General features: G+C 41.9%; 2 protein-coding genes across 3 annotated transcripts in view; one reads left to right on the top strand and one right to left on the bottom strand.

Moving 5' to 3' along the window:
- Window positions 1-76,535: 76,535 nt before the first annotated feature.
- Window positions 76,536-123,354, top strand: ARHGEF26 (Rho guanine nucleotide exchange factor 26). Its single transcript, XM_082767161.1, has 14 exons — window positions 76,536-77,844; window positions 79,222-79,261; window positions 80,638-80,783; window positions 86,303-86,359; window positions 89,984-90,144; window positions 103,879-104,031; window positions 104,534-104,663; window positions 105,718-105,792; window positions 107,249-107,338; window positions 113,054-113,208; window positions 117,392-117,601; window positions 122,279-122,346; window positions 122,799-122,903; window positions 123,210-123,354. Exons 1-14 carry the CDS (start codon window positions 76,819-76,821, stop codon window positions 123,350-123,352), a joined length of 2,559 nt encoding a protein of 852 aa, XP_082623287.1. The 5' UTR covers window positions 76,536-76,818; the 3' UTR covers window positions 123,353-123,354.
- Window positions 123,355-126,561: 3,207 nt separating this feature from the next.
- Window positions 126,562-144,179, bottom strand: part of DHX36 (DEAH-box helicase 36) — a gene marked incomplete at its 5' end in the record, with an annotated part of 18,237 nt that continues 619 nt past the window's right edge. Inside the window, 24 exons of one of the 2 annotated variants that reach the window (XM_082767160.1) lie at window positions 126,562-126,697; window positions 127,782-127,986; window positions 128,970-129,122; window positions 129,629-129,749; window positions 130,416-130,506; window positions 130,591-130,690; window positions 130,792-130,875; window positions 131,594-131,680; window positions 131,994-132,167; window positions 133,017-133,115; window positions 133,721-133,838; window positions 134,471-134,614; window positions 135,101-135,165; window positions 135,281-135,336; window positions 136,383-136,470; window positions 138,277-138,379; window positions 139,195-139,335; window positions 139,788-139,869; window positions 140,032-140,198; window positions 140,334-140,408; window positions 141,455-141,534; window positions 142,478-142,648; window positions 142,860-142,898; window positions 143,455-143,656. In XM_082767160.1, the coding sequence (XP_082623286.1) occupies window positions 127,801-127,986; window positions 128,970-129,122; window positions 129,629-129,749; window positions 130,416-130,506; window positions 130,591-130,690; window positions 130,792-130,875; window positions 131,594-131,680; window positions 131,994-132,167; window positions 133,017-133,115; window positions 133,721-133,838; window positions 134,471-134,614; window positions 135,101-135,165; window positions 135,281-135,336; window positions 136,383-136,470; window positions 138,277-138,379; window positions 139,195-139,335; window positions 139,788-139,869; window positions 140,032-140,198; window positions 140,334-140,408; window positions 141,455-141,534; window positions 142,478-142,648; window positions 142,860-142,898; window positions 143,455-143,656 (2,626 nt within the window). In that variant the 3' untranslated portion in view covers window positions 126,562-126,697; window positions 127,782-127,800. Of the gene's footprint in view, window positions 126,698-127,040; window positions 127,987-128,969; window positions 129,123-129,628; window positions 129,750-130,415; window positions 130,507-130,590; window positions 130,691-130,791; window positions 130,876-131,593; window positions 131,681-131,993; window positions 132,168-133,016; window positions 133,116-133,720; window positions 133,839-134,470; window positions 134,615-135,100; window positions 135,166-135,280; window positions 135,337-136,382; window positions 136,471-138,276; window positions 138,380-139,194; window positions 139,336-139,787; window positions 139,870-140,031; window positions 140,199-140,333; window positions 140,409-141,454; window positions 141,535-142,477; window positions 142,649-142,859; window positions 142,899-143,454; window positions 143,657-144,179 lie in introns of those variants that run through there. The other variant, XM_082767159.1, reaches the window with a different exon arrangement.

The raw sequence follows: 144,179 nt of genomic DNA, 5'->3' as shown, positions 1-144,179 counted from the left end.
TAATGCTCTATCCTGGTAACTGGACAGGGTGCTCTTCAGCATTGCTTCGGGGATAAGTCAGAGCAGAATGGCAGGAAAGGCGGCCTATGGATTCCCTGCAGGTGCATGCTGCTGCCTGCTAGCTGGCTGGTTAGCAGCAGACAAACACTTAAACAGTTGGATAATTGTGTGGATAATTACAGGACTCCATGTTTTAGTAGTAACCTGCATTCAAGATCTTCTTCTGTGCATAATTAACAACAAAACACCCGGCTATCTTAGTTCTCTGTTTACTACGCTTTATGATATCTGGCCCAATATAATGGTTAGCAGCCTCTTCACATTTTCCAACATGCAATTAATATATAAAAACTGTAGCATGTTTTAGTCTTTTGTTCACTAAATATGCTGCAGTAGGTCAGTATGCTATAGCTGTTAAGATAAATAATTAAGCAGGATGGTCGTCAAAATTACTTAATGTTCTATTTTGATGTGTTATTCTTACTGCTTTAAGTTTTGCTTCATCATTTGATGATTAATTCATGAATTTCAGCCTTTCTGAATTATGTCATGAGTATGAATTGTTGCTGTAAAAAAAAAAAAAAAAAAAAACTTGTACATTGAAATGGGAAGTTTTCCTTCCTTTCCAGTAGAAGAGGTGAGACTGCTTGTTCACACAACACTTGGTTGATGGGCCGTCTAAATATTGCATAAGGCTCGATATTACATGCTTGAAGGCATCAGAAATGAGAATAACCTAAACTTCACATGTAGATGACTTCCATGGAGGTGTATTAAAACTGCTGTAATGTTGAAATAAGCCAGATTCTTCCTCTGAAGATCTTGTCCTGTAAAGAAGGCGTACGGGGTGCTTGGGGTAGTGGATGTTCTTCATGCCAGTGGCATGGGCACCAGCACTGGGAAGGGCAAGGCAGCACTCTTCTTGGCCACATGGGCTGCTAAAGGGTGCTGTGCTGCACTCGGCTCGTCCTCCCAGAGTTTCCTTTCATTGGCTTTTGATTAGTTTGAGCATTCAGGGGGGAAGGAAGTAGATTGGAACATTTTTGCAAGCATCGTTAGTGTCAGATGAATAAATATTGTCATCGAAGGTGAACTGTTGTTATTTATTTAAAGAAGTATTTGCTTATTTATGGTCAAGAGGGGCTTTTGTAGTTCGTGATGCTGACGTTTTTGATGTGACTTCTATGTTTTTATTATTAGCTTATGCAGATTAGTGGGCTTTACTGAGAGTTGCACATGTGTAATCATGTCTAAGTTGAAACAGAGTTCCTTTGAATTACAGCAGATCTAATTTATCATTATTTGAGTTGACAAATTAAATGTATTGTTTTTGGATGAATCCTGTTTGGCTGCATTAATTGAGCACAACTGAATCTATTTACATAAATAATTTTAGAACAATGTTATTTTTTGATAAGTAAAAATTTGCCTGCCTTCTGTATTACCTCAGTGCTTGCTTTTATTAGAGTATGAGAAATAACTGTAGTTCTCTAAATGAATACGTTTGAATATGAGATGTAAGTGTTGTTACTAATTTATCATATATAGGAAATATATGGATTTGATTTTTGTTTTGTGATAAACTGATCCTAGAGCAGACCAGGAGGATGAAAGGGCTGAAACTCCACTCACAGGGCACTTGCAGCTGGGGAAAGGCCTCTGGCTTTCAGCAGGGATGCACTGCTTGTGTGCTTCTTCTGAAGGGCCACAGTTTCCTGTTAACCACTGTAGAATCATATTGTCTGATTTAAAAGTGCTAACAAAAGTAGTTCCTTGAATAAAATGACATGTCAAAGAACATATGCCAACTGGTCTCTGGAGGGGTGACCAGAGCAGCACAGGGCAGTGTGGGGTTTGGGGAAGGGCTGCTTTCTCATCAGCTCTGTCAGTCCTCTGTAAGAAAAATCCTTCTGTGTGCAATGGGAGCAGGCATCCCAGGAACTGCTATCGGTAAGGATCTTGAGAAAAGGTCTGGAGGTGACTTGCTCTGGAGATCCTGCACAGTGCCCCTTGGGAGCTGTGCCCACTCCCCCAGGTGCGACCTGTGCTGCGCTGCCCCTGGGGTGGGCACCAGTCCCCTGCTGGCATCGGGGGGTGACTTGGGTCCTGCTCCCATGGACACACCAAGGCTTAAAGGTAGGTAACAGTGCAGACATGCTGCTTAAATCTGATGAGACATTTAGGTACTATTTCTATTTAATTGGTCTCTCTCGAGAGCAAGAAAGAAGTTAGTCCTTTTTTTGGCCCCCAATCCTGTCTGTTGGGGAACCCAAATGCAGTGCTATTTGTTCTGCTACCCGCTGAGAAATAGGCAGAAATTCAGCAGCTGCGAGCAGCCCCACAGCTCAGTCTGTCACTGTCCCTTGTCTGTGCTGCTCTGGGACCACCTGGGAATTGTGTCAGTGGGAATGTGGTTTTAATTTTGTCCCTGAGGCAAGATCCTCTTCCTCCCTCCCCCCCCCATCATCATTCTCCTTAGGTTTCAGTACTGGTTAGAGCCTCTAAAATCATCCCCTTAGGCCTGGAGGCAAACTGTTTAAGGCATTCTTTTTTATTTCTTCTAGATATATGGAACTTTTCTGACACAGGATTATTATTATGACACATAATTATGATTGGATGTCTTCATTATATAATTGCATGATATATAATGAGTAGCAAAAGCTTATTTCCTTTGCTCTTTGAATACTGAACTTCTGAGATTAATTAAGCTGATACTGAAAATGCTTTTAATTATATATGCTGCATAAACATCACTATTAAGATCAGATGAGAATATTATTGCCTGAACAGTTTTTTGTTTTTTTTTTTGAAATATCCACTGTGCATTTTATATTACTGTCTAAAGAAATGGCTTTTTTTTTGTGGGTGTATGTGTGTGGGGAATCTTCTTGGACAGTGGATGAGATAATAGGGTAGTACCTGAATATTTGCTAGACCAGCTACTTTGGTCTAATTGCAGTATATAAAAGCAAGCCACTGTAAAATTAAGAACACTTTATTTCAGTAAATAAATGCTTCCACATGTTTAATTGACAATCTAATGACCCTCCATAGGTAGGAAACTGATGAAGTACATTCCCATCCTTCCTTCTGAAGCTCCTCACCCTAAAATCCTGCTAAAATTAACAGCAGAAATGATGCAATCAGTGAAGAGAATTACAGCTGGTTTTCAGTGACTGAGTTTGCATGAACAGTCAGTTCAGAGGAAGACGAGCATCTCTGCTGAAATCAGTCAGATGGAAGAAGAAATCTGGATTTGGATAACACTGGATGAAGCGATGTGCTAACATAATGGGATAGAGATCTTCCCATGTTTGGATTTTAAAAGATAGGTTGTTAGGTTTATTTAAGATTCAACAGTTTGCAGGACTAATGTAAATGAGGCCAAAAAAAGAAGTTAGATTTGTGGATTTGACAAGTTATTCGGTGTTTGTGGAGTCACTTTGCACACCAAGAGTTAGGATTTCTACCTGTTACATGCCACGCAGTTTAATATTTGTGCAACTCTGTTACTATTACCTGTGATTGCATGAGTAGTTTACTCATCCAGTGTATGTGTACGCAGTCCTGGTTCAGGGAAATAAACTGGAGAAGGGGATATATGAATTGAATGGTTCTGGTTTGATGTGAGTTAGTAGCAGTGACCTTCTGATACTCGTGGCAATCTGCTTTCTAGCCCTTCTCCACCATGGCCATGTGCTCTCAGTTTGCCCATTCCCCTTTTGATGGGCTTTCTCGGGAGTCGGTCTTGCTTTTGCTTCTGTGGTTTCGGAGATTTTGTTTGAATTCCACTGTTCCATTTAATCTCATGGCAAAGTGGCACTGTGTGTCTACAAGTTATAAAGGACAAACTTCTGAGTCATATCTATGGTCTTCCTCACAGCAGCTTGCACCTACTACTGGTCTTGAAACAGGACAAAAATAAGTTGTAGTCTAAACCAGTTGTCTTGCTCTGTTTTATGTTCGCATTTCTGCTTGGTGGGAGAACTTTACTGTCAGTCAAACATTAGTGATTTACAGGATTATCAGCATGCAGAAGGTAATATGTGAATGAAAGGGAGGTGGAAAATCAGGATGTACTAAAATTGTACATTAACATTTTTCGTAGGTTATGTCAAAAGTGTGATTTAGCTACCCTTTTCTAGTGAAAATTGCCCTGAAGAAAAACTGCTTCTGTTTTTACACAACAGCCATAATCCTCTCTGAGGATTATTATGGACATGTTGTGTTGAGCACAATAGGAAGTTTTTTTGTTTGGGCCTGGCTTGACCACAGTCTTGTCAGCTGAATCTACGAGCAGTTTCTTCCCTCCCTTTTCTTTCCAACTCCAGTCCACAAGAGATGTCTTGTTCTAGGCATGGGTAGCCAGAAAGAACAGATGAAATAAGAATTAATAAATAACAGATGGTCTTGTGAACTTTCCATTTCATTGAAGGCTTTTGGGAACATATGCTTAAATTAGCAAAAGACAATAGGCAAGGTAATTGTTACCATATGTAATGAATGTATGAATGTATCAGCAAAACCTGGGGTTCCCTGTATTGTAATGCATGCAAAGGTTTTCATCTTCTGAAGAGAACTTCCTGGAAAGTGAGCAGAAAGTTTTGCCACCATCTCCCCTTCTGTCCAAAGGAAAACACTGGTTTTTAGCGACAGTGTTCACATCCTTCCTTACTCAAGCTTGCTTTCTTAAGTCAAGGCAATCTGTTCAGCGATTTTTATGCTTGTTGTCACACCTGGATTTACTGTGCTATCTTCTAACACCAGGTAGGGGTCCTACCAAGGGATTGGTTTTACCAGCAATCCCTTCTCCATCTGTTGTCAGTTTTTAAAGATCTAGTTATGTCTTTGATACCCTTTCCAATGAAGTGTTATTAGCGTGCCTGCAGAATGTAGACAGAATAAACTTTGGTTTTTTTTTTTGGAGTACCATTTTTTTCTTTTGTGTCTCAGAAGACTTAAAAGGTTGACCAAGAATTACAGTTCTGTTGACTACGCTGCTTTGTGCTGCTGTCTTTATGCATTTGTATAGTTTCCCTGTCTCCCATACAATAGGCATTTTGCGTATCTGTCAAGTGCTCAGGAAAATTGACTCATTTATGTTTCCTCTTTCCCTCTCACTAGTCATTTACAACCATCTAAATGGATGTGTGTTTGCAGCAAAGAAGAACTCAAATTCACTAATTGATGCACAAATACACTCATTTACATGCAAATTTGTTTTTTTAGAAATGCATCTATTTGCATAAATAAAACCTCTTTTCCAAATATTACTGTGAACAAAAGCAATTTTCATGGATGCCAAAAAAAAAAAAAGTGGCTGAAAAGAAAAAGGCAATTCAGAATTTGCATGATAGTTACTAATTGTTTTCCTTGCTATTAGCCTGTCTCTGCTTAATAGACAACACTGGTTACTATTTCATTTCTGGACACAAATCAATGTGAGGGTTTTGGCCTGCAGTAGAGGATCTTAACTGAGTGTACTGAGGTGTGCAGGTCCCAGGCGCAGGCGTGTGGCTGAGCAGCAGCTGTGACAGAGCCAAGCTCTTGGCCCCATGTCTCGGGGTGCTACCATGCGCTGCTTCCCATTGTGCTCCCTTCTCATGGGACATTGTGGAGCTGGGAGAGAATTTTGGCTTTCTTGGAAGGAAGGAGGAAGTATCTTTGAAGCTGGTTTTGCCAGCTTTGGTTCAGCGGGTCAGTCTTTCAAAATGCTGGTATTCCTTGTAATTAAATGCTGTTCTTACAGTGCCAGTTTTGGTTACAGTAGCCCAAAGCTGAGCCTAGGTAAGAGTTTTGTAGGTCCTGGGTCCGGATCAGCCTTGCTGGTTGCTGGAGGAGAGCAGGCTTGCTGGGGCACGTAGCTCCATTTGCTTGGAGTGTGGACCCAAACTGGAGGCAAAGGACTGGCACATGGCAGAAAGAACCCTGCTGGCCCTTTGTAGTTCTGGGATATAGAGACTTCATTAATGACACCTGCAGCATCACATACAGCAGCATCCACAGTTCCAGCCAGTATGGGGAGGGGGGAGGGAAGGGGGAAAAGAGTTTTCTTTTCTCATCTGTAACTTTCTTCCTCTCCCTTGCCCATACTTCCTGCTTTTCACAGCAGTTCTGGAAGAATTTCAGGAAGCGGATCTATTATCAGCCTTTACAGATGTTTCTGCAGCTTGCCCCTGCTGCAGCAGACCCATTTCCTTTGGGGCTCAGTGCCCCTTTCCGCTGCCCGCGCCTGGTTCCAGGGGCGTCCTGGTACCACGGTGGCCAAGCATGCCTCGCTGTGTTCCTGTCTTTTCAGGAAAAGTTTGACATTGTGGTTTCCTTCATGAGAAATGTCTCACTTGAAAAGGAAATGTATTTTCCTTCTAAAAAGGCACACCACAAAGAAAGCCCCAGGAGGCAGAAAGCCACCTCCGGAGGTGCCACCTGGGGGCAAGGCTTGCTCGGGCCCAGCCCAGTTCGAAGCCCCAGTTACCGGCACAATGCACTCAGCTGTGTCTTCATGCTGCTTTTCCCAGGGGGTTTCAGAACATTTAACAAAAGAGAAGGGGAGAGCGGTGTCAGTCCCAGAGTGCCAAGGAAGAAATGAAGCAAGAAAGAGTTAGATTTCTAGGAAAGAAATGGCAGAGAGCAGTGTAAGATTCGCATCTCCTGAGACTGCTTCTCTGCCCCTCCGTTACATTCCCTCGCCTCTTTGTGGCCCTTCTCCCTTGGAAATACATGGTGAATCAAAGCGGCATGCATGGTGATGAATTTGTTGGCTGGGTAGTGACATGCATCCCATTTTGCAGCTTGCAAAAGGGGTGCCAAAATGTCTGGTGTGATCTCTTTTTCTGGAAGACATTTCTAACCTGTTTATCATTTTAAAAACATCAGAGATGAGTAACTCAGTTGGGATTGTTTTATTTTTGTGTTCTGTTTTCACTGAGCAAAGATAAGCGTAAAGGCGTCGCTCCACACTTTAATTTAGTGTCTGATTATCTTCTTGTTATCTCGGCAGTACATTAATTGAATTACACTTGGTGCTGTGCTGCCTGGCAGAGGTCACCATCCCTATTAACCTTTGGGACCACTGCGCCGTTCAGGTTGTTTGCTTGTTAGGTGTATGCCATGAAGTGCAAACAGGAGGTACCTATCAGCATGGCATTCTTCAGGTACCCAGATTCTCTAGATAGTGAAACAAATCATGTTTCTCATCATTCTTCTGCTGACTCTCCTCAGTCAGCAGTCACACTTTAAAGCATGAAAGCGATAAAATACGAAAATCGAAGTTTACAGAACAATACACCTATGTATGAAATATAGCATACTGACAAATACATCGTGTGACTAATCCATAGTGATTTTGTATGAGATTTGCTTTAGAATTTTTTATATATGTATTTTCCACAAAAGCACTATTAATTTAGGGCTTAAAGACTTTTTTTTTTTAATGTTGTGAAACAGCAAACTTTTCTGTCTAAACACTAAGGAAAAATATAAGTTAGTTAATCATGTCATCTACTTATTTTAATGTTTTAACTTTACTTTTCCAATTTTGTGTAAAATGAAGTCACCAACTTTCTTTCATGTGAACTAGTCTTGTACGGCTGAAACCAGCAAGCCTGCTGACTTTTCTGAGAGCAAAACTAGATAAAGAGGGGGACAAACAAACAAGCACATAGAACTCAATCCTGTCTTTTTAATGAGAATTTTGAGGGAGGAAAAAGTCAGCATAAGGGCATGTAAAGATGCCCAAGAGATACCAGGATCAAAGCTTCTGCAAATCTAGCTGCTACGAATTTAATGTGCAAAAGCAATTTAGAGCCTGAGCCTCATTGAACTAGGCTTTGAACATTGAACTTTGAAAAGAAAAAAGCAAAAGTCAAATTTTAGAGGGGAAAAGCTGGTTTTAGAATAGTGTGACTAAACTATCTGACTCTGAAAAACACTGCAATTAATTACATATCTGAAATACTTCCTTTTAAAAACTTTACAGCTCAAACATTTTCATATGTGTTTTCTCTATATCTATTCATTTGCGTGAAAAGATTAGAAGAATGAAAACGGTTCATGTGGTATCTTGGGGGGGGGGAAGGGAAGAGTGTTTTTGTTTGAACAAATACAACATAAACCTGTAGCATAAAGTAGCAGAAATAACAGGACAAGTGAAGAAATCAATTCAGATTAAAGACTCTTGATATCTTTTTTGTCTGTATTTCATTTGTATAAAATATCATTTTCATAACTAAACAAAGTCACTGTGAATTTTATATTATATTCTCTTAATGGCACTGGAGAAACAATATGCATGAATTCAAACTTTATAATAGCTGTAAAACCACTGCTACTTTTATTGTAGCTTTTACAGTTTGCAGTAAAAGTCTTTGGTGATTGTGCAGTTCATGGTAAATTAATTTCTTGCCTTTTTAGTTCATTGTATATTTTGAGGCTATAAAACAAATATTTACAGCTATGTTTTTCTAATTCCTGCAGCCATTTTTGTACCTAAGTTGAGCTAATTATCACATCTTCACCTTGTTTTGCTTGTCCTTGAAAGTCGTAGACTTCATCTTGCATGTTCAAGGTCATTTGTAAAGTTCCTGCTGAGTTCAGAGGAAGGGTATAAACACATTCCAAAATCCTCATTTGTTACAGATTTTTACTTCTGCTGCTGCAACAACAGAAATACAAAAGTCAGAAAAACTGTACTGTTCCTCTTATGTGACTGCTCTCTTAACTGTATGTAGTACGGGGCAGAGCTGTGTCTGCACACAGCTGTGGTACTGAAAGAATCAAGAGATTGCTCCAGATGGATGTGCGTTGGTGCTATCCTCCTGAGGGGCCTCACTACCTACCCGATCATGTGCTCAAATATTTTCAAGACGTGAAAGAGGTAAGAGTATTTTATATATTTATATACTGTATGTTCTGTGAGTTTTAAATTTTGAAACTATACAGAGCAATGAATAGTTTAGTCCTAAATTTTAAAAAACATTATATACAGAGTTTAAATGAGTTTAGTGTTGTAAATGGTGGCAAGAACCTTGGGACATCTTTTCATTATGCTGGTGACATATTTGTTTAATGAAACATTCATTCCTCTAGGAACATCAGAAGAAATGCATGAAAAGCAATCCAGAAAGATCCTGGGGGGAGTGAGAAAGGCAAGGAGCCAATTACAGACACCGGACATGGGGTGAGCAGCCCTGAGTTTTTTCAGGAAACTGGTGTCTGGCAACCCATGGGAGGCAGCTCTGAAGCACAAAAAGCTCAGGAAAGCTGGAAGACCTTCCAGAACAGCATCCTTCAAGTGCAAGAGTAACCCATCCCAATATGCAGGAAGACATTTAGATGTATCAAGAGATTGGCTTGGCTAACAATGCAATGTATGATGAAGCTCTGATGCAAAAACACAGTGTACAGGAGGTGGAAAAGAGGACAAGCTGCAAAGGAAGAATTTTGAAATGTTGGCCAGGAACATGGGTTAATGTTAGGTGAACCAAAACAGAACTGGAGTTGAGACTTGCAAGGGACATCAAGGGCAACAAGATGAGCTTCTACCGCTAAATTAGTGGTAAAGTCTGAGCAAGGAAAACGTGGGCTCATTGCTGAATCCAGTGGGTGATTTTGTGACAGTGCACAGAGCTGAGGAAGTCTGACTTCTTTGCCTCAGTTTTCAGTAACTGCTGTTGTTGCAGTAAAGGTTGTTGTTAATGTGTTCAGAGGTTTATCATCCACACTACAGTTGGATGGAGCCTTTAAAATAGAGCCATATGTGGGTGGTATCTGTAGTGGCCTTTTAGTACAGTGGGGAAGTGGATTCCTAACAGTTTATGGTGCACCGTGTGGAAGGCAGACATCAGTCTGTCAGAACACAACCACCAGACACCGGGAGGAAGCTTCAGAAGCAGCACCTGCTGTACTTAGAGCAAGTGCACTGTGCGTGTTCTGCCCAAACATCTGTCTGCTCTGGTATTGCTCTCAGGAAAACAAGGATGTGCTGCACAGTTCCCCAGTAACTGTACTGGGCCCTAGTCCTGCCATACCCTGAGCAAAATTCTGGTCACTCGTTGTGCCTCTTCCAAGTTGCCAGCACCCTGCTGAATCTGATTGTGAGGCTGTGAGAGATGGGATTCACTGGGGTGGCAGGAAGGGAAAGGAACTCATTGATCCAGTGCTTTTCTTTCACTAAGTAAATGCACAGCCTGTCTGGAGCAACCGTGCTTGTGTGCATGAGGAAATCTCACCATTATAAGATGCTCGTGTGGTAAAACTGAATTTAGGAGTTCTTGGAGGTAAAAGGAGAGGATTTATTTCATGCGAGAGACAAAATGAAGCTAGTAGTCAACAATAAAACATGAATGACACGAATAAACTTATATAAGCTGGTTTCATCGGCGTGGCAGGATCCATAAAGTGTGCTAATATTTCTTCTTACGCTGTTTGGATGCTTAATGTGTAGAACATTTGGTTCTGAACAAAGTAATCTTTCTCTCATAAAGACCTCTCATAAAGTGTCTAACATAAATAGGCTGTTTTCCATACCAAACTTTTTTGTATTTTCTATTTTCTAGCTCGGATGAACACAACTCTTTGATTTTAAATGGCCTGTTTAGCAATCCTGCCACCCATTCCAACCCCATTGCTACTATGGCATGTGCGTGTAAATATATGCATTGCCTGCTCTGACTAGCATCTGCCTCCTTCCTGCCATTGTCTGCAGAATTAAAGCAGAAATACTCATCTAGCAGCAGAATTTCAGGCGTAGAGCTAAATGGGCATAAATTTTCATGTTACATTTCTTGTAAAGATACTTTAATTTTCACAGTTAATGGTAGTTGCTAGGCAAAGCAAAGGTTGTCTTAAGATCAGAACCAGATGTTTGATTAATTTTTATGAGTCTCTTGCCATATTAGAAGTGATAAATTTATGCCTTTTGAAGCATACCTTAATGATGAATTGAGATTAACATGCAAAGTACCTACAGAAACATGGTCCTCAAAACCTAACTATTTGTGTTCAGCAGCTCTCTTCATTGCCTTTTTGTTCTTTCTGTTAACAGATGCCACAGCCATGGTCAGCAATAGCAGTGCAGATACAGAGGAAATTGAGAGAGACTGTTGTTCCGTGGTGGTTAGAGCTGCAGTGGGGTTTACAGTATGACACCATTCACTTGGATCCTTTAAACTACTGGGTTGGAGAGCCCTTGTTTTGTGGCAAGGAGTCAAAAATAGTGATGTGAAATGAGATTTTAAGAGTTACCACCCTTGAGTATTTATAGAGGGACTTCCAGTGGCAATGGGACTCTTGTCTTCTAGGAGAATCATGGTGAGTGTGGGGCAGAGAAGCTTCTGGAAATTTCATTTAACCTCTATCCACGCTGTCCATCACCAAAGTGTTTTTATAAATCTGGCATTGGATGTTTTTGGTGCAGGTGCTATTTAATGCTATGTGCAAGTCGATGCAGTGCAGTTTGTTCCTTAAACCCAGGTGAAATAATGCTTCTCACTCAAGATTTTTGGAATATATTTTCCAAAACAAACATCTGAAGGTAAGAGGAAAACAAAATCCTGGTTTCTATGACAGCCATGATTGAAGAAGATTTTAAACTGAATATGGTATTAATCATTTTACAGAAAAAGTTGTTGTGTTTATTAGAAATAATGCACGCAATAAATGCTATTACTCTCTTTAACAGTAAGATTAGTTCAGGATTCCCTCAGTCAGCCTTTAGTTGTGATTTGTCACTTTTGGAAAAGGACCTTCCTATTTATTAATCTGTGCTTCTGACCAGTGATTTTCTTACCAGCAGTAAGGCCAGTCCCCAAGTTGGGGGCAGGGAGGAGGTCGGTGCCTGCGGGCAGTGGGTGGCCATGGGCTGCCCCTGCCTCCTGCTCATGGCAGGCTGCTGCAGCCGGGCTGCTGGAGCTGTAGCTCCATGTCATTTCAACTTAATGCCAGAATGAGTTCTGGAGATAATGGTTTGCACCTTTTTCATAGGTAAGACATATTTCTTGTTATTTTAAAATAAAAGCAGCGGTTTTATGAGTCATACTGATTTTATTATTAGCAATACCAAACAAAGTACCAAAGGCAAATTGGAAGGGGGGGGGGAAAGGAATTTTGAGCCAGGGCTTGAATCTGTTTTATTTTTAGCACTTTTTCAAGTTACTATTCATAACTGCCAGAAACTGACAAGCAGGAGAAACACAGTGTGAATCAAGATGTTCGGTAGTCATCTGTTCACGTTTTTAATTTGCAAATTTGACATGCAAATAATTCTTTTGCTGCTGGTGTTGATGCTGCTGAACGGTGTCCACACACCTACTGGTGTGTTAATGGTCAGCTATATGGGGACTTTGGTTGAAACTTAACTGGTGGCTTTCTGCACGTGGTAGCCATTAAGTGGCATAATTTAAAAAATAATATAAGGTAAAAATCCAAGATCTTACCTCCATAAGCTTTGTAAAGTACTGTTGCTGCTCCACAATAAGAGTCAAAAAATGAGAAGTATGTGAACTGTTAAGCTGAGCTTCGTGTCCTGGACTTAGTAACCATTACTGCCTGCTCTCCAAGGATGTGGATGTTTCAGTGAAGAGCTGCCCACAACAGCAGGGGCATATTCTTCTCTAGCAGCTTTTGACCATCTCACCATTTGCCAGCGAGCTGTACTTCTGAAGAGATCACTTTCTATTTCTCTTCACTAGAAATGATCCATACTAGTAAAGAGATTGAGAGTCCAGTTTATGGGCCATGAGGATTGCTCTTCAGTGTAAATTGTAGCATGGGAGTGGGAATGACAGACAGATATCAAGCAGGCACTCCAGGCTGACCTGGAATGGAAATGCAGACAGGTGCCGTGTTGACCGTGCTCTACCATCCAGGAGGCAACAAAGCTTGGGAAGAGACCTGTCCCCTTTATTTCTTAATGCCTTTCTCTCTTACAGGACTTAAACAAGCACCATTATGTTAATAATATCTGTTTGACCTAATTATTTAATGAACTGTTTAATAAAGGAGTAGACTGGCCCAGACTCTGATACAGTGAGCTGCACAAAATCAGTCAGTATTCAGGAAGGAACACAAGGAGTGAGGGCACCAGTGGTAACATAATGCATTATTTATAAAATTAGTCCCTTTAGAACATACTGCTTTTATCTGCATATATATCTTGCTGAGCTGCCAACTGGGGAGGAAGGGTAAAAGAAAGGAGAAGAACAGGCGTTTTCACTGGAGATGATCTATTTGGTGACTTTGGCACCCAGGTGGTGCAGTGAGCAGGTTCTCATCACGGGGCACTGAAGTCTCAGCCTGCAGCAGGTGCTGGGAACGAAGTGCTGACAGCACCAACGGGCAGCCTGAGGGCACGTATTGGATCTCAGAGGTAATTTTGGCCCCAGGACAGTACTGCAGGGCTGAGCCCTGGTCTGTGAAGCGCTGGCTGTCCAACTGTGCTGGGCATGTGGGGAGGCCAGCTAGGCTGATGGGCAGGGTGGGCTTCCAGGGGCTCGTGCTCGCAGTGCTTTGCCTGGGGAGCTGCAGAATGTGCAGCAGTGAAGGCAGGGCAGAGAACATGCTGTGCGTGTCTTCAGGTGGGATCCCTGTTGGTGAGTCCACCGGATGTGAAGAAGGGAGTGAGATTCCTGAGCGACCTGCAGTAAGGATTTACTCTAACTACAAGCACACTGCTATTAGTCCAATTCTACTTGAAAAAATTGAATTCAGGTTGATTGCCTGGGTGTAGTGCTAGCTTGGAGTAAGTGCCCTGTGGCAGTCATGCTGCAGAGCAGAGGTTCAGCCAGTGCCTCTGGAGCTAACTGGTTTGGCCCTCTTGGGAAGAAAAAGCAGCATGGAAAAACTTGTCTGTGGCCTGAAACTAGCAAGGTTCTTTTTGTTTGTTTTAGGCTTTTTATCTGAAAGAGAAACAGCTTCCACTTTTTGTCACAGATGAACTGGAGCAGTGGGGAAATGGTTCCATTGCCTCATCGTCTTCCTAAAGGGATGTTATTCCAAAAGCCTAGCAGCTGAATTGGGGAAAGAAACAGGAAAACATTTTGTTTCTCCTTTCATAGCTATGCTCAAATTTTACTGGAGTTTTTAAAACTCTAATATTTTCCTCTGTGAATCAAGTTATCATTAAAAGTCTTTGACAAACAGCTATTGATTAAGTTACAAATAACAAATACATTTTAAAGCATGAGACATTTCCCTTACCAAATCAATTGGTCTTCATCATACAAAGTACCTAAAATGATCATAAGGGTTGATGCTGATTCACAGAGCTAATGAATCGGATTGTAAAGTGTGTGTAGGCTACACTTTATGCCCCTTAATTTACAAAACAACTCAAATGTGGAAACTGGATGCAGGCACAGTGTTCCTCTGTTGCTATTCACTTGCTGGATGGTGTGTTAGGGAGTGATTTCTGAAAAGACTTTCAGGATTAGACATGTACAGGGATGGCCTGTACTGTTTAATATATTTATTTTCAGACAGTTAAAAATCCATTTCTTTTGGGAATGAATATTGATATTTTGGTCTCAAGATGCATTTTTTTTCTTCCAGAATATCTGATGGTCATGATCTTGTGAAGGCCTAATTACTCTTGTATCTCAATAATGTTTGGAGGCTTCAGCTGAGATCAAGATCCTGGTATACTGTGCCCTGCATAAACCTGGAAATCAAGGCTGTCAGCCCATCTGTGTGTGCCAGCTGAGAGACAGCTTAATTAAAAAAAAAGAAACTATTTTAATTGTGTTTCAGGTGATCGATAAAATCAGACCAAAATTGATCCATGGCAGCCCTGCTCGATGTCCTTCCACTCGGAGTTGTTTTCCTAATTGGTGGACACAGGCCATTTGATCTCGGTTATGCAGTTCCCCCGGAGCAGAGCAGATGTTTTCCAGAAGTCAGATGGTCAGATTGCTTACTACCAAGCTAGCAAAGCAGAGCAGGGCCTTTAGGTATCAGCCTGCAGGTTACACCCTGAGCAGGGGTCGACCCGCTGTTCTGGAAGTGCCCCTTTCCCTGCAGTTCCTACCAAACATTGCACTGCAGTGGGTGTGCTGTCCAAGTGCCATCTGCCTGTCCAGCACCATCCTCCTGCAGGCCTTCTGCTCCTTCTGACCCCAAACATTCTTGGAAAGTGCCGGTTTTGCGGTGGCTCTGGGATGTAGTCACCAAGTTCATTTTGTTCAGCATTTCAGGTACAGAAGTGTTTGTCTTGGGTGCAATGCTACGGAGCACCTGCTTCTCGTACCCTCCCAATTTGAGTGGAGATTTCAAACAGTCATGTGTTGTATGATGTTTTCAGGTAGCTAAGCAGCTAAATAGCTGAAAAATGCTGGGTTTAAACTGCTTTTTCTTCTTCTTGGAGTTAAATTGAATGACTACTTCAACTCCTTTATATGTAAGCCAGAGATATGACTGTGCTGTCACAGTAGACGGAGGATTAATGAGTCATGCTGATAGCATGGTTGGAATATGCTGTTTGGAAGACAGTAAATACCCAAGATGAACTTGAAATGATCTGAAGTTAATGCTCTGAGCAGGCATTCTTCAGGCTGTACTGGTCACATAGTGATGTTACGCCTACTTGCAGCAGACGTGTCAGGTTTGGCAGAGGGCTCGGCTCCCTGCACTGCCAGGGCAGGACTGAGCTCACTGCGGTTTGAAAGCTGGCTGAGTCCCGGCTGTGCCAGCTGCAGCGTGCCACTGGAGCAAAGGCTTTTCATCATGTCTGTTCACCAGTGTGGGGGTTTTGTTTAAGATCCGGAGGTGTGAACACAAAGGGATAGAGGTGATACACTCATCAATGCCATTTTGTTGTCAGAAATGGGGACCTGTAAAAAGGAGCAACAACAACAAAATTAGATGTTCCTAAAACAGGGAGTAATTTCTGTCATCCAGAATGTGTTTTTTTTCTTTTTTTTTTTTTTTTTCAATAATACAATGTCAAAAACACGGTGTTAATGACATTCTGATTTTTTTTAACCCTTCAGCTGCAAAGATCCTATCTTATATTGGTAAGGAAATGGGGGATTTGCAGTGACAACTCAAAAGTGTTTTTTACTCTCCTATTTTGTTTTTATATAATCTTTGCTTACCTGTTTGTAAGTAGATACAGTAATGGGTATTTTGCAGAGGAAGTGTAAGATGAGTACTTACAAAGTATTTCCAGATCTTTGAATTAAAAGCATAGGTACTGTATCAGTGATCATACAGCAAGTCTGGTGGCTTCAGCAGCTTTTAATTTTCTATTAATTTCAATGCATATTAATATAGTGTACGTACGCCTCCTGTAAATTGCTTTGAAATACCTCTGCTGTTGTCTCCTGTTCCTCTTTCATTTACCTCTTTGAGGTCAACATGAAGGCCAGCGCTAAACTGCATTGAAGCAAACATACTGTTACTGCCTTTTGCTTGGACAACAGGTGGAGAATAAAGGAGGGAATGAAGTCCTGCAGAGCTGGAATACATTTATGCATGCAGACTGGCTGGTCAGTAATCAGCTGAGTCTGGAAGTGTTTCCTTTAACCTTTGGTAAACTGTTCTCCGTGACCACCAGTACGTGCCCTGCACAGCGCTATCACCAAAGGCTTCTCTGAGAGCTGTCTGTACATACCGTCCCCTCTTCTTTTTCTCAGAGACAAAGTAACATAGTGATGATTAAAAATCTCTACTAATGGACGAATTTCAGCAAACAATCAGCTCAGTCACATAATTGCTTTCTGACGGAGAGTCTCATGGACGTGTGGTGCTCCTCTGAGACCTCGGGACTGGCCATCCTTGTCTGCAGCACGAAGTGCTTTTGTTAGTTCTACTTCATTTCCCCTTGCCTGGCATGATTGCTTGTTATTTAACATGTCCTCAGGCAAGCTGGCTGCAGAAATCTCCCTGACCCACCTGCTTGCTGGGCAGTCCCACATGAGGAGCCTCACGGCCTGCCTGCCCTGCTGGGCTGGGGACCCCCAGCCGCCTGCGGCAGCAGCTTCTGCCTGGCACTGCGCGCTGCCTCCCGCCGCAGCGCCTGAGCTGCCAGCCTGGGACAAGTGCCAAGCTTTCTGGAAGGCTCCCTTCCAGACATCTGCCATCCCCACCCACCCTGACTTAGGTTTCTAACCCTGCAGGCTTTCTTCTTTTCAGGTTTCCACTGAATAAAGTGTAAAGATGTGACATCCTGGTATTTTTTCGTGGTACTCTCTAACTTAACAGGGCAAAAATGTGGGTCCGAGACTGACTCTTCTCATTTTGTGCTGGCATCTTTATTGCTTTGGCACCATTTTCCACCAGTGTATTAGATTTCTCAGTTCTCTCTTAGCTGTTGTCTGCTAGCTGTTGTAGATGTGACTGACTGCTCACTTCATTCATTATCTCAATTGCAATTATAATCAACCAATAAAATGTAGTCTGGATTTCCACACAGTGCTCTGCACAGCCACGTTCTGGCACACCAGTGTCCTGTGCAAGTAACGTTAGGTGTCACTCAGGTAGCATGTTGCTGTTCTGACACGGGGTGTATCTCTCAGTTAAGTAAGTAGCTGTAAAGGATGGGGAAATTTTCTTCACAATGCTCATAGTTGCTCTACTTGCCCCTTGAAATTACTATTTACACATCAGGTTCTGATTCTCAAGTGATTCCAAAGCTTTTCTGCTTCAGTAGGAAAGATGTCTTTTAGACATGACAAGTAAGGACATGAGGCAACCCTAAAATGCTGCAAGGTAAGGGCTGCAAAAGCCATGCCAAGCTGAGCAGAAGCCTAGGACAGTGGGGTGCAGACCTCAGGCCCTGCTCAGACGATCACTTAATGCCTTTGCAAAATGAGTTTCTAATATGAGTGCTGTTGTTTTATTTTATTTTTGAAAAGATAAGGAGGTCATCCTGGTTTTGTTAACACTGGATTTGAAATCCCAATATGAAACAGCATAAGGCTCTTGATAAATAGTGTTTCCCTATTAATACAGCTGTGTGGAAGAATACATTCTATTTTGACTGAATGTGCTCAAAGTTGAGCCACCTGAATTCATGGCGGTCCAAATATTAGGAAAGTTAAGCTCTTCAGGTGAGGGATTTGCATGCCATTTGAATAATCTGGTGTAAGTGTTCAGTGGGGTTAAGCAGCTCAATATAGTGTGTGCATTAAGCTGAAGAGACAGCTTTTTGTATTAGTAACCAGCACACACAGCTGGTGCCTCGCTATCGCAGGAAGCGGCAGAGCATTATGGCAGTGGATCAGTGTACAGGTCCTGCAAGAAAGTTTTCTCCCAAGTCCATTGTTTTTTCCTGTTGTGACCCTCTGCCTGACACAAGTGCTGCTGTGACACACCAAGGTCTGACTTACCGCCTGCTGTCAGAGGAGCCTGTGCGCTTGTGCTCCCGGCTGAATCCATGACTGCATTTCCTGACAGACCGTGCTGCTGCGGGTGCCTGATAAGGTGTGGGAGCCTGATAAGCTCTGAGGCCTTGTTTCAAGGCTCCTGGCGTGCTGCAGGAATGAACTGTCTGGGGCTGATTGTTCCTGTATAAGTGAACATTACTCTAAACTCGACCCATTTCTCATTCTTGAATCGCATTTCTGGCATACCAGTGCTGTTCCATCACTGACGTGTAGGTGATGGAAAGCAATCATAAAAGCCAGCTGATGTGTGAGATGACTTTAGTAATGGACAGGGTAACAGACATATGTCTTGTTGCAATTTCAACTTTATCAGCTTTCTGTGTTTCAGGGCACATCAATCCTGGTCCTTAGACATGCATCTTAAGCATTTGCTAATTAGTTTTCTTCAGATGCAGCATCTCGCAGTTCCACAGGACAATCCAGCATTTACAGAGTACATTTCCTTCCTGTCGCAACATCCTGGAGCTGCTTCTTCCGAGACAGATTGTTGGAGTTTGTGCAAATGAAAGAACGTTCAGTGCTGCCGAAGCCGCCGAGACGCCATCCAGCAGTGCTGCCGGCTGCACGCGCCGCGCTCTGATCGCTGCTCCCACCTCCCAAAACCTGCTTGGAAAGCACCCCAGGAGTGCTTTAAAAATGTTAACACATTGTCAGTCAGAACGTTGTCAGAGCTGTTCATTTGCCCTTTCTTGCTTGCTTGGAGCTTAGAAATGATTAAAAAATGGAGCCGTTCCAGGAGTTTTTAAATACTGACAGTTTTTTCACTGCTCCCTTGTTCCCAGTGGGTTTGGCTGAACTTAAGAGCAGTGATCAGATGCATAGGTACTTGGAGTGCACAGCAGACCTTTCTGTCTGTTTTCGTATCTGTTTTGTGCTGGAACAGATCCTGCACATTGGTTGGAGTGCAGTTCTCTGCTAAGTGCAGCGTTTTTGTGGAGAAAATGAAAGCTTGCTCCAAGCTGTCAGATGCTAATGGGGATGCCATGCCCATGGCCATTTGCTGCCTGGCTTTCCTTGCCACCCCCAGCATTCTCCCCCACTTACCCTCCTCTGCCACCACTGATGGCCCTCATGCGGCCCAGCGCGTGCATTGCTTGGGTTCATTCTGTCATCTTTGTGTGCACAGAGATTTGCTTACCTTTGTAAAACACGTGAGAACATGGCTGAGAAATATGAAACGGCCACAAAATATTGTTATTGAATATCCTTATAAGGACATTTTCCTGCATAATTATGTGCTGTGAAATCAGCATATGTACCAGCTGAACTAAAAGGGATTTGTTCTTTAGGAAGCTTCAGGATAATTGTTGAGATAGCAGTGGTCACTGTAAAAGAAAAAAAAAATAAGAAAATAGACTTTCTTTAAACAATGCTTTTACTGTCAGAGCTCATGTCTTTTCCAGGAGAATCCACACAGTGTTTTTGTCACAGCTGTGGAAGAAGCTCTGAAAAATCTAATAAATTGCTCTCTCACATTAAAGCATATTCACCCTGCTCTGATGCTTCTCAAGCTCAACACTTGAAGGAACATCGCTGAGTGATTGTTCGGGAACAAACGTGATCTTCAGCAGGGTACCAAGGAGACTCCACCACACGCTCTGTAAGGATGAATTTGTATTCAGTGTACATCAGCTCCACTTTCCAACCCCTAACTGTGAGAGTGGGGCTGGGCTCCCACGTTGGGTTTGTGGTAAGGAACAGCGCGTGCTGTGTTTGTTGTTTATGTCACCGATAACTGCCCAAGGAAAATAACTGGTTCAGATGGCCCTGAGCAAGGAGTTGTGCTAGATGACCTCCAGACGTCCCTTCTGACCTAAATTATTCTACTTCTGTGTGCAGCCATGAGCTGGCTCCAGAGGCCGGAAAGCAGGATGATGGCCCAGAGATATGGCCCAACCTTTCTCCTCTGCTAAATGCAGATGTGCAGGTAGGGCAGGAGATCTCCACACTACACAGTCTGAATGTTCTGGAACTGTTAAAACAGTTTCCTGTGCCAAAATAATTTGAAACTACATATTTGAGCATTATAGCTAGTAGCTCTTACCCTGTTTGTCTTCCTCCCTTCCCTTCCAAGGGAAAATTTGAAAACGTGTTTTGTTTCCTTAGAGAAACTTAGAGGATTTAATTTCTTTTTGCTGAATTTTAAACTTAGCACTCAATTTACTCAACCAAAGCATCAGAAGATACCCAAGTTAATGTGAAAGTTTGGACAGTCCAAACTATCTCACCCTCTTTCCTAGGCCTGCTTTCATATAATAACTTGCACTAAAACCTCTCCGTATGTTCCAGCTTCAGTTTTCAGAGCTCCTTGCTGTCTGTGCTCTGGAGACATTGGAACAGATGGTAATGGAGCTGTGCCACATGCAAGGTTTGCACATGCGAGTTTCTAAACAGACGAATCACATGAAAATGGAAGTATATGCTAACTGTGACTGCTGGGTGGCACTGACTAGGAGCCTCTCTCAGGTGTTTGCAGAAAATACTGCTCCCACTGTCAGTGAGAGTTCAGAAAAAAAATCAAGACAGCTGCAATTCCAGTAAAAAAATAAAGACGATGATCAGTAGTTCGATACAGGACAGACGCATGCCTTGATCCTAAACCCTTTTGCCATTGCAAGTTGGTATTATCCATCATATGGCTATTAAGGTTTCAAAATTGTGAAAGCTAGTAGGAACAACTTCTTTGAAAGAAAATCATTCTGTGTTTGTTTTCACCCTTAGAGAACAGCTTTCTCTTAAGTGCAAAGCAAGAGTTACAATTTTTTACGTTTCATCTTGCGTGACAGACTAGGCTCCTTGAGAATCTTTGCTGAGGGATCTCAAGAAAAGCATTTTGAAAAAGCTCAAACACTTTATTGTCTGTGCTACATCCTTACTGATGAAAAAACTCAACCATATGTGAAACACGATTTTCTTCTAAAAAGCTTTGTTGAGCCATCTCTGATACCTGTTTTATCCATCTATCTGTTAATGCTCTCTGTCCACTGCTGAACCCCAGTGTCTAACATGAGGAACTTTAGCACAGATGGTTAGCATTTGGTAAAGTTGCATTCAACTGAAAATACAGGCGTATTACAAGAGATTTATGGTTAGAGTTTCAGCAGTGGTGTCCATATAATTTTTGCCCTTAATGAACCAGGTATTTTTCTTCCTGTCACCCGTTCATCCCATGCATGTTCAGCGTGGCCATGCAGCAGTGGGTTGGCCGGCCAGGAGGCCCTGCTGCTCTCTGCTCTCCAGAAGGCCAAGTTTAACAGGAAAGGTTTCACACATCTCTGGCTTAGGAATTCAATAATACATGATTAAACTTCAGTTTTCTGACACCGGACCTTTCTCTGTTAATGCCAATGTGCTTATATTTAATTGGAAAGGGAATTAGGAAGAAGAAAATAAAATTTGACAGAGATGTATATTTGCATTAGGTGAATTTTCTGTCCATTACAAATTAAAATCAATATATGATTATGGTAGCGATTGCTATTAGGTTCAGAATGAAGGCTGCATTTTGAATGAAGGAGCTGGTTGCCTTTCCTAGGGTTTATAGGAGCACAAATACAGCACAGGATTAAAATGTACTCATCCATTCAAAGGGAAAAAAAATTGGCAAATGGGTGGCTCTGGTTCTGGGCAACCCTGGTTGTACGTTCTGAATTTTTAGAGGAAGACGTGATAATAAGTAGGAGAATTACATTCTCTTTCTGATAATTGGAGTCTGGACTGTGAAGCCTGCCTACAGTTAGGGTCTGAAAGGGCGAATGGCAGGACCTTAACCTGAACAAAATGCGATCAAACTGCAATCTCAGAGAGGATGCTCGTTTGAGTTTCAGAGCAGATAAAGGTCTTCCTTCAAGGGGCTTAAATACTAAAAAAGTTAGGGGCTTTTTATGTTTTGCTGCATGCTATAATAACAGTCTGAACCATAAATCAATATTGAATTTTAAAAGCTGAAGCTTGTTTTCCATGGTAATAGCCCCATTCATGAGCAGCACTGTGGGTGTCAGAATATCCCCCTTGGGAACTGCATGTTCTTACTAACGCTATTTTGTTTAAGCAATAACTTCCAGGCGTATTGGAAATATGAGGTAGCAACTGTGTATTGCATGCTGCGTATATACAGAGGACATGCACCAAGATGTTTATTCAGAGCACTGCAGGACCCTTTTCCTGCTGAGGTTTTCATTGTGCCTGGAAGCAGTGTTATATTCAGAGCTGATTCTTTCCTGAAAACAAAGGCTTTTGAAAGAGTTTATGATAATAAACTCTCATATGGCAATGCTGCAGAATTTCCACAGTGGGGAGCTTTAAGAAAAATGCAAGATTGTGTGTATATTAGAAACGAAATAATGCTTTTAGTTAATTAATCCCCTGTCTTGGCTGCATTACTATTTAATGGTTATAGGTTTGCATATTTTGTGAATAAACCTGTTGTCCAGATGGTGTTTAAATGGTCCTTTGAAACTGATTTTCTTGAGAACAGCTAAAGCATTCGCCAAAGGAGAATCTATTCTAAAGTCATATAATGTGCTGCAAGGCAGTGACACGTCCTCCTAGCCTGGGGTCTGGATTGGTATCTGAAAGTGAACTGGGAAGAAGGGAGAATGATTCACAGCCTAACCCCGGGGCTGGAGACTGCGGACTGCTTGCAAACATGGCATTTATTTCTAAGGCTTGCCCTTACTCCCAACATAACAAAGTGTAAGTCATATCTCTTCTTGAACTACTTAGTGCTGTGCACACACTGACTGTTATCAGCAATCAAAGTGACACATCATTTACATACATGTTAATTTGGATACCTTTGGGGAACGTTTTGACATTTTCTTAATGTGCAGATAGAGTAGTCTTTCTTTATGTCACTTTTAAAGATAAAGGAAAGCAGTTTTCATTTCTGAATTGAATGCAACATGTATCTTTTGTTCTTTAAAAATGACCTTAAACCTGAGATCTAGCAACCTAGATCCAAGTACGAGTGATGCCCGTAGCCTTGTTCATAGCATGATTATGCTATGAGTAACCCAACTGTAACTAATGGCAGAAAGTCCCCAGGGCGTAAATTCCCATCCAACATGGAGGGATTGTGGTCTAACCCTCAGTGATGAAATGATCTTGTCAGAGTTCACAACCTTTCAAACAATATGGAGCCTAGCAGCAAATCTGTTCCATACAGGTATCGTGTCTGCAATTTTATTTTTTCAGCATGCATACTTTGAATGGAAACAACACCATGCTCAAATAGCCCGTGTTTAGTAAGGTGTCACTGATCCACTCAGCATTAAATAAAACTAGTGAATATGATTATAAAAGTTATTCATCCATGGTATACAAGATAAGAAATTCAGGAAACTAAAATCACTAAAATTTGGTTCCTTTCCTAAGATGTCTGAAAAATTTAGATGAAAGGGGCTACTTTAAAGTTGAGAGTTTTTTTCTACAGCTGAGTCTCTTAATATTAATTCTTTGAAAGTGCATAAGTACATGTGGGCAACATACCAAGAGTTTAGTCTGGGTGGAGGTAAAAATGACAATCCACAGATTTCTGCAGTTTCTCTTGCCAGCATAAAAGTCTGCCTCATCAGTGCTTTGTTTCCCTTCTTTTTTGTCTTTAGCTGATAGCTGTCTCCTGTGTGCTTTGTCTATTAACTCAATGCAAGCAATGTTTACTGAAATGTCACGCCTAATTGTGAGTGATAATGCTGTAAGCATGAGAAATGAAGAGTACAAAGGAGTTTTCTTTAACCTAGTTCAGCTGCTCAGAACAGTTTAAGATGCAACCTACATTTTGTGGGTTTGTACTAAGATTAAAGGGCATTTTTTCCTGTAGATAAATGCATTTTTATTCTGTTTTATTCTGCAGAGTAATCACAGTCTGTGACATATTTGCTCATGTCTGAAAGCATTTTAGAAGATACTTATATTAGTCTGGGAACAAGCTTTTTGATATTGAAATGCAAAGAGTATTTTTCACAAGAAGGAATGCATGAGAAGGTGGGAATCTGGAGCCTGTGTTTAGAAATACTGTGCATGTCATTTCTGTTAAAATTGCTTTTTTTAAGCAACTAGGTGAAGTTCTGGTTTGAAGCTCAGTGGGAACATTTTGAAAAGAAAACAAACAAACAAACAAAACACAACAGGTCCAAACCAAGAATTTCACCATAGTCTGTTGTTCAAAGAAAAGGCTCACCTTGGAAATGACTTTTCAGCTATAGATCATAACAATCTTGATCCAATCTGTCCCAACTTTGTCTGACAAAATAGGCACCAAAAGGCTGGAATAATGCTGAATGTCTGCCCAGCCAAAACAGCTGAGTATTCACTGTTCTCTGTCCCAGTCACTAGAATTCGCTGCTGGTTGTATTGCTGGAAGTATGACTTTCCCTTGGAGTGGCAGCAGAGATTGAAGTCTGAGGTGTCAGTGACTCAGAGCCTTAAGCAGGTGTTCAGGGACCGATGTAGCAGAGGCTGGATGGACGGAGCCCTGCTCTCCGGGGCACCCCTGCACCTGCATGCACTGCAGCAGCATTGGTTAGAGCTAGAAAGGCCCCAGTGGGCCCTTCAGGCATTTTCCAAGAGATGCTGAGCCTACAAAAAGCATGTTGAACACACATTTCTCCCCATCCAAGGCAGGTACTTTGTGCCCGCCGCAGGAAGGAGAGGGTCCTCCTACAAGGCATCATGGAGAGACACAGAGCCTGTAACTGGGAGAAATGCCTTAACGAAAGGGAATGTTAAACACGAGTTAATTCCAGAACACAGCTGGGCTGGGTTTGATTGCTGGGCGCCAGCACTGGAGAGGGAAGTTCCTCTGAAGCTGGATGCAGAGCGAGGAGCACTGCGAGCTGGCAGCTGGAGCCCCAGGCACAATGACAGCATGTTTTGGAAAGTTCTGGATGAAGTCTATTGTTTCTTTATTATTCTGTGGTCATGTGTATGCCGATGTTGGAAATGCAGTTTTGCTTCATCTACCACACTCTTCTGTTTACAGATATTTTTTAAATCAGAATTACAGAGTAGCTTTGCCAGTACTTATTAGACAGAAAAACAGTCGGGACAAAGGCCTGTGAAAGTAAAGACATTTTCAGACCCTTAATTAGGATATTGAGGGTATTTTATTTAGAGGGTTTGTTCAATGCTTAGGAAGAAAAATACAGCATTGGAAGCATAAAGGTTCTTCAAACACAAGTAAAGACTTTTTGGGGCATTCCAGGTTTTGCTTCCCTCTCCTGCTGGGCAGGAGCAGCGTGTGCCTTGCTGAGTGTGGATGACAAACCCCTCAGCACAACCCTGCCTTAGCTGGCACTCCCCTTCCCTAGCTAAGGGAGGTTAAACTGCTGCAGCTGGCTGGGTCGCTTTCATTGGCTTGAGAACTGGTCGATTGTTTTTATTAGGCCCCGATAATTTCTGTAAAAGCAGCTTAATGTGGTTAGTGCTTGTTTTGCTAATAGATCAGCTGAAAGGCTTGTTGTGTTCTCATTGATTGCTAGCGTTTTTAATTTGTTCAGAGGCTTAATTTGTAACCTCTTGGTTATGTTAATCTGTGCTTATATTACAGCCAAAACACTGCCAACCAATTTCTGCTGAAGCCTCGTTACTACCCGGAGATGTGTTTGTTCTCACTGCTTTACATCCAGATACCCTGGGCTGAGCTCTGTGCTGCATCTGGAGAGGAGTCTTTGTGAGTCACTTCCTGGTATGTTTTGGTCTTGGCCTTTCTAGTGCCCTTCTCTCCTGAAGCGTGGCTTATCGAGCAGTTGCAGGAGGGGCTGTGCCTCTGCTGGGCACAATGGGTGGGTGCGTTCCCTGCCCCTCCAGCACCCGTGGGTGCAGCCGCCCCTGTGCCCAGCAGCTCTGGCTCCAGGGTTGATGCTGAGCTCGTGGGACAGCCTCTGCTTTGCCAAGGGGTTCCTGCAGGGCTCCCTACTGAGAGCCCTGTAAATACGGGTTCAATGGAGATATGCTCCAGAGGTAAAGGGGAAGCTGCTGGGAATAGGAGAGTACAGATGTAAGGAGCTGAAACTGCAGCATTGGTGGCCCTCACCTTCACTGGGTTACAATTCGCATCCAGCAGGCCTTCACGAGAGCACTTGAGCCTCCTGCCTGTTTAGCTTTGCACCTGCCTCATGTGTTGTATGTCTTAATGAGCTAACAGCATTATGAAAAATGCAGTTAAATGTATATGTACAGCACAGCCTGCCAGTCCCAGAGCCTACTGCTGTTCTTGTGAGGAATTTTCTGTGTGTGTATTCCTGAGGTCATGTTTGAAGGGTCTTATAACCGCCCATGGTAAAAGTGTGCCCTTGACTGTGTGAACACTGCAGTAGGTAAAAAACTGCAAGAAGGAATTCCTGCAGGAACATTTCTTGATATCTCATTGACAGTAAAAAATGGGTGAAATGTGTTAGCTTAAAGCAAAGTTCAAAGCCAGTAAAATTGAAATGCATGTCTTTGATAGGTACTAGACCTAGAAGCTTTAAGCCAAGCACAGGAAGCTTTAAAAGATTTAGAAGAGAAAGATCACCTGGTCTTGCTACAGATTCCCTTCTGTGGTGATTACAGGTCTGCTTTTAAACTAATTGCTTCAGTTTGGTCCAAGGTCTGGGCAGCTCCCTCTTCTCGCTGTCTGAAGTAGCGCACTCAGATGGGTGTTACACCCGTTTCCAGCACTGACTGCAAAGCATTGCTGAAACTGTTTGTACGTCCAGCTGTCGCCTCTACCTTTCGTTTGGCTGCAGAGCCCAGCTAGCAGGCAGGCCACATGCTGAAATGCCAGCTGGCAGCTTCAGACTGCTACAGGCTTCAAGCCCTGTCATATTTCTGGTCTGCTTGGATTTCTTGCAGCCAGAGTGCCAAGATATGATTTACAGGGATGAAATCCTGGCCACATTGAAGTCTGTGGAAGTTTTACCTCCAGTGTCTTTTCTACCTTGATAGCAGAAGTCTCACTGACTTAACAGGTATAAAAAAAAATATTTCTGAATCTCTGCATATGTTTTTTTCAAGTGAATGTAGTTTAGTGGGGTCTTTAGAATTTCCTCTCTAATTGTTACAAAATTAACAAAATTTTCATGGTTGGATTTTTATGTGTAATATTACTGTTAGTGAAATGTTTAGGAGATGTGCCTTCGATTTGTAAGAGTAAATGCAGCTGGGATGCTGATGAGTCTGCTCGCTACAGCTGCTCCTCATGTGAAATCTCGCCCACCTGATGAATCATGTCCCATATTGCTGCTAGTTAGAAAACTGGAACAGCTCTTCGTGTGGATGTGATCTTTTCTGAGTTGAATAGACAGCAGAGAATGGCAAGCTGATAAGTTATAATGAGACTGGAAATAGGAATGGGTGTTTTGACCTGATTTTTTTTTTTTTTTTTTTTTTCCCGGACAGGTAATTCAGCAGAACTGGAACATGCAGCTTGAATTTCCTAGCAGACAATGGGGAAGTTTGCGGGGCTCACCAGCCCTGCCTCCCCCCAGCACAGCCTGGGGACCCACCAGGGGGCAGCTTCCAGGAGTGCTCACCTCCCTGCCCAGCACAGCACGAAACCAGAGCAAATATCCCCGAAATTACAGCCCTGACCGTGCTGAATGCTTGAAGCATTCCCTCACAGGGAAGGTTTGAAAGACAGTCCATGTATTTACCTTGTCTTGTGCTGCAGAGCGTTTGGTGGTGGTGAACATAGAGGAGAAAGGCGCAGAAGTGCATGCGAGCTGTTAGAAATGTCTGCGGACTGAAAACCATTACTTATCTCCTCACAGCATCTCCCTCCTCCTCGTTTTCTGTGCCTTGCAGAGTTTATTTTTGTCGTCTTTGTGGAAAGCAGAGATCAGTAGCGATGTCTCTGTAAAACCCAAGTATGAAAGCAGTTCGGAAAGTTACAACATTACTTAAGTTACAACATATTCCTACAAGTTTTTTTTTTTTTTTTTTTAATTGTTCAGTGTGCCTTTGAGTGTCAGGGAACAGCAGCCCCTTGGTTGGCCGGCTGCTGTCCCTTTCCTTCCTTCCTCCACGCACGTTGCCTACAGACCCACGCAGCCAGTGTTTGTTGGGACATCCCTCTGTGTGAGAAGCTCTTTCCAGTGGTCTTTGTAGCACAAAGCTAACAAGTGAATGCAGTGTGCTGCCTGACGGAGGTAGGTGTGACCTGAAAGTAGCAACTGGCCTGCAGGGTGTTTTTCCTTTCTTTACTTTTCACTAATAAGTCGCTACAACAAAACCAGCCTACCCTGGGACAACAAGGTAGGAGTTTGCTGCTTCATTCAGCTGTGTTCAACCTGGGCAAAAGTCTCGTCTGACTGACTGGGATGCAGGAAGAAAGGAAGACGTGTGTCTGTCCGCTGCTATGCCCCAGAACGCGGTTAAGCTCTTTGATCAGCACCTGGCTGAAGCCTGAGCTGCTTCTCTTTTTCTGTTGTTCTACTTTTTTCTTCTATTTTTAATCAGCAGGCTCTCCAAGCTTCCTTCTTCAGGAAGCACAAGAACCATCGCTTCCCTTTTTGCAGTCTGCCATACTGTTTCTTAACGCAAAAGAAATGAAGGTTCTTAGGGTCTGCCAGAAGGAGCTCTCTGGTTTTATGACACTGGGTGAGTGGGGCTGTGCCTTACAACTCTGTCAAGGCACGGCAAATCCCTGCTTTGGTTGGTCTGTGAGATGTGTCCTTAAGCTCTGTCCATCTCCGTGTTGAGTTGAGACCCCTCAGGGGAGTTAACACCCTTGGTGCCTTCTGAATGCTTCAGTGCTGCCCCAGATGAGCAATTACGCCACTAATTCTAAGCTTATTTAAAACAGAACGCTGTAATTTTATCTTCTGTGGCAAGAATAAGTCTCAACTAGGGTGAGTCCTACAAACTTTATAGAATGCTGAGATCAGCATGTTTGCCACAAAGCAGGTCTAAGAGCAGGGCCTGCAGCCACCCCACAAGCAGCCTGAGAGCCCCAGCGCCCTTCCAGCCTCACCAGGCAGCGCATGCCCTGCAGCCTCCTGCTGCCCCCTGGGGCCACACAGCAGCTTTCTGCCCCGTCTGATACGAGCAGTGTCCATTGTTTTTTTCTGCAATAAATTAATGGAAGCATACTGAAACACGTCATACATGGCTTTTCTGTGACGATGAGCATTACATACTGGTTATGGCAACATGTTTGTATTTAGTGTATAAACTTACAGGCTTGCAGGAAAAGCCTTCCTTTTGTTAAAGCCATAGAATCTATGTATCTTTCTAATGGCTTTAATTGCTATTTGATTTTATTTTTTTTTTCAGTTTCTTGTGGTAAACCAAAAGTTCTTTAATTATAATATCTGCAAAGCAGATGCCAACCTTCCTGTATCCAAATTCTGTCCGTGGAGAGGTTCTGCAGTATTTCAGCATTTTACAAGAGCTCCGATATGTTATTTTAGAGTAGTACTCATACATGGCTGATTGAATCTTGTCTCATTGCATTGGATGTGTTTGAAGCCAAACAAAGGCAGCAGGGTACCTGTGCTGCCCGCCAGCTGCACTGCGCCGTGTGGCAGGGGTCAGGATGGGGGGCTGGCCACCCGGGCACAGCTGCTGGCTGCCACCCCACGTGCAAGAGCAAGAAGCACTCAGGAGGCAGTCCCAAGACAACAATATGTCTTCTCATCTCATTTGTGACCCCCTGGTCATAAAGTTTTGTGTTAGTGGTGGACCGAGAGCGCAGCCACATGGAACCGAGGAGTTCATACAACTTTTTGTTGCAGACTGGTGACCATAGCTCCATTGACCAAGAGGAGCCAACTGTCTATAGTTTGGAAATTGCTGTTGTAAAAAATTATTTAATCTGTGCAATTGTAGGTTACTATTTCCTAAACATAACTCACGGTTAAGAAGGATAACAAGATACCAGAAATGTTTTTGTTGTAAGACACATCCTTTAGGACCATGCATTCTTAGCTTAAATGACGACTTCTGTCAGTGAGTTTCTGAATTACATGCTGATGTAAAAGCATTACCTGTAAGAAATTCTGGGTAGGCTACATTTTTATTTTCTGAAGAACTGCCTCCGTGATTTCAAGTCTGCTTCACTTCACAGCATTTTTTTAAGGCAGTTCATTCTATGAGCTGCATTACATATTGCTGTCTTTCATGCCTCTCTCTTCTGTGCTTATGAACATCAAATCCAGTTAACACTCTTAGTATTTTCCCATGTATTTTCCAATTTTCCAATACATACAGCAGGATAGGTCTTATTTTAAGGAATAAATATATTGAATGTAGACTGCAAATTTTCTTGCTAAAATAAATGTTGCTCTTGTTAAAGTAAACTTATATTGCCATGCACAGAAATAATTCTTTTGAACGGTTACCGTATTTGATCAATTATCACCCAGATGCTTTGCATTTAGAGTGATGATTTGCCTCATTCAAGGAATTCTAAAGGTAATTGAAGTGAATTTTTCAAATGGTGGATCAAGGACAGAAGCTGGTGATATGCTGCCTACTTTTTGGAGAGTAGCCAAGCATAATATTTAAAACATCTTTTTCTCCAGAGGACCATCCAATTACTACATCAGTTACTACATGAGTAAGATCAAGTAGCATTTTTCTAAATTAGCAGTAGATACCGTGAACTAAATAAAATCAACAATGAATTTAAACTAAATGCAAGGTGAGACAATAAAAATGGAGAATGAGCAAAGACGCGAGCACTCCATCTGGCCGTTCGCAATCCAGAAGGGAATGCAGCTCTGTCAGAAGAGGGTCAGCGTAAAACAGCTTGACTCTCAGCAATCAAACCAAGCGCAGCGCAGTGCAATTGTTGTTGATCAAATACACATTTTCTAGTGAAACCATCTGCAATGTGATTTGTGTCTTTCCTGACCAGAATATATTTATGAGAATGCACTAGTGTGATGCAGTAAATGAGTTTCTGTGCTATTGTTGACAACTTAAGTGATTCTTTTCATAAAATCAGAAAATAATCATAGTGCTGGCCATGTGGAAAATGGGAATATTCAGAAAAAGTTGAACTGTCTTTGAGATGTCTAGTTAAAAGGGATGGGAGCTATGCGACAGGATTACAAAAGCTGTGGCGTGGCAGTTGTGAAGGTCGGGCGAGGAAAGTGGCTGCGTTCAGAGCAGGGCTGGGCCGGCCCTTCCAGACAACATCTTGCAGACCTGTGAGAAGTGCTGGCTGCTCCAGTGCTGCCTTCTGTGCTTGCAGATTCAAGCAAACGTCGGAGGACATCTTTGTAGTTCTGAATCGAACAGCTGCAGGGTTATTAGAAGATTCATAAAACCTACAAAAGACCTCATGAATTTCTAAAGACTCAGAAATGTAGAGTGTGCAGAATAACATCTGCTCATGTTTCCTAAGGTCTATTGTTGCATCTGCCCTGACAAAGAATCCCAAAGAATGCACGTTGTTTGTATGTTTTCTAAACACTTCATGAGACATCGTTTCTAACAGCTCATTTGAATATCTAGGAATATCCTTTCACACAAATTCCCTCTGCAATCAAACAGGAATTAAGAGGAAAATATGTTCTTGTTTTAATATTTGAAAAAGAAATCTGGTGAAAATCAGGCAATTACAGTTGCCGGAGGCATTGATGAGAGTGATTGGAAGCCAAAAGATTACTCCCTGTCGGTGATTTTCCTTTGCTTTTTCTACATTTGCTCCCAGTGGTGACTGGCAGAGAGAGCACACACTGTAAAAGCCTTACAGGGCTTCAACAGTACTAAAATATTTGACTTATGCTAATGGGAACATTTGTTATGAGACTGCACGAAAATGCATCACCTTCTTCAAAGTACCCCAGACAGTCACAGAGACAATAATGGTAAATTATTTGATATTGATATTGATTTAGCTTCTGAACAAGCTTCAGTTTGTTATCCCTCTCCAGTTGTTATCAGGGTTGGGGGAGTCATTGTATAAGATGGAAGATTTTCTTTGGAGGAAATTGAAAATGGCAGTACTGTAAGAGAATCTTTAGAAAATCACTGAGCTATATGGGAACTCTGTAGTTAACATGTAAGTACCATCACAGAGAAAAAAAAAAAAAAAATCATGGCATAGCATATCTGTTTAAACAGAGTGCTGAATGGAAACTTCCCTCTTGAACAGCTTCACGACCTGGAGGATGTTCTCAGCTGCCTGCAGCTCATCAGGCGGGTAAGTGCTCTGCCAGCAGCTCCCCTCTGCCCACCTGCCTTCCATTCTCCTGCTGATGTACATGAAAGTGTGGTGCTGTCACAGGGCATTGCTGTGTTTTCTCTACCTTGCTCTGCTCCCATCTCGTGTGTGTTGCTGTCGAATTGCTGCAGGGAAGCAGTAGCAGCACCTGCAGTGAGACTCGGGACCTCAGTAGGCTTTTCTTGCAATTGGTTTTCTGTCTCCATGCCATCACCAAGGCTAATGAGCAAACAAAGGCTTCATTTAAGATTATACTCACATGACCATAAGACGTTCAAAAGAGACAATGTTAAAAAAAAGAAAATGCTTGAAGTTTTCTCACTTGGTAATTCTGGTTTCCCTTACTATTCCCTAGAGTAGCTGAGGTGTGCTTGCCAAGAGATTAGGAGTTCCCTCTTTTCTAATAGTTTTGTGGCCTTTTCTCCTACGTGTCCTTCTCTTCTTCAGACTCAGGACAGTGCTTTTTAGAATAAATTAAACTAAGTCATGTTCCTTACTAAGGCAGCAGTGCTGGAAATGGGTGCTTGTATTGGCTGCACTGTTTCAAAGACATTCCTGCAAAAAAAAAATGGCTTCATAGATGAGAGCAGTGGGTGCTCCCCTGCATCTGCACCTCAAACCTACCGGAGGGCTATATGACAAATATGATGTGCTGCCTGTTCCCTTACACTGTTTGCCACAGAAGGGAAATAGGGATGTATGTCTTCATGTTAAGCCAGGGTCTCGTTCTCCTCGGAACCCTAGTGTTGGATGTTGGGGTGTGAGAAGGGCAGCTCGTACTTAGCAGCTGCTTTAGTCAGAGTGCACTGCTCTGGTGCGTAGTAATGCTGCTTCTCAGCTGGAGCTCTCTGACTTCCCAGTGCTGCCAGGATGTTGTGAAAGCCACCAGGAATTTCCTTCAGGGCTGATGCTGCAGTGGGGCAGCCGCGGGGCTGCAGGGCAGGGTGCGGCTGTCCCTGCAGCGCTGCGCCTGCAGCAAGTAGGGTACAGCTCCAAACCTTGTGAAAATAGAGTGATAAGGACCATATAATCCAGATTAATAATATTATTTTAATATTCTTTTTGAATGTGCATAAATGTGTTTTCAGTATCGTCTGTAAGTTGTGCAACAGGCATTTTTGTCACTTTGAATAATTGGTAATTGAAAAATCTTCCCCATCTGTTTATAATAAAACGCATCTGTTCAACATCTGCTGGGGAAAAAAAAGTCTTTGGTGGAGGAGAATCCGTGGATTAGGGAAAACGGTCACTGTTCAGAAGCCAGCAATCATCTGGTGAACCTGCATAATGTGCTTTTCCAGGTTCTAGAAGAGCACACTTCCAGACAGAGGTGGTTAGCTGGGGGAGCAGGAAGGAGCTGAGCTGCTCACCTCCGTCTTAGTGCAAAAAATCCTCCTTTCCAGCCATGGTCTAACTCCTAAATTTAATTTATTATTATAGAAACATTAATAAGAATCACATATTCATTCTAGAGTCACACCACTTAAAATATTGGCCTGTACTTTCAAAAACAACTATTTGCTATTATGTGTTAGGTCAAACCCTCTTAACATCTATGCTTTGGGCCTTAGCTGAAGCCTTTAAAAATGGCAGTCCCTTTGCAAAGGAGGCATCTACACCCTTATTCTTTTTTTTTTTTTTCTCTTTCTGCTCAGAGGCTTCACGTACCTCAGAATTTTGTTATTGTAAATAGCACCTCACTGTAATCTACCATCCACTGCGTTCTCTTTGACTCTTTCACCGCTTTTAGAAGTAATAAGAGAATTATTCAAGTTCCTTGATTCTAAATGAAAGCTTTTTTACCGCTGAGGTAATTCCAGCCCGTAAGAGTGAGTCAGAGAGAGTGCATCTCTGTTAAAATGTCGGTGTTTTTACCATGTTTCAGCTGTGACATTCTGCAGTAAATAGCTATGACGTATACATGAAACACATTTTCCAAGAAAGACGAGAGATCTGGACTAAATTCCTGGTATTTGTAAAGAAAAGTGGAGAAAAAAAAATCTTGCTATTTTTATTTATTTATTTATTTTCCCCAGACTCTTTTAACAAGAAGTACAAATCACAATTTGGTCTGTTCTTTGATAGTCACCTGTATATACCTGTCAAATAACCTGCATGTGCTGTCTGCCAAGGAAGCACTGAAAAGCAGAAGGCTGAACTCTCCCACAGTACTTGCGTTCCTGCAGATCAGCTCTAAGACAAAGAGATAATCTCCTCTTTATTTCCTGATGTCATTACACACAAATTAACACATGAGCTTTTCTGAGCAGAGCGGGCTTTGTTAACAGGTAGCAGGAACACAATGGTAAACAGCCTGGGGTAAGCGACTCCAATGCAATAATCTTTTGTTTTGGTTTCAGAGCAGTAGCTCTCTGAAATGCTTCCTTTCAATGACATTAAAGCATGGAAACTCAACTTCTGTTGCTTGCAAATCTGATGCTATTCTTAAACGGGTGCTGCATAAAGCAATGGGAGCTCTTATGAGGCAGCAGAGCTTGGCAATGTTTAAACACAGGCTTACAAACATCTTAGGAAATGATAGGGAATTTGAATACAGTTAAATTCCACCACCTTCTTTTTTAATCTAGCTGTAAGCATGCTATAAAGTCAATTTGCATTTGATTTAGTGCTGTATGGAATCTTCTGTTCCATTTTTCTTTGGTTCACATACATGGAGGACTTGAGGGACTAAATAAGTCATTATATATTCTGTGGCACGATATTCCTCTGATAACTTTTCAAAGACAAATTGGGAAGCTTGCATATTAAACACCAGCAGTTCATGATAATGATAGGTCAGCTTCAAGGATAAAAACAGATGTGTATTTGGAAGTTAGGATCTTATGTTTGTATAAAAATTCAGTTTGATCTAGAAAGATCTCTTCTAAATAAATTGATCTGATAAAGTCATTTTTCCAGGTGAAAAATATCCAAAAAAAAAAAAAAAAAAAAAAAAAAGAAGGCTTAGACACTTCTAGTATTCTTGAGCAGTCAGTGTAGCAGTGTGCTGGTAGGATAAGTCATAATGAGATTTGAAGAGGAATTTGGACCACATTCAGTGTGAAAAGGGTTTTTCAGGATTTGTCAAGAATTGTTTTACAAGCCCCAGCTATTCCTGGCCAGTGCACATATCTGCACAAAACCCCCATGAACTCAAATCTTGTTCTGAACTTGAAATACAGACAATTTTTCAAACACAAGTCAATGCTGGTCTAATGCTGGATGATAAATTCACATGTGTCTTGTGATGTTTTTCTTTTTAAATGCAAAACTAAGTGAGGCAATACTGACCATTTTCAGCAGCAGCACTTAAGCACCCATCCAAGCACGAAGCTCAGCAGAGCCTGGCAGGGGAGCACAGAGCTGTGGGGGCGCAGGGTGTGTAGGTGCTGAGTGAGGCAGCCACTGGGGGCATAAACCTGATCAATTATTCTGTAGTAATAGATGTGTTGTAATTAGATGTTGTCTTATATCATAGTCCTGCATGTTGTTTCCATGAAAACAGAATTTTGTCTATAAAGGAACATCTTCACACCAGCGAACACAAAGATCACTGCTGCGTTCTGTGTGGCTCAGCCCGTGAGGAAAACCTTGTACACTTCAGCATCACAGATATCGCTCTGATGATGGTACTGACCGAGTGTCACGTGGGGGGGACAGTAGTGGAAGTAAAAAGCTGTTACAGAATCACACAGAATCACAGAATTTCAAGGTCTCACCGGCTCTCCTTTCCTCTGAGGTAACGTGAGAGGTGTGCTGCTCTGTGCCCTCAGAGGTTACTAAATCCTGTGTCCATTCATGTTTCTCTTCCTCCCTCTGATATGTTCACAAATGCTTTTGTCAAAACTAAAACCAAAACATTAAGATGACACGTGTCTGCAGGGAACCTCTTCTCCTTGCTCACCTTCCCTTTTCAGCCAGTCTGTAGAAAACACCTTCAGCTCTAAGAGTCAGGCGTCTTCTGCTCGCTGAGCTGACTGGCAGGGTGGTGTCTTTAATCTCTTGATCAGCGTCACAACCAAAGGAACAGAAGGGTTAGCAGAGGGAGAAATTTGGTAGCATGGAATACGTTTGAATGTGTCCCTGGGGATCCGAGGAGGCCTGGCAGGTGATGCTGTTGCCTGCGGCCGGGGCATAAGGGGGGCCCATCGGGCAGGAACCAGCTCCGCATCTGGCTCATTTGTGCAGGCAGGCAACAGCAGCAGCAACTCGTGGACTGCAGGAATGCACTTTGACTAGGGCTTGGGGATGCTGTTCCAGGTTTTCATCTGGTTGTATGTATACTGAACTGCCCAAGTAATCCTGAAAAATAATTCCCAAGCAATTAGAAAGAACCTCCTAATTTGCCCTTTCAAAACTTGGTTGTATGTTTGTATGTTTTGTGTCAATTTATCCTGTCACTCAGTGAAATCATAATTAGGTTTCACTGCAACATAAATGTTAGTGAAATGTGCTGTCCAAGTCAATCAGTGTTACAAAGAAATTAATCAGATCCAGTTCCTCCTTCTAATGAACTTCCTCATTAGCTGCTGGCTCTTCTCTGCAGCCTGTGCTCGTTGTGTGTGGCGTAGCTTCAGCAAGTTTCGTTACCTCTTTCTCTGATGGCTTTGTCATCGCATCCCAATGGGAACAAAGCAAGGAGCATGCCATTTCGTGGAGAGACGTGTCAGTGAGCATGGACCAGAGCATGGGCTTTGAAATGTGGTAGATCTGCTTTCACACCTTTAGAGTACAAATTGCACAAAATGAGACTGAGAACAGTAGTGCAGGGATTTACCTCTCCCAACCCTATCCCCTACTTGACAATGCCGTGACAAAATGTTTAGCTGCATGGCAATTGAAGAGCAGCAGAGAGGTTACAGCGTAAACATTTGTGTGTAAGTATCACCGAATAATGTTGGTTACAGGTGTTTTCTGTACTGCTTCCTTTTAAGATTGCCCTGATTTGCTGCCCCAGTCATCTGAATACCAGTGACTTGGACTGGTGGAGACAGAGGTGCAAACAGAGCTGTATTGTCAAGATGCAACGGTTGCAAAACTGCAAACCTCTGGCCTTTGTGATTGATTCAGACGCAGAGGCTGTATGATATAGTGTATGACAGTGCACACGACTTTTATGCAAGGCTGTAGGAGAAATTAGGTTTATATTTGTAGATCAAATTATTGCTTGATCAAATAAGCTTTAAGATGCAAGAAGAAGTTAAGTACTCAGACGTAGTTTCATTTTTCTGATCATTCACCAGCTTTTCAATCTTCCCATTGTAGTACCTCCAATACTCTACATAGTACCTCTGGTTCTGGTATTGATTATACACTTCTCTCTCAACAAACCAGGTGAGTGCAAAGACTTCTTTTGCTTAGAAGATGCTTATTTATGTGCTGACTGCATGTTGCAGTGAAGCATGAGTCCTTAGTGCAGCTTCCTCTATGAGTCAGCATTGCTTTTTTCTTCAGCATATGGTTAGTATTAAGTTTCATTCCAAGCACTTTGCTTGTGGATGGTCCTTTTTAGAGGTCTTGTTTCCAAGATGCAAAGATTTTCTGACTAAGTCTTGCCCTCTCATCAGTTATGCCACGATGATGTGAGGGGAAAAAGATAGTTTATTGCCACTTTGATGTCAAAATTCCCATACATGAGGTGGCAACTTGTTGAGATCCTGACCCAATCTAAAGCCTGCTGAAATTAATGAGCATCTTCTGTTGGCTTTTGTTGTCTTTGGATCAGGCCATCAGAGCATGATCCTGTCCACTGAAGGCAGTGGGAATTGTGTCTTTGATTTCACTGGACTCAGGCAGAGCACAGTGCATTAACCTGTAGTTGGCTGTTTCTCCATTAAAATTATTGACTTGCAGAACCTGTGTTGGTTAGGTATGTAATGTTAGAGGCGGAGAAATGAAAAGTCAGATATCAGTTCTGCCAATTCAGTGTGCTTCTCTTACCGCTCTTTTCAGCTTTTCTTTATGGCCAACATGACAGCAATCACTATTCAAGATAGTTTTACAATAGAGCCTTATGTGTCATTCAGCAAACAAAAAACCTGAAGTTCTGTCCAAATGCACTGTAATAAAAAGTCCAGGAGTAGGGCTGTTGGTGCTGCATTTCATCATGATGTTCAGTTTAAATATCCTCCCAGCAGCCCTCTCATATTAAATGATCCATCGCAGCCCTGTATGGGCCCGTTTGTTTATTCATTTTAAACCAGTTTCATCATCTGCAGTCGCTGATATTTCACTTAGATTGCTGCACAGCTGTGAGGAGACTTTCTGTTACTACGCCCTGGGCCAGACGCTGACCGTGTTTCTCTGCAGTCTGCAAACCCCATCGCTTATTCCCCAGTGCCATTCATGCCCACTGAGGAGTCATTGCAAAATGTTTTACTGGCAGTTTGGGCCTTGGGATTAGTGTTAATTTGATGACAAATATTTTTATTTTTTCTTTTCTCCCTTCCCTTTCCCAGTTTGAAGTAATTGTCTCCTCGCTCTTTTTCTGTGTCTGTGGTCATATGGCTATTGCACCTTTTCTGCCACAGGGTCCCATTGTACTTCCATGTTCTCACTCATCTTGTTCTTGTCAAATCGCCACCTCCAGCACAGCAGTTGGAGAGGGAGCTCTGTCACTGATTTATCGCACTTCTGGAAATTAGAGAACAATGCCCTGCAAAGTTACAAAGATCCGAGTGGCAGCCTGTGTCTGCATGCTCCACTTTCTCATTGTTCTGCGTTTCTGCGAGGCACAAAGAGCTACATCTGCTTTTCAGCTTTGTTTGTGTGGTCTCAGGATCATTAGTCCCCTGGGAGGGAGCGCGCCGCAGTGTGAGTTCACGTGGTCTTTGCTGGCAGAGGGAGCACACGAGGAACACTTCTGCTGGCCTCATGCTCCCAGGTTTCTCTCAGAAAAACAAAGCCACGCGATCCAAACTTCCCATTACTTGGCCCATATTCGCTATGGCAAAGACAGACTACGCATTTTCATAGCAAGAGAAGCACATTTGCTTTTCTGCATTTAGTCACGTAGTCTAAAGCTAATGTTTTACATTATCTGTTGCCATACCTGTTTAATTATGGGTTTTCAAAGAAATGGTATTAGACACCACGTAACCTAATGACTGCTGTCATGAGCCATTCTGCTGTTAACAATATTTAAGGGCAGATTAATTCAGGGTAAGTTATAGAATCATACAATCATTAAGGTTGGAAAAGTTGTTCTGTTCTATCCTTTTCCATAAAGACAGATTACCCTTCCCCTGTTTGCATGCTTGCCTGTATCTTGTGACAGTGAGCTCACAAATTTCGGAGCTCGAGCACTGTGTGGGACATGCGGGCAGAGGAGCGCTGTGCGGCTGGGAGCAGCGGGGCTGTGCTGCCGGCCTCCCACAGCCAGAGGGGTGCAGGCGCCTCGGGGATCCCATCCCAGGGGCAGGACCTGCTCTGCCCAGCCCTGCAGGACATCTGTGGGCTGCGAGGGCAGGAGCCCCCTCAGCAGGCCCTGATAGCTCTTCCTCTCCTGTCCATAGGGAGCATGAACACTTGCTCGATACAAAGTCCGTGATGCCCATGTACGCTATGGTGTATTTGTTTTAATTAGTTAAGCACGGAATTAAATTTCAGTCTTTGCTGAGTGCCCATCCCTCTCAGAGGAGCATTGGGAAAGCTGACGGACCCAGCCCGGAGCAGTGCCTGGTGTGTCTTCCATCAGGGCCGAATCCTGTGGAAGCATCGCAGGTGCTTGGGGCACTGCCATGTGCCAGCCCACTGTCGGCTGGCCCCTGTGGCCTGGCCACAGCACACCCTGAGGTTTGCACCTCACCTTGTGGGTCCCTGAGCCGTTCAGCAGCACATCTGCCTTTCCCTAACAGTGCCATTTGTTCCACCATGAGGTTGCCGTGAGGGGAATTCCCCAGCCTGTCTCAGGATGCCCAGTGCCCGGCTTCACCCAGACGGTCAGGACGATGTGTCATCCTGTCTCCTTTATGCTGACGCTGGATTCTTTGGAGCACATCATTTATTACCATAGAGTCATCAGTCAGAGTTCCTAAAACAATAGCTTTGATGGGGCATTTAAAAATATGTGGCTGTTTATAATGAGATCTGATGCCCTGGAGTTATAAAGGGAACTATGGGGGTACATCAATGCTGCTGCAATATTGCTTTGGCCTCAGAGGATTTATTTCACAATTTAATCTTAAAATAAGCAAATGGTGTTATATGTTCTTGAATTATTTAATGAAGAGCATGACAAAGTGGTAATTGTAAAAGCTGCTCCTTCCCCTGGAGCTCATCGCTTTGCAGCAAGCTGACCCCAGCTATCCTGCTGGAGGTAAAATTATCTGTGCTGCAGCTTTTTCCCTCTGTTTCTGTCTATCCACGCACTTTCATTATAGTCCACTTGGAGTTGTTTTTTTGAATTATATGTGAGCATGTTTGGTTTGAAATTTATGATGTTTTTCAGGTTTCCTGTTTTCAGATCTTTTCCATACTTTTCTGTTAGGATGTCTCACCTTACTTAGTGACAGTAGCTCTTTGGTTTGGCACGTTATGAATCACTGTTGACTGCACTGATGAAAGGACATCAGCACTGATTGATAAAAAGGGTTTTGCATTTTGTTGTGTGTTATTGTTCTCATAATTGCCTTGGCTAATTGCATTGCAGAGGTTTTATCTTTGTAGGCCTAAATCAGTTCATTAATATTTATTATTTAGACAAATGATCTAGAAAACCACTGGCATTTCATTTTTTTGTAAGGAATAAAAATTGATTCTGCCTCTACTTGTAGCTGGAAAGGTTAACATCATGCCTGGAGTGACTGCCAAACTTCCATGAGGAAAACACTGAAGGAGGAGATACCAGAAGTGACACGTACAGTCAGGACCTGCAGTGAGGCGTGGCGCTCTTTTTGCAGGTGGAAGCAAACGGGTGTTAGTTTGTCCTGGGAGGAACTGTTTTTAAACTCTTCACTTTCCTATCGGAGCATATTTGTCTAGCCCCATAATTAATATACTGTAAGTTTTCTTCTGCCTTGACAGATAAAAAATTTACATCTTCCCTATTTTATAAGAGTGTATAGGTAAAACCTGCTGAACAAAACCAAAAATAAATTACCTTTTTTTTTTTTTCTTTTTTCTTTTTTTTTTCATTAACTAGAGAAGATGGCAAGTAAAAAACACTTTATTTCCACCCTGTACTTTTTATCCCAGAGGGATTGTCTCAGGAGCCTTTATGGTTTTGGGAAATTTTGTTTTAAATGCTCATGGAAAGTTTACAACTTTTGAAAATAATGCCAATAAGTAATAGAACTGCTTGGTTTAAATTTTCCTGTTTTTTTTTTTTCAGGTTAATATTTATGTACTTAGGTCCCTGTGCCTCTGGTCCCTATGGATTTATTGGTCTAGTCCCCATTATGTATGCACCGGGTCCTGGTCATGGCAGCAGGGCGGCGGTGCCCGGTGAGCGCGGTGACACAGGACATCCATCACGGCGCAGGGCTGCTGCGAGGTGCTGAGCAGGCGCCTGGCCCAGACCTCAAGGTGGAAGAAGGGCTGTGAGCCGGGGCGATGAGGGACAGGATCCCAAGGCGCTGGCTGTTCCTCTCCACAGCGCGTAACGCCGCTGTACGTCGAGAGCTTGGTGGGTACCAGAAATGTGAAAATGAGCTTAATGGACTGGAGGACTGTGGGGTCCATTCTGTTTCCTCTTCAGTGTGTGGGGAGCCTCTGGCAAGTGTGGGACATTAATTTTCTGTGTATATATTATTCTTAATTGTACATTGCATCGTTGCCATATGGTCTGTATCTGGCACTTAGCTCTAGCAGCCAGCCTATCTCTCATTGTAAGCAGCAGGATGTAGATAGCACAACCTAAACCAGCTGGTCCCGAAGGTGTTAACTCCCTCCGTACTCAACTCATGGTGCTTTCCTTATGAAAGGGTGTAATTAGTTTAAGGCTGTGGGTTCAAACCTTGAGCCTTGTTTCTGTACTTAAAGTTAATATGTTTCAGTAAGATATGATTGCAGTCACACGGACATATGATTTCAGGAATGTTCCCTTGTTCAGGTTCATTGCAGGCTAAGTGTAACGCTTCGTGTTATCTGGAGCGACAGTTGGATGAGGGATCTGTCATCAGCTGAAATTAACCTGCACATGGCTCAGATGAAGATGAAGAGCATTTAAATAAGCCAGCTGGAAAGCATTTGCTGTTTCCTTTTATTCCCCCTCAAACACTGAAAATCCCATAATGTACATCTGTGTAGGTCTCACGGCGTTCCAAGTAGCGGGAGGCTGTGTGGCATTAGGGCATACTAAGCCTTTTAGACAACCTTGATGTGTCAATAATCCACGCCATGAATTAAGGCTGAGAAGCGTCTCCTGCTCAGCCTCTCGGGCACTCTTGCCGACTCAGTGTGATTTGCTTGGGGTTAGCAGTGGCTTTATGAAAGAGAATTATAGGAAGTGAAATGCTTTTGTGAATAGAGCCTCCTGACCAAAGCTGGTGGAGGACTGTTGGGGATTAATCCAACCCTCCGGTCCCAGCCAGCATCTCTGGAACAGAAGTCATTCATGATTAGAAGCACACACAAAGATAGAACTAATGAATCCAGTTTATCTTGTGTGTTGGGCCAGAGCAGCTTTTCTCGTTTTGCATGCCCAAAGCCTTCCTTTGTACCGGGTGGGAACTTAGCTGAGGATGAATTTATTCAGATGTCACTGGAGTTTCAATGTTGTTGAGTATTAAATGAAGCCAGTCTATTCTGCACCACCCTATGCCAAAACAGTTTAAATCAGAAAGCTAAAACAAAAATAGGTGGATATACGCTCTGCAGGCCCTAATCATTGAATCATAGCTGTCCTGGCTTTCTGATTCTGCAGGAATGCACCCCTATATTTCAGGGTAGTTTTGCTGACAGAACAAAGCTGGCCCCTCACAGCTCAGCTCCAGATGTCAGCCCGGTTCCTGGCACGCCTGCTGCACGAGACAGCCTTTAGTTACCACTTCATCTCTGAAGACCCCCTTCATGTGGAAGACATCTGCTTAGTCAGCGGCAAAGTTTTGGCCTTGTTTTGACATGAGAAAACTCTTTGTTTTCTTTAGAAGGATCTGCAATTGCAGACTGCCTCCAACTGCTGATGACAAAAATATGACAAAAAAATCTTTTCCACTTCTCCATGGATGTAAATCATAACCTGTCTCTCCAAATGAGGGAGAAGGCACAGGCACAGCAGGCGCTGAACAGCTGCAATGCAAGGAGTGAATCTGCACTTTCATTAACTGAATGAGCAGTAAATGAATTTAAGTATCCAGAGCACTATTCACATTAGTCTTTGGAGGTTTGGAAATCCATCTTGCTTTGTAATGATATGGGGAAAATAACTATACCAAAAGGATGCTTTTTTACAGAAATGTACAATAAGCTGTAGCTAAAAATACATTTAACCTCAGCTAAAAATCAGTGTAGCATATCCCAGCGTCTGCTTAATCACTGAGAAAGGAAGGATAAGGCGTTCTTGATACATCCAAAGAAAGCCTTGTACAGTTGGGTACAAGGGCACATTTTGGGAAATGTGTTCAGCAGTGACAAGGAAAGGGCACACACTGCTCTGGCTGATGGAGAGCAGGCCTAGATGGTTCCGATTAACATTCTAGTGCCACCAAAGAGGCTCAGCGTGTCTGAGTAATTTACTGCAAATTGGCAGATGGCTGCAGTAAAAGGATTACCATGAATCAAGTTAGATGGCAAGTGTAACAAAGCAATAGCAAGTAAAAATAACATTACTGTTCTCATTCCTAGTTAAAACTAAATGAACCCCAGTAGACTTAAAGCATGTTGAATGACAGCAGCTTCCGATGCCACTTGAGAGCCCACCCAGAGCTCCTCTGCATTTTGCACCCTGTCTTCCTCGTGCCGCTGTCCCCACTGCTGGCCAAGGACTTTCCTCTTGCTGCGCTGCTCTGGCACCATCTCAGCTGCTGCCTGGTGACTGCTCCGGGCAGCACGACCCTTTGGGCACTCCAGGAGAATCATCCCGGCATCCTTTGTACTTTGTATCATCACCAAAAAGGCCCCTGAATTGAATATGTTCAAGCCTTCAGCCATTGCAGAGCCTCAACCTCAAGGTTTGTAGCATTTGGACTTAGCAACTGTTCATCTTTAATATAGGTGTTTGCTCTGGGACCTCTTCCCTCATTTCAGTGTTAGGGCACGTTGCACTTCCATTACCCAGCCATGGAAGAGCCCACTCCAGCTGGACATGGGACAGCCTACCCAGCCCTGCGGCGGGTCAGCCTGCGGGCTAGCTGGGGGTGGAGAGGGCACACGGGTGCTCTTCCCTTCTCCCCCAGCACCAGGGTGACCACCTGCAGTTGCTGAACCCTAAGGTTTCTGTCAGGTTTCCAATCATGCTTGCGGATGTTCCCGAGGACTTCCTTGTTGGGGAAGATAAGTTTAGTAGTTATAAATGAAAAGTGACTGGAAGATGATGAGTGCTTTGCTGGGGCTGCTGATTCAGGGTAATTAATCCTGTATGGCACCCCGTCTGACAGGGAGGTGCAGCTGACAGCCTGTGATGGACGAGCTGCGTGGCCGCCTTCGCGCTCGCCGCAGTTCAGCACGGAGACACCCTCTGGAGTCTCACACCACTGCGCGCTCCCGTGTCGCGCTGTGTTAATAACACGTCCCGTGTCCCAGGGGGACTGCATTGTTAATGGCTGTCTGATCTTCCTAATTAGCTTGACAGATTGAGAGGTCAGAGCCCTATTAGAAATCTTGTGCCAGGTTTGTTGCATGATGTTATTTTATTGCTTTATTTATCACATGCTGGTAATTCCTAACTGAAGTGTCAGATGTGTTCTGACTCAAAAACCTGGAAAGTAAATTTGGGATTCATTGATTGTTAGAGGTAACAAAATCACTTTATTTTTAGTCCGTTTTTCCATGATTTTCATTGTGTGTATTATAATTAAAGAAAAGTTGAAATATCTTTTCCAGCTGAATAATATTTAATCTGGGATAATGTGTTTATAAAGACTGTTTACATTAAAAAGAAGTAAAAAGTACCAATAATTTAGTATAGATAGTGACGTGTGAGGAATCTGCTATCATGTCATACTGCTAGTTTTACACTTTGTGGGAACTACAGCTTGTTGCCAGAAAAAATTAGGTCTTATGTATAATCAAATGCCTTTCACATTTTAGCTGGGGACATTCATATGTAGCTGCAAGATAAAAATCTGCTGCAGGAAGCCAGTTAGTCACATCTAAAAGGAAAAGCTGGCATGAAGCCATTTGGGTTTACACTGATTTCCATTGATTTAATGTTTCGAAAGCGGTTGTGTGCTTTCTAAACAAGAAAAGCAGCTCGGTGAGGCACTAATCTCTCACGCTTTTCCAGCAGGAAGGAGAAGGGCAGCGTGGAAGGATGCAGGTTTATAAGAGCAGAAGGTTTGCTTGGCTCCCCCAGAGTGATCTGTGAATTTCACATGAAAAAACAGACTTGGCACAAGGCCTGCCAGAGGACAGGCGCTTCAGTTACTTGACTTTTCTGTGGTGATTGTTACTCAGTTCAAATAATCAGCTAAGCACGGACAAAATTATTATTTCTCCTGTAGGGATGAGATACACTGCTCTGGTTAATCAGCACGTGATCCACAAATAAAATAGTCTGATCAAAAGATCCATTGCCTACCTGAGACCTCTCGGCTCCTGTTTCAATTCAGGAGGGCACTGTATTACAATTTATGAACAGTATCAGTAATTTCATGGGCATATTTCTTCCAGCAGAGATTTTGAATAAATACCTGCCTCCTTGGATTTTACTGACTATTATTATTTCATATGACGGTTTTCACATTAATTCTATGTTAACAACGGTTTCAGATGATCTTCATATTGCCTCTAGCCCTTTTCTTCATCCTTCCTCATACCTGCTTTTTTTTTTCCAAATTGTTCTACATTTTCTGATTCATCTGAAAATATTTTCTATTTAAATACGTATAGTTTATGTATTTATTTTAATAGTGAGCATTTTTCCTATTTAGAGGTAAACTTCAATTTCTGTTAAAGTATTTTATATCAGTTTGTCATAACACTATCATCATAATATACCTCTAACCATGGGTCTTAATCAAATGAAATTAGAAAATGACTGGTTGAGGATAAATTGCCACCAGTCATGGCGTAACACCAACTATTAAAGCAGTCAGCTCCAGAATGAGCGAGTGTGAGCAGCAGTTAGTTGACTGAGCAACAAAAGCAATTAGGTTTTATTTCTGGGTTGTCCTGCGTGGCAAGGGCCAGCTTGCCCTGTCTTTACTCATACACAGCAAAAATTAATTCTTACTACAATAAGCTGATTAGTACCATAAAACTGATACCAGCTAATATAACTGTTTACACAGGTACTTTATCTGAAGAAGATGGCTCTCTTATCTATTTACAAATCAGTAATGAACCAGCTTTGAATTCTAGGACTGACCACAACTGTGCACGCTGGGCAGTTTGTGTGCATTGTCTTTAGCCAGCGCGTTTGCTGCTTGCCATGTTTGACGGACAGCAAAGTCAGTCGAAGTGCGGCGTATGAAGTGCCTTAAAGACATTGGGCACAAAAAGAGCACAGTGAGAGTTCAGGTTTGTTTGCAGAAATTGCTGCTTGTGTGGCTAATAGCATTTTTTTGCAGACTCCTCATGGACAAAACTGGCCCTTGCAGGCAGGTTGGCACGGCGCAGTTAGCTCACAGCTAACTGGGAACAGCGAGCTGTAAGCAGGCGTGCACGGGGAGCCTGAATGAACAGTCAGGAGCACTGCTTTTGTGGTATTCAATAGGCTCCAAACTAATAATTTTGTTTTAATTGTTATGAGTCAGTTAGCTATTTTAGGCCTTGCCTGCACTAGAAGAAATCGTACTGGAATAGGTGGGAAAAAGAAGGCAAGCATCCTCAGCAGAGGAAAGTGCACTCCTCGGAGAAGGATTCTCTGCTCTTACTTTTCTCCTGGAGTTTTGTTTTGACCGTTCAGTAACTAGTTACTCTGATGGTTTGTATGCTAGTATGATGGGCTGATGTTTTGCTAAAGCAAACATAGCATTTTACTTTTTATTATTCCAGATTAGCCAAGTGTTGGAAAACGGACTGAGCAGAAAGTATTGCAACAAAATGTTTTCAGCACGTAAATGTTTTTGAGGCAGTAAACTCCCATCTAATGCATGCTTAACGAAGTGAGCCCTCTGTGGGGGTTATTATGGCATAGAGCAGAGGGGAATTAGTGGTGACTCAGTGCAGTGGGGAGGGGGGGGAGAGGAAAAAAAAAAAAAGCTGGCTGTCACAAGTTCTTCATTATCCTCTGACTGAAATGAATGCCAGTTACTGTAGTGCCACTTTGTGGTGAAACTGGGAACAAGATGAACATAAAACTGCAGATAAAGTTTCCAGAATGAGGAGCTGAGGTCCTGCCTTGTGGCCCACCCCAGCCCAGCTTGGTGCCACTGGGCCGCTTGGCTGAGCCCATGGGCCACCAGCCCTGCAGCAGGGAGGGACGCAGCCTCTCGCTGGAAGCAGGCCACCTCCTTGGCCAAAGGGGTGCTCTCCTGCACTGCTGACCCACAGCTGGTTCCACCCTTAAAGCTTCCGAGAGCAGGGAAATGCCCAGCCTCTTGAGCTCGAGTGTTTATCATAGAATGATCTAGGTTGGAACTGACCTTCAGGATCATCAAGTGCAACCGCCACCTAATACTACAAGTCCACCAAAAAGATGGGGCATATTTCATTCTCTTTTTTTTTTTTTTTTTTTTTTTTTAATTGATTTTCTTTACTACTCTTATTAAGTTATTCTTTTCATTCTCCCTGCAGAGAAGTCCTGCCTTTCCCTTCTCACGCCCTTTCCAGGGAACGGCATGAGCTGTGCTGTGTTCAAGGCCTTCCATGTGATTAGTGGCAGAAGATTGCCCATTATACTGCCTTCTCCCTTCCAGGTTTTAAACCAGAAAACGTGTCTCCTACATTTCCTAAGAGGATCCCCTCATTTCTTTTTGCCCTATTGATGAGCCAGGCTCTCATGCACTGCAGCAGGGTGGGATGTAGTGAGGCCACAGAGCCATTTCAGAAGTCTTCTAAAACAATAAAAGGAAGAATTGCTTGCCAAGTCAAATTTTACAGTCTCTTTTCAACCTGCACAGGCTGAAAGCAGAAGCAGCAACAGCTAGGGCTGGTGAGGGTGCACATGATTAGGAAAATCAAAGAATGTTAAAGAACAGCAATCGTTACTTGAATTATTTAGCTATTCAGGAGTAATTCTCCATCCATGGCCAACCCCAGTGGAGTGTAAGCGCGGAAAACACAAACTAAATGAAGTGGAATCAGTTTCTCTATTTTTATAAATGAAAACTGTTTATGGTAGCAATTCCAGGTGCCCTGGTCTGTTGCTGTAAATGCAAATTAAAGGTGATTCACCACACTTCCCTTGCCACAAATTTCCCAGTTGCCTTATTTAACTCCTTACCCAAGAGCAATTAAATCAACACATGTAAGCTATTGCTCCCAAATGTGATGCATTTGAGGAGTCACTTTCCCTAGGAAATGCAGGCTTATAGGGGCACGCTGGCAAGAGCATCCTGTGAGCTCGGCAGGGGGTGATGCACTGCAGTGAGCCCAGCTGGCTGTGACTGTCACCTGGGCAGGGACCCATGGGGACATGGGCACCCAGGGCAGCACCCAAGCTGTGGTTTGCTCACAAAATCACAGCACTTCAGTAGGAACAATGCAGGGAAGTGTCCATTGGCTGAGTGTGGCTGATGCAACTGCTATTGCTTTTATTTTTAGTCTGAAGTTGTGTCCAGTTTATTGTTTAAAAGCTCTCCTGTGGGGCCATGTTGTTTAAAAATACTTTCTAGCTATAGGATGTGAAAAAGGAAAGGAAAAGCTGGGATAAGGCTTATGTTAGCTTCTCATGTTCAAGTGGTTATAAGGAGCTGGTAAAAACAAGTCACTTGTTTTACTGAATTGTCCTTTGTACTCTACAAAAGGATGAGAAGCACAGTCAAGCTTTGGATTTCTTCTTTTGTCTGCCTGCTGGCATGAGCAGCTGAGCACATTCACCACAAATGCTGCAGAGCACAAGATCCCCACCTTCACCCCTCCAACAGCCAGTACAAGGCTGCTTGGGTCAAGTCATCCACTCAGAGAGGTGGGAGGAAGGCACATGAACAGCTTAGGAGCTGTGTTTTGCAGAAGTATCACCTCAAAGACATCATTACTTTGTTCTGAGGGAAGCAAGTAGTGCTGAAATGCTTGTTCCTCAATCAGACTGCCACAGGGAACTGGTAAGCCTTATTTCCCAGAAAACTGCAAAACAGAAACCACATCTAAAATGTATTTTAAGGCCTTTTCTTCCCTTCCTTCAAGAACTTCCTTCACATTCTAGTCATGAACCAATTTCTTTATCCACACCTTCCTGGTGGAGGGAGGTGGATTAGGATAACAGGCAACAGCACCACATGCTCCCCCACTGCCTGGGGCACTGACCATGGCTCTTAAAGCTTCTCCATCCAGTACAAGCTGACAGTCCCTTCAGGACTTAAAATTCAGGGTTAAGTTCAGTGAAAACACCTGGAAGTGTGTCACTGATTACCTCTGTGACTGTTTTCAGGTGAGTGGAGGATAATTTTGGGGAGGGGCTGTACTCTTGGGGTGGCTGAGCTGTGAGTTGAGGTATAGGGCTATTGTTAGGGAAGCTGGGAGCATCTCACAGCGGATCAAACCTCCTAATAAAAATCATTTTGTTATATACCTCGTGAAAGTCTAAAGCTTGGCCGACACAACTGTTAAATTGCGGTCTTCTCAGTTAATCTGAAGTAACTTCATTCCACGCTTATTTGCCATTTACCAAATGCCCAGATACTTTTTTTCTTAATTCCTTTCTCATGGCATTATTCTGCCTTCAGAGGTTTGTTTCGCACGCAAGCAAAATCTGCGTTTCAGAGTAGATACCGTGTGGGTGGTTCTTTATTACATTCTCTTCTTCCAAAAGCATTCAAATGTTGTTTTGGGTAGATTCAAGATGTCAGTAAGAAACGTTCAACACATTGCCCTGTTTGCATGCTTATCTATTGTGAGAAAACTAGATCTTTTCTGAGCCCTTTTTTCTTCTCTCCTGCTAAATGACAGATGACAGAAAGTCAACAGGTAGATACTTTGCAGTGTGATTGCCAAAGAGAAGTGGCCTAAATCAAGCCTTGATTGCTGGTAAATCTGGAACAAAGTGCCCAAGATTAATTGTCAAAAGACAACAACTCCCAGCCATAACTGTTGAGGCTGTTCAAAGTGAGCTTTGCATTTTATTGCTTGCCAGAGGCTGTGGAAAAAATCTAGAGATACTGCTTACCCATAGTGGTCTTCTAGGCATATCAGATATTGGTCTGGTCTTGATAACTGTAATATCCAGTTATCAGCTTGGTGTCCTGGCAGGTGGGCAGGCACAAAAATGCCTGGGAGGAGCAAAGAATGCAGAGAGCAATGGCCTGCACCAGAGGAGCAGCAGGAGGCTGTCAGTTGGATGCAGTTGTGACTGAATTTTGTGGTGTCACAATTAGGGTTTTATCTTTAAAAATACAAGGATTACCCAGCTGTTATATGGTGCAGGAGTGACTGGTTGGGTCTTGGTCTTATAAGTAAGCAGAAAGAAGAGCACAGAATTTGAGGAGAGCCCACATTTGTACCCCACACAGAAGTGTGCTCAGTCTTTAACTCTAGCAAACCTGGCAAACACATAAAGAACTGAAAAATTTCCTGTCTTCGGGTGTTTCTGAATCCTGTATCCCAAGGGTCATTTGTGCAATTAATTGTTCCAGACAGACGTCAATAGGAGATTTAGTTTTTTGTTTACCAGTGTTCTTTGCTACATAATACCCTAAGCAAACCCTGATCCAGTGTGAATTGCAGAGTTTCACTGAAGACAATGGTACAATAGGTATTTATATTACAAATGAGATTTTGTTGCTATGATTGCCACTTCTTCAAATACCCATATAATCTTATTGGGGGAAAAAAAAAAAAACACAAAAACAAAACAAAACAAAACAACAAAAAAAAAACACAACAACAACCAACCAAACAAACAAACAACAAAAAAAAAAAAACAGCCCAGTAGAATGTGTAATTTTCTAAGACAGATTGTACTCAGATGTCACCATAGTACTTAGAATTAAGAGTTATGTATTTTTGTTTCATTTTGCTGGTGATTTAATCTCCTCCTGTGCTTTTATAGTGCATCCTTGTAACTGAAAGCCAGGGATAAGAAGCTTGTGTTCTTGCAGAAGTCCCACGGCAGAACTGTGTTTCAGGACACCAAGATCTGGGAATACAAGGTAAGAGTAAAGGCTTGACACCATTCCGTGTAGCTATCTCAGAGGAGAATGAGCTAGAATAAAGTGAAACATTTCTTTCCTAGATAGAATACAAGGGAATGTTAGTTTATATCTTGTGCTTGGATCAGATTTTGAAAAACACATCAGGAGCTTAATTCCAAATAAAGAATGAGAGATGTTCCAGACAAAGTTAATTTTTACTTCCGAGTTATTGTTTTGAGTGATGATAATAAACAACCTTCTGTTTTGACATTCTTTTGGCAATGTCACAGAATCAGAAGATCTCTAATCTGCATTTTCCTTGAAGTTTATGAACATCTGATACCTTGGGTATATATGGAATAAATCAACTCATTGCACTCATGTTTCAAGATCTAACTTTCATTCCAAGTTCATATTTCTATGTATATATTTCAAAAGATTATATGTGAAAATGGCTTTGGCACTAGGATTAGCAGTTTTTTAATATGTTTTCACAAGTCTCCATACAAATGAGGCAGCAGGAATAAAAACTCAGGATGGAATACAAAATGAATGGAAGCAACCCCTAGGACAGGATGAAGCTGAACTCCAGCCTGCTCTCCCCTCACTGACACATTCCTGTCCCCACAAGATCAGAGTTCTTCACGGTCAGTAGGGTATTCATCTGCACAGACAGCTGAGATATTCAGTTACTCATTTACAGAACTGAAGTCTAGGGGCAGGCGGGAAACAGAACTGAGCAGAGGCCCGAGGTTCTGTATGGACAAGTGGCAAGTTCCAAAGATAAACTGCACGAAGCACAGTAATTCACGGGCATGCCCCGTGCTTCTGTATTTATCTATGTTGTCAGTTTTGCCTTCTAGGTCCATCCTCCTGTTTGTATCTTTCTTGCAGTGTTTCCCTTACGCAGCTGCAGAAGCGTATTTCTGCATTACACATCTGCCAGAGCTGACCAGTCCTTTGCCAATGTCCAAAGGTCATCAGTGAAGCTGACAAAAGGATCGTTACTTCCTTGTTTGTGCCCAGCAGCTGGATATGAGCATTCAGCTTACAGACGGCCGTGAACCCTCCTTGCTGTCAGCTAAAAATTCTGCAAGAGTTGAGGAGTGACCCACAAGCCAGGTAACAGGTGCAGGAAATGCCACTGAGCTCAGAAGCTTCACAGAAATGATTAGTGCTGGGAATAGCAGATAATGAATTAGCCTCCGTTTACATGCTGGTGGCTGGGCTGTGCCTGTGCACTTTGCCCGGGGCAGAAGGTGCAGTTCGGCTCTTCTGTCCCGAGTGGGAGTGGGCAGGATCCTGGCACCTGGCTGCTGCCCGCTGCCCCGCTCCTCCTGCTCCCCGGGGCCTGTGAGCGTGGGCATGGTGCAGCTTGGCCTCGGGCCTCAGGTGTGCCTCCGGGAGGAAGAACGGGCTGCAGGGCAATGCCAAACTCCGTGTATGCGGCACCTGCTTTGTGCAGGGCGGGCGAGGAGCCCTGAGTCAGGCTGTTAGCTTGGCACGGCCACGCTTTGAGCAAGGGGTGTGTGTACGCTGGGCGCTGCTGGAGCTCGGCCGCCCGGGCCTGCTCCCGCAGCGCGGGGCTGGCTGCTTGCACTACCAGCCTTGGGCCACGCGTGTGGAAGTGAGATGCAGCTGAGTCAGGGAGAAGAAAGAGCCAAAGGCTTTATGAATGTGTTCTGAAGCAACAAATGCATTACCTGCAGTGCAGCATGTAGGCACTTCAAGTCCTGCTGTAGCCTTCACAGGACCTTAAAGAGAGCCTAGGAGCCGGTGCCTGCCCAAACACTTACTGTGTCTGACACTAAAATGGAACCGTACAACCCGTGTCCCATACCAGCAGGGAAGTGAATTAAAACTTCGGATAGCACACCCACCTCTCTTATTCTCTACATGGACTCTACACGAGTGCTGGCTGTGGCTCACAGCTGTTTGAGTTGCGATCACAACATGAAATCAGTGCTGTAGCTACAGCTGCAGAAATTCCAGAAGTTCCTGCTCCTGGTTGCCTGCAATGTAAATCAGGGCGTGAGCCCTCGGAAAATGCTCGTCTCTGTCTGCTTCATCTCAAAATGAGTGCTTACTTCTATTTAAAGACAATGTGTTTTACCCTGAGTTTATCACAAAAGGCTGGATAATTGGATGATACAAACCGGCATAGCTCCACGGATGCCAACTGGCATTTAACCCCATTTCTGTATTACGTGATGGCTGGAACCGCTGCTTTGGAGGGGCATCAGAGCACAGGGATAACAAGGCATATGCAATGAGATATGTCATTACCTAGTGGTCAAACTACAGTACAGTATTTTAAGAAGTTTGCATTGTCCTAGCTCTTGAGTCCGGTGTGCTGGCACTAACGTGACGACTTACTGACTGTGTGTCACCTACCTGGAACTGAAACCTTTCTGTTTCCCAGAGGTACAATTGGTGGCACCTTTCCAAAAATTTCCTGGCAAAATGTGTTTGTCAGTAAGCTGCACAATCAGTGCCTTGTCACAGTCTGCGTAGATCTCCAGATGTGTTGCTTATTTTCACATCCCACAGACACACACTGTAGTTTAACGGAGGAAGAACTGGATATATTTTTTTTTAATCTGTCATCTCTTTATCACTAGCTCTTGGTAAATGACTAGAGAATTTATGCATTGCAGATGCAGCCCCTCGGCTCCAGCGAGAAGCTTATAAATAGCATAATGCAAAAACTGCAGCCTGGCGCCAGCGCCGTGAGCTGCAGAGCCATGTGCCCTTTTCATGGAGTCTGTAGCACAAACTCCTCTTGGCCTTCTAGCACATCACTGGGCTCATAAATATTTCTGAGGTTAAAAATAAGATAAACAGCCCTGTCTAGTGGCAATTTCAATAACTACATCAGAAGGACATTACTTCTAAAAGAATTCAGCCCATATGTGTTGAATCAAGTGAGTTTAAAAATAGATGGTTGGCTTGCTTTTCTACATGGTAAATGCTCCAAGTACTTCTCCAGAGACCCTGGATAAACATGTGAGGCCGTACTCTGCCATTAGCTTTCTCCTAAGAGATTAGCTGCCTTTATTTAATTTTCACCCAAACCAATACAACTCCCTGATGGCTTGCCACTTCTCAAGCTGTGGCTGTATCTAACGCCTCCCCTTGGACATCCTCAGTGCCGGAGGTCCAAAACCTGCCTCGGGCTCCCAACTGGAAGCTCTCTTTGTGCTGGAAGCCGTGTGGGAGCAGACTTTGCATCGCTCTGGGTTCTTGCGGGTCCCATGGTGCTCCTGGAGGTAGGTTTTACCTGCAGAAAGGGGCAGGTTCTGCTGGGATCGCCGCCTGTGCAGCTCAGGTCCTGCAGCAGCCCTACTTCAGGGCTCTCTGCGGGCTGCTGCGTGCACTGCTCTGCTGGGCCCAGCAGCACACGGTTCTCAAGGTGAGCCTGGTGGGGACAGGGGCAATAGTGCAGACGGCCCAGCGAGGATGGGAAACCCAAGGGACTTTTTCATAATTTTAAAACACCATCACCCCATAAGGCAGGCTGGCCCAGAGCTGGTGGTTTGCAGGGTGGGTGCAGCAGCGAGCAGGGACCCAGCTGCCTCCCAACACCGGGAAAGGTGTTATCTCTGGTCTCTAGAGTTTAGCAGCCTGACACCCACCTACTTGGTCTTGCTTTTCTTGTTCTGTCACACTCAGGTGTGTGCTCATTGAGATAAGAGATTTCTGAAACCCTGAGCCAGCCCACCCTCCTGCTGCACACCTACCCACTCATCATTATCTGCTCTGTTTGATCTTGGAGAATGTTTCAAAGAATTCAAGAATTTTTGTTTGTTTGTTTGTTTTTTAATTCTATTGATTGTTTTTAATAAAAAAAAAAAAAAACTTGATCAAAAGGGAAAATAGGTGTGAAGGGAGCAGAGTTAGTGAAATTATTGGTATTATAATTGATTTGTATGCTGGTGTTTGTTGTGTATGTGCATATGCATCCGTGCATTGTACAGCCTAGATCTGAGAGTCAGACTGCCTACATTAGTTGTGGTAAATCAAAATAAGTAAGCAGAAATAATAAAGAAATTGCGTGAGGCAAAGACTCGGCACGCTATCCTTGTCTAATGATGTCAGATTGCAGAGGATCAAAGGTCGGAGCCTGAAGGAGTGAAGGTGACCTCACTAGGAGCTGCTCAGATGTCAGGTGAAGTGCACACCCCACAAACGATGATAGCATGTTGGTGCTGCAGCCAGAGGTAAGAGCTGAAGATGCTTGTAGACTGCAAAACAAATGGCACCATTTTTTTATTTGTAAAACTCTCTTGAAACAAGAACTCTGCTTTTTCTAAGCAGGCAGTCTTTATTTATTAATCTCAGGGCAAGCAGGTAGAGACAGAAATAAAGCTGTGGCTAGCTGGAAGAATCATGTGCAGCAGAGCTTAAATGTGAAGTCTAAACTTGCATGTTTGTCTGAAGTCTCCAGTGAAGCCAACAGAATTTTATAAAAGGAATGCATTCTTGTTAAATCTGTCTCCTCCCTTGCAACACCTCCAGTCAGAGCCTGCAGCCTTGACTCGCTTTTTGCATAAGCAAAGGCTGAAGATAAGGAGAGAGAAGCAATAATAGAAACCTGCAGTTTGCAAAGTGCCCTGCCCAGAAAGAATTCAGGACTTTGATTCAACTGCTGTCTCTGGACTATTGCTTTATCTGAGTTCTGTGTAAGCGCTTTTCTTTGTGCCCCATCTCTTTGTTGCCTTTCTCTGCCATATCCCAGACTGAATCTGGTGAATTAGGTTTTTCAGTTATTTTTGTCCGATGTTTTTTAAGCTGCAAGTCCTGGATCATGTCTCCTATTTCTCATTCTCCCCTTGAGCTGGGTTTTCTTTCTTACATCTCCTTTTATAAGTTCTGACTCAATTCACTCTCTTTGTGTGGTGTTGGCATCTCCCATCACGACTGCCTGCCAATTCCTTGCAAGCCCCGTGTCATCTCCTCCACGCACTGTGGTTCTTGGCTGCCTGCCGAGTCTCAGACTTCACACTTCAGGATTTCTAGGATCTGCCCTCTTGAGAATTTTTCCTTTTTTATTTATTTATTTATTTATTTATTTATTTTATTTCCTCTCCCTTTTAATATTTAAAATGATTTCTCCTCTGGCCCTGAGTTGAACTCTCTCCAGGCACAAGGCAAATCAGACTGCTCTGCAGCCTGAGGTGGAGCACGCTGAGCTCAGTAGGGCAGCACAGAGGGCAGGTGCCGTGTGCTCCTGGGGCCATATTCAACGCATGAGGGTCTCTCAACAGCAAGATCTGTGGGTAACCCAGCATGCAAAGTTTTAATATGCTCCAAAGATTGATAGATGCTAAAAATTCCATTTGGTGACAAACTGAGGGAAGGCAACAGTTGACAGGAAGCATTATCCTGTCATTTTAAACTTGTTCTTCCTATTTGCTGTAAAGGGTGTTTCCTACATACAATTGTGCAAAATTGAATAAGAAAAGCAAGCTAATTTGGAGAGGAGAACAAATTCTTAAATGTGGTTGTATATAAACCAGCTTCTCTTACAAATTTATTTCTAAGGCTTCCTGGAAGTTGCTTGCTCTTTTGAAATTGTGTTGCTGGTTTTGTGGCTCCATTTAGTACTGAATGGCTACTTTGCCTGCTTTTTTTTATGAAACAAACTGTGTATGTCAATCACATATAAAACAAACTTGCACATGTTAATGTTAAATGGTCACAATTGCTTTCTCATACTCTGTCTTGATCTCTGTGGGAAGCAGGCACACAAAGAGATGAAGACTGTGGATCTAGAGATACACACACACTTGCAGAAGAACTTGCTGGCCTGCACATGCATTGCTCCAGTCCTCATGAGAAGTCTCTATCTGACCTAGTAGCTGGACAAAAATGTGCTTGGTTCTTAACCTGTAGTATTAAGACGGTAATTCCATAGCTCACGTTGCTCGTTATAACTAATGTAATAATCACATAACGAAATATACAAATAGAGAATAAAACTCTCTTTTTATCCTTAGACTAGAATATTGTGTTCTTTATAAGCCATTTATACATTTGTATAAACATGCCATACAGATATTCATTAATGAATGTTCTTTGCAAATATAACCCCTTCTTTCTGCATGTAATAAGTCAGCCTTGACTTCTGGATAGTGTTTGCATAATTGGAATAACCTTATGTGCCAGACTCAGAAATTGCTTAAGTCAATGAGAAGCTGTAAGTCTTTCCACTAAGCTGAACAAGTTTAGGATCGTAATTTATATTCATATTTAAATTCAGATCTTTCTGCCTTTGTTTGTTTTGCATAGCAATTTTATCATATTGATCACTTGTGACTGATCACATAACTCATACACTATTATTTCTTTCACTTGATTTGATACCTATAAACTCTTTTGTAGTAATGTTACTCTCATCAAATTTCCTGGGTGAGGATGCCTATATTCATATTTGTATACATGCATATAATATACACGTGTGGGGTGTATGTATATATTTAACAGCACAAACTCCATTCTACACACATGGTTTCTGTGTGGGCAGAAAGATTTAATTCACAGACATTGGTGCTGGAGCAGGAGTAGCCTGGTGATTAGCAGTCCCACACTGGCTCCCTTCCTAGCCAACACATGCTGCCTTTCACACAGCTGTGCGCTCATCCTCACGGGAACAGAGATGCCTGCAGTGACCGACTGTGCAGATCTCTCTGTTACTGATTCTCAAATGCTCTCTTTATAACTCAGTGTTCTTATAAATAACTGTTTATGCTTACTTTCATGAGCTGCAGTTGACAGCAGTGGGACTCCTATTTAATTACATTATGGTTTTTATTAATACCAGATGTGTTCATCACAGCTTGAAGGATTGCAGTGACTACCAAAGGAATTACGCCTTAAGTGGAGTTTGACATGTAAATCTCAGAGTGCTGTTCTCCAGAGATCCATGTAAACCAACCATCATTTGTTTGCTCCTTCAATTCTTGAATTAAAGGCACCCTAAGCTGTAAGTGTAACTGTCGTTTAACTGGGTTTGTGTCTAAGGCACTCTGCTAAGGCTGGCTGCTCTTTGCAGCAGCCACAGTGAACAAAACAAGCTGAAATGTCCCAGAACCTCAGACTGAATGTTGCTGAAGGATAAATCTGAAGGAGCAGCTGATTTTGTATCAGGGCCTACCTGGGTGCGTTCTTTAAGAAGAATCAGAAATGGGGCACCAGAGCAAGCAGTGAAAGGTTGATTATACTGTGGTATGCAAAGTGAAGATCAGAAAAAAAGGCTGTTCCTGCATGTGTTCTCAGTGGTAGGAATTAAGACGGAATATCAGGGAGGAATGCAAGACAGAAGGCTCTAGCAGATAAGGACGGTGTACAGTAGCAGTTTCTCAGGAGTCAAAGGCAATATGAGAAAGAGCAGCGTCTGGATCTCAGGGTCAGTTGATATGTTTGCAGATAATACACGTTGCTCGTTGACTCTGTTTAAACAAGTTTCTCTCTTACAAACTGATTTTTGCCAGTGATTTAATTGCTGGTTTAATGATTGCTTGCAACTGCGTATAAATCACTGTCTAAAGCATTGTTTTCTTTTGTTTCCCTCAAATATCCAGCATTAATTCTGGAGTAATAGGATTGGCAAACTACAATGTATATTATTCTCATCTGTAAATGAAAATAACTATTAGTTAATGTCCAACAGAGATTATCAGCTAGATGTCTTAGCAGCAGCTCTATTTTATGCAGGCAGAATTTAAATAGGATTGGGGTCAGCAGTAATTTAGTCTGATTAAGGATGTGGTTTTTGGTTATTGCTGAGCTGTATACAGATTTGAAAAGAACACAGGCAGAGAACTTGCGTAGAAGTAAATGAGAATAAAACTTAATCCTTTTCTATTTTCTTTAAGCATCTGTTTCTTCTTTTATGTGCAAGGGAAGGGGGCAGGTAAGGAAATATGTGTGTGATTGAGTGATCTGTGAATTATTTGCATTGACAAATTAATAACCTCACCATACAGAGCAAAAGGGATGGAAACATGTACTGTGCAAGTTGGCATGTGGCAAATTTCATAATACTGTGCATTAGTGATTTATAGGAGAGGATTTTCTCAAAAACTCATATTGCCGGCTTAACTTGATTCCCAGCAAGGATACAAATCTTGCCTCTCACCTGATGAGAACAAAATTGGGATAATGGTGACAGTGTTTCCTATTGCATGCTTTGCGTAACATAAAGGACACAAGTTGTCTTCCTGCTGTCCAGTGGTGTAGGTCATTTTGCATAAAGCAAAGCACCGGATTCTGGTGCTTTGCCTGTGTTGCCAGATGTTATCGGGTGCAGGTTTGCCTGGGTGCTCTCTTGATATCTTTTCTCTATTTACTGTGAAAAACAGCCAGGCATGGCATTCTGCTGCAGCAGTGTGGAAGTGTCACACACACGCCTGCCCGTGCGAGTAAACCTGTCTGTGGAAAGGTGTCACCTGAGGGTGATGTGCCTCGGTGAGGCTCCTTTGCTGTTAGGTTCACATCCAACAGCACCTGGGAGCTGAGTACGGCAGGTAGGGATTGTGCTTCTCCACCAAACCGGCAAAGAAAAGCTGTAGATTTCTCTCAAGTTCTCCTGTCCCTTTATATTTTAACTTTATCATCTATCTCCAAGTGGGGTGAGTCAGTTGTGCAAAACCTCTGTGAAATGAACTGAGGCAGGTTGTGGAAGTAGGTGAAAAATGCTGCTAGGAATGAGCTTTAAGTGTCAAGGGAGGCTCGGGGAGAAAAGCTCATCCGTTTGTAATCCAAGGATTACATCTCCTCCAGGGCTGGGAAAGCTAGCTTTTTCTTCTTCATTTGCTTCTCATTTTTCTACAGCTGCTACGCTCCTTTCTGGGCTAAAATAAGGTGAACAAAGACATAGTAAAGTAAGCAGCCTATGCATTTGTGGCAACAGTGGCAGCATGAGCAGCATTCACGGCAGTCAGGGTACCCACTGCTGCACGGTCAGCGTGAAGCACCACCAGTGAGGTTTCTTTCCCCCATGGAGCTGTGGATGCATGTTGTTCAGTCCCCCGTCACTGCTTTTGTGCCCCTGTGCATCATTCAGCCCCCCCTCTGTGGTGTGCAGCACCTCCACCTCTCTGCGGGCTGGCGTGCTCTCAGCCCCCATCATGTTTGGTAAAGCCAACACCATCAGCAGTGCTGTTGGAAACACGTACAAAATTTAAGTCTTTCAACCTCTATGTGAAAGAAATATTAGGGAAGAGATATTTTACACTGCAAAAGAAATTGCAGTTCAGATGTTTGTCTGTGGTTCAGCTACACTTTGTGAACCTCTTGGTTCTCCCAAGCCACTTTGCAAATTCCATATAGCTACACATTTTCTGGTGGTTTCCTACTGCTGTGCTGGTAGTCCCAGATAGAAACCTGAAAAAACATTTTCCTACGTAATTTCAAAACCTAAAGAATGTTGGATTTGAGTTGAATTGTTAAAAATACATGGGGAGAATCTTAGATTTCTAAACCAGCTACAGATGTCATTTTCAGGCTGACACTTGCTGTGTTCTTGTGCCTCTGCAGTAGTCGAGGATGTTTGTTTCCAGCCTTCAGCTGAAGAGTTAAGAATTAGCAGAGGCAACTCCTGCTGAGATGCACATGGTACAGTTTTACCCGATGCTAATCATCTCTGCATTGAAAAAAATGATGTGAAATATTCCAGGTTCTTATCTCAGAACTTTGGATGTTGCAGAAATGAGTTAAAGCCCCCTTCCCGCAGATGGATTTATTCAAGCAAAAAGTGCAAATAAACGACTTGCACACAGACATGTGAGTGTGTGTGTGACACAAATGTGTCCTCCTGTGCCTAGGTGAAGTAGTAGCTAAGGTCAGACACTTCCACACTTTTCTACCTTCCAAGTTTTAGTCACACTACATTTTCAGATGGAGGCTTGTAAATGTTAGCTGGAAATGAGCTTATCAGTCCAGGAATGTAAGTCACAAACTTCTTCAGTTCTTAATCTAGCCTGGGAATTTGAATGCAGAAGAAACAAAGGATTAATGGGGCTCTGATTTTTATGTCACACATGCGTTAGTCTGATGCCTGTTGCCGTAGATACAGCACAACCGATCCGTGAGCAGCCAGCTGACTATAATCCGCGGTTTCTTTGTACATAAAAATGGTGCTGTGGTTGTATGTGGCTAAGCATACTTCTTCCACGAGGTGAAGAAGTTGCATGAACAGCATCTCTTGTTAGCTGGGGACAACCCTTGGTGTCCCCGTGCCAGCATGAGGTCCACAGCTTGGGCACAGAGAGGGCCGAGAGGAGCTCTGGGGGTAGGGGACAGTCTGGAGAGTGTTCCTAGTGCCCCTGCCACAGCAAGGAGTGGTATAAGGCAACTAAAGCCAGACAAACTTCCTCTCAAACCATGGAAATCCAAACAGAGGCCTTATTTATTAAAATGATTAAGTCATGTATTCATTTTCATTGAGTATGTTTTTGGTCTGTGAATGCAGGATTTGGAACTGCCCGTTCTGCGCTCTTTTTTCCATGTCTAAGCCATTCTCACTCCGGTCATGTTTTGGTCCAGCTACATCCTTTTCCCCATAAGAGCACACTGCCTGCTGAGCAACTGCAGTGTGAAGGAATTTGGTGTTGGAGATGGGACACTTGTGCTTCTTGTCTCACCTTTATAGCCTTGATATGCATGAAATATTTCCCAAGTCTTACAGTCACTGCGACTGGCCCTACTTTACATGTTATTTTTGTTATTTAAAAGGACTTCTTTACTAACATTGGTCTTTTTGGTCTTTATTAAGTGAACACTCTTCATAGCAAATGTGCACTTAAATCTATTGTTCCATGCTGTTTTTTCAAAATACAGTCTTTTCATTTCTCTTTCTCCAAAGAGCATGAGAATGGACAAAATGTGAAGCATGTGTAAGTGAAATGATGGTGTACAGCCCAGAGGAGAAAGGAGATCAATTAAAAGAAAATAATAATAATTAAAAAAAAGTATTGAAATCTCTCTTATAATGGATTCAGAAGTTGCCTGCTTGCTTGCTTGTTAATGTGGGTCTATTAGGACTGCTAGCTCTGCTGCCTCTGTTTAGCTCTTTGTGAAGAGCTTTTCATACTGTATTTTTCAAATACAGAACTAAAACCATGCTGAGCTTTTCTTTTGCCCTGACAAGAGCTTTTATGTATGTGCAGTGGCTGCCTTCCATTTGCTATCTTGTTCTTCAGTCCTGGGCAAAGCTCTCTATGTGTCAGAAGCAGGCAGCCCTACCATCCTGGCGTTACCTCTGGTTACTAGGAGCAGGATTTCCATGCTCCTGGAAGGAGCGACCCATTTTTTGATTCATTATTTGCCTGTCATTCTTGTGCTTAAATGAGAGAAACCTCTGTTTCCTTTGGGAGGGACAAGGACAATGGAAAATAGTACCCTTTCTGATAAAGAGGCTTCGGACTCTTTGTCAGTGACAAGTCAGCTGTGAATATGTATTTCCCCAAACAAACATGCGCTGTACGTATATGCTAGCGGTCTGTTACATATCCTTGACCTCAGCTGCTCTATCCAGAGGACTGGAAGTATGCGAGGCATGCCGAGTACTCTTCTTCCAGGTACTAGCAATGATGGGTTGAGAACAAAGAGAGAAGAAATAATCACAGAGTGGTTTCTAAGCCAGCCATTTTTTTTACAGGAATGTATACATGAATATATGAATACAGATAGGTGCATAACTACTGAAAAAGAAAGGAACTAGCTTTAACATCAGCTTGCAGAGCAGCGTGCTTGGCATTGTTTTGTACCTCTTTGTACAGTCTCAGTAAAGAAACCAGGAGCCGAACGGGCAAAAAGCCAGCACTCCCCGCTCAGCCCCACATTCACCAGGACTTCCCACAGGCTTGCAGAGCGCTGCCAGGGGCCTCTTGGGGCCGCTCTGTATGGCACGCTTACAGCCTCTGCAGCGGTCCCATCCTCAGCAAATGGGACGTGGTGATCAGGGTTGGTGCTTTCAGCTCAGGAGGCATGCAGGACGGTGTCGGGAAGGGTGCGGACACCTGTCCTGTGCCCTGTTCCTGGCTGCGTACCTGTCTCTGAGCCTGCTCTCTGCCAGTTTGGGTGCCTGGGAAAGCTGGCACTGTGGGCCCATTTGGTGGCTGTGGGCAGAGGGAAGTCTGGATCTAGACTAGGGAAAAAAATATGTGCATTGATGCCTATAAACATATATAACTGTCTTAATAATGTGCCTAAAGTGCCCAAATATTTAATTCATGGAAGTATGTAGCATACAAGTGGTGTTTAAATGCTCATCTCAAAATAACGCATCCCTCTTTCCTGTTTCTGCAGTGAGTACCAGCAAAAGGGCAAAGCAAGGCATTTAATTATATTGTAATTTAAATACAACTTTCATCCAAAGTAGGACTCTGTGAGAAAGGCTATTTTTAGACTGAAATTTTGGAGCAGACCTCTTCTGTTGTAGTATGACGTACTTCTAATAAATCTCCCATGTTGTGGAGATCAACTTTCAAAATGTTTGTGTCATAGAAGCTTGCAGTTTCTGTGTTTTCTCCTGTATTTGAACCATTTCAGTTTTTGTAGCTTTAGTTTTTATTGGCTGGTTTGGGTAAGCAGTTTAGTCCAAGAACACTGGTGTGGTTTTTATCATTGTGACTGGACTCTTCTGTTAATGGTTTACTTAAAACAAAGATAGGTATTTGCTGTGGCGTTCGCTGGCCAGTCATAACTATCTGGAGTATTTCAAGTATTCCTAGGTTTTCACTCACAAGGATAAGAACATCTGTAGCCAGCTGTCCCTTTTCATGTTGCCTGCTTCTGCCTTAAATATTCCTCTTGGGATTCCCAGGATATCTGGTAAAGGCTTTTGAGACTTTGAATCACGATGAATCGTAGCCTGCCTGGGGCCACTGGCTCTAGCCGTGCCTGTGGGACAGACAGCGGACACAGCTGAGGTTGCAGAGGTGGTGGCAGCATGACGTGGGGCTGCAGCGCCCGTGGCACAGCGCTGGGTAAGGCTGAGCACCCGCAACTCTGCCTGCCGGTCTGGGGAAACGCTGCTCTATGTCTGCAGGGGGACTGAGTGTCTCCATTCTTCTGATGTGCTGGGGACGTATAGCAGTGCCATATGGGGCTGCTTCAGGCTCTGTGTCCTCATGCTGGGGCACTACAGTGAATGTTATCATTAACTGGAATGAAGTTAAACATCAACAGCAAAGAAAAGAGAACTGGGGCATGAGAGGATCCCGTGTCTGTCCGTTACGGCATGTGCACATCTTTGTTCTGCAGAAAATGTTCAACCATTTATTTAGTGTTTGAAGTTATTATAACAACTGTTAATTCTTCTGAGGAGTTATTTTTATTCCACTGGAAAACTGAAGTTGTCATACTCTTTAAAATGGATTCTAGCTGGTTTGCACTTTGTTGCCTCTCTAGATGGCCTAAATTCAGCGCTGAAGCTACTGCAGAACTCCCCTCTGCGGCATCCCAATTGTACGTGGTGAACTGTTGTTTTTGTTGTATTCCCACTGCATGCACTTAAATCTGTTTAAAGCTGGCATGTATTGGTGGAGCTCAAAAATTAATTCTAAATCAGTAAACTCGTTTATGAGTATTTACAAAGGAGTTTGGACAGGCTGCGCTGAGCGGATCATAAAGAATTGTTCGTTATACAGCTGGAGAGGTGTGGATTGTGCCATGGCTCCGGCTGCAATGTAAGGCCAAATTCCTTTCGTGTGAGCTTGACTGTATGATTGCTGCCAAGTCACAGGAGTCCGTAAAGGCACTCACAAACTGATACACACTGCAATCCATAGAGAGCATCTGGAAGGAGAAGCGTTCTGCCTGACAAAAAGGAACATTCTCTGCCACTCAGCACGTGAGAGTTCACCACTTGCAAGCCTTTGTATCTGGTATTCAACGTCCCTTAGCTAGGTCTTGAAAATAATGGCTCTTTTCAATAAGCCTATATAACCCAAAGTGAGATGATTAAGATAATTTATTTTGGCTATTTTGCTGTTTGAAATAAATGGTTAATTATCATACAGAGCAAGCAGACACCGAGCTAGGTAAACTGGCTTGTAGCACTTCTTCTTTGGTTTTCTCTTAGAGAGAAAAATGTGTTCTCTGTATTTCATTATAGCTTCTGTCTTTTATCACTGACAACACAAGAACACAGCCTGCCTCGAAGCACTGCCCTGGAATGTCAGCCCGTGCCTCAGCAAGCTCCATGCCCCAGCGAGCCGGCACAGCAGCGGGCTGCTCCTGAGCACCAGCCCCATGCGCCCAGCTCGGTTCTGCAGGGACACACGGGGTGCCAGCATCCCTTTTCCTCCTTGTCCAGGTTCTCAAAGGAGAAGGAACATGCAGAAACAAGAACAGGACGCACTTTGCAGAATCACAGACAAATTGCCACTTGCGATCCTCTTTTTAGGTTTTCCAAGTAATGACAGAAATGTTAATTTTTTCTTCTCTTGCTTTCAGACTGCATTTTTCAACATTTTCAGCCTCTTTATTTGTCTTTCATCTCCTGAGAAAATTTGAATAAATATGTAAATGAAACATGAGCGTTTGACACCACACATGGATCCAGAAATGTGTGTTTAACAACGCAGGGGTCTCTAGGAAGGAGCCAGACAAAAATTTCTGAGAGCTGCAAAGAAATTTCCTTGCTGTATGTGTGCATACCTTAGCCCACTCTTACCAGTTTTAATGCCACGCCCCAGAGGAGCATACTTCAGCATAAAATGAGAAGATACAACATTGAAAATGTCATTTCAGCCTGTAGAAATGAAAAGCCAAAGCATCGTAGATATGACCAGTATAACTATGAGCAGCATTGTACCAGGAACCACAGTCCACAGAGCTCCCCGTCACTCGAGGACCACCAGCACTGCCACCTGGCTCAAACCTTAGACAAGTCTCGGGCCGTGCCCCAGCTCCCACCTGCCAGAGCAATTCCCCACTAGGTAAGGTACACGAGCTCGCTGTTATGCTGCACGCTGTCCTGCTGACCTGTGGGAGTAAGGCAGGCCCCACGGCTCCCACAGTAAGTTTTTTTTCTGAGTGACTTGAAAAGTATTTAAGCTCTTCATTCACATCCATGAAACTCATTCACCGCAGCTGTGCTGGGCAAGGACTCTGCTTACTTTGGGTCCAGCATTGCCTCCCTGGAAGAATGCCTTTTTCAAGGTCTTGGTCACCTTCAGTTTGATTTCAGGCATAAAATTAATCTAGCAGTAATTCTGAAGCCAAGTGAAAAGCAATAAAAATATTTTGTCTAAGGGAACTTGTTTCAGAGATAAAATTAATAATCTCAGAAAGCCAAGTTTACTGCTTAGGCAGAGCACACTAGCTGTTCTCCTTCAGACAGAGGCCTTTGGCAAAACATTACTTTGTCTGTCCACATCTTTTTTTCCCCTCCTTTTGAATCCAGACTTCTCTTTTGGGAATCTGTTCTTGGCTCAGAAAATGCCTCTCTGTCCCCAACTCTTTTCTCTCTTTAGTCTCGTTGAAAGCATTGTATGAATTCTCACACTTCTCACTCTGCTTCTAACTTGCTCTTGTTTCAGCTGAAGGTCTTTCTTTTCCTTCCCGCAATATTCCCTTACACATACCCCCTCTCCTTTTTTTTTCTTCCTCACAACTGCATCTATCGCTTTCAGAATCCCAATGCCAGAGCTGCCATTCGCAGGTCAGGCAATAAACGTGCTTTGTAGTGGTGCTCTGTAGCGCTTTGCAGTACTGGGAGCTGTGCGAGCACAGAACTGTCTCAGCCTGTTGAGACCTTCACCCACGCCTCACTGCTGCAGGAGGAACCCCTGTCTGCTGTCTGATACAAGGGCAGACGCAGTGCTAGTTCAGTGGTGTTTGAAAACCAACCCAGGTTCTCTGCCATTGCTTTTAGTAGCTTGCACTGAGCACAGACCCCCAGGAAGGAGGTGTCTGCACAGACAGCTGGGGATCTCCTTTGTACAAGAGAGATGAAGCTGAAGGCAGTTTGGTGGTGCCAGTTCTGTATTTCCTGTCGTAGCAGTCATGTAGAGGGTGTAGCAGAAGCGGGGCTGAAATGTATGGTTCTCTGACCAATCCTTAATAGAACAACTTCTGGACCCCTTCAAAAATCACACAAATTAGACAGGCTATAAAAAAGAAATCAAAAATGCAAGATGAAAAGTATAATAATACAAGACTACCAAAGAGCCACAAAGCTTGGCTTGGTGTGCCTTTTCTTATACTGACTTCCTCTTCATTTTGCAGAAGTCACTCCTAACTTGCATTTTCTTTCTCTCCAATGGCAGAACCAGCAGAAAGGGGCAGAACTGAAATCTGAAGGATGTACATTTAATTCTCTGCTCTGTCAAGAGGTTTTCTAGCTGGTCATGGACATGTCATTTATATCTTTGCAACTTGACAAAAAAATGGGTTCTTTCCAGCTCAGAGGGCAATGATAGAGCTACAGCTGACCAGGTAATAAGACGAATACTTCTAAGTGATGCTTCAGCTGTGGTTTTAATCCTTAGCTTTTAATGGGAGTTGTTGCATGTAAGTGCCGAGATGTGCTTTGGGGTTTTGTGTACTTGTTTTATATATGCATATGTATATACACATAAAAGCTGTATGCATTTGTATAATTTATCAGAATTATTTTGGTAGGGCTGTGTGGGTTCTTGTGCATTGCTTATCTAATTGCATTCACTGTTAATAGCCTCCTTTCTTAATTAACATAAGGTTCTTTTAGAGAAGCGAATGATGGGAATGATGTCAAAAGGGCTCACTGAAGAAGAAAGCCAATCAGTTCTAAAATGGTGGTGTAGTGGGTGAGAAAATGGAAGAATGCAACAAAAGTTCAGCCTGGGATATGTCTCTTCAGTCCTAAGGATCTTTAGAGAAGCAGAGATGAAAATGAACTTTGAAGTTCTGTACAGTAGGTTAGGAAATAATTCACAGTCAAGGTGAAGGAGATAAAAAGGGCTTAGAAAATAGAAAATATGATAGAAGTTATTTCCAAATGAGAGGAACACTGAAGTGATTGCTAGAAAATAAGAGCAGAAATCTGACCGCGATGGTGATAACTACAAAATTTTGCTTGAGTTTAATGAAACCATAGTGGAAAATTTCAGCACACACTAACAGACTAAATCCTGACAACTAAAATGTATTTGAGTTAACTAGCAGGTTCAGAGCTGAATTGGGAACACTTCTAATAGCTTGAAAAAGAAAAATAATAAAAGAAGTGCCAATTTTTCAAAATGTTTAGGAAAGGAGCAATCTTTCATATACTGATCTTGACCAAAAAACCAAGCACCACAAAAACCTCCTTACACGTTGTTTGGAGAAGTCCCAGCACGCAGTTTGGGAGTTACAACGTAGAAGGAACAGTGAAATGAGGGAATGGCTTCCCACTTCGCAGATGCAGGAATTCTGTCAAACTCATTGTCATGGAGGTGCAATTAGTCACGTTACAGCCAAAACCAGGGTCTTTCTGAAGTCAGTAATAAAACTCCTGCAGCCTTTCGTGGAACCCAGATCCCACCCGTTACGTATGTGTTGGTGCATAGTTTCCACTGAAGGGACCTCAGCCAAGAAGCTAAGCGAAGCGTGGAATCTGAATGTGGAGAGTACAAATGGCAAACTCCATTTTAAGGAGGAAAGGCACACTGTGGAGTTTCAATTCATTAGAGAAAAACATTTATAAGCTTATGTGCCTCACACTCCAGATTTCCTCATTTTCTGATTCTGTTGCTATGACAGCCATAAAATTCCAGGATTTTAATGCAGCAAAGGGAAAGTCAGGTGAGTAACTCTGGGTTAATCAGTTGTGTCATTGCCTGACAGTGAACCATGCTTTCCTGAAAATCAGCCCAGTTAAGGTACGCCATCAAATAGGGCTTGGGTGTCTAACCAGAGAGATGCAGGTTTGAAAGTCTCAGCCTGCATTCCCAGTGCCTGCCCTGTCTGTAGAGCTGCAGCACCGCATTGGGTTTTCTTGGGGGTCCCAGGGCGCAGGATCAGCGCGAGATGGACAGGCACAGCCCTAAAGGGGCTACAGAAATGGGTGTTTTTTCTGCCCCAGCTGTAAGGAATGACACCAGCAGTGAATCAAACCCATAAGCTATTATCTATCATTATGGAAGTTGACCACAAACACAGTGGTTCTTCAGGTGCCTTTTATTTTTTTATTTTTTATTTTTTAACTAGGGCTAAGAACTAGCTCTTTGGAAACATCCGCCCAGTTCCCTCATCCCCCTGCCATTAATTCAGGCATTTTCTCTGCAACATGAAGGCAAGGAAGGAATAAAGAAAGAGCAGACAGAAAATAGCATCCTTCAGCTGCAAAGATGTGGTTGTGCAGGCTCCCAAGCTTTCTTTAGTTTCTAATAGCAACCACAAAATGTCTTCAGCTATGGCAAGCAATGCTTCAATCCTTTTGTTGGGAAATGTTTGAAGTACCTTATCTTCCTGCTAGGCTGTTGAAATAGCAACATCTTATGAACTATTGTAATCAGTTAAAAGAGTTCATATCTACATTTTTCAGAGCCTTTTACTTGACTGTTCCCCTACAGAAAGGGCATTCTTTGGATTAACGAGTTGAAATTCACTTTCAGAATTGCAGACATGTAAATGCAATCCTAAAACTGGAAAAACACTGTATAGAAATCAATTGGAGATGAAGGGACTCAGTTTTCTGTTTCTCGATTCTCCTTTAAAATTCAGATTCATTGCACATTCACTGAACAAAGCTTACAAGTAGGTGTGACTTTTGGAAAGTTCGATAACATTTTATAGAAATTACCTACTTTAACAATAGGCTAACCCCAGTGGAACTAATTATCTCCATTGAAGTCCATGCAAGTTTTACTAGTGAAACTATTGTAGATATAAAACTTGTTGGAAAATAAAAAGCAACAGGAAAAGAGGACAAATAATTCCAGCAAGGCAGGAACTGGTTCTCACGTTGGAATTAAATCCCACATACACACAATTTGGTCGAGATGCTGAAGTCTGCACAGCTCCTGCTGGGAAGCTCCCAGGCACCGGACAATGACAGCTGGGGTTGCTACGTAGCTGCCCTCATGCTGCAGGAGATGCCCTGAGGAGCCACCCTCGATGCAGGCAGTGAACAAACATTATTAGGGAAGGTTGCTGTTAACAGACCTGGTTGACCAGTAGCATCAGCTTGAGTGTTAGTAAACATAGGGTTGTTTTTATAATGGTGCAGATGGGAAGTTCATAACTTGCATGACAAGAACCAAGGAGGCAGCAGACCTCAAGCACCAGGCATGTCTCAGTGGGTGCTCATTCTTTCCTACTCCCTTTCTGCTGTCCTGTTCCAAGCTACGTCCCAGTTTAGCAGTAAGTATTGAGACTTGCTTCAAAGTTATTAGTCCTTGATGGAAACATCAAATCCTGCTGTATATTTCCCATTAACTTAAGCTGAGATCACATCTGAAGTACCTCAGAGGCACACTGATGCACCTGAAGTGACTCAGTCTATGGGTTTTACACGGTGCCCACAGCTGGACCTTACTGGGACCATCCGTGGTGAGAAAGGAGGGGTGGTTTGGGGCAAGGGATAGGGAGAGAATAAGCTGGCAGTGAAACATTTGTTTCCATATGCATTGGCTGAAAGGAAGGCAATTAGAATGCAGGCATCAACAGGTTCTATATTACCGCAGTGCAATCTGTTGGGGTTTTTTGTCCCTGAAAGCTTTTAGCTAATGCTGCAGAGCTTTCTGCCTGTGCTGATTATTTTAGCAACAGCAAAAACGATTTAGAGAAAAACTGAAAGAATTAAGGAACCCACCTTTGGCTGTCTGATTGATTTATATTTACAATTTAGCTGAGTGTTACCCAGAGCAAAATCTCTCACAGTCTGTAGCAGGACGGGACAGAGCGGGCAGGGCAGGGAGAGGAGCAAGGCTGTGTCCCTGCTGGGTGCCGGGGCTGTCGGTGCACTGCGACTGCCTGTGGCGGTGGGGAACGAGTGTCCTCCTCAGCACAGATCTCCTGCTCACACTGGCACCGCTCCCTTGAAGTTCGTGGCCCTGCCAGAGCGCAGGAAGCAGTAGCAGAAGCATTCTGCCAGTGGCCTGGCTGCAGCACACTTGCATCTGGTCTGCGCTTCAGTTTGGGGTGACCTCTGTCGCTCCTGTTGTCGTGGCAGGGCTTTGGGAGACAGTGAGAGTCTTATTCATTCATGCATGCTAATTACGAGATGGAGACTGGCACTAATCTTCTGAGAACAGTTGGCTCTTTTCCAAGCAACTGTAAACAGACTGCCTGAAGTCATGAAAAGAGCTTAAAGAGAATATTTATATTGATATCTCAGCTGCCAGTGCAGCGCATGGGACCTGGCTTTGAAAAAGGATAATTTTGAAGCCATGTAACTCACAGCAAATGTATAGGGTTTATTTCTGCTGCAGTTTCCATGGGCACTGTTTCTTGTTTCATATCTCCCTATGTCCTCAAAACAACTGGGAGAGAGAGGGGACTGATAAAAGTATGGATTAAGAAGCATTGATGCAGCAAACAATGTAAGTCCCTTTATTTAAAGACACTTCTAGAGAATTTTCCTGAATATCTCCAGGTTGTCTGCAAAGCTGAAGAACTAGAGCCCCCCCCAACACACGAGCTCAGCAATGTATATGAAAGCTTTTTGAAACTTAACATAAATAATGCCCAATTATTTTTCTTTCTCTTCTGTCACATTGCACATTGTAACTTTCTGGAAGAGTTAATGCTTAGGAGATTCAGTTCATATAAATCAGTGTAATTCATTTGGATTTTAAACCTTTTAGTTCATCTTGTGTACGTGTTAGAGAAATAAATAACAGGTGAGATAAATGCAGTGATTGCTCTTCCACAGCTCTAAAATTCCATTGGGATAACATGAAAAAGCTGTTAATGCGTAAGAAGCTAATCATCTGCACGTGGTACCAGAAGAAGATAAGGAGTAAGAATAATATGACAGCAGTTCTGTGCATTTGCTTTGTGGTTTGGTAGCACAAGGCTGGCCTTGTAAAAAGCGCTAAGCATGGTAAAACTTTTGAATATATTTGTAACTTCCAGCACAGAAGTACACGTGTAGTGTAGTGTAGTGCTGAGCGTGAAAAGAGACCCGGAGTCTCTCTGGTCTGATCTCCCATATGCACGAGCCGTCCCAGTTTACTCAGTTACCGGTGCACTGAGGTTTGTGGAAGAGGTTATCAGGCTGAGAAAAGTATGCTCTTGATTTGAATGTGGGGAAAGATGAATAATCCCTCATTTTCCTTGGTGGATTTTCAGGGAACAACCACATTCACCACTGAACAGATCTGTGCATGCCTTTTAATTGTCTGCCTGGTAGTAGCTATGATAAACAGTCTTCTGGGTAGCAAGGGCAATATTGGCATGTTTAGTGGCAGGCAGGTACAGAAATGCTTTCTGGTTTGGTGCAGATTCATTACGTCAGCTTTTAGGTCATTTGCACTAGCTAGGAAACAGAGGATTGACTTATTTTTCACTAGTGAATGTTCAAGGCACTGACTGGGGTAACCTGATTGCTGTGAAGACAGGGATGAAAGCTGTACTAGCAGATTTCTTCCCTGTGTGCAATGTTTGGGGTTTTACGCTTGGCAAACAGCTGAGCCTCGTCTGTAACCAGCCCTACAGACAGGCACACTCTCCCTGCCTCTATTTAGTTCATTTCAGATTTTTCTCAGCTAAAAAAGCACCTTACTGATTTTACACTGAGACTTTACTTTGTATGAGGTGTTAATAACTACATTTCAATTTCCTTCTTCTCTTAAATTATATAGTTGGTTCTACTTCTATTACAACTTTAATTTTATTGTGAGTCTTATTTCTTTTATCCAGGGTATGAAATCGAACGCTGAGGTGGCCATTCAGAAGTAAAAATTATTCTTGTAAGTGCATCATAGTTAATAAGTATGTGTGACAGAATAATCTTGTAAAAGCTGATTACCTCAATTATTAATAATTAGGATTTATGAGTTAAGTAATATGCTGCAACTGTATCCAATTTCTTGGCAATTTCATGTGGAAAGTTAAGAGATAATTTTAGAAAGAATTCTCTGTGTGAGTTTTATTTATAATTACCGCATAAGGCTGTGAAATCCTAAGTGACAACTGAACTAGCATTTTAGGTTATGCCTGTGGCTTTTCTGTGTATGCTTTGGTTGTTTGAAGTTGGTGTGGCAATTTGAAGGTTTGTCTCATTAGTGAGACAAAACATTTGTCAGTTTTAATTTTAATGTGCCTTGCTTCATTTTATTCTTACAAATTATTTTGTTTTTCATGGATTTTTTTTCTGGCAGAAGAATTTATTTATCTAAAGTTCATGCATGTGTACATGTGGTTGGATGAGTAATAAAGCAATTTTACTCTACTCTATTTTTTTTTTTCCAATTCATTGATACACGAACTCTTGAAGTCTGGAGAAAAGAGCAATTGAAATTCTAACAATTTATTTTTTTCTTTTGGCTTTTCTCCCTTGAAGTACAGCCAGGAACTCAAGCAGGTGCCTATCTTTAAATAAGCAAGTGGTTTTGCTGACTAGCGTTGGAAAATTTGTGCTCTCAAAGTTAAGCACGCACTGATGCACTGGAGTGTGTAACAGCCTATGCGCAGCCATGTCTGGCACCTTCTCCTCCAGCCCCTAACCCATGCGTTTCCAGTGCACGGTCGGTCAGCAAGCCTCTGCAATAGTTTGCCTTCAAGTCTGGTGATGGTCTTGTCACTACAGTTCTCTCCTTGTTTGCAACTAAATTCCTGTCGTGTAACAAACACAGCTATCACCTCAGCTTTCAAACTTCCCAAGAATTGGTCTAACATTTGGCATCTCCCAAACAGAAACCTGGTGGCATTTTTTGGTAAAACATACTCTCACAGAGATGAACCAGCCCCCCTTGTCCCTGCCAACTGTAGTGACTCAATCATTTTTTTAAATCTGGGAGTATTTCCCACCCCATGGACAAAGCTGTCAGCACCCGTACAAGGACTGTCTGTGCCACAGCTGCGTAGCACACCCATCCCTGTGTCCCTCTCCCCACGGCCCCAGAACTCCCTGCTACAAACCCCTGAGCCTGGGGCCCTAAAGAAAGCCCCAGGGTGGTTGCTGGGTGGCAGAGCTCCACCAGCAAAGTGTTCACCATGCGGTGTTGCTGTTGTGTGCTGTAAAACAGATCAGCCATAGGCCCAGGTCTCCACATTAAAGCTTTGTGTGCTACTCTTTTTAGGCTGAAGTCTGTGGAGAAATCAAGTTTGCATCTTGGAGGTGATGGCAGCCCTGGCAGCCAGGTGGGAGGAAAGGTGTTCAGCGTAACAAAGCATCCGCTGGCCTGAGCTACTTGGCTGTTTCCTGGAGCTCAGTGGGATGTAAATGGCCTGAGTGCTTCACAGCTGTGGGTGGCAAAAAGGCTGAGAGTGAAGGCCAAGATGAACAGCCATAGGTATGCACCACACGTTCTTCAGCGCCTGATTTTCCCACCTCCAACGCTCTGGGTTGGAGAGTATCCCAGGGCCAGGATCCAAGCATCCTCAGGTATTCGGGGTATTTCTGTTCTGCCATTCCTGGCCAGATGCATTGCACAGGGATGGAAATCAGACCTGGATTCCAGCTTCCCTGCATCTGAGGGAAGCCCAACAAGTAATGCAGTTTTGAGGTTTAAGGCTAGGAAAGCAACAATCCTAATTTGTTTTTTTGACAAGTAATCGTGGAACTAAATAAACACTTGTGCTGAATGCTCTGCATACTGTGACGTGATAGCTTGTAAAACAGATTGCCAGCTGGGACCCTGCCTGCAGCGAGCCTCCTGCCCTGGTCAGAGTGGTGCTGGGGCAGTCAGCACCGTGTCCTGGGTGCTCCCCACAACCCATGGGTGTCCTGACCCTCGAGGCCTCATCTAGGTCCTGCCTGCAGGTGAGGGGCCGAGCACACGCTGCCCGCACACGAAGCACGTGTGCAGCTTTTCTTCTTAAATCCCACTTGGTTCTTCTAAGTTACCTAATAGCACAGGTTTTGCTGTCATTTGCCAGAATTGCCAGTAAATTCACCATTCATTTCCCATTTTCATACCAGAAAGCCACTCTGTGCTTTCCCCCAGCACCTGAGCACCCAGTGAAGCCGTGGCAGGAGCAGCTGGGCGAAAATCTGGTGTCCCCCGGGGGCCGAGGGGGTGGCAGGGCGGCACCAGGGCTGCCCACAGCACCTGGCAGCATGTGAGAGGTGAGTCCTGGTGCATTCCTCGCAGGATTACCACAAGCAGTAAGCTTTGAGGAAAGGCCTGGAGCACCTGCGGGCTGGCCAGCTCTGCCATCTATCCCAACTGGTCTGGGTGCTGCCCTCTCCCCACTGAACTTAGGCGCTCTGCGGACCTGGCAGCCCAGCGGACACCCGTCTTTATGTTAACAGCGAGGTGAATTAATTCGTGTTTTGGTGAGGTGTGACGCCGTTTATTCACGGAGAGGCCCCTGTGCTCTCAGAGCCGGCGCTTCACCAGCCCCGGGGCCCTGCGGGGAGCTCCCGGTACCTGCTGGGCGCAGGCCCGAGGGCGGAGGGCAGGGGAGGAGCCGCGCGGCGGGGCCGAGCCGAGCCGAGCCGGGACAGCCCGCAAAGGGCTGCGGAAAGGCCGGGACCGAGCCGCAGGTGGGGCGGGAGGCGGCCGCCGTAACCCCCCCACAACACCTCCAAAGGCCGGGGGGGGCGCCGCGATGAGGTGAAGCCTCCGGGGGCCGGGGTGGGGGGGGCCGGGGCGGCAGCGGGGCGCTCGCAGGTGGGAGCGGAGCCCGGCGGCGGGGAGCGCGGCCCCGGGGGTGCGGGCGAGCCGGGGCAGCTCCTGCCCGTGCCGGGCCGTCCCCTCCTCCGCTGGCCCTGCGCCTGCCGTGCGGGGTTTTGGCGGTGTGCTGAGCTGAGCCGAGCCGAGCCGTGGGGCTGCTTCCTCCTGGAGGCGGCGGCGAGGAGCCGGCGATGGACGGGGGCAGCGAGGCCGAGCTGGGCGGCAGCAGCGCGGCGCCGCTGTGGAAGAGGAGGGCGACGCCGCGGCAGCACGGCCGGGGGGGCAAGCCGCGGCCGCAGTCGTACCAGAGCCCCAGCGGGGTGCTCGTCACCGACTTCCCGGTGGAGGACAGGTGCGCCTTCACCGTCACCCAGCCCGCTGAAACCATCAGCACCCGCCCGCCCGGCGCCGCGCCCCGGACGGCGCCCCCCTGCTTCGGCTCCGGCTCCGGCTCCGAGCCGGCACCGGCGCCCAACGGGACCCTGCGGCCCCCCGGCTGCCCCGAGCAGCCCCCTCGCCTCCCGTCGCCGGTCCCCGCCGGCCCCCTCGGGCTCGCGGAGAACGGCACGGCCGCCCCGCAGGGCCGGCAGCCGGCTCGGGGATCCCGGAGGGCTCCCAGCCCGCGGCACCGGAGCGCCGCAAGCCCCGGCCCGCAGCTCTCGGCCGCTGGAAATGAGCGCTCCCCGAGCGGCGAGCAGCCCGGGCAGCCTTATAAGAACCCCGAGCAAGTGCCAGCGGGGCCCGCCGCCGTCTCCCGGGCGATTTCCCCGGAGCAAGACTTAACTCCTCAGGGCCCGGCCCCCGAGGGGCAGCTCCCGGAGCAGCCAGCCGTCGTCCTGAGCACCAACAGCCCCGCTGCGCTCAAAGTGGGCAAACAGCAGATCATCCCCAAGAGCTTGGCGTCCGAGATAAAGGTGACGAGCAAAAGCGGCGGCCACAATGCGGAGGCGAACAGGAGGGTGCTCAAGGTCCGCAGCATGGTGGAGAGCCTCAGCGTGCCCCTGGTAGCCGACGCCGAGGAGGAGGCCGAGGGGGACCTGGACAGCCCGGGGGCGCTGAGACGCGGCTTGCGCTCCACCTCGTACCGCAGAGCCGTAGTGAGCGGCATCGACTTCGACAGCTCGTCCAATTTCAAGAAAAAGAACAGGATGTCTCAGCCCATCCTTAAAGTGGTTGTTGAAGATAAAGAGAAATTCTCAAGCTTGGGGAGGACAAAGGTAAGTTGTGCTGAGCAGTGAGTGACAGATCGCTTTAAGTGTTGTAGACTGCATGCTAGAACAGGGTGCACTCTCTAGTTGTCCATAAGTGCTTGTTTTTATTCCTGTTTTTTTGCTAGCAACAGCCTTTTTGTAGTCATTGATGAGTCCCACAGATGACTTATACGAGTGGTGCTTCCAAAATGAAGTGGCAGAGACCTCAGGGACACAGTTCTGTTGAAATCTAGGCAGCTCAAAAATGTGGTAATAGCAGCCTCATGCTTACATTTCCTGCTGGATTCCCCAGCACGTTTAGGTTTAGTTTCACAATCAAATTGATATTATAAAACCTGTTCCCCAGAAAGTATAAACAGGGAAAAAAAAAAAAAAAAGAGTCAAATTGAGTTTATTATGTCCTGGCTGTAAGAGAAAATGGACTGACAGAAAAAGAAACTTACACCCTACGATGGCTGAGACATTACTGTAAAAGTACTTAAAAAAAAAAATCAGTGTGGTTTTTAAATTGACAGAGCCACTTTGATTATCTTTTTTTGTGGCTTAATTCCAACACCTGCAAGTTACTTTTTTGTAAACATCCTGGTAAATTTCCGAAGAGTGTTTTGGAAATGTGTTATAAAGTACTCCAGGCAAAGGGCTAGTGCTGTACCTGTTAAAATAATTATCAGCTTTTTGACAGTTTTCAGCCAAACTAAAAATTACAGAAGTTTTTGTGAAAATGGGACAAGTGGTAAAATAGCAATAGATCAAATTGTGAACTACTGAGAAAGGAGCTTTTTTGGTACGGTTTTGGTAGTAGACATTTATCAGTAACAGTAAGAAGCTGTTTAAAGTAGGCTGCTGTGATATTGCCCTGTCTTTACACACAAAACTCTTTCTGCCAGTAGCACTTTTGAAATTGACTACGTAGACCCAGATTGTTGCACCAAAACAACTGTTGTATTTCAAAGGTTTGTCTTGCTCATTTTGTAAACATTCATTTACAAAATGCCTAATGTGGTTGTTCTTTGCAGAGTGTATGGAATGCTTTAGACAGCTACTCAGATCCCCTCAGATCACCTTAGAGCCTTGCAGCAAAGCCCAGAGACAGTGAAATGAGTTACAAGTTCGCTGAGCTCTTGTAAAGTTAGTATGTGTTACGCTTTTGAAAGCATAAAAACAATAAAACATTCAGGACAAATATATAAACAACATATGCATAGAAAAATCTGTGGTAGCTTTTCAGTTTCTCTGATGAAACAGTTGTTTCCACAAATACTTCTCCAACATAACAAGTTTATAGATTAAGGCCTTTAATTTGGAATAAAGTGGAAGTTGTTGTTATTGTTGATTATTTTTCTTCTTTTAATGTGTATATCTCTTTCCTCTTAAATTTGTTAGAAGAAAACGCTGAAAGGACAAGGGACATTTGATGGGGAAGGTAAGCCCTTTTCTGTACAGACTTGATGGGATGCTCAATCACAAGAGAAGTGAACTTAAATAGCATTTTGCACAATTCTTTAATACTTGGTCAAAGACTAAGTATGTTGTTTTTCAGTAAATTGATCATAATATGGAACCATAGTTTTGGCACTGGGTATATTTCAATGAATATTTTGATGAATATGGAATGGCAGGTTACAAACATGCTTTTGTTTGAAGGGTATCTTCTGAAATTAGACTCCTGTTCCTCTTAAAAGAATTGGTTGATGTGTCTATCTCAGCCCTTACAGCTCTATGGAATTACATAGGTAAGGCTTTCCCTCCGGTTGGGACTGTCTTCCTGCCTGTTTCCTGTGACTCCTGCCAGGTGTGAGACAGCATTTGTGGATCAGCATAGAGGTTGAGGGTCATCCCCTGCAGCAGATCCCTGAACTGTTTCTCTCAAAGTTCAAGGTCAATGCAGCTTTTTCCCCCTCTTTGTCATAATCAAAAATGCTGGGACCACTGGAGTGAATTCCTTGACTCCTTAATCCTTTACTTTTCTTGCTACCTAGCCTTCAAGTTCAGGTGTCAGAGGAACACTGCCCATGTATCCGCCCTTTCATGCTATTCATTAATTCAGAGCTTTGTCAAGTTCGCTGCTTTTCCCAGTAATTCAGCACAAAAAAAACCACTTGCCTGGCAGTAAGTCCATGGATGTGTGGTGGCAGTTTCACCCTCATGAGAAATGGGAAGGGAACGCTTCACATCTCTGTCTCTGCCATTGTTGTAACTGACTTAATGCTGGCAGTACTGGAACAGGTGAAAAGCACATTTCATTTTCAGATTCACAGGCCCCATGCTTTTTCAAGCAACCTTTGAAGTTTCTGTTTTGAATAGTTCTGACTTGAGATTTCTGAAGTTTGGGCTATTTTGTTCACTTAGTGAAGTGCGAAGAGAGGCTTTAAAGCTGGCAATAAAAGTAGACGTGTATTGGACTTACAATGGTCCTTCCGATTAAAATAGCCAGACCTCCGGATTAGTGACTGCTCTACTGACACGCTTGTTCCGTTCTTAAATTGCTGGCTAATTATGAAACATTGTACCGCAAACCAAGGAAGAAAAAATTGTTGTCTGTTTTTTCTTGACAAAGGACACATCTGTTCTTTAATTCAGTCAGTGTGGATCTTTTTTGGTAGTGGTACAGTGATCCATTGTTACTGTACTGCACCATTGTCCATCCTAAATAAGATACTATCTTTGTCTTTTGGAGTTTGTGAACAGCACATTGACGTTTTCATTTCTTTCATTGTTTAAATGTTACTTAATTTTTTTTTTTGAAAGCAACTAAGCTAACTTTCTAGCAATTAATGACATGCTGTTGTTGTTTTATAGAAAACAATGTGTTATATCAGAACTATAAAGAAAAAGCGCTGGATATAGATTCTGATGAAGAGTCTGAGCCCCGAGAGCAGAAATCAGATGAAAAGGTTGTTTTTCACTATAAGCCCCTGAGATCAACGTGGAGTCAGCTGTCAGTTGTGAGTATTAAGTCATTGCACAGCCAGCCAAACAGTGTCTGAGACTGTACTGAAACAAGTCTTTTTACTTGCTACTGGAATATTCAGCTGAAGTTTTTCTTCTTTTTTTCCCTTCTTGTATTTTTTGCAAAATACAAGGTGGTACGTTCTCTTACCAACACAAAGTATTCTGGATATTCTTTTAGCAACAGATTTGCAACTGCTCAAATGTTACCAATCAAAATCTTGGGCTCTCAGTTTAGCTTTTACTGAGGTTTTGTGTAAAGTAACTCCAGCAGCTTAAAAATGCATAAGTCATGTTTTCTCCATCAGTTTTAGTAGGTGTAGACTCATGTTCCTGCCAGAATCGTTTTCCCTGGTTCCCTGACATCTCCCATTTTCATTTGCTGGCACAAGCGTTTGTAGGCTCATGTGGCCAGGCAGCAGACTGGTTAGAGGATCTGAGTTGAAATTAACAAGAAAAAATGTCAATGTAGTTTACAGTGAAATTAAATTGAACTTTGAAACCCAAATTCCTTTGCATTTCATAATCTTAGCGTTTAAGATACATTTTTTTTTTTTTAAATATGTGCTGGATGGAATGATCAAGCACACCTCATTTGTTTGCATGTTCAGTATAAGCCTTTCTACTTTCCACAGTCCCCAGAAATGGTGGCTTAGGCCATGCCTGATAGTGGTGGCAGCCATGCCAGTGCAGGTCCTAGAAAAGCTAGGACTTAGGCTAATGTGTATCACTGCATCCGGCTGTTCTGAATGAGGCACCACCAGAAAGCCTTAAAAGGTAGATTTAACTCCTAACAGCATGTGAACTTGAAGTGGAATATGTGCTTTATGGTTCCTTTCAATAAGTTGGGAGTGGTAGGGATCAAACCTTAAGTAGCAATCTTATAAGAACAACATGAAAGTCCTGATCAGTTATTGGTCTTTGTTTTACGAACAAGACTATAAAATGAACTTTCTCAATTGCATTGCTTGCTAAGACACAAATTTAGCAATTCTTTTTTTTAAAAAAAAAAAACAACAAACAAACAACAAACAAGTAAGAAAACACCATAATTCACTAAAAATGTGAATCCTGTTAAAGGCTTTAATTAGTTACAAACAAGTTTCTGCTGAAATACTCGCAGTTGCTACAAGCCAACTCTAAATTTATTGACTGCATATATGTAATGGAAAGCATTTAATAAAGCTATTCAGATGGTAGTATTCTGCTTTTGTTAGCAAAGCCTATTTAGCACATGCAGCGGGTTTTTCTTAGCATTGTTAAACAAAGTAGCATTGAGCTCTTTTAATCATTACTGTGATCTTGCTAGCATCCCTGCTGCTAAGCAGGAAAATCAATGATACTAAGTGATACTTCTGCAGGCTTTCCTGGTATGCATATTTTTGAGACCAAAGAGTACAAATTCTGTGTTTCTATGGTTAATTTTATCTTTTGATCATTTCTGTGGTTTCTGGGGATAGCCATAAATTTATTTTTTGTAACCTGTAGAATGTAGAACCTCTCATCTCTATATATGACATAGGAAAGGATTGTTATCATACCACATGGTCACCTAAAGTATTTGACAGCTGGGGCCATTAGCTATGTATACCCTAATAAACGAGTAACTAAGGCTGAATAAGCTCTGCAGGCTATTTAGACTGTTTAGCAGAGCTGTCTGAGAGATGTTGACAGTTCAAGGTATTGAAATATGAATACCACATTGATTCAATAATTATAAAGAAGCCAAGACAAAGTGGTTTTAAAAATATTTGCTTTGAATTTTCTTTCAACAAATTGAGTATTTGAAATACAGTTAATTTTGCTTAATACTACAAAAAAGTTTGTTTCTTATGAAGTCAAATTAGTATTCTTCTGCCTTCTAGGCAAACTAGCAGTTAAATACTCAAGAGCCGGAAAGAATGATATTCAGTAATAATAATAATTGTGAAAACACTAATTTGTCTTGAGACCAAAGCAGCACACAGACTGGCTCAGTCAGAGAACCATTGGTGTGTCATGCTTACGGTTACACGAACCAGACTTGTTCTTTCCCATTTCGAATGTGGCAAACTTGTTTAGTGTCCTTACTTGATTTACAAGGCTCAAAGTGGGAAGTATATGGGAAAAGGTAGTGCACTGTGAAAATAGTGTGGGAACCTGCAGAGCTCCCGGCGTCTCTGTTTACAACTCTCTGGAAAAGTTATGTGTTGTCATCGCGTGTTAAACGGGAGTGCTGAATTGTGGCAGGAGGTTGCTGGGGAATGTCCAAGTACTGGGTTTCAGCGTGTGGTAGGGAAGAAGCATGGTGGGTTTATGGTACTTGTTAGCAGTGAATACGCTAGGAAATCGGGGGGAAGGACAACAGAGCGACTACCCCATCTCTGTGAGTGGTTTCTTGGGCAGCCCAGGCCTGACAGCTGGTGCAGCTCCGACCAGGCTTGCTACTGGAGGGGGTGAGGGGTTGTGAAGCCTTCATGTATGGAGTTGTCAAAGCCTTTAGACTATATTAAAAAAGCTTTTCCTCACCTCTTGCAGCATGCAGACACCTGTGAAAGTAAAACTGAGCTGTTCAAAGAACATTTAAGGACTCTGAAGTAGGGTGGTGTTTACACCCAGTTCCTTTCAAATTGCTCTCTTGACCCCTCTTCCTCTTTGGGTTCCTGCTGCAGATCAGGCAGCAGGCAGGGGCTGAGCAGGTGACCAGTTTAAGGGCCAGCTTACCTGCTGTCTCTGCGCCTTCCAGCTTTCATCTGTTCATTCAAAATTTTAATTTGGGAAGAATGAACAGTATTTCCAAAAATACATTCCAAAAGCTTCTTGCAGTATGTTGTTGGAATTCACTGCAGATCAAATGCACTGATACTACCTTGTGTGTCAGGTTAAATGTATTTAATTCCCAACAAATGCAGCAGTCTGTTCGGCATAATAACGGTGTGTACTTCACATGCAGAGAGCAACAGGCTCAGTTAGGCTGGAAGGGACGTTGGCTTGGGATCAGCTCTCCCGGGCTGTGGCTGCTCAGGTTTTGTGTATGTCCACAAGCTGCTCTGGGGGCTTCCACCACGTCTGCCTGGACTGGGAATGTAAATGCCTCTCCTGCCAGCTCCTTACCTCTGAGCCCAGAGAGTATGGTGCATGTTTGCTTTTCATTTGGACTGCCCATGTTGCTCAGATTCTCACAAATACTCATCAGATTTCATTTTCTGATCTTTTTTCTCTGGTGTGCAACAAGTATGATAGAGATTTTTCTCTGCCGCTCAAAAAGCTGCTGCAGGTTGCTCTTCTGAGCTGCTCTGTGACCTTTCCATGGCTGCTTCTCCTCTGTGGTATCAAACAAAACTATGTGTTTTTACTGTCAAGGATTTTCAGGGCTCCCTTGTCCTTCAGTGTCAAAAGGATTATGTTCATTTTGGTTTACGGTGTAGCCACTCCAGCATATTTCTAAAATATTTATTGTAAGTTCTTTTTTCCCCTCTGTGTAGCTATTTATTTTAGAGGAAGTTCTTGTAAGTAACTGCAGAGTTAACCCCTCATCCTTTTCATCATTTCCTCCTCCTCCTTGCCATAGTTGAATCAGTCATGTCTGAGCCTCTGGAAGAAAGCTGTCCAGCCTGATGGGGAGACGGCAGTAGTAGCTGGAGTGTTTCCCTCTGAGTTTTTTTTTTTTTTTTTTCTTGCTATCTTCTTAGCTTATATTAAGTCATTGTTGATGGCATAGCATCACAAATATGATTTTTTTAGTCTTTCAGCTAATACACTTTGGACACTTGATTTGATTTGGAAACTTGAATTGATTTTTTTTTTCTTAGAGTATTCCAGAAGCAATCTCTGTATTTGGGCCTCCTCCTTTTTGGAAGCTTTGCAGTTAATTCAGTGCATAAACTAGAGCCGTTTGCTTCTACAACTAACTTATACGTGCACCTCAAATGCATGCACACATGTATGACTAGATGATAATCACAAACACAGCTTATGTTTTTGGAACATAAATTTAGCAGTTGCCACATTGTTCTCACTGGAAATTTACAATTGCTATATTAACAGGAAGCATTGTAATCTCTTGGATATCTTCATAGGTATTTCCTGTGTCAGCATATTTTTAGAAAAGTCCTCCATGGCATCCAAAAAAGACATTGTACTTCCTCATGAGTGCTTTAAAGCTTTCAGGCTGTTGACTGAAAGGTAGTTTAGTAGAAAGTCAGCTAACTAGTTCTGGCTTGGTATTCAGAAGTGTATGCTCGTGGTGAGCATGGGAACCTGTAAGATATTCAAAAGAGCAATTGCTCAAATACATTGGGATATTTACATTTTCTTTGTAAGTATGTATTACCAAGCAACGTGCCTGCAAACTGGAGTGCAGCACCCTTAATGTTATGCCGTCTTACTGCTGAGCCTGCTATCCAGGTTTGTGGTGGCTGGTATGCAAGAATAAAATTACAAATCATTTAAAATCCAAGGAGCGAGTGGAGGAAGAAGAAGCAGCTGTTGATGATAGTATGTCAGGAACTTTTGGAGAAATCCAAAAAGGAAATGGAAGAATGGAAGCGCATCTGTTAAGTCTGACGAGTGCCTGAGTACCCTGTCCTGTGGCACGCTGCTGCACCACGCGTAGTGCTGTGCCCTGGGCTCTTCCCCACCGCCTGGTTGGTGTCCTGTGCTGGTCAATCAGTCCTCTAGGAAACGCACAGAGCCAGTCCTTCCCTGTTGTTCGCCCTCCTGTGCTTTCTAATGTTCTGCTAAATGGCATGTTGCCCTCGATTCACCCTGGGAAGGGATGAATCACCCTGGGAAGGGATGAACTTAGCAGGTCTGTGGCGTGGTGTGCGGTAGCCGAGCACCTGGCCTCGAGCTGCAGGGTGTGCAGCTCAGGCTGGCGTTCGTGACGGTCCTGTGTGGGGAGCTGGGGCAAACATCTTGGCTGATTTGGCTGTAGGATGCAGAGGGAGGAGGAATATCATTGTAGGGCTGGGGATGGTAAAAACACAGAGGTATTTACTCAGGACTTTACATATCTCTTTACAGTAAAGATGGAGCTTCTCCAGAATAATTCTTGGTCAACAAACTACCTGCCTGAAAAACCTTTAGGTGTGTTTGTTTCACAAATGAAGATGCTAAGATGTTTCAGGCCAACCAGAAAATAAACCTTATGATAAATGTGTATCAATCAAGACATCTGTCTTAAAAGGAAAAAACAGTTTTCATGCTTCAATGTGTGCGTGAAATCCAGGAAGGCTGTGCAGGGTGGCAGTGATTCAGCTGGGAAAGCTGTTGCTGTAGTAATTCTCTGTGTGTCCTGTAGTAATTCTTAATGACTTTTTTGTTCTTTGGATAAATACTATAAACATCCAGCCGTTTAAAAATTTATTTCTCATGGTTCGTTGTCTTCAGAAGTGGATGGATTCTTTATCTGAATTTTTAGTTCAGTACTGAAATTGTTGCTTCTTAGTGCAGTGTTTTAATAGTTCTCCATGTTTGGTTTTGTTTACTTTATATGTTTTCTACAAAATGTGTTAAAAATTATTTTTTTTTTTAGGTGAAAAAGAATGGGTTATCGGAAACAATCAGCCAGGAAGAAAGAAAAAGACAAGAGGTACTTTTCTGAAGTAACACGTTCTTTTTTTGTTGATAACTTTTTCTATTGTTAACTTTTTTGTTTTGTCACACGCACGCCTGATTTAATACTCAGTATTTGTTCATAAGGAGGCAAGTTGAACACACTGCTTCCTGTCCTAGGGTGAAGCATGCTGTCTTCTCAAGGGAGAATAAAGAAATGAAACCTGTCTCTTGCTGATGTGCACAGATCCCTGCTGCATGTCTCCTGCCAACACCTGCAGGTCTTGCTGGAGTGGTTCCTGGGTACGCTCACTGCAGCAGGTGTAGCCTGGCTGATGGCTACTCAGTAGTAGACAGAAGCAACCCTGTTCTGTGCTGGACTGGGAAGGTGTAAGATTAAACCTGCATTCACAGAGGGTAGGAGGTGGCACATAAAACAACTTTTTGCAGTGCCCTTTAGTTGTAACTAATCCTGTCAACAATTCTGAACATCAGTAGTGTGCACCTAGTGTAACTAATGTATGTCTTTCACAATGAAATGAAGTAGGAGCATCCGTGCTATCAACAATACAGAAAACAGCAGCAGTAACTGATACAGTTATCTTTTCTCTCTGTCCCTTTCTGTCTCTGTCCCTCTCTGTTTCTTTTTTGCACCTTTTGTCCTCTTTACCTGCTTTCCCCTCTTTCCTTACTTACAGGGGCTATGTCACAATGAATGAGAGGTGTTGAAAAGAATAGCCTGACCTAGCCCGCTATTAGATACCTGCATTTCTTGAGGTATGTCCTTTAATAGGGGGAAAAAAAGGCGGTGTTTTTTTTTTTTTTTTTCTTCTTAGTTTTTGTTTTGTTTGTTTTGTTTTTTAATAGCAGCGCTGTAGAATTACCTGCTATGGTAATTTGCTCCAAAATTTCCTTCAGGACATACCTCAGTGAATGTAGCCAGATGAGATCCAGCTGGGGTTTTCCATGCATCATAAAATCACAGAAGGGTTTGGGTTGGAAGGGACCTGAAAGATCAACCAGTTCCACCCCCCTGCCACAGGCAGGGACACCTCCCGCCAGCCCAGGTTGCCCAAAGCCCCATCCACCCCAATACAGACACGTATTGCATATACATGATGAGACAGTAGGGGTTGGTTTGTTTGTAGTAATCCTACATTTTCTTGACTATTTTCTGCTTTTGGGGGCTGTCAGCTGTGCAGCAGTTCAGGCTATGTGTTCTGCTTTTCTGTCTCCTCCTGCTGAAAAGCTTTGAAACACAAGGCATTTATTTCAGTCGTAGCCTTTAGAAGCCTTTAGTCAACATTTCCTGGAGCCAGATTTACATCTCTTCAGAGAAAACAAGTTCTTTAGATGCCTTTTAAATATGAGGTCTGTAATGTTATCAGAAATGTTTCCAGCTTGGCTTTTTTTTTTTTAATTTGAATATTAGAGGCCCATCCTTTCAGAGAGAACCCAAAGAAATATTCTTAAGACTTGGTTGTGCTATCGTGTTTTTGCTTTATTTCTTTTAAATTGCCTTTTATTGATTATTTTATTATCTATTTAAATTGCTTTTTAGTCTTGCATTATTTTGGCTATCATAATATATTGTCACTGCAGAAAAATTGATTTGTTTATACCTCAATTAAATGTCAATGTCCAGCATTCATAGGCACCCCATCCTTCACCAAACATTACTGACTTGGATCTCTGCATCTTTCATCTAAAGAAAATGCATCATATATGTATAGACTGATATGGACTGAAATAATTTTCAATAGACACTCCAGTTTTCTTGCAAGCTGGAAATTCTAACCTTATGCATGTCTACAAACTCCTGTGTGCTTCTGGTCTCTTAAGTTCTGTAGAGTGTCCATCAGAATTCAAGTATCTGCTCGTGCTGATAAAAACCAAGTTAACCACAACATAATTTCATGTGTCACTCAGACACTGTTAGCAAGCAGCTGGTAAATACCACCACAGCCTGTGATCGTGGTGCGGTTATATATGTCAAAGTTGATCGTTCCTTAATCCTTTTTTATCCTCTGAAATGTTTGGGTCATGGGTAAGAGGATATCCTCTCCCATCTTAGGACATCGGAAGAAAATGTCCCATTTATTTCTGACTGAGCTAATGACTTTCTGTCACCAAACTGGACGAAGTCTATGAGGGCCCTCAGTAGAAGCATAAACAAAGCCCCTCCAAAAAACAATGGGAGTCTGTATGTTCTTCCTGTGTTGAAAGCTGCCTGGATGGAAAGCAGTTAGTCAAAGCACTGCACCGCTCTCGAGGCAAATCCTTTCTCTGTGGGCACAGCAGAGAGAAGCGTGAGAGGCAGATGGGATTATTCAGGAGGACTGCCTCCAGCATGCCTGTGGTCTCTTCTGGTTTTATACCTGACTGGGGGAGATCAGGGTTTCTCTAGAGCACGTGCATCAGACGTCCAAGTGAACTCCTCTTGTAGGCTGTCACCTGCAGACACTGTCCCCCTCCGCAGAGCCATGGGCATTATCGCTAGGTACTCAGATCTGCAGTAGTGCATCCAGAGTACTTACTTCTCCTTTGGTTTAAGGATGCCTGGAGAAGTTAACTGCAAATAACCGATGAAATTATATGTGCAGGTAATAATGGGAGCAAAGTTGTATTGTCTCTGTGGATGGTATTTTGTGTTAGTAACGTGATGACAAAATGTGGCTTGCTGGAGCTTATGACAAAAGTAGTCTCAGAGTTTTATTTTTTTTCCACTCTGTATGTACAAGAACTCCAGCAGACTAACAGCAAATCAAGCCTAGAGAGGTAAAAGATGCTTAAAAGCTGGAGGGGTTTCTATGTCAGAGAATAAAATTTCCACTGGAACAAGTATGTGGATTTCAAAGTCCAGGAGTCTGCCAGAAGTTTGCTTTGTGTGCCAGCCAGCTGATGGAAGTTACAGTGCCTTTGGTCCTTAGGTGGTGGGGTGATAAACTGGAGAGAAAGTCCTCAGGGGGAGGTGAGGGGAAGTACTGGAGGTCTGCCCCTCAGCCTTAGCTGCCTGCTGTCTGCTCACTAATCACTAAAGCAGATGGAGGCGGCCACCCCTCCTGGCTGCTCGGCCTCCAGGCTCCTATCCCAGCCGCAGATATCTCAGCTTCTCGTATGCCTGCTCCTAACTTCATGTGTTAAGTCTCCACGGCATCAGTGTTGATAGATGACTAAAGCTGGAATTTTGCTGTTCTGCAGATGCTTGGGGAAGCAAGTACTTTTTAAGTAAATAACTTTTCAGCTTCTCTTTTAAGAGAGCAAAAGCTAATTCTGGCTGGTGAGCAGCAGTATTACAATGTGAAGCTTCCAGGCAGACCACAGAAATGGACATGTTTGTAAATTTAAGACAAAACAAACTCTCATGGGTATGAATACGGAGTGATCACAGCTGGTGTTAAGTTGTTGTCCTCGAACACTCTTTGCAGTTGTAGTGAAAAGTCTTTTCAATACACACTTTTTTTTCAAGCGTGAAATCATTAGTTTCCAAAGGTAAATGATAAAACTCTCATGGAAATGAAAGCTTGCATTACAATTTCTAGTTTACATCCAACAACTCCTCTCTGCAACCCTTCTCCACATTTTCCTTAAAACAAACTAAACAAAACCTACCCCCACCTAGTCAATAGTAAGTCTTTTCTTTCGCCCTTCCACTTTGCAGGCAATATTTGAAGTGATATCTTCTGAGCATTCTTACTTGCTGAGCCTGGAGATTCTGATCCGGATGTTTAAAAATTCCAGAGAACTGAGCCTCACCATGACCAAAACGGAGAGCCATCACCTGTTCTCCAATATTACGGATGTTTACGAAGCAAGTAAAAAGTAAGTGTAGAAATGCAAAAACATTTTATTAATTATACCTGACGATTACTAATAGTAGTCAGAATTCCTTTCAAGCACGTAATAAGATGTTGTATACAAAATTGTGTTTTGTTTTGTGTTATCACAAAATAGAGCAGCAGCCACAAGGTTGAAACTTCAGTAAAAGGTGTATGCCTAACACTTTAAGAATGAGAAGTCAAATGTTACACTTGAATATTCAGAATCTTTGGCTTTCTATGGCCTGTCATTGAATTAGAATGGAATTTGGCTCTCTCTCACTGTAATCTATGTGCTCCACATCTATGTGCTGAGAATTTCCTTAACATAATCCAAAAGCCAAGGTTTTGATTTTACTAACCATAGATTCTGGTTTTGTGATATGATTTAAGTCTCTGTTTATTTGGATTATATTTGGATTATACGTGTATTTTCCTGTTATACCAGAGGAGCTAACCAGCTCCTTGGACAGCAGAGCTTTGAGTACTATTTATGATGTATGGTAGTATTGCAGACTCAGGCCATGCCTCACCTACGCTCGTGTTTCGAGAGTCATATTGCTCTTATTTGGAAAAATTTAGCTTTTCTTGTTAGAATACTCTCTATTTTTAAAATTGAACATTTGTGTTTAATTTTGTTTTGTTTGTTTGTTTTCTGGCTGTGCTGGTTTAGTAAGGAGAGCTTACAGGTAGGCTGAACTAGAGATGTCCACTTAACATGATAATAGGTGAACATAAAAGTGAGTTTCTTATTTGAATCTCAAATGATTTTAAAGTGGTAACCATCTCTTCCAAAACTGTCATGCTCATTTGAAGAAGTAAAACACAAATAATGGTGAGCATGCACATGACTTTGACAGACTGACACACCTTGCTCCTGCATTTGAGCTCTCGTTTCATGAAATAGATATGCTATTAATTTATCTGAAAATTGATAGGGATGGAAAGAACATGGTGTATTTCAGTAGGAGTAAGCATCCTTCACATCCGAACGGTTCCAAAGCTAGATGCTGATACATGAAGCAGTTGTGCTTAGTCTCTACAGTGTATGAAATTAAGCTTACTCTGCCCCTATTAAACTGTTAACAATTGAGCAAGAGTTGCATACTTGCCCTTAGGAACTGACTTGCCAGTGTTTAACTTAATCAGTTGAATCACTGTTTACTTTCTCCTGAGTACTCAATGTGCAGCATAGTGTGCGACTTTGGTATCTTTTATGTAAACAGCATAGGAGTTCTGCTGCTTGTGAACAGTGCTGCACATGCCATAGCACCTGGCAGCAGGGACTCGGGTTTCTTTTCGAAGGAAACATGTCTTATGCTCAGAGCTGCGCTGTGGTTTGTTTGGTTTTTTAATTTCTTCGGTGTGAAGTCAATAACGAGAGAAATTGATACAGTACAAATGGGGCCTAATGAAAAGGAAACGTTGGCAGATCTTGCACAACACAAATGCGGAGAAGCCTCTTTTGTTATCATTAATAATTATTGCTGGGATTGTTTAAAATTTCTTGTGCAGATGTGTGTGCACTCACAGCGTACTTCAGGGTTATGAAAACCTTAAACTCTTCAAAAAGTTGTTTAATGAGGTTTAGTTTAGTTATCATTTGCTTGGTGCCTTGGTGTGATCTACAACAGTACTGGAAGTAGAACTCCTATGGCTGACATAACTAAAAAATAAAAATGTTCATGCTTGTTTTCTTGTACCTTATATCCAGTTTGAAGTAAAGCATGAGGCTTAAGGATGCACTTGGCCTCGTTAAGATATTGTTTGATCTTCTTGGCATCGTACAACTTGAAATGAGCCTTGCTTTGTCTCTATGGAACAAAAAGTACCAGCCTCTTTTCAGAAATGGGGCTAGGGGTTGGATAAGGAGTCTGTCAGGCTAGGAATATTTCTGGAGTCAGTCTTCTCCACCTTTTCATCTTTCTTTCATCCCATTTCTTTCCTTGTAGAAATCATGAACTTCTGAACTCTTTAGCATTAAACCTGCATTTAGGGAGTCTAATGTGTTGTGTGAAGCACAAACCTAAGGTAGGAGCCATATAATGTGTGTACATTTGGAGTTACTGGGTATCCCTACATTTCAGCATCCCTACATTCCTTTTGATTTATCTCCTTTTCCTGTAGCTAAGGCCTTCAGACGGAGGCTGGGTATTTTCCCAGCTTGTAATTCCCACCCCAGGATGGAGAGTTACACGACGGTGGTGTTGTCAGGGAGTACAGGTTACCCAAGTCCATCTTTTCAAGGAATAATACTTTTTTTAAGCCTCTGTTTACCTGAAATGTGACTGGAAAAAGTAAACTATTGTGAGCCCACTTTTTGCTAGACAAATACTGGTGTTACATCCACATCATGTGTTAGGGGGTAATTGCCATCTTTTTAGATAGCTTAATAGACACTAAACGTTAATGAGCCTGGAGACTTTGCTGCTCCTTCGGTATGGTTCGAAGACAGAGCTGAACATATTAGTATAATTATGTGTGCAAATAGGTATTTGTTTTTTCCTGTGTTTTCAGTGAATGAGCCTTCAAACCCATTAAACCTACTTTTAAATTTCTCACTTAAAATATTTAAAGCTGAGGCGGAGGGGATAGCAGTATTTTTAGGGGAATTCTTTAAAACCCTTTTGATTAATAGTCTTCAAAGGCAGTGAGAGGGGAAAAAGGAAAGAATGGAAAATACCCCACTAGCCTAACATTATAATCTTATTCTTTTTTGTCTGGGAAGCTTAGTGGCTTAAGAACTTGTTTTTCTATAACTTGGAGTAAAAACAATTCGTAACTCCTTTTTAAACTTAAATGAAAGCATATTTTGTTTCCTGAGTTATGCAATACTGTTAAGCTATAACAAAACTTAGTGCTCACTTTCTACAGCTTCATTTGTGTAAATACTGCAAGTGGCTTTCAAACAAAAGCCTCTTTATCAATAAATACCTCCAAGCTAACTGCCACTTCTCATTTTCAAGCTCTTCTAAGGTAGCAAAACTCATCGTTTTGTTACAAAAGTGTCCTAAACTTGGACATTTATCACATGTGCTGTATTTTAAGCAGCCTTTAGCTTTCTTAAAAAGACAAAATAACTCTGAGGGTACGGGTGTAGTTATCAGTGGATTTGGTTGCTCGGACAAAGGTTTAGGGAGCTGAAGAGTATGAACTGATAAAAATGTCATCTTCAGTCACAACTGCTTAGAAGCTGTATCTAGGAACTTTGACTCAGAACATGTTTAATGGATGCTCTCCAGAAACACCAAGATAGGCTCGTAGTGCATGGCAAGGCCATTTCTAATGGAACAAAGCTGCCTTTGTTAGGAGCTGAATACAGACAGTAAGGACGGTCTCTGCTTTCAGGAGGTCACTGGAATGTTTCTGACAGTGAGTCTGAAAAGCCCGTGCAGCTTACATCGTGTTTGCGTATTAAAACATCCTGAAAGGTGGCTTCAGGAAGCCTTTAATTGTGTATTTGCCTGTACGTGTAGTGTGAGAGCTCATAACTGATAGAGCACAGAAATCACACGACTGGCATCCAGAGCCAGTGAGAGCTGTTAAATTGAGATGTGAACTGGTCGGTATGCCAGAGGTCAGCTTATTCAGAAATAAAAGCTTGTGTAGTCTGAGAATACTGCACGATCCATCTCACGAGTCAGAAAAACTCTGCAGTCTCAATACGTGGTGCAAAAGAGGTCAGTTTCCCAAGAGCGTGCCTTGGGAACGGGGAGTTGCAGGGAGATGAGAGAAATGTCTTGGAGAACAATTGGTCTGACAGGCCAAATCAGCAAATTTATAGGGGGACAGAGAGCTTTAGCTTTTTGTTTCTCTCTCTGCCATTAGGCTAGCAAAAGGCAAAAAGCTTAGGGAATATCAAAAGGTTAGCGCTAGCAGAAAAAAGCAAGAACAAAGCACATTTGGACAGGTTCAGACTGTTCAAACTCTGTGTGTTGATTCCAATAGAGATGCCTGTGTGGGTTTGTGAGGTCGCTTAACACCTCATCTGAGCGTCTTAACTCTGTGTGTGTGGGCGTGTCAGGATCCAGGTAAGCTTTTTCATATCACTTTTCTGTAAATTACCTTAATGCTTCACCTCTTTCTGGCATCCTTATGTATAATGTACCTTCATCTTTCCCCATGGGATAGTATGGTCCTGGTCTGCGTTTAAGAAGTGTTTGCACTGAGCATTAGTGCATTGTATAGCATTAACCAGGCATTAGAAGCTTTGCTTAAAGAGAATGCAGAATTTTGTTACTTAGCTTCTTTGTGAGACTGGGGGGAAAAAATGTAAACACTAAGAGTAGACCCTGGGTGGAACGGGCAAACTGTGATGTGCAGAAGACGGGGCATTTCATTGACCCCCAGCAGGTGCTGGTGACCACTGAAACCATATGGCACACCTGACTTTTTTTCAACATGTAGAGCACTGCTAAGTTTACAAATTGTGATTTTTGCCTTTCTCCCAGCCTTGCGCTGCTGATGGGGCCATTTTTGATTGTCAGGAGACTCCAAGGAGTCCAGAGGACATACTGTAGAGCAGTGAGTCCAAAACACCATTTGTTTTTCTCTAAATTTCAGTTGCTGACAGAACACGTTTAGGCATTTGTGTCGTATTGATGGCTTGGGACAGTTAGTTTATTTTTGTATTTCCTCAGGTTGCCTCCCTCATGGTTCAGACATCAGCACTAATTGCTGAACTCTTCAGCTTTAATATCCAGGGCTTATTTGTTTGGAGAGTTCTTTCTGCAGCTGAGAAAACTCACTGGGTTGACCTGTGCTATGGTTCTTTGCAAATGACTAGCAGTGCAGGAAAACAGTAACTTGAAAATAATATGCAGCTGGTGCTTGGATGCCTGACCCAGTGGTTTTTCTTTTACCTTCATTATTTGAGACAGGATTAGATTGAAGATTTCGATATTTGGGAACTGCCAGTCTGGACAGAATCATATTTCCCTCAGCTTGGATGAACAGAATTTGAGAGCAAATGCTCTTTTGAAATTGATGACTTTGAAAATTGAAAAATGACTTTAGAAATTTTTATACTTGTATATAAAATAACAATTTAGTAAATATCTAGCAATTACCTATGCAAAAAGTGCCTTGAGAAAATACCTGGTTTTCCAGAAAATACGAAATGCCTGTAAGTTCAAATTGCTCACTTAAATATCTCTAAAGGAATACCCCAAGTTTACAGATGCCATCCATCACCTTCATAGTGTCTCTAAACCACGGCCAGCTGTTGCCAGATGTAGGAGAACAAAACGACAGCAAGGTAGTTGTGCAGTGGCTGTCATGATGGCTGGAGAGTGGTGACACTGCCCTCATTGGTGTTCGAGTGTGCTCTTCCTCCTGCTTCCAAATTGCCCTTGGTAACCCTGACTGATCAAAGCTTTCCCCTCCAGTGGCTCTGACCTGGCACCTGCAGTAACGGTTGTGAACAACGTAAGGAGGCATTTTTTGGCTGGTACCTATGGAAAATGTTCTCAGCCCGAGATATTTACTGTTGATAGTGATCTCTGCAGGGGTTGCCAATGGGATGGGTTATTTCCACTCTTAAAATAGTGGACAGTAATAGTGTTTTATTATATATATTAAGTAACATTTTACTCTAATATTGGTTTAGAGTGAAAAAGTGTTTTTCAGTATATTCCCTCGTGTCCTGTGTAAAATCCCTTTCAAGCTGCCCATTGCGCTCTCTGGTTCAGATATCTGTCTGAAAGAATGCAGCTAAAAGTAAAGAAAACTGGATGCATTAGAGGTTCCCTTCTGTCTGACTCGTGGTCCTCTGTGAAATTCAATATAGTTCTCGTGTTAGGTTGCAAGGTTTCTCTGCTGGCAGCCTGATCTGTGCCTTCACCCGTGCTGAGGTGCTGTGAAAGGTCATTTCCAAAGGGGCTTCCTGAGGGTCTGCAGGAACACCGTGTACGGTTCACGAGTGTTGGTGCTGTTCACTTTTAACAGAAACTGGCCTTGTGTATGGCATTTGCAGCCATTTATCTTGCTGGTCAACTGAGCCTGGGTATGGAGTCAGTTGCAAAAACCAGATGGGGCTAGAAGCCAGAATAAACTTGTGTTTTCTCTCAGATGGATTGTGCGATATCTTCAAGAAACATCAACATGAAGCTTATACTGCCTTTGGTTGTGTACTTTTTGTTCTTTTTTTCCAGTGCTGCATAAGTGAAATTCAAATATTAGTTGCATAAAATTTGTATTCACTCAAAATCTGATATATCCCAGAGGTAATTTGTGATGTCATTTAAATGCTGACAATGTAATTGTTTTCCTGTTTCTTTCTAGCATCCTGTCTCCATGGTATTTTACCCAACAGATCTTGAAATGCTTATTAAGCTTTGCATAGACACAGCTTAATCCCTTTAAAATGGTAATAGTTTGTGCAATATTTTAAGGAGACCTTCAGATCATTTCAGTGATTGTGTTTACTCATTTTGGTAGTTAAAGTACAGACTGTGTAGAAGCATTTTTTTTTTTTTTTTTTTAAAGCGAAGAAAATGAAGGCAGCTGATTTGCCTGTTTTCCACGTGCTTGGAGCTACTACCTCCTGTTTTACTCAGAGTAGGCTCTTCAGGGGATTGTTTCTGAATGATTGCATGCTGAAGCAGTACATTGAGTATCTTGTTTGGGTTTTAGGGCTTTTTATTTGGCAGTGTAGATGTACCCTGTATTTATCATCTTTTCACCACATGATAAGAGACCACCACTTGCCAAGGTCAAGAATAAGAGATGAAAGTCCCCTCGTTAGAAACTCCAGTACTGACTGAAGTATAGGGGGAACTCATTCTTGTAATGAGTTTTATTCATGAGTTTTCTGGAGTAAATCAGGGTGTTTTGTCAATGAATTCTTCCCCCCACTCCTCCCTGCCCCATCTTCCCTGAAATAACGTGATTCAATTTGCTTGAGCATTTACATGTCCAGGGAAGGCATTGAACAGCCCTGCTCAGCCCCCTCTGTAGCAGGGTTGGGTTCACTGGGAAAGGCGAAGACCCAGGCTGCACCTGTAACCACTCACGTGTTCCCTGGGTTACTTCACGTTTTCTTTTAAGGTCTGTGCAGTCTCTCCCATGTGATAGTGTCTCTGGTTCTTTTTTTTTCCTCATCAGCAAAAGATGACTCTGCTTCAAAATGTCAGCTAAATTGCCATATCATCTCAACTGCGTGATTGTATGTGTGCATGTTTATCGATTTGTTGTGGTGGTGGCTAAAGCTTGATGGTATTAGCAGTGTTGGTCAGATGAAAGGTAATTCAATTTCTTTTTTGACTTAACAAAAGCAGTCAGTATTCCTGAATAGTGGCCATTAAAATCTTATTTTATGTTAACTCTTTAAAGAGAATTTTAGTAATTTTTTTTTTAGCCTATCTGCACTTGCATTCAGAACTTCATCTGAGCTCTGTCCTCTCAGTATTCTTCATGTGTTTTGCTGTGAAAATTATTTTGACAAATTAATTTTCCTTGTGTCCTTTTCCGAAAAAATTGTCTTTGAAGAACCATACTGTCAATTTATATTCCCTGTGGAAATGCAGCACAGATGGTACGTAACTCAGTGTCCCAGAGTTTTATAAGGAGAGGCTCACTGTGAGGTCCCCTTGGAACTCTTCCTATTGTAATTAAGTTACTTGTCAGAACTCTTCTGACAGTCTGTTGTCTAGGACTTTGTGTCCAGTTTTTCTTGTTTCTATCATTAAGTACTTCTGGAGATACTTTTTTCTTATTTCTCCCGCTGAGATTCTCAGCCTAAGAACTCATACTTCTCTACCTCATGCTCAGTTAATGACTTTTTAACAAACTCTATAGCTTCTTTTCATAAGAGGAAAAAAAATAAACAACACATAACCTACAACACACACAATCCAAATCTTCCCTCTACCAGTGACTTAAGATAGTTTGTGTTCTACAGCAACTGAAAGTTTTGGCATCTAATAAAAAAATACCTTATTTAGAGATGGCATTTGTGGTGATGTATCTGAAAGAGCATGGTAGGAACAAAAAAAAAAGGAAAGATCTGTGGCAGCTGGCATCACCAGATCTATGGCAGGAAGCTCCCATCGACCATGATATTTGTTTGTACCGAAACCCATCACCGTATTATGTGAACATATTCTCTGTTTAAAAAAAGATAGTGCCAGCAGCAGCATTCCTGGTTGAATTCTTGCAACCTCTGGCTCTTCTTTTGTGGCCTAAGTTCTGCAGGGAGAGCTATTTATGTGAATATTTGTGTTTAGAGACAGTTGTTGTGTAGAGCAGCAGTACTTAAAATTTTAAAGCCTTCCAGCTGTAACCAAACCCTATCTATCCAGTCCGTGGTTATGCAGCCTTTCCTGCAGAGCATTACAGCCCCACTCACGTGAGCCTTGCTACCTGCAGAGATCCTCTGCCTGTGTTGCTGGGTCCCGCAGGGCTTGTGCTGGTGGCAGCTTATGAATCTTGCTCCGATTTTCAGATTTGCCGTTGCTGCAGGAAGCACAGAAGAAGAAAATTATTTATCTGCATAATTTTGGTAGTGAAGTTTGTTATGTTCAACAGGTATTTGAGCTTGCCCTCTGCTTTCCATATGGAAAGACTGATAAGGGGTGAAGAAGCAGTCTGTTAGTTGGGGCGGGGAAAGAAATAACTACTCCAGTGGTCAGCCTAGTTCCAGAGAACTGCTGTTGCCCTTTTTGTGTAAGAAGAATGCGTAGCTTTGAAAAGGCACCAAGTTGTTAGTAAGCCTAGAAATAGCCGTGTTTAGCAAGCCTGTCAAAGCAGGAGGATGTATGCGTGTTCCCTTGGCTCCTCTCATGCCTCGTCGGGTCAGTGTGCTTTGTTTAGATGAGGCTTTAAAGCTCTGCAGTCTTTTACGGGACTAAATTGGCGAGATGAAAGCCTTTGGTGCAGATGGACGAGTTCGTGGTGTTACTCCCCACAGATGTGGATGCCTGAGGTTGGTCTGTGTGGTGGCTGTACCTGGGAAGCCTCGGCTGCCACAGCGTGGTACCACAGCTTCCACTGGGGCCTTATCAACGTGATAATGATGGATGCAGACATTTATCCTTACTTTTTATAGCTTTATGTGCAGGAGTATCAAAACCTGCAACTTTCTTCCTCCTGTTAAGCACTCATGATAGCTTGCAGCAGTGGGTAATATCACTTGCTGCTCTCTAGGAAAGCGGCTGGTGCTCTGAAGGCGTGAAGACAAGGCCATGGCGAGCCGGCAAGGCAGCCCCCATGAGCCGGGCCTCGCTGGCTGTGCCTGCGGCTGTTATGCCCTCAGCCTCTTCCGTGGCCAGCACCGCTGCTCCCGAGCAGTGCCTGTGTGGTGCTGAGAGCGGCACTGCCTGGCACCATGCACCTCAGACCCCCTCTCTGCCAGCTCTGAGTTAGCCTGTCACCAGCTCAGCATGGGCACCCTTGTGAGGAACGTAAACCTGGAAGCGTTTGTGGTCTCCCTCCGGTGCAGGCCAACGCTGTGCTCTGGGCAGGAGGGTGGCTGGGTCGATGGGGAGGTGACAGTGACAGATCCCAGACCTTCCTCTGCAGAGTCTCCTGGGCACTCCCTACATCACCGTCACCTCCAGGCTGTGGTGGAGTTCCCTGGCTGAGGCACTTCCCTGCAGACTAAGCAGCGGTTAATTTATGTTTCTGTACAGTTCATGTTTTTATATTAACAAATGTTTCTTCCCGAATTTAAGGACTGGTTAGCTTGCTTGCTTATGGCAACAGAGGCAGTAGTTGTGAGTACTGGTGGTGGATGTTGTCCAGCTGGGGATTGCAGGTGACAACCCAGGTGCTTAGAGCCCGAGGATCGCCTGCCTGGTCTCTCTTCTCTGCTCTCCCAGGCCTTCGCTTGCTGTGTGTGTTAGCAGTGCCATTTTAGCAAGTGTTACATGGGAACAGCTTCATTCCTGTGGTTAGAAAGTTTCACAAAAAGACATATAAATTCTTTGTTTGTGACATCAAAGAAATCATTTTGTTCTGTGGTAAACGAGCGGCTGACTCTTCAGGCCCAGGGCCATGCAGATACACACTGCTGCTTCTGAGGACAGGGAGCCCGACTTTGTCCAGCATGGGAAAGGTTTTTAAAATGAGGACTCTTGTTGTGATGTCTTCGTAATTTATTAAAAAGATTTACATTTCTAGTGCCACAGCGTGTTCTTTGTGGGCTCATTTGTCAGTGGGTATTAATTGATTGAATAGTTTTTCTTAAAATGCGTACCATTGAATGAGATGCTATGAGCACTTCACTGCTATCTCAGGAATCTCCCTATAACAGAATATATTGACAGGGTTGCCATGGCGTTTTTATTGCTCTGGATTTCTGCCAGAATACTGTAAATAGTTGAAGAGGCAAGAGGATTACCATTAGTACAGTTACTCATGGGTAGGCCTGCTGCAAGTTGTTCGCTTGCTGCAGAATGAAAAATAGGTTGGCAGGATCTTTTTGTTGTTCTTTGGCCTTTTACGTGCTTGGTGGATATTGCCTGATAAAAGGCATTTTTGTGGGCTGTTAGCTTTGCAGTCTTTGGGGTTTATAAATATGTCTCTATACATACTGTTTTCCATTATTTAGGTTGTGGCAATCCCACAAACTGATTCATTTCAAACACCTGTGGATGCAGTCCCTCACTTTAATTACTCTCCTTTTCAGCCATTTTGTTTCTAAAAGCTCTGATTGTGTTTCATCATGAAAATGCTATGGAAATAAGGCTGTAATTTTTCCATTTTTTGCTATTCAAAATTCTTCTCTCTGAATAATTAATCTGTGATGTGGATGCTAAGTATCTGTCACTGATGAGAAGATCCACATTTGCAGAAGCAAAAATTGGAAATTTTTATTACCATTACCTGAAATTCTTTGAAATTGATCGTTGTTTTTGAAATTGATCATTGCTCCTCTCTAAGTGGAAGAAGAGGAATTGCAGTTTGATTTCACTCCAGTGACTTTTTTTCTGTTACTGGACAGTGATGTGTCAGGGAGACTACGTTTTTACCTGAGATTTCAGCAAGGTATGGAGGCTGTGCAGAGGGACGTGGACAGGGTGAATTACAAAGGTGATTTGTGTGGAATAATAGGCAGTCTTGTACTTACACGGCTGTGCTCGCAGCTGAATTAACTAGGGCTTTTAAGGAAGTTGTGGATACCTGGCACTGCTTTAATCTCTGCCTAAGAGTAGGAAAAGCTAGCTTAAGAAAACTGCCTGAGCAAGTATTAGGATGTTGCTCCACGTGATGATCACCAGCTTCTTAACATCTGCTGGAAGACAGGGGCAGAGCCTTACCTCAAGCCTCCAGATCGCTGAGGGGGAAGCTCCTGTCGTAGGGACAGGACAAACTCCGGTACTGGTGTGTGCTTCAGTGTTTCTAGATCTTGAACTAGAAAGAGAAACAAACAGGAAATTAATTGCATCTGTATTTCTAAATTTGGCACGTAGTCGTCAGGAGAGGAAGAGTTTGAGGGTATTTCAACTTGGACATTTCTTCTAAACAACGCAGGCAGGACAGAGGAAATCTCTGATTCTGTTTGACTTTCACTTAATTGGATCTAACCAGAAAAGTTCTGTATTTAACAGAAACAAACGCTTGAAACAGATTTTTCTGGTCCTAAGCAAAAAATAAAAATCACAGAGTACGATTAATTTGTAGTTGGTTAAGTTGACACTAAATTGTTCAGTACAAATCTTTATGAAAGAGTCAGTCCTAACCTTTTAAGTAAAAGGTTTTATGTGTCTGTTTTTCCATGTTTGGATGCCCAAAAAGATAACCTTTGAATCAAACTTCTACGCATGATTTCCAGAGTTAATAGTTCTCATAATGTGTTCTGGGGGGATGGGACTTGGCTACGCTGCTTCTCTCTGGCCTGTTTTTTTTTCTTTTTTCTTTTTAGTATCTCCTAGTGTGCAAGACTTGTACTGTTCCCTAAAATGACTGTGACTGATGTCATTGATGAAGAGCCAGATAAATTTTAAAAGTGTAGGTTCTTGGTCCAGCATGGTCAAACACTTTGTCAGTGTGCCATGCGTACAGGAGGGAGAAATGCTGTATTTCCTGAGCAAAGTAAAGCTGGCAGTGTGCGACGAAATTCTTCCAGCTATAAACATGTCTGAGCAGAGTGGAAATGAATTCCAGTCGTCTGCAGCTCATGGTGGTCAGCTGTTGAGATCTGACTATTGTGGTTCATGGGAAATTGTAGGCTGGGTGGAAATTTGAAGCTGACTGTTAGCTTGCAGTCCCTGTCCATGGATTGCAGGAGAGATCTCACTGCAGCTGGTATCCTCTGCCAGTTAGGACTGCTCTCTTAGGCACTACAAAAGCACGTAGCGTATTGCAAGTTAGTGACAACTTGAAACAGCTCATGCTTTGAAATGAAATGGGTGGAGGGTAGGATTCTGCAGGACTATGCCTTCCAAAAGTGGCAGTGCTATTAAAAACACTGCTGTACCTCTTTAAGTGGAAAAGGGAGGAGAAAGCCATAAACCAGAGCAGACAGCGTCATATCTCTTTGCAGGCAATGTCCAGGTTGTCATTAAATGACAATACATAAGGATCAGTCCATAAATCTGCAGTGCGTGTGTCAGGAAAAATAAAACAAAACACCCACAAAAGAAACAAACAAAAAAAAGATATTTGTTTGATTGTGTGACTGACCATTTGGGAATCTGGTAATCATTCAGTTCAGTCTTTTTCTAAGCCCGCTGGACAAAAATTTAGTGAACCTGTGTTGCTAAACAACCAGTGTTAGTAAAGAGAAAATGTGATAAAGGGTTAAAACAAAAATGTTTCAAAATATTTTAGCTTAATGCGAGATCGTGTGTTCCAAGTATCTCCTTTATTTTGCTGTGTTATGTGGCAGGTTTTTGTTAGCTGGTTTTCCCTAGTGAGTTTGGGATACTTCTAGTGAAGCATCTTGTAAAGGCTTCAGACAAGACTGATATCAGAGAGATTTTTCAGCAACTTTTTTTTTTTTTTTTTTTTTTTTAGCGATTGCACTGATGTCAGACTTAGTGCAAGTAATTTTAATGACCTGCAACAGCTCTAATGCCAATTTGAGCTCTTACACCCCCAGAGAGTCAAAGTGTTTCTAATAAGCAGCATTGAAATAAAGGCATTTGTTTCCTGGTAAAATTAGAAGGGCAAGAATGAGTGAGAAGCTTTCAGAGGCCAAAGGGACTCGGTATGGAGCAGAAGACAAACAACAGAGAAGAGGATTTTAGTTTCTGTTTCTCTTTTCACTGTTCCCAGTCTGTGTTTGGTTTTATTGGTGGATCAAAGTTGATGGTACATGACTACCTTGTTTAAGCTCAGCCTGCTGTGTGTTTTTGTCTCTAGTTTAACAGTTCACACTTAACTTTGTTTGCTTGAACATTTCTGGTATTGCACTTCCCTTATTACAAGAGGAAGTGCTGTGTTAATGTTGTGCTTGGAGTTGTTCCATTTCTTTTCAACCCTGTTTCTGGAAATTCCAGTCCAACCAGACCAGTAAGGCTTTTTTCGGTTTTGGCAGCTAGAGTATGGGAAGTAATTTGCCAGCATTGCTTTTGCTGAGCTCTGCCAGGTGACACCACCACCCTTTGACATGTATAATATAAAGACTTCCCACACTCTTTTGCCAAAAGGAGGAATGATCTCACCCTCAAACAAACCATTCAAATTGTCATTAGGTAATAAAAGCCATGGGTTGTATCAGGTGAAGTATAAAATGTTGCAAGAAAAGTCTACTATTTTGGGGTAGAATGAGTAATTTCTTTGCATTTTTTCACAGGTTCTTCAAAGAACTTGAAGCAAGACATCAGAACAACATCTTTATTGATGATATTAGTGATATAGTGGAAAAGCATAGTGCTTCAACGTTTGATCCGTATGTAAAATACTGCACTAATGAAGTCTATCAGCAACGAACGCTTCAGAAATTGCTGTAAGAGCTAATTTTAAAATGACTGCAAAATCACCCCCCCCCCCCCCCTTTGTAGCTGGAGTCAAAGGCTATGGTATTTGGTGCAAAACCTATGGCTTACAGCAAAGCATGTACTTACATGCTTAGCTTTTCTTCATGCACAAGTTCCTTTGAAGTAATTGAGAGTGAAAATATGCCTGGCTGCATAGTCCAATCCTATTTGTTGCCCTGTGTTATGTTCCCTTTTCTTTGATAAATTTTCTCTTTATAGATTTGTCAAAGCCATGGTTTACTTGCATGTTACATATGAGTCTGTTTGCACTCATGTTCATCTGTGGGAGGAGATACCTAAATGTTGATGCTGGTCTTGCATATCTAAATAAATAAAGCTGAAGGCTTAAGTGATACGAATCTTTCAAGCTGTACTTTCCTTGCTATTAAAATGTTTTATTAATAGTCTAGCAATTTTCACAATTCTTTGGTAAAACATTCTGTTTAACTCCCTCCTTCTTTTTCCTACCAGAGCTACAAATCCAGCATTTAAAGAGGTGTTATCACGGATTGAGTCCCATGAAGACTGCAGGAATTTACCAATGATCTCTTTCCTCATTCTTCCCATGCAGAGAGTAACTCGTCTTCCCTTATTAATGGATGTGAGAACAGTTATTTTTCTATTTTTTCCTTTATGCATATTTTTTGAATGTTAGCACTCTTGCATTCAATTCCCAGTTCATTCCAGAGAAGGCTGTAGATACTGACTTGTCTGTTGACCATGAACAGTAGCATATGCTCGCTTGTGCAGTCAGAAATTAAAAGTTTACAAGTTCTAATCAAAAGGTTTGTAAAGGATAAAAATAATTGATTCAGAAGACAAGGAAGAACCTAGCACAGAAAATGCACAGTGTTAGGATTAAAATTAAACCTTACAGTTTAAAAAAAACAAGACTTCCTAGCATATAGATTAGATAAGGATCCTTTTGCAATAAATGCTTACTTATTGTATTATCTATAATTCCTATAGATAGGAATTCATTTTTACCTCCAAGTCATGAAAATAAACTCAGTCTCTCACGTGTAAGTTATAGATCAGATTTACTCATCTTTACTTTCCAGTGTTTACATATGCTGCAGCAGCCTTTTTTTTTTTTTTTTTTTTAATAATATGGTTATTTATCTTTTATCATGGTACACATAATAGTGTGTGTAGCCTTCTCATTTAATCCTTTGGAAATGATTACCTCCTACAAAGAGGTCAAACAGAGTAGTCTGGTACAGTTTTCTTATTGCTTGTACAGTTGCACATAAGTGGATATTTTGACTTCCAGAAAAAGCTTAAAGTATTTAAAATTGGAAGAACCTATTTGTGTACAGCTGCAATGGGTTTTCACTGTAGTTTGCATAAAGGTAGAGTGGAGAGTGCAGAGCCTTTCTCTTTTCTGGAAGGATATGGCCTCCCTCTTCCACTATATTGCCACAGATGAAGACTGGCCAGAGATGGAAAACATCACACTCCTCCAAAAAGTTCTCAAGAGAGGCTTTCCTTAGTGTCACCAAGGCCTCTGGAGAAGTGACCTAGTGTTCTCTCATCTATCCCAGTACACAGCTGGGACTTCACCTCTTTGATTTCCATTAATACGTTTGTAAAATTCTGTATTTGTTACGATTTGTGCTTCTCAGTCCTCTGAAGTAACTGATATTTTATTTCAGACTATTTGCCAGAAAACTCCTAAAGATTCACCAAAATACGAGAACTGCAAGCAAGCTCTGAAAGAAGTGAGCAAGGTATGTCCTGATGGTACAGAGGGAAAAAAAAGTCTGAAACTAAGAAAGCCATGCTTTCTGCTTTTATTGCTAGTTAATGATATCTGCTGCACTCAGTTGTTCAGTTGTTCTTGTCTTACTGTGTAATCATCAGAATCAATGACAGAAGAAGAGCAGAAGTCCATTTCCTTGCATAGATTGTAAAATACATCAGGACTTTCAGAATAAATTCCAGTTCCATTTTATGTGAAACTGAGCAGATTCTCCTTTTCAAATGGGGAAATTCTAGTTCATCAATTCATATTCACACACACATACAATATGTATATGTATATGCATATATATATATATTCTGGAAATAGAAGACTGTAAAACAGAATGTTGTGGTTTGAAAAGAAAATTTAAGGATCTAAGAACTGTCTGGTTTATGCCTCCGAGATCTCAGAATTTCAGAAGCTGCAGCTCATCATAAACTGTCATTAAATGTGTTGTATTGGATACTCTTTATTTAAACAAAACAAAACCTTTCCCTACATGTTGGGGCTAGACAGTGCCTTGGGCTTTGAACATTCCTTATGTAAGGGAAGAGCAGTGAAAGATAAAAACTAAGTTGTCTTATTTAAGAAAGACCACTAGGGATTGGTTTTATTGCGAAATTTTTGCCTGTTACTTAGGAAAATACCCTAAATTCAGGAACACTATACTGCTGCCAAAACAATCATTATTTTTTTTTCTGTAGAAGCTATATATGATTTGTGAAGTGTTTGATTATGAAAGGAGAAAAGGCTTATTAATGGTTGGGAAATGCTGCATGATGTTTGTGAGGTTAAGGGGAATGCATTTTCCTGCCTGTCCTTAGCCCTGTTGTTGTACACTCCTCTTCCTCCCATGCGCAGACTTCTGACAGACTGCAGGATGCTTTAAGACTGCGTTCTAAAGGTCAGCTGCAATGAAACTTTCTCAAAGATACTGTTTGCCTTAGTTTAACAAGGTGGTGCTGCAATGTTTGTGTTGGGACTTTCTTCTCTAAATGAGTTGCAGGTGTGTGGTGGACAGGGCAGCCTGCAACATGGATTTGTCAGCCCAGAATGTTGGTTTTTGTGGGGCTGATCATTAACTTGGATCAGAGAGTATAACCCTTTTCAGTCAGATTGTCTGGCTGTAACTTTGTACCACCTGGGCTTTGCTGAAGAATAAATAGTTATTATAGTGTTGGGTAATCCAGGTTGAAAGGGACCTCAGGGTGTCATCCAGCCCAGCCTCTTTCTCAAAGCAGAACCAGCTGTTGGGTCTGAACGGGTCACTCAGAGATGCATTCAGTCTGGTCTTGAAAACATCATGGCTGTGGCTGAACAGGAAAATGTCAGGTGCTTTATAAATTTTACGCTTCCACAGATGTGTATTTTATAAAGGAGCAAGAATTAGTGTTACAAGTCTTGAGTACATTAAATGTGCTAAATACGTGTCTTGTTTCTAGTTGGTGCGTTTGTGCAATGAAGGTGCTCGGAAGATGGAAAGGACAGAAATGATGTACACAATTAACTCCCAGCTGGAATTTAAAATCAAGGTATGCTGCTATTTCTGATGGTAAACCATTTAGCATACGAATAGCTTTGACCACATGCTATGGCTTTGACTACGTGTTAAATTTTGATAGCTTCATTGCCAGCATAAAGTACATTAGCATAGGCTGTATGTGCTGGCATGACTTTCAGTCAAGGAAGTCAAGTTCATATTGTGGGGTAGCTGAAGCTTTGGAAACTCAGAGGGTAACTGAGGACTGTTGTGTCTTAACCAAGGTTGATTAAGCTTCAGGTTGAGGCTTTTCAGGGAAAGAGTATAGGAAACTTATTTTTTAATAAGAATGAAAGGGACTATTTAACTATTGCAGCTGAAATAAAACAATAAAAATTGACCAAATCTTAGCACCCTAGCATTTTATTTTCTGAAAACATCATGAGTGAGATTCAGCACACTATTTCTGTCAAGCTGTAAGATGAATTAACTCCATGGAGTGAGTGTGAGCTGGCTTTGATGCGCTAGAAAAATTGCTGTCAAGTTTTTACCATTAAAAGAGAGGCTGACCTACTACTTGACAATGAGATGATCCCAACTGTGTGACTGTCTGGATTACAGCAGCGTGATATCAAAAACAAGGTGTGGTTCCAGCCACCCCAAGATGTGTTTCTTTAAATTACGATGTATTTGTACAAGATTCTGGTAGTTCTGCTGTAAAAACATGTCACTTCCACGAGTTCCCCTTTAATTGGGAGGTGATAGAAATCAGGAAGACAGTGGTGTGTGCTGCATGCTGCTGAATTCAAGAAGGCAGGTGTGAAATAAATCAGCCCAGCTGGGTTTCCTGGTAGGTTTGTGTGCCTGCTCCTTGGTCACACCTGCGGGCAGGAGTTACCGAATTCAGCTACGGCAGCACTTCTGGCAGCGTAGGATATGCAAACAAAGAGTGAGGTGCCAGCCCGGAAGAGCAGGCTGTGCAACAGCAGACTTTGGCGTAGGTGAAATTACTTAAGATAAACTTTGCTAATGCAGTTTGTTTTTGTCATTTGTCAGCAAATTTTGTTTTGCTAGTGCAGAGTATGGTTGTACTTAAAGCTGCCTGTGTCTGTGCGACGGTGCAGGCAGGGCTTTGAAGTAGTAACAGCTAAGCGTCCTGTATTAAACCAGTGCAGGTAACTTCTTAGCTTACTTTTCAACCACAAGAATAGCAAGCATATTTGTATATGCAGATGAAATTGAATTCTATACTGTCTTAGTTTTCAAAATGAATGTTGTAGTCTTCCGCTGGAATGCTCCTGTTCAAACACAGAATATCTGAATGATGAATGAATTATCATCATTGTATTTGAAGTAAGCAGAGGTTTATGTTTTTTGAAAAGACAGTTATTAAAGGATCTTCCTCAGTCTTGCTCTGAGGAAATCCTGTTTCCAACTTGTCCAAAGGATTTTTATGTACATGCTTTGACTAAAAACTGAGAATAATAATAGTTACTTAAAGCAACAGCAATAAAATAAACTCTCATTAACAAGTGACATCACTACATTTGCTAACGAGGCTGGATAATAGTGTCAGGTATTTGGGATATTCTGAAGTGGAGTTTTGGATAGCCTGAAAACTTTGGGTGACCTTCTCCCCTCATTCATTCATAATTTTCAAATCTACAGAAGTACCTGACAGTTTTAAAATGTATTGAGTTCCTTAAAGGATTTGTAGTCTGTTACTTTCCCCATTGGAAGAGGATGCAGAAGCAAGAGGCCCTGTATAATTCTTCCCGTGGACGTGCTGTGACTAGCAACTCTCGCTAGTTTCATGGGAATAATAGCAACTTTATTTTCTTTTCTGTATTCTTTATGCAAGTTTTTTTTTTTTTTTCTTCTCTCCTCTGTGCATCTTAAATATAACCACTTAGTGGTTTTAGACCTTATCTGTGGTTTGAGAGCTTGCCAGCTGGAGTGCTTGCCAAACTGCTTTGGCCAAGTCTCAGTACATTTTATGTTCTAATGGCTTATTTTATATAAAAAGGTGGTGATATACGTGTTGTACTCTTTTGGTAATTGCAGGAAAATTAATATTAAAGAAAAAATAAGGTGCCTCTGGAATATAGTCAGTTAGGAAAATGAACTCATTTGGAGTAGAGATTAAAGGGATTTTTAGTTCACGCTCATAGAAAATCGTGAAGAAGTTTTTGTCTGCAATACCATCATCATGGTGTTATAATGCTGCTTTATAACCATTATGAATTAGGTAAACTCATTCTGTTCTTTCCTCATCTGGTGTTTTGGGATGTTTTATTTTGTTAGGTGTGACTGTAGAGCAATTACATAGGAGTTACAAGAGAAGCTACTAAATGTAGGTCATTTTTGTAAACAGCTCATCTGTAGAATTTCTTTTAATTAAGATTCAAAAGGTTTTATTCTTAAAATTTTCAACTTTAGCACCAGAAAAGCTTTTTTTCTGCAAACAGGCATTTGAGTTCAAGAACCAAACTCTTCTGTATTTTCTATGTTCAAGGACCATCTAGCCCAATGTTTCAATTTGTAAAGTCACAAGAACTGTGATGGTGTAACCTTAGGGCTATGGCCCAATGTTTTGCGTTCACGTACCATCACTTGGAACCATTACTGCAATTCAGAAAGTGTAAATATCTGGAGCTGTTTTGTTTCAAGAATTGATTTTCATACCAGTAGAGTTTAGATTCAGAGTAAGACCTTTTTTTTTTTTTTTTTTTTTTTTTTAATAAAAAGGGGAGGAAAAAAAAAAGCAGACTGTTTATATAAAACTTCAGAAATTACTTAGATTTCAATCATGGAATTTGGGAGTTCTGATTGCCACATATGGGTACCGAGCTGAATTGGCCTTTTGTAACCTGTGTGGTTTAATAATGTGTATTAATAAAATGACCATCCATAAGAAAAATGCTATGGTACAATCCCTGGAGAAAGTAATAATGTTGGATTGATGTTAGCCGCTGATACAAGATAAGTGACGGTGTCAGTTAATGAAATTAAAGAGATTTGTAACCAGATTGTTCTACTCTAACTCATAACAGAGACTTGGATAAAAATCTATTTAGGAAATATGGATTTGAAACACAGTTCTGCATTTCTAGACTGGAGAATACAGTAGAAAATGCAGTTGGTAAACTAATGGCTAATACAAAACCAGAAACGTGCAAAAAAGTTGCATAAATCAAAACAGAATGTGTGATCTGAAGTTAATTGGGAAGAAGTATCTAAAGGGAATTTGACCAAAACTCAGTACAGGTATTTTGTCTGTAATTTTGCCATTTTGAGCAATGTTCATCCGTCATTCATGTGCTGTCTCCTAACAGAAAGCACAAGGAACAGGCTTCCAGGAGCTTGGTCCTGCTTTTTGTGCTGAGTGTGGTACTGCATGGTGCTAAATAATTAAATAAATAAAATAAGATCTTTTGAATTATTTCTTTATCATGTACCATTTCAAAGTCACTACAAAATCATTCCTCAAAATTCACAACCAAGGGGATGGCCGCGCATAAAATTAGGGAGGTTAAAGTTTTGTTCCAACCACACAATCGCAGTCAAAGCACCGGTTTGGTTTTGGCATCGTGCTCCAGGGCGAGTATTGACAAGCTGAATTAGTTCACTAAAGGGCAGCTGAGTGATTAGATACAAAAAGACAATCTGAGCAGAATGATGAAGACAGCTGACAAGCTGAATGAAGAAGTACTTATACAAGCACATGAAAGATATTTTAAATGGAAAAGAAGCAGTTGTCTTCGTTAGTCTAATCATTACAGACATAACGAATTTGAGCAACAGCAGAGAAAGTACATGTTTTTGATAAGCTGAAAGCCTGTTATGTGTAAAGTAGAAACAAAAATTTGATTATTTCGCATGGGGTAAAGAAAAATGTACATAAGTTAACAGTTAAGTGCCCTTTCACTGCAGTGGGTTTTAGGTACAAACATTAATAAACACGGGCAAAGTGGATGCCTCTTCTCCAGGGGCAGTGTGGACCTGCTGTTGGAGGGTTTGCAAGGTACAGGACGTGCAGCTTGGGCTTCGCCTGCAGAAGTCACCCCGTGAGTCTTCTGTTTTGGTGCCAGACATCTTCAGGTGCTCCATCCAGCACGCATGCTGTACCTGGAGGTGCATAGACACAACATTGTCAACATCTTCAGTTTTGAAATTAGGACTGAAATAGGTCATCCCAGAGATGACAGGTGGGACTTAGGAAGGGGTACCTTTATCAACAGCCACTGTTCTAAGCATAGAAGAAACCTTTCCTCTGTGTGGCACTGAAACCTGTATGAACCCACGTACTAGCTCTGGTCAGCTCAGTGCTAACAACTGTCAGTGAGATCACTGACGGAGGAATCTTGGCCCCTGGGAGATGTTGCAGTGCTGGCAGCACTGCAAGGGACCTTTGTCTTCCAGGCATCACGTCAACGTACGGCTTCAGAGAGGATCTGTTCTCTATGACGGGACATGCAGGCTCGCATCTCCATTCACGTTCATGACCCAGAGAAACAAAAGGTCCTTCTGTGGTATCTACTTCTCCAGCAGTTGGGAATAGTTTGGATTAATAAAGCCTGGCCTTTACATTAGACAGCTATTATCCTCTTTGGCTTGATTCACCTACTTGAGATGTTGGTCCTCACCCTAACCCAGAGAGAAATAGAGCTCCTGGCTCCAGAGGACTTTTAGAGTTCAGTTACATCAGCTAGATAAAGAGGAGCTTACGATATCTTTGGTTATCCATCTCTGATAAAGCTATGGCAGCGGACTGGTAATTGTACAGTATTTCAGGAGCTGCTAATGAGAACAGGAAGCACTTGGAAAACTTCCTGCTATCAAAGGAAGAAACAGGTTATTCTGCGCGCTGAGTGCCTTGGGAGGGTGATTCTCTTCTCATAAATTGAGGGCTGAAGGTTTGTGCAAGCCTGCCTGTTTGTACACACACAGTGAGTTATCAAGGCTGGCCTGAGAGGGTGCTGACGTGTACCTCGTTACAGCAGCATGCCAGGAGCAGCCCAGCCTGCCTGCCCCTGCAGCTGCAGCAGCAAGTTACAAAGGGGTTGTGGTCATGTACAGGTACCTTCCTGACGGAATGGGAGCAGAGAAAGGAAAAGATGAAATTCATCCTCAGGAAGGACACTTATTTCATATGGCCTTTCATAAGTGGATACCTTAAGGTCCTGTAGATTCAGACATTTTTCATACCATTGGTAGATTTATGATGACACGAACAAACTGTATTGTTTAGGCATGTTACAGCATCATTTTAACTGACTTTAGAAATGTGCTGAAAGGCAGTGTAAGATGCTGTAGCCCATGTGTTTGAGATGAAGTGCTGAAGCTTTTCCTTCCAACTGTTTATGCAGAAAAGCTGTGAGAAAAAATCAAGTGTTCAAAGAATGATTGCTTTCTCTATGAAAGCTGAAATAATTCCCAGAGACAGTAATTTTAATCTCCTTTGGAGATCTCATGTAGTTTGGTCCATCCTGAAGCATATGACCAGTCAAGTCTGTTCATTTTTGTCTTAGATGAGTAACTAGGTCATGAACATGAGCAATTTTCAAGTATTTGCAGGCTATTACTTGTGGGTTATATGAATGATAAAGACACCTTAAGCATTGGAATCCCTGTTTTGTGCTTGTACTCATAATCCCTGAGCTCTGAGTTTATCTGAGCAGTTTTTCCAAATATTTCAGACTGTTACTTGATTTTTTTTTTTTAATTCTACTTATACAAGATTAAAATATTATTTTTTTCTTTGTAGCCATTTCCATTGGTTTCTTCTTCACGATGGCTTGTGAAAAGGGGTGAATTAACAGCATACGTAGAAGACACTGGACTTTTTTCTAAAAGGACTTCTAAACAGCAGGTGTACTTTTTCCTTTTTAACGATGTCCTCATTATCACCAAGAAGAAGAGGTAAGAGCTTCACCAATGTAAAATCGTCTTTCTGTTCAACTCCTTGCGTCACGAAGAGAGCATCTAAGTTATCTTTTAAATTTTCATGCCTTTTGTGCGTGCCTCACCACACGGGAAATGAGAGCCAAAACTTCCTGGCTTTGCAAAGCCGAACTTTATTGCATCCGCAGCATTTTTGCATGTTTGCTAGCCATCTGCTTTTTTGAAAGAATGAATGAGATTCAAAGAGATCTGGTACATTTGCAGCATAAAATGGGAGGAAATACGGATTAAACTTGTGTTAATTACATTCAAAATTTGTGAAACATTTTGTATGTTTCAATACACTGTGTCTGAGAAAGTAAATGAGTTATGAAGGTATTTGAGTTTCTAACATTGCTCCATCAGACTGCATTTAGAAATTACAAGTAACTGCTTGTTAAATGGGATTTAGTTTTTGCAAACTCGATTGAAATTCTGACTTGTCAAACAAATTTAAAAGGTCATCCTTGGTGCCTTAAGAAAGGGAGATTTTTTGTGGGAGGGTAAAGTGATATTCTTTCCCTTCTGTGCTTTACCATGTTGGATTGCTCTTGAGAGAGATTGATGGGAAATCGCTTCTAGTAGTCTCCACTTCTATTTTATCTCTAGATTCGAGCGGACGCTTAAAATCATTTAACGGAATTGATATCCTCTGCTATTGCTGTTAAATAATACTTGATAGATAAACTTTCTTCCTGAGGCTGAAAACCATTTTGAAGAATAGTTTTGCATTTGAATTGATCAGTTGAACCAAATACCAGCTATTTTTAAAAGATAGCATTCTGTGAAACTTCTTAATTTAAATCAGAAATTGAGGAATGAGATAGAATATTAAATCTGGGAAGAGAATGTGACTATTCAAGCAAATAGAAAGATAAAAACGAAGGAAAAATATATTTAAATCAAAGAATTTTTATGCAGATGAGCAGAAAGGCGAATAGAGTTTTCCCCAGCTATCGTAATGCTGGGAGCACATTTCTGAGATTCAGTGTTTATCAAAGTTCACGCTGCAATGTTTCTTTGAAAGTCCCTTGCTAAATCCCTGGCAGCAGATCAGAGTTATGCCTCATGTTTTTAAACTGCGCGTTTGTTTTCTCACGGGATGGCTCTCAACGTATTGCTGTGTTGGTAGCTAAGTAAATGTCTGAGTTAGGAAAACAATGAAAAGCTATTATCTGTGTTGTTACAGTGTTTATTGGTTTCCTATGTGATGGCTTCTTGTCCAGATTATAAAACAGATTTTTATAGCAACATATTTTATTCAAACTTTGGATTTATAATAATTTCCAGCTGTTGGAACTGAAATGTCATAACTGGGCCCAGAAGCCAAAATTAAGGAAAACTTGATGTTAATGATCAGATTTATCTGTTCACCTGAAGAACACCCCCAAGCAAATTAGGTAGGATGGAAAAGGATTGGTTTGTATGAACATCCCAAATATTCCGAGCACGAAGCTTACACTTGACCTGAGTGGGTAAGCTTATTCATAATATTTGAGCTTTTGGTGATCTGTTCTCCTGCCCACAGCGTTGCTGTGGACACCACGGCAATGGACAGCAACACTTGTTGACAGTTGAGCTTTCTATGCTTGTGTTTTAGCCGAGGAGTTGCTTTCTCAAAAGATTCTTAGCATTGCACACACAAAAAATCACTCGACTGTGCTAAAAATACTAATTACTTAGTGCTGCAGTCACGCTGCTTAATCCTTTCTCCCAAAGTGAATCCCCGGCCGTCCCGGGGAGCAGTTTGCCGTATAAGTCGAAGCAGCACGCTGTGCCTCCCAGCTCCTCGCTGTGCCTCCCAGCTCCTCGCTGTGCCTCCCAGCTCCTCGCTGTGCCTCCCAGCTCCTCGCTGTGCCTCCCAGCTCCTCGGGGCCCGGCGCTGCCTGCCCGGCCCGCAGCCAGCAAGGGTCAGCAGCCCCAGTGCAGCGAGGCTCGGCGCATCCCTGCTCACGGGCTGCTTTCAGGAACGATTCCCATGCGTCAGAATCACCGCTGCGAGAACTGCATTTTGAATACTGAGTGAGCAAGGGTTCCCAAAACCTTTTTATAATGAGAATTACGACATTTTAGCTACGAAAAAGATAAAGGGTGTGTTGTATACTTACAGTTCTCCAGAGGTCTTACGCTTTAACTTTAATGATGCTTTATTAATCATAATCTTCCTCAGCTACAATTTCACCTTTTTGTTGAAATTGCAAGGTTGTGCTGTGTTCTCTGCCCCATTCAGTAGGTTAAGTGGCATTTAGCTACCACAATCTCTTCCTTTTTAATGGACACTGAAGGTAATATTCTGACACGAGGAGTAGCAGGCAATATAACTCACATCTTGAGAGTTCTTTCTGTCTGTCTCATGATTCACATGGACTACACTACAATTATTGTTATTTGTGTCACCTTTGGGAAACTTGCTTTTGCTTGAGCTAGTGAAAAAATGCTTTCACATTGCAGAGTACGGTGACAGTAGCGCCTTATTAAAATATGGGTTATTTACTTTATGCATACTGCTTTTAGGTTTGTACCTATTCCCTTCAGAATGAACTTTCAGCTTTCCTCTTCTAAATCCCAAACCACAGATAAAAGTATCATCCATCCCCGGTGTGGCTGATGAGCGTAACTGCTGGGTTCAGATACCCATTTGCCTGCTGTCAGGCGTGGTGGAGCTTCCATAGCGGGCATTTTGCAACTGCCCTCGGGGAAGAGGAGACTGGGCTACAGAGGAGGTGATTCCCTGATACCTCAGGCAGACCTGGAAGCTTACACTGTAACAATACTCTGCTAAAAAGGGGACACATAGGTAGCTCTAAACTTTACAAAAGTCAGGTTCTTCCTTTTTTCCAGCACGCCCTTTTGAAGAGGTGGTTGCATGTTCTGGATCGTAATGCTCAGAGCTGCCTATGAGCTTGCTCTGCATGCTGCGGAGCTCAAGGGAGCTCCAGAATTAATGAAGACCTGTTGTGTCCAACTAAAGTAACACTGCTCACTGAGCTATTCGTAACATCTACCAGCAACGTCCTGAGATCTTTTAGAAGATTTCAGATGAATTGCAAAGAGATGTATATTTTTGTATGAGGATACATTTATTGAATACTCTTCTCTCCCATAATATCCCCTAAGGACACTGCTAGAACCCCATCTGTTTTCATGGCTCTATGGCTTGTCAGCTCCTGAGATTGCCTTGACATTGGAATGCAGCTGGACCTCATACACTGGAAATCACCCAAAGGTTAAATGCTACTTGGGAATGTTACCTGTTCACAGCTGCTTGAAAAACATGCTATTTTAGCCAAGATGCCAGGAATGATTTTGTAACTAAAGTAATCATGTTAAAAAAGTGATTAAAAATTGCTGAAGATTTATAACGGACATTTACTGCTTTTTTTTTTTTTAAATATATATATACATGTGATAAGGGAAATAAGGAGAATCACCACATGCTTTCTGTTAAAGAATAGGTGGCCTAGAACTCGTGTCTGGTCTTCATAAAAGTGCCTCCAAGATGTGCAGGCCTTCCTTGTGAGGGGATATAAAATAGCCCTGTTGCTATGTGTTCTGAGTCAAAATAAGAGTTTGGCAAAAAGTTCAGCCATAAACTGAAGGTGCACGTCAGCGCGTCTGTGTTAGCTGATTACTGTCATTTTAAAAAATGTGTTAAATGTCCCTCCTGTTACTGCACTGCCTGGTGGGAAGATTTCGTCCCCATTTACGTCCACCTGCTTGCTCTGACTGCGGTGCCTCCAGCCCTCAGCCAGCGGTACCCGTGCGCTGCTGGTCAGGAGAAGTCTGTGGGCCTCCCGGAGAGCACAGGGGTAGAAAGATAAAGGCTCCTCAGTAGTTCAAAGCAGGCTGTTCTGTTGAATGGAGATAAGAAGAATTTGTAGAGGTTTATCTCAGGTGATTAATTAGTTAGGAATGCATTCATTATTTACTATGCAAATGTATGGACTACTTTTCTTTCTTTTTAGGTTCAGGATCCCAATGACTTCAGCATCCCTAGCTGGTTTTGCTGGTTCTGTCCTTGGCTAGGCAGCAATTGCTGCGTAAAAGTTGTTTAAAAACGGAACTGACTTCTTAAAAACAAACAAGGAAGGGGAAATCACACACCTGGTGGAAAACTAAGCATTTTAATTTTGTGTTTTTCTTTTTCTCCTTTGTTTTACAGTGAAGAGAGTTACAACGTCACAGATTATTCTTTAAGGGATCAGCTTGTGGTACAACAGTGTGACAGTGAGGACCTGACCTCTTCTCCTGTAAAGAACACTTCAGCTATGCTGTACTCGCGGCAGAGCGCTACAGTGTACCTCTTCAGGTTGGCAGTCCTCAGTAACCACGCAGGAGAGAAGGTGGAGATGCTCTTGGGAACAGACACTCAGTAAGTAAATAGTTATAACTTCTGTAATTTTTCACCTGATCATCTCAACAGGTTGTTGTTGCTCTCCCAGCTCCCTCCCCCCCAAAAAAAAGGTCGTATGAAATGCCCAGCCTTTCTTTGTTTGCAAAGTTTAAAAGAAGGTGAAACAAAACTGAACAGTAGAGTTTGCAAGCAGGCAGTCTATGATATCTGATCAGCAGTGACCGAGGAAGGATTACATTAAAAATGACCCCGTATTTGTCACGGGCCACGCTGGCGTCCTGTTCAGCAACGCTGGAGAGTTTGTTGTTCCACCTGCTGACTGCTGTGATTTGCACTGTTTTTATTCCATTAAGTGTGCACTTCCAAAGCTAGGCAAGGTAACAGTGACAAGCCTTTCTGTTTTTTTAATGATTGGCAGAGAAGAAGAATGTGCAGCTTGTATAAGATCCTAGATAGAGGAATAAATATTTACTGGAATAAAATAGAGCCTCTCCAAACCTGGTTCAGTTTCTCATGGATAATCTTGTCATGAGAGGGCTCAGGGGTTTTAAGTCCATGTCATGTTACTGTCATTCTATTTTCTTGATGTCATGTTGTAGGGATAATAGCAAATTGAGTACACATGCTAAAATTATGTAAACTGAAGTATCTGTTACTAGGTGCTATTGTTTTAGGTCTTCAGACCAAGAATTAACTGTGCTTCTGCCTCAGAGACTGCCAGTTCCCTAGCCAGTGAGTAATGGCGTGGCCATGCCTTGCAGTGTGTTATATTAATACCATTAGGATAAGTAAATTGAGAGCCCATTAGAGGGTAGAATAGAAAGGAAAGATGACAAAGCTCCACTTGTATGTTGTACGGTGTGGTCTGAAATAGAGTTCTCATCACAAAGCCACGTCTGACTTTCTGCATTTTGCTGGCTCTTCCAAACCTGCAGCCAAATGGATAAGTACAAAGCTGGTGGTGCTGTTTTTTCCCCAAGTAATGCAGCAAGGAACAAAAAAAGGAACTAAAAAAATACATTGAGGTAATGCAGAGGGAGTCCATGTTGATGCAAGGTACAGTGAGCTACAGTCGTGCATTGCTTCAAGGTGCTGAAAGATTATCTGTGATAGCTTTGCATAAAAATGCTTCTCATAAACAGGAACCAAAAATCTTAGGTTTAACACTTCTTATTTTTGCAAAAAAAAAAAAAAAAAAAAAAAGGAGAACTGACATGACCATTCCTAAACAGTAAAGACTTTTTGTTGCATGTTAGTTGGAGAGGGTTTTCATCAGAGGGAAGGTGTGTAAGTCCATGTAATGTTGCTGAAGACAGCAGAGTATCTGAAGGGTAATCCAGGCTGAAGATAATAATAATGCTGGATTTCTGAATCCCTTCTGGTGGTTATTGGTGAGGCAAACATGCCAGGGCTGCAGGACAGGGATTTACGGGGGATTGGAGGGGGGAGCGTGGGGAGAAGCTTGTATGTACAAAATTAAAGGTGGTGTTTTCCAAACTGAGCTTAAAATGCAACCCTTCTGATTCCGGCAAAGAGCAGACTACAGGCTGTCAGCGCTCTCATTTGCAGTCCTCACTTAGCGTCAAGACAATTAGCTCATTCTAATTAAGCCAAATCTAGTGAAAGTTAATTATTGTTCTATTTGCTTCTTACAGTAGGATGACCTCAGGCTTTAGTGGCGGGTAATGTAGTTTAAAATTACTTTAAAGACAGAGTAAGCAGTGTAGCTGCCATTAACCTTTCACCGTGCCCTGGATGCGTTTTTCCCGTGCGAGGTTCAGAGGCTCCCAGGCACAGCCCCTCAGGACCCGGCTGTCTTTGGAGCTTACGGAGAGGGTCTGACTGCCCCCTGCCTGGCACAGCTCTGGGTCTGGGCACTCTTGGTGTTCAGGTGCTGTCTCTATTAAGCATCACAATACCTCTGTAGCTACGTGACTGGTGTGTGGCATACCTCAACTTCTCTGCGTAACGTTTCTGACCTGCGTTGCCTGCATACACTCCCAGTTTAAATTGTGAAGTGCTCAGTTTCTGGAGCAGTTTCATTTGAGCTTCTCTAAGTCTCTGGATCATTGTTGAGATCCCAGAGACGACTGTGGACAATGAAGGTTAGTTACCCAAATACTACAAACATGACAACGCTCTGAGATGTGGTTGGGGCTTTGGGTGGCCCTGTGTGGACCAGGAGCTGGGCTCGGTGACCCTTGTTGGGTCCCTTCCAACTCGGGATGCTCTGTGGTTCTGCTTCCACTTGAACTACAAATGGGACTGAGTTACCGCTGTTGGTTGTTGTAGCGTAAGTACGTGGTAGGTCAAATACTTCTCTAATATTTTCTTCTGAGTGCTGGAAGTTGAGATGTGGGTTTCCTGCCTCACTTGCCTGTTAGCAAAGAACTTCCCTCAAATAATCATTGGGGCTAAGGGGTAAGTGCCTGAAGTAAAGTGGAGAGCAATGAGTGTCCTGTTGTTGCAAGCAGTCTGTACACCTGCCTTCTGCAGTGCGCTTGGATGTGCAGCTGTCTCTCCAGGAGTTACCACTGCGGGTGGCAGCAAACACTGAGCGGAGTGTGTTGGGTCCAGTGCTGAGCGGTGCTGTCCCGGGGCAGCTTTGTGAATCTGCACCACAGCGGGGACGGTGCGGGAGCGGAAACTGCAGGATGGGATGGAGGAGGAGTTTGGCACTGCCGCGGGGAAGCTGGGGAGCTGCGCTGGATAGAGGTGGTCCTTGTTCTCCTGGGGCAGTGCTGGAGTGCTCTGCTTTAGAAAAGGGCAACAAGCAGCATCTTGTTCTTTCGGGTGCGAGTCTCGGAGAGGCCATCGCTTCTGTGTGGTGCCATTAACATCCACACAGCCCTTCACAGAAGTGAAAGATGGTATCTGTTCCGCGGAGGCTGGGGGCGGGACACAAGACATGAAACAGAACGCTCCAGACGCATCCCAGCCTGGAAAAACTTACAGTTTTAGGTTTGCTTTCAAAGTTTAGAATAACTCTGAAAGAAACTATAGATCATTAATGATTCCTATTAAAGATCTTATTATAAAGTAAGCAGATGATTCAGACTTGCTTGGAAATGTGATTTTATTGGGAAAAAAATGAAGCACATTTTTAGTTGTCTGGGCTTTTTATAAAAAGACATTTTGTTCTACAGAATATTACTGCTTGCCTATATAAGGTTTGTGATAGAAATAGCAGTTCAGCAGATTGTCTTTCAAGGGAAAAAGTCTCTGACAATACCTCCTTGATTTGAAAACTTTTAATAGAGCGTTACCGTGTGTGGTGTGCTCAGGGCACCGACACTCCCAACTTTTTGTAACTTGAGGCGAGCGCGATGGGGAGGGCAGCGGCAGGAGGAGGGCCCAGCTGGACGCTTCAGAGCGCTCGCTGATCGGAGCGATGCATGTTCAAAGTGAAATGTTTGTGTTGACTATGATTTCCAGCGCAGTTTGATCGCGTTGTGTCACTTCGTGTGGCTCGTGGTTCCCAGGTACAGCAGTAGAAGCGCAGGGTCCGGAGCGTTACGGTGGCATTACAGCTCCAGCAGCGGGGCACGGCCGGCAGCTGCGGGTGGCATCAGGGGAAGGCTCCTCACAAACCTCATGTGTCTTTCGTGGCCTGTTCCCACTGAATTACAGCTCTGGAGCAGCTGTAATTGTGCCTGCTGCTGGAGGCGGAGGGTTAAATTACAGGGTCACTTAGCATTAGATGATCCACTGGCGCTGGCATCTTTTTGTGTTTGTCTCCCGGTCTGTCTGTTTACACAAGTAACATCGATTCCCTTGAAAAAATACACAGAAAGCTATGGAAGGACAAAGGCTTTTTTGGTCAGAGGTTGGACTCGATGATCTTGAGGTGACTTCCAACCTAGACGATTCTGTGAATCTGTGATTCCCTAGTCTGGCTGAGAGCCGTGGTTTTTGGACTGGATTTTTCGTATGCTCTTAACACTGCCTGCTGGAGAGAGGATGACTTCAGTGGGAGCAAAGTTGTTTTGTGTTCACCAACTATCTGGTGTACGTGGATTTATGAAGAAACACATATTTAGATAGGAAGGCAGTCTGGTATTATCCCATTTTTTAAGAGTTGTTTGAAAGGAAATGTAATTTTCTTATTAAGACTGGTTATGGGAAAATACGAATCTGTAAATAACATGTTTCTAAAAATAAGAACAAAATTAAGGTTGTGCAAAATTGTATATGTTTTCTTACTGTGGTTGAAACACAAGTTTAGCACTGGTTTCAGATTTTCAAAAAATGGACAACTGCAGAAGACAGATGTTACTATTTTTTGTTAAAAACTCAAGTTATCTAAAGACAAAATTTTGAAGAAGAAAATTCAAGTGGATTATTTAATTTTGTTTAGATTAGTCATAAGTATTGGTCTCAGACACTTAGAGAACTTTACCTGCATTACTTAAAAAATAATTAAAATAAGGGTATGTAAGATGTGATGCCAGTAAGAACCATGTGTGTATAGGCATTTTTTCTACTTGCTTAAAATGTTTGTGTTTGAAGAGTGTTATTACAAGAAGTAGTATCACACCTGGCCATGTTTTGAGAGGAGGAGAAAGGAGGTTATGTTTAGTTTTTCTTTCACAATAAGAGGAAGAATTTAAATACAGAACCTTGAAAAGGGAGTAGTCTTGATCATTGTTCAAGAGCATGAGTTGGGAAACTGAATTTTGTTTTTGCTGTTTGCAGAAGTGAAAGAGCTCGCTGGATTACGGTGCTTGGGCAAGACAGAGATGGGCAGAAGACTGACAGAACGAGTAAGTTGCAAGTACTGAGATTTTTGAGCACTCTGACATGAGAATAGAAGTGCACTGCCCCTTAGCGGGGATTTGAGCAAACACATCCTTAAAAATGTCACCTTTCTTTTCCTGGGCTGTGTTACTTTAATATACATGAAGCTGTCATCGCTTCCTTCTTTGAGGAGTTTTGTTTTGCCCAGTTATTTCTGTTTGCGTTCATTAACACTGGTCAGTTGTTTCAATCTGTTACCAAGAGCAAAGCTCCCTTCTTCGTGTTTAACCCAAGTTTGTGTGGTTGCTCAGGTGGGAAGCCATCTGCAGCATTTGCTGCCACCTGCGTGGTGGGTGGGGTGGGGCAGGGCATGTGCTAAGACACACTGATTTCTTCAAATCAATTATATACACGTTTGAATAGAAGATTTGAAATGGAAATATTGTAATTCAGCCTTTCTTTTCTTTTTCTTCCCCAGCTTTGACTCAGGTAGAGATCATCAGAACCTACACAGCAAAGCAGTCAGACGAGCTGTCTCTCCAAGTTGCTGATGTTGTTCTGGTTTATCAAAAAGTGAATGATGGTGAGTATGCATTGTTAGCAACCCTCTCTTACCACTGCAGATGAATCCAGCTAGAAGAATTTGTTTCCTAATAGAGTTGGCCAGATGATGAATAAAGGCTAAGCTTCCAGGAAAAACTTGAGCATTTAGGCTCAAGTTCCTAAGGACAGCCTCTGTTTAGGCAACAGCTGTTTAAAGTAACTCATCACCAGTCATAACTTATATAGATAAATCATGAATGCGGTGACACTGACTCAGAAGTTCTGACAAAGTGCCTTTAAAATTACTTGAAGAGGTTTGTTGCTCCCTGTCTGTTCACGCCTGCAGGCTGGTATGAAGGGGAACGACTGCGGGATGGTGAAAGAGGCTGGTTTCCCATGGAGTGTGCTAAGGAAATCACGTGTCGTGCCACGATCGACAAGAACATGGAGCGGATGGGACGCTTACTTGGACTTGAAACAAATGTGTAGATGGTTTTTGCTTCTTCATACTGTACTAGAGGATTTGCACTAACTGCTGTCAGCGGGGAATGGCTGCATGCACTACAGCTCTCACATGGAAGACGTGGGTCACAGATGTGTAAAATCTGGTAACAGAGCACTGATGTTTCAGATAGCCCGTTTTGGTTTGCATTTTGAGAGCTCTGAACTGATGCCTGGCTTGAACTGTAGCAGATTTCAACTAGAAGTAGTTTCTTAGGCACTGGAGATCAGCTTTGCTTTTTTTTTTTCCCCTCAGATTTCCCTTTCAACTTTAGTTCCTTCATCCCTGCTCTTTGCTTACTCTTCTGCCACTCTTTTTTGATCATTTTGACTTACTTTCTTTCAAAATTGGGCCTTGCTGTAGCGGACCGAGCACCAGAAACTCACCACATCTATATGCTGAGCTGGAGGTGAACAGGAGCATAACAGCGGGGGGCAGTTCCTGTTCCTTGGAACCTGCAGCTGTACGCTCCCAGTACAGGACTGGGGATTTAAGGGGATACTTCCCAGCTGTGTCAGAATCCTTGTTTCATGTAATTCAGAAGGGCTTACCTCTCCAGCACAAAGCCAGGGAGGAGCCAGATTTGCTAATTTAAGAGTGAATGAGATCGCTGCAATCTCCGTGGGCGAAGCTGACACAAGGTAAGAGCCAGAGACGTGCTGCTTGTGGTGGTGGCCTCCAGTACTGGGTGTGGGTACTCAGTCACACAGCTCAGGTGTTCTGGTGCTCCGGTGTTGAGATTTCTGAAAGCAAGCAAGAAGTACCAAACTGTACCAAGTACATAATGACATTGAGGGTCTTTGTTCTCAGATCCATTTTAGCACAACTGTCAGCCTCAACTTGGGCTTGTTTTCATTAAGAACAGCCTTGGTGGGAGCAGTTGTTAGTTCTCTTAGCTCCTCCTGGCAGGTGTATCTTACAGTGTTTCTTCCAGTAATTTTTTTTAAGCTTATGGGCTTTGCCAAATGAACAAACCCTTCTGTCTCATGTCTGCTGTCTGTCCTCAACTCTGACGGCTCTTTTACCTCTGAATGCCTTCTTGGCAGCATGGTTGCTTTTCCAGTACCTTGCAGTAGGTTGCACCTTTAAAGCTTAAACCTTATTTTCAATACAAAGTAATTTCAAGCTGCAGAAAAGTAGCCCTGTGCATAACACAATGTGGTTTTTCCCACTAGCATCATCACTGTGAGTCTTAAATGCCACTGCTCTGGTTCAGAATTCAGGTGTCTGGACTCACAGGATTTTTTTTTATTTTTTTAAAGGATTGTATAACTGCTGGAAATGTGTCCATTTTGTTTCAGTTTTCTCCAGGTGTTTGGCTAGGTCTTTCTATTAAGTTATTGCTGTAGAGCAAGGGTTTTGATGGAGACTGCAGAAAACATGAAGTACATTCTTCTGTTTATTTTTTTTCTTCCTTTTTGGTCTTCTGTGCTAGAGGAGATTGATTATTTCCTTCTGTGGAGGCAAAAAGTTCAACTGAACTTCAGTTTACTGACCTTCCTCTTTAGCATTTGTCGGCGTGTTGAAGCCACACGCACAAAAAGAGGGAGCCGTAAGACCTGTAGGGACCTAAGCGGCCAGGTCTCTGCTCATCTCCGCTGTACGAGGTAAGAGCACCACTGAGGAAGGACGTGGGAGCTGAGAGCTTGGCCCCTGGGGTAACGTGGTTATAGCTTGGTGTCCCTGTCAGCACCTTCGTGACTGCCACCGAGGGGTGCCCAGCTGGGTGCTGCCACACACATCTCAGCTCCCGAGAAGCCCTCTCACCATTGCACTACCTGCACCACCTAGATTTTTGCAGCTGCAGTTTAGCTTTGGAATTTCACAGAAAAAAACAAACAACCACTAAATATTGCGTGAAGAAAATGCACTAAAAATGAAGTAAGGTTCAGTGCATCATTTCTGTATATCCGTGTGACAGGTTGTACTATAAAAACCTTCATTTAAGGACAAGCTGGTAAGTTAACAGGCTTCAATACCTGCTAAATAAAAAGGTGGCAAAAAGTTATAGTACAAAGGCTTTCTTCTTGTCACAGTCCCAGTCTTTTTTTTTAAAGGGTGGTGTTTATATTCTGTACTATGGTGATCTGTGAGTGACTTTGTTTATAAACATGTACCTCTATAACAATTGAAAGTCGATTAGGCAATAATTTTGTACAAAAATCCTTACCTTGCTAGTCTGACAGTGGTTTTACAGCCTTTTGAATTAATTTATAAGTGGACTGATAAAATAGTAATGGTATAAACTGTAAATTGAACAAAGTCTTATTTAACATAGTAAAAATACTGCTAATATTTTAACAAAGAGTTTATTGTACACAGGCAGATGTTTAACAAAACTGAATGTATAAATCCAGGCATTAATTTTATTCAGATTTTTAATACTGTATATATTTTTTCATACCTTGTCTTTCCAAATAATGTTTTAAAAGCCATTTTTCCTACTCTCAGACACAGTTCTTCAGGAATTAAAGACAGTTATGATTTTATAGGACAACAATCAATAAAATCTTTTTAAATCCTTACTAAAAAAAAAGCTTCAATTTTTCTTGGCCTGCAGATTGTTAAGGTGATAGGTTAAATTTGTTCTGTAACTTATCTTTGCTTGTTTTTTTTTTGCTGTTCTGTAAAGATAAACAGTGCTACTGTGTCCTCCTTCATCTCTCATGGACCTACCTGTACACAGGAGGGTTGAGCAGTGACCAGGCACAGGCCCAGGACCCCTCGCCTCTGGGTTAGGGGAGAACCCGCAGGGTAAGGGCACGCAGGCACTGGGGAAAGGCATGGGGCTGCGGTGGGACAGCTGCCACAGAGCAGCCCCTAGGCCCTTCCCTCCTGCCCAAGGCCAGCTGCTTACACTCCAAGCTTTAGGTTGAGCTGGAAAGTACAACTCATATCATTATTTACACATTTTTCATGTTACTGTGTAAGTAAGGCTCTGACCACACCAACCCACAACCACCTCAGTGTGCTGTGGTCTGGTTGCTACCCCAAGCACTCCAGCACCTGGGGTTCAAGCAGCAATCCCACCATGGGTTTTCAGAGGGTGGAGGAAGATGCTCCAAAAACAAACCTGGCCTCCTCTGCTCCTTCTTATTCCAAGAGAAAGTACAGCCCAGTCACAAACTGACTGTTGTATAAAAAATAGCTATGCTGGATCAGAGGGGTGGCGTTCCTTATATACCAGAGATAAATACAGCTGATGCTGGATTAACTGACAGGAAGATGTGCCCCTGTTTTAGTTCTGTTTTCTTCAGGATAACACGAATAAAGTGAATAAATCCTCCTGAGCCCATGATTCAGGTGGATGAGAAAGGCCACAGGGACGATTTCTGTCAAGCACAAGAGAAAACAAAGCCTCTAAAAACTGAAAGTTGGTTACATTTGCAGAACATCAAAATGAGAAGCAAAGGCTTTTTATTCCTCAAGGATAAACCTGGAAATAATAAAACTATGGCTGCAGAGCAAACAGAAGGTAACAGGAGGCTGCCAGCTGAACTGCTGGCACTATTCAGGCCCTGGTTTGATGCCCACCCATCAGGTCCAGACTAGTTCTCTCAAAATCACCCCACTTGAAATCCTAAAATAAGAATAATTAATCAAATGGCCTTAGGTATTTGGAAGCATTCAAAACAGAATGACAGTCAGAACATTAAGAACTAAGAGCAGATGAAATAACACTTTAAAGAAAAGTATTTTAATGTAACACTATACCTATACATGGATTGCTTAAAAAAATTAGAATACAATGAACCCTTAAAGTGTATTCCACCATCAGTTTTTATAACCATGAAGGTCCTGTAGTCTAAATTTTTCCATCAGTACTGATGATGGATGGGTACAGAAAGTGAAAAAAGATGAACTGAATGGGATGAATGGAAGGCGAGAGTATTTCTGAAGACTTTCCTCCCACAGCACAAATTCAACAACATGTTTTCAAGTTAGTTTAGTTAAGCTATCATTACCTTCTGTGGAAATGTTGGTGAGAAAACTGCTGCAACACCACAGTAATCACTCCCCACCCCCAAGAAAAAAAAATAAAAAAATCTTCTGAGATGTTTTTACCAATAGCAAGAACAGTTTAAGCACAATTAAGCAGTACTTTAGCTTCTTTCCCTTCCCCACCCCCCCAAATCTGGTAACAAATATTTAAAAAAAAAAAAGCTACAGTTTTAGAGGACTCGGAGGAAGGACAATACATACACCAATTAACATTGCTAACATTGCATTTTTTTCTTATTTAAAAAGCTACCATGAACACAGAATACCATGCATATACAGATATTACCAACTATTTTGAAATAACTGATCTTCAGTACGAGGGAATTACCTGCTTGCCCTAAAAGAGTTTTTCCCTCTAGCTAAATAAATGCTATAAAAAAAATGAAACAAAGTAAGTGAGTATATCGGCTTTACCAACACAGATGAAAGTGTGTCAACTATAGCGCTCGTTCTGAAACCGTGGAGCATAGTTTCTGGCACTTTCATTCTCCTGCGTTGTGATTAAGTCTATAATAGCGGTCAGTACTGCTGTATCCCTGGATTTAGTGTCGTTCCAGTCCACGGGGTGTGGGTTTTCTATTTTTTCCTGTAGTAGATCATCGAGCTCTTGTCTTAAATTCTGCAGACAAAAAGTTTGTTGGAATGAGAAGAGACAGGCAAGTAGAAAGCCACACAATGTTACCACAGTAAGTTCAAACCCCTCACGTTCTCTGTTCTCCTAATCTTTAGGCCTGCTGTTCTTACATCAATTTATTTCAACACTGCTACCTTCAGGATCAAAAGCTGCTTTTCAGAAACCAGCTTTGCCTTCTATGACCTGATCTCTGGATGTGATGGCCTGTTCATCCATTAGCTGACTCTTTAAGGAGACTAAAAATATTTGGATTAAGAAAGAGGAAGTCAGATGCAATTTCTAGGATCTAATAAAACAAAGCTCTATTCAGCTCCTCTTTTCACTGGAAAGTATTATTGCCAGCTGAAGAGCCCCATCCTCATGTTCCATATTCACGTGGTTATTTATGGACTGATCAGGTCATCCTACAGCTTTTGCTACAGTAACTACAGAAATTGTGCTCTTCAAATCTCTTACTGTAAGATGTTTAGAAGCCCTTTAAATCCACCTTATGACTCTTCCCTGAAGCCTCCACTATTTTTCAACATCCCCATGAAATTTTCAGCAGAAGCTTTAAGAGTACCTTCCTTCCAACACTGCAAAACGAAAACAAGCCTCATTCTCATCAGCCCAGCTATTACACTGGAAACTCAAATACATAATTAAACTTCAAGTGCCAGCTCCTAAGGCCAAACAGAAGGGAGTTCATCAGTGTTTACTTCTGCCCAGTTTATCATGTGATACAACAAGCTGGTCAGAATGTTATTTTTACTACAACTTTTTAATTTGCATTCATACACAAACCTTCAGTTAGATACCTTTCATTTACTGTGTATACTTCACATGCTTAGTGGGAATACATTAAAAACATTGTTACCTCCCTATAGCAATACATCAATAGTTCAGCAGCAACATCAAATATAAAAAAAAACTCTAGGAAGAGTTACTGTTAAACTAAGATTTCTGTATATATTATTAAATATAATTACCTTAACTAACTGTGCTATTCTAGCTGGAGACTGGAAAACAATCCATTCATCCACAGCAATGGTATCCTGATCTTTATCCTTCTGAATGGATATATCCCCTCCAAAGAACAAGAGGCAGTACGGAGAGACTTCTGTACAATCATATAAGTAAATCTGCAAGAAAACAAAATTGTCCAGTCATCCTTGAAAGCATCACTAACCCTTAAGGAAACACAAGACAGAATTCCAGATCATTTTTCAGTCATTCATAGATTTGCAAAACAGATCTGAAGCAACTCAGTTGGAACAGTTACATAAAATCACATTAAATGGGAGCAAAAATGGTTCCAAATACAGTCCTTCACAGAAAGCGCTGAACTCCAACTAATAAAAAGAAAGCTTGCAAACTTTTTTTCCTTAAAAAAAATAAGAAAAAAAAAAAAAAGAAGCAGAAGCAAGAATCTATCAGAAGTTAATATACCAGCCATTTGTGGAACAATACCACCAAGATCCCACAGAACAGAACCTGACTGCTTGTGCAAGAAGTGACCCAAAACATGAAGGCTTCAAACAAAGCTGGCGCATACCTTCTGGGCCATGTAAGAGACACTATTCACATCCCTTGATCGAACACATTAAAGAGCTACAAAAATAAATAACAAATATAAACCACAACATACACTGCTAGTTCTCATCTTCAAATGGTACACAAGCCAGTTGTAATGGAACTCTGTCTCTTCCACATTAACAGATTTAGGATGAATATTAACTGTTCCATCTGTCTTAGTGCAAACTTTCACCCTGAAAAAAAAAAAAAGTAGTTTTACCATGGAAATAAGATACTGAAAACAGCAAAACCACATCCCAAGTTAAAAACCCTCCAATTCTCCACCAGTGTTCTGAACTCCTAAACGAGGACATTTGAAGGAACTTCTATTTCTTTCCTCAAAAGATTGCAACTGAATCTACAGTATTAATTTTCAGATACGCCTACCTCTGTGCTTAAGTTTAAATTCACCTCCTTAATAAACCCTGTTGTTCTCTCAAGTGGAAAAGACACGAGGCACTGAACCTTCCTGGCAGCTGACTTATAGCTGGCTCCACCATGCAGCTAAGATGCAGTGACATGGAATCTCCCGCCACATTTGCAAGCTTACTCTTACATGCATCCTTGAGGTGACTGAAGCACACTGGACTTGGTTCAAAATGGAGAATCAACTGACTGGTAATGCCAGCTGCAGATGGATATAAATTCAGAGATCTGATGTAGAATTTTGACTACCTATTCTTACACCTACCACAGACATAATCACTTGTTTTGTTTGTTCTTTTTTTTTAATTCTAGGCACAGTGACCACTCCTAGCTTGGTGCTTCTATGTTACATACCCAGGAAGTGTGGAAGTTAGCCAAGCTACCTAATTTAGAAAATACTTGAAACACAAACCAGCATTGTACCAAATCCTTACATTTTTCTCTTCTTGCTAAAGCTTGGCCGAATCTTTGCAACTTTTGGATATAAACCAGCACAGATGACTGCTTTGAGCAACTTCTCATTATCTGTAAAAGACAGCAAAGTAAGTAATGCAGTTCTGCAAATTGAGAATTTGACTCAAAAGCTTTCTGTTTTCTTCTATTGTTTACCCGAGTTGGTATTAGATTTGGGATCCTTGGGGTCTCTGCTATTCACAAATCCAGCTGCAAGGAGATGCTCAGCAAATTGTCCTTTCATGTTATGAAGCATCTATAGGAAATAAAAATTGTCGCAGAATGATGCTGTGCCAAAAGGCTCCTCCCCTTCCCCGACAGATGTATTCCTCCATTTTCAGACCATCAGGATGTTACCTGGAGTGTATTTGAAGACAGGAAATATTCCCAGCAGTAGTCTTTCTCAGTTCTGAATCCACGGCGCCGAGTCTCTTCCCAGCCCTAGAAATTCATACCATAGTTCAAAGGCATTTAAGTGAACACATACTAAAAATATTAACTATATAAGGACAGACCAAAAAAAACGTAGGTCATTACAAAGTTACATTTATCTCCTTAAGAGAGAAAGCAAACCCTTTCATCTCTTTGTATTATGTTATGTACATATGTGTATGTATCTCCACACACCTATACACATATGGCACAGAGCAGAAAAACAACATTTTTGAATTGAAAACTTAGTTTTCCCATGGTGAGGAGCAAAATCTAGCCAAGTTTGTCAGAACTTCATTTGTTGCTACTAACAGTCTTGTGCTACACAGCTACGTCTCTAAGTCTTTTCTAAGTCTCCAATGCTTTTGAAGCCCACACCAGCCTCTTGCAGGTGCCGGAAGGTCAAGAGCTAATGACTCGGGGATTTTTATAGCACAACTGGGAAACTGCCACCAAGAAGTTCTACTGCGTTCATCCCTCATCAAATACATGTTTAGAAAGTAATGTTACCATGAATTTACATTTCCACCAGCATATCCACAAGAAATTAGGTTACTAAGCCTGGACAAGACTCCTTAACACTAGAAGGGTGAAAATTAATTTTGTTTTACGTTTCTGTAGAAACCAAGAAATACTTCAGAGCATACACTGATCAGATTTTTCTTTAGATTAAAGCATAACACCTAAACCAAAATTTCTGAAGGAAAGAACGTTAAAACATGCTTACCGTGAAAGCATTCACCACTGTCAGATGATCACTTTTTGTATTCTTTGACAATTCCTTTCTTCTTGCATCTGCTACTTTCTCCTTGCCCTATGAACAATTAGAACTTATAAAATATTCCTGACTGACAGACCATTCTTCCTTCTAGCTCACCTTCCCTAACTAGGGTACATACATACAGCAATACTTTGTATGGAACATACATAAAAAGTGATGCTACTTCCAATATTCTGTAAGCAAAACACATGCTATTAATTATTGTAAGGCAAACAGTACTTATAAACATGTAATTAACCTGAAAGTAGGATTAAAATTATTTTAAACTACAACATCTCAGTAGCATCCTAATATTCTTATGAGGATCTTAAAATCTTATCTGTAATGCTCTTCTTAGAAACTTTACCAAAGGAATGACAAAAGGGTCTTTGAAGCTGAGGCTTGCCGCAATCGTAAGGACTGGATCCAAGCAACAGAATAAAGCTCCAAAGAGAATCATTTTTCCGATATGTGGTTCAACTGGTAATCGTGCTAAATGTACACCTAGTGGAGTCAGCTCTTCTTGTCTGTCCAAAGCATTCTGTCATAAAAAAAAACAAAAACAAAACACAAAGTCATAACTGCAGTGTGGAGGATGCAGCTAACTGTAGTATGGTCAGACAGGAAAGCGATCATGCAAATTACAAACAGAAACATTCAACAGATACAATAAAGAGCAACCATCTTTAATTGTGTTTCAAGTGGTTTACTGGGCTCAGTGTCTTTCTGGACCGAAGTATGAAGACTAATTAACACTTCGGTGTCTTCTCCTGATCAAGCTTACGTTTGGACTTGTGTATTTCCTATCCCTTCAGTGTCACTTCTTGTTTCATTTACTCTTCTCTTTGCTACTATACAGCCTTGTCACAGAACAACAGATGTATCACTGTCATCTAAACATTAATAGAATTATGACAATCAGTCTGCATAGTGCCTTTCATCTAAATTAGACATTGCAATTTATTGCTACAACTGGTTTGTATAATTAATACCAGGCAAAAAGTCAGTAGTACGAACAGCTCATTGATCTCTCCTGCCCCAACATCCAAAGGGGCACTGACATATGAGAGACCTTGTTCCTATCTGCCTTACTTACCCCCAGAAATAAATTCTTCACTAATCCAACTGGGACAGAAATACCACTTCAATATACAATATAAATATTCAATATTCAAATACAAAGTAAACTTCAATATTTGAAGTTTATTTCCTCTGTTCAGTCAAGATACAGGATGCTGCATAGCCTAGAGATACAGAGTCTGCATAGTAAGGGATTCAAATGTCTAGACCTGTACAATCAGAATGGTCTTTGATAACAAACAATGCAGTAATAACACGGCTGTAAACAAACTTTTCCTTGCATGAAACTGTATGTTAAATAATATTTTACCAGCTCCATCAGATGATTTATGGCCAACATTACAGCATCACGAGATGGCGGATCCATTAGTTTGCTCAGAAAATAAGCAATTCCTCCAAGCTTTAGAATCTGAAAGAAAAAAAAACAAAAAGAATAAAGATGGCTACCCACCTAAAAATCAATAAGCAGTGATCACACTAGCTACAAAAGGTGTGAATAGCTCACAGCTTGAATTAGGATTTCAATAATTAAGAAGTAAGGACAAAATAAAGACATATTAGTGATGAAATTTTAAACATCTATTCTTCAGTATGTTGCATGTGGTATTCCTTATGCATGCATAGGAATTCCATGCAAACTTCCAAAAAAGAAATGTCACTCATGTCAGTTTTAGAAGAATTTTACCAAAAAGTAAAATTAAGAAGCCTTCTGTCTCAGCTCCCTGGCATTCTCACAGAAGCAACTCTGATCTAACATTTTTGGAGGAAAAAAACGTGTTCACATTTGTGTTAGAGTTCAGCTTTTATTTATACCAGACAATATATTTTTCTCGGTTTTGGTACCATTCTGCAAATAATCGCCGCACTTACTAATCGCATATATTGTGCTTTTGCTGTGACAGAATTTAGACTTGAAGACAACTCTAACCTCAGGGTTGCATTGATTTAATCTCTCAAGCTCTTATTCCAACAGAAATGTCACTAGTATACATGTTTGAAGACGCATATGCTTACCTTGATCTGCAAGCAAAGTTCTTCCAAAGGTGTCCTCAAGATCTCAGGTAGCTGATAATCATCTAGAAGGCTAGCACGGAGTCCATTGTATAGATGGTAACAGTGACCTGGCTGAACTCTACAACATATTTGAAGAAATAAATGCATGCTTTTTCTACGACACTGTGACATTATGACTGTGTTCATTTATAAGCAGCTTTCCAAAACACTTCAGGGAATTAGAATTGAAGTGTATTCAATTGCAATAGCCATTTCAGCTTTCAGAAATATAGACCCATCAACAGGAAAACAAAGGCATAGAAAATGTAGAAATCTCCAATTAACTACTCAAAGGGAACAAGAGAAGAACTGTACGTCTGAACAAAAGAAATACCGCAAGGTATTTTGCGGGGGAGTGAATATTTCTTAGATATATACCAAATTATTTAAAATTTAATTTGAAGGCAATTTTCACTTTAATGTATCATAGCCTCGTAAGCAAGGTGTGAACGCAAACATTATCAAATTTGAAAAAAAATGCAGGATTTATTCTTCTATAATAAGGAAGGAAACTCATGACTGAAATGCAGCACAAGTTACGTCAGTTTCTTAGGAAAACAACAAACCGTTCTTTCCCTAAGTACAAGAGAGTTGTGCTAGTATCTGCTTCCGAACATGGGATTAACAAAGTACTACCTTCAGCACACATGAGCTCCAAGACAGACTGAAACTTAACATCACAAAAGTTTTCTAACTCGCCATTATTCTTACCTTCCTGCTCGACCTTTCCTTTGCTTGGCATTAGCTTTACTAACCCACTCAGCTGCCATTGTGCTAATGTTGTTCTGGGTATCAAAGTGAGTTTCCTTTATCTTTCCACCATCTATAACGAATACCACGTCATCTATTGTAATGCTGTTTTAAAAGAAGAAAAAAAAAAAAATGCAACTCTTCATCTTTGCAAACTTAGCCTAGAATCTTAGAAAGGTTTAGCTTCTCTTTACCCCCTCCCAAGCTGCAAGCCAAAAGTTAAAAAAATTCTGCGCTTGGAATTTCATTAAGAAGAATGTTACTAAGCAGTTCAAGAGCAAGCTTGTTTTATTCTCCTAGGTCTGGCACTATAGAGTCACTATATACAGTTATAAAGTCTGTAGAGGACAGGCAGCTCACATTTATTATGTACAACAACTGCAAGTCATTATAGATCATCCATGTTTTGATTTTTTTAAACAACTCTCAAAGGAGAATTCCAGCTCAGTCTACAGACGTATCAGAATTGAAAGTGTTATAAATCTATGATACAAATATTTCAAAAGCATTTTGAAAAAAAGTTAAACAGGCTTATTTTTTAATTTTCTCAAAATTATGGGTTTTTTTTGGTCTGCATAGCTAGCTATTTACCTAGTCTCTGCAATGTTGGTAGCAATCACGATTTTCCTTACTCCTGGCGGGGTCTTCTTAAACACCTGTAATTATCCATGGCCCATTTATATGTTTGCCAAAACCAAACATACACTCAATTAAAATTGTTGGTAGTTGCAAAATGTTATGTTATTGCATAATAATAAAAGACAAGCATACCTGAGTCTGGTTAACAGTAGGCATCAATGAATGTAAAGGTATGATAATAAACCTATCTGAAAATTAAAATCAGTAGAAGATACAGAGTAAGCACAGATACTTTAGTTACACAGGAAATCAAGAATACAGAACAGAGAAAATATGCTGCAAGTAAATCTACTATTTCCATTTCTTATTCTGAGTTGGTTTTTACCATGTAGATAATGGCATAGTAGCATAGTTTAATTATTATTATTTTTTAAATTATTTTTATTTTTTTGCTATTTGTTAGCAATGTTCGATACATTGGTGTTATGTGCAGATGACACATTCTGAAATACAGGCGTATATGCTAGAAGCTCCAAATAATATAAACTGAATAAACTAACCACCAGCTACAATAAGCTTCTCTGGTAGCCGCCAGCTACCTAAGCTTCTCTGGGATACAAAATCATTATGTTATTCTGCAGAAGATTCCCCCAAAAGCTAGTAAAACATAAAACTCACATAATAAACTCCTTTATACCTTTTTACTTTAGAATTTGCCATGTTGTATTATGATATGATATCTTGGTGAATACAAATTACTGTACAGAACATAATATATTCAATTGTAAATTAACTATTTAATAACTATTCAAGTTTACTTATTAAATTGACATTCTCCTCTGGTTTTCAATAATTCTCTATCTGTGGAATATACACAACATGAATTATTGTAAGACTATCTGAATAGTCAAAAGCATAGTTAGGACAAGTTAGCTGAACATGAGGTATGCAAACAAGACAAAATAAAGCATGTAGGATAGGCGTAGGATATTTTACTGTCCTATTAAAAGGCATCTAGGAAAAAGAATTTAAAAGAACCCATCAGCAAAGTATTAGAGAGAAGTTGCTTAAGCATCAAGCAAAAATAAGAAATTAACACAGAATGAAGAAAGAATTTAGTTTTGGATGGAAGTTACTGTAGCTATGTAAAAAAACAAAAAGCCGAACACACTGCAATCATTTTGAAAGGGAAGGAGGGAAGAAGAAAAGTCCAGTGCAATACCAGCAAACATAGGCAAAAATAAAAGTTTGCCACTAATGCTGCTGCTAAACTTGCACATAAAATTGTTTTTACCTGACTTAAACATGACTTGTGACATCAAGAGATCATGCAAAGTGCTAATGTTGTCCCATCCTGGAAGAAACACTAGAATTGCACCATCCTATATATAAAAGAAGCGAATGGGAAAGGAAACAGGTTACAATAAGTTACATGCTATGCAAAATATCACCTACTTGCATACTGATACATATATTTCAAGTAAGTGATACCTGAAACCTCACTGACTACAACTTGAAATACTTTGTTTACTACAGAAAAGAAGTTTGTCTTGCTACACATTTATCTGAGCTTAATAAACAAAAACTTCCTTTTCGACATTCTGGCCTGCAGCATTTTAAACACTGTAAGAATTTGAGCTGCAGTTAAACCTCGAAGAAACGAAGTGTAATTTTCAACAAAGAACAAAATAAAAAACAGTAAGTCATCCTCATTATCCACAGCTTAAATACTCTATCAATTGAAATATTAAGTAATTTGGCATTCTCAATTATCAGAATTTTCTTCATTGACTCAAGCTACAGTGTCAGCTCTTCCAGAGATGTTTTTGAACACATAAATGAATATAAAACTTCAGGCTATGGTGTAACCTACGTATATTCCCTATGGCAACAGAAGTTATTCTTTCAAGTTTCTTACTGCTTCAAGCACAGAAACCCTCTGATAACAATGTACCTAACAGTATTATGTAAAAAACCTTTTACTGGGACTCTAATTAGGATCTTCAGCTTCAGAATCTGGTAGTTTTATATTTCAAGAACTACCTCCTCTAAAACAACATAAAAGAAGCTACAAATTGAAATAAAGACTATGTAAGAGTTACTATACTGGTCAGAGCCTCACAGAAACCTAAACGTGTAGGTGAGTAAAGATCTCAAGCATTTTTACATTAAAAAGTAACTAGTTGCGTTGTCATTACATCTGAAGCACATTCAGGGACAACTACTAATGAAAGCGGAGTAACTACAAAGCGTGACACGCTGTAAGTAGGAAGAATCTCCTAGCTACACATTTGGTAAATGTGACTGAATTTTTATATATCCTAGCAAAATTCTCATCTTCACAACTGCTAAATTACATTCAGATTACTCAGGCAGAAAACCATTTAAAGCCCATGACATACTGTAGATATGAGGGACTGGATATCAACTCTAAGCAGTGCTGTGCCCTCTCTCTGTCATTCCTGATAGGGAAGCTCCTAGATGTAAAACATTTAGTTGTACATTGAAGAGGTTCTCAGATTGGTTTTCTACAGCTATTTCACAAACCGTAGGTTTTACTACACACCCCAAAAAGTACTACCTTGGACAAGATAAACACATGCAGTCAGAAGAAGAACTAAGAGTTAAAAATTCGTGTGCAATTACACTAGTTTTCATCAGATGACTAATGTGTATGAAGACATTTAAAAGCTTATCCCAAGGAAAAGAAGCTGCAATCGGAGTTAAATGGAACCCAAACCTTCAGACTTCTATCCTGTTTTATTTGAGTCAATCTCTACTATCATCAAAAGATTTATAGTCTCTTTAGAACAAAAAAGTCTGAAATTACTATATTGAATATATATGCAAGTTATCCAAGCTTTTTACATGCATAGCTATCATTAACGCCTACAACTGTTATTCAAGAACTTAGATACGTGCTACCTTTTAAACCTGGAATCTGTTGCAAAAAACACTGTCTGACCACATTCTAAATTCGGGGCTTAAATAGCAATTGGGTATTTAGAGCTGTTAGATTACTTTTGAGAAAACAGAAAATAAAACTAATAACAAAAAAAAAAACAAAAAACTCTTCCTTATATGCATGTAATAGACCAAAATAACCACCAGCTTTAACTTTCTCCACCAGCCACTGACCACAATTCAGTCATAGCATGAGAACATGCTGATAGGACACAGAAACATACCTCTTCTTCCAAAACAATGTGTCTTATAAGTGCTGCTATCAGGTCAAGGTCAACCTTGTCGTCGTCCATCATTTCCAAGGCATCTATAGTACTCGCTGAGTACCTACAGGCAACAAGAGCATGCAGATTGGTTACTTGCTAGCGCAAAGTCATGCACTCATCTCTGCTGTAAGGTTCTGCAATCACTCATCTGTGTAACCTACTACTGCTCAATTTCCGTCTTTCTTTGTAGGTACAACTGAACAGACATGCTGCTCTGAAGACTTATTTTAGTGTCAATTATTGCCAGTTTAGAATAGTAAGTTTAAGAATTATGACTGAACTGTGTTTGGAGCATTTACATGACATTTTTGGGTTATGGATCTCATGAATTATCTAGGATCTAAGTAATCTGAGTTTACCCTTCAATTTATCTCTCCCTCACAGTAAGCACAGAAGGCATCTCATCTGTTCAGCCCTTTCTTTTCATGAAACCTAGTACCAATTACCAGATTGTTCCAAAGACCTGTCTGAGAAAGGGATGGAGAAGTAGAAAAGGACAAGTAGAACATGGGATAGAACAGAGAGCACCGAGGACTTGCTCCCTTAGGAAAGGGAGGTAAAACAGAGCCACCTGTATTAGTTATTGCTGTGAAGCTGGATATATAGGAAGTCACAAACTGCAGAGGTATAATAAGACAGGAGAAGGAAAGAAAGATGCCGTTCCTGAAATAAATTTGCCAGGCTACCTAAGTAACCCACTTATTCAGATAGTAAAGCAGTCAAATGCTGGCAAAGAGAATGTCTCAAGCACAGAGTCTCTGCTGGGTGCTGAAGAGGCAAAGTTATTTAGCTTAGTCTTAAACCACTCTTGAGGTTTAAGGAACATTAAAACGTTCATTAAATTAACAACACTTAATGCAGAAGAGTGAGAACAACCTGCCCCGCAGCTGCCTTAAGTATTCTGGCCATCGTTCCCTGTAGATTTCCTCTTTTTCTTCTTTTTCTGGTCTGCTTATATGCCCTTGCATGAAGCCTTTCTTCCACCGTGGCCGACGGTCTGTGTTTTCTGGCATATACCTTTAAAGTTAAATAGAAAATAAATATACAGTACTTTAGCTGTACCATATAATACACGTAGGATTCTAGAACTTTTCTCTAAGACTTTTTTTTTTTTTAATTACAGAAATGATAGGTACCATCTCCAGTAAGCATGAAAACAAGTAAAAAATAAACATCAAAGACGAGCTTAATTTATCCACCTGAAAATTCACCACACTGAAAGACAAAACACAAGTTGTTCTCGCCCCAAACCAACATTTCCAGGTTGCTACAAGCCTTTTACTGTAAAAGCTACCGAACTTCCCTCAAAAGGTTTTCTGCAACAAGATGTCCAACAAGTTTACTCCTGAAAACCACAACTAATTTTTCAACAGGCTATGTAGACTGAGATAATCTTCAAAAAGACATACTAAGTAAAATGAAAAACAAACTAAATACTATCTATACTGATGCTGAGAAAATACACTTACCTCAACTTCTCAATTACGTCTTCAAGAAGATACTCCACCACTGGGAAAGTGAACCCAGGTATGTGAATCATTGGACAATTATCTGTTGAGAAAGGCATAAGTCATTTTTAAGCAGCAAAAAATTTGCAAAAAATTACATCATTAATTCCTTTTATTAAAAGCAATCCTAAAATTTGACATCTGCATTATGCCATAGAAGCCTGTATCACTTAGAAGGAAAATTCATAGGAAGCATTTAACCTACCAAAGTATTCAGAAAACTTCTCTGCGTTTAAAGTAGCACTCATCAGTATTACTTTCAGATCCAAACGGACATTCAAAAGATCTTTAATAATGCTCATTAAAACATCTGATTGAAGATTTCTTTCATGAATTTCATCAAGGACTACATGACTAATACTGGACAAATGCCTGAAACAGAAGAACAAAAAATTAAACATTTGCTTTTAGCAGAAGTAAAAAATAGAGCAGAGACTAACAAGAACAGGTCATTAGTCAAGTCATTCGATAATTGCATTTAGTTTCTAATAAAACAGGAAAACTTACTTATCTGACTGAAGCCACTGTAGGACAATTCCTGTGGTACAGTATAAAATTGAGCCTTGTTTCCTCGGTAACCGACTGGAAGAAATACATCAAGAATTCTTCAGTTCTCTTCTTTATTTTACAAAGTACTTAATAAAAAATTAAAAATTAAAACACAGGTAGTTGTTACAGACATTATGAAGTATGCCTCATTCTTGAACTTGTTCACAGTTCAGCTGAGAGAACAAGGGTTTTGGACAGAGTCACAGCATTTTTGGTGATGGGAAATTAACTTCTTGTAGCCTGACGGAACCTCTGACTTCATTTCTCATCATTTCTACACTGATCTGCTGACTCCAAATTCTCACAACCATCTGAACTCAGCACAGATGACAGCTGTGTCATACACAGCACTGTAACATTCTTGATTAAACATTAAAGAAAACAGAAGTGAGATTCCATAAACTAGTGCTTCAAATTAAAGTGCTGGAAGGACTGAACTGTCATCTCTCACCAGCAGTTTTTCCATCAGTGGTAAGTGAGGTTTCGTTGTTTGCTAGTTACATCCCAGGTAATTTTTTAAAATTACAAATCACTGCAAGCATAGTAACTTTTGTTCTATGGCACTAGGTCTATGAACTCTTGTTAACAAGACTAAATTTATTACTTGACCTTAACGGAATTACTCATTAGGTAACAAATACATAATTCTACCCAGAAATATAGTTTATAGCATTCTCTCCTTTAACATTTTAATTTCTCCTTGAAATTAATTGATTAGGGACATCGCTTTTAACCTCTGTGTATAGCAAAACCTTTCAGAAGAACTGAAAAAAGGACTTATTAGTGAAAGTACAGCTTAGTGCTAACCAATCCTGCCAGCCTGAAATTCAGAACTGACTTCGCGTAACAACCTCAAACCACTCATTTACATGCTACACAGAATATTATAACCATGCTCAAACTTTTTGAGTATTTTTCAAAAACTTTATTACCTGTACCAGCTATTCAGAGGAATGTCTTTTGGAGAAAACAAGAGAATAAAAGTGTTTGCCCGTGTTAAGAACTGCCTTGCAGTTTTTTCGTTTTGAGTCGATACCACTTTACATGAAGGAACAAAAACTGTCAAGAGAGCCTCTTACCTCTGAAGACGAATCTGGTATCCTGTACTCTTGCCATTACCGCATGCTTCTGCCCTTTCAGCAGCAACTCTCTCAGCCACCTTCAAAAAAACAACAGCTCATTAAAAAAAAAAAAAAAAACAAAACACACAAGGCTGATCCATGATTTAGCTACTCATCAGTAAGAAACACCTAGAACCAAGATGCAATGTAAACAACAGAACACCATGAAAAACATCTTTTCCCTTTCCTTGAGAGCAGTGTTTCCTGTCTGCAAATCAAGAACAGATGAGCAACCCAAGACACATTTTAGAAAAACACAACCATCTAGGCATCAGCAGTACACTCCTCCAGAATGCACCACCCCTTTCAGTACGGCCAGCTTTCCTCATGGAGAGTGATGTTCTATACTCATTGGATCCTTAACTATAAAGAAGAGCAATTACTGTGCACTGAAAAGCCAAGTTCTTTCTTGCTCTTTAATACATTTCTAAAGGGCTACACAACACTACTGTTTATCTTACTTCACATATGCACTGCCCAGTCCATTAAAGCCACCAATATAAACCATGCCTACATTCAAGGAAAAGGGAGGCATACGGCACCAGTACTTTAATCACTACCAAAACTTACGAAATATCAAATTAGTGTATATTAATAAAATTGTTATTTGCAATAGCATCAATTAAGACTGAAAATGAATACACAAAAAACAACCTTTCCTGTCCACTGCAGGCGGAATGCTTATCTTGAACTTTACCATTAGTGTGACAACATCCAAAAATAGATCAGTTTCTTTGAGAGGTACACAGTATCTATCTGGTCATTTGGATTTTTTCCAGATCTTAACTTCAAATAATCTACCAGATTGTATACTCAGCTAATAAACTTGCCCTGTAGCTTAGGCCCAGTAGAAAAAGATCTGTTTTTGTTCAAAAATCCTAAGACAGTAATTTTATCTGGACTTACGGTGGGGATGACAACAAAGAAACACACCTACAACCGTAAGAAATAAGTTAGTCAGCTTGTCAAAGTGGAACTTACTGAGATAGCACTGATCCTCCGAGGCTGAGTACAAACGATCCTGCAGGTAGACCCCTTCCCTCGCTCTATGTAGTCATCCAAGATGAACTGCGTGACTTGTGTAGTCTTTCCACAGCCGGTTTCACCACTTATCACAGTTACTCGATTATTATTTATAAGGTTTACAAGTTCCTGTTTCCAGAGAAAGAAAACATTTGCAAGTATTATGGTCAAAAACAGATTTTAGAAGTACTTTGGTAATTCTCTACTACTGTGAATTTAAAAAAAAATAAATAAATCACAACAACCATATACCCATCTGTTTCCAGTAATATTGAAACTTCTGAAAGCTGCAGCACCTCCACAAATCATGAATCTTTCTTCAAATTAAACACATGCTTACCTGTCTCATCCCATACGAAGGGAGTTTCTCTCGGAATCTCTGAGAAAAGAAAAAGCAACAGTACATGTTTTCAAACACCTCTCCAACACTGAAGTAATACTAACAGATTTCATCCATGATCTAGATGAAACAGATCAGTAACATGACAAGCTGCTCACCCAAGACTGAACAGGCCCACTAGAAATAAATTTAATTCCATGCATGTTCTCAGTTTCACTAAACGTACCAGAAATATTTAACACCAACAGTTCCGTACACAAAGAGGCCAACATACACAGTTAAAAGACTAGGGCCTCGAACAGCAGGCTTCCCATTTGAGAGGTGCTAAAACCGTTTCCTTGTACGGCTTTATACACTGCCATTACAATAACCTCAACTACATTTTGAAGAGTTGTTCCTTCACAGCCTATTGCCCTACTTTTAATTTTACACACAAACGCAGAGATAAAAGTCTATTTAAAAAAGAGAACAGAAAATACACATCCAACTATACAATGCAAATACTTAAAATTTTGGATTTTAAACAATCAGAAATTATCACTGACAGTCTAATGTTCAAAACCAAAAGCTTTCTTTTTAACTCATGGGAAAGTACCTGCATTTCAATATATCTAGGATCAGACTTCTTCTTTCTTAGATCTTCTTTAAGTTGCTCATCTAAATCTGTATCCTGCTGATTTTTTTCAAATAGGTATTCCACATCCCGATCAAGGAATGTTTTTTCCAAGACTGGTCTCTGTTTGATAGGAGCTTTTTCCACCTCTGGTTTCACTTTTGCGGGCTGTTCTGGAGTATTACTGAAATAATGGCAAAGAACAGAAGCTTCAAAGGTTACCCAATATATGCTTGGCCACTGAGAAACGTCCACTGAAAAGTTCACTGAACCACTCCAGGCAGATCTGTTTTGAGACATTACATCCCCAAGTTTTTTGAGCCCTAAGCTGAAGGCAGCGTGGTGTACATTGTAAAAGACAAAGAAACGTACAACAGGGTCATGGGATCAAAAAACATACAACAGGATCTTCAAATGTAACGTGTTCTTCTGCATTAAAGCTAACGTACTAACGGAACATCTCCAGAGAACTGCTGCTTAACGGCCTGTCAAAACCACCACCCCGTAGCCGGATCTTTCACCAAAACCCAAACCCATCAACCCAGCGTACTGAAGGCAAGATACATGACCTCCCCATTTTACTGCCTGTTTAAATCCTTGCAGAAAAGGCATCAAGAATGGGCCCTATTTCACAGAGGCTGAGAAAACCTCCCAGCACCAGAAGAAGGATGACAAACACCACCTGCGGATGAGCACTCCCAGAGGCC

This window comes from Aythya marila (genome assembly GCF_965140915.1).
Source record: "Aythya marila genome assembly, chromosome: 9".
NCBI classification, from domain to species: Eukaryota; Metazoa; Chordata; class Aves; order Anseriformes; family Anatidae; genus Aythya; species Aythya marila.
The sequence above is the reverse complement of the archived record's forward strand: the minus strand, read 5'-3'. Positions and strand labels throughout refer to the sequence as shown.

What these genes read in the sequence shown, in the direction of transcription:
- ARHGEF26 (XM_082767161.1), top strand. Translation starts at nt 76,819, where the DNA reads ATGGACGGGGGCAGCGAGGCCGAGCTGGGCGGCAGCAGCGCGGCGCCG. An exon ending in CTCTGAAAGAAGTGAGCAAG is followed by an intron (nt 105,793 to 107,248) that starts GTATGTCCTGAT and finishes TCTTGTTTCTAG; the next exon opens with TTGGTGCGTTTGTGCAATGA. An exon ending in GCAGAAGACTGACAGAACGA is followed by an intron (nt 122,347 to 122,798) that starts GTAAGTTGCAAG and finishes TTTCTTCCCCAG; the next exon opens with CTTTGACTCAGGTAGAGATC.